The sequence below is a fragment of the Oryctolagus cuniculus genome, chromosome 16 (assembly GCF_051225735.1).
Source record: "Oryctolagus cuniculus isolate XC-2025 breed Fujian yellow rabbit chromosome 16, ASM5122573v1, whole genome shotgun sequence".
Lineage (NCBI taxonomy): Eukaryota > Metazoa > Chordata > Mammalia > Lagomorpha > Leporidae > Oryctolagus > Oryctolagus cuniculus.
Window position 1 is genome coordinate 5048422 of NC_142882.1, and position 102883 is coordinate 5151304.

At 40.1% G+C, this 102883-nt stretch overlaps 1 protein-coding gene and 2 pseudogenes across 1 annotated transcript; 2 read left to right on the plus strand and 1 right to left on the minus strand.

The window, feature by feature from the left end:
• The first annotated feature begins 7737 nt into the window (after positions 1-7737).
• Positions 7738-21076, plus strand: LOC149121416 (vomeronasal type-2 receptor 116-like; annotated as a pseudogene).
• Positions 21077-31010: 9934 nt separating this feature from the next.
• Positions 31011-40071, plus strand: LOC100343703 (vomeronasal type-2 receptor 116-like). Its single transcript, XM_089316314.1, has 5 exons — positions 31011-31289; positions 31655-32461; positions 33154-33381; positions 33731-33854; positions 39137-40071. Exons 1-5 carry the CDS (start codon positions 31089-31091, stop codon positions 40069-40071), a joined length of 2295 nt encoding a protein of 764 aa, XP_089172440.1. The 5' UTR covers positions 31011-31088.
• Positions 40072-73314: 33243 nt separating this feature from the next.
• LOC127486500 (mRNA export factor pseudogene) lies at positions 73315-92374 on the minus strand (annotated as a pseudogene).
• Between the last annotated feature and the right edge of the window lie 10509 nt (positions 92375-102883).

Genomic DNA, 102883 nt, shown 5'->3' on the forward strand with positions numbered 1-102883 from the left:
GAATTTCATTTTAATGGGAAACTTATTCATGTCATTTATAGATATAATTCATGAATCTTGCTCGTGGCTTCTGAGGAATCCTATGGATTATATTTTGAATTTGATTTCATGCATTTTTTCAGTCTCTTCATATTCCAGTTTCAATATTGTTTTTACTTTGGCTTGCACATGTTCTCTTCCTTATTGTTTACTGAATTTTTCATTTATTTTTAGGCATGTGTGGAAATACTAGTTGATATTTTTTCTCTGGTGGCTTTTAGCACAGAAGTGTGCTTCTTTGCTCCTGGAGCAGTTTGGACTAACAGGTACCTGCATGGGACACCAGCATCTTAGATGTTGCCTGTACCTGCTGTGCCATAATGCTCACCCAAAATCCAGTGTTTCTGTATGAATTAAAGAAAATCAGTTCACAGTTAAAAAGTTTACAATAGTTTTCATGGTGAATGTTAGCTCCTATGGATAATTCCAGCAAATACTAAAAGGGGTATCATGTTCATTAAAGTAAAATTCATAGGAAAAATAGTTATAATTAATTCCTTTGATGGGTGAGTGCTGTGGCATAGTGAGATAAGCCACTGTATGTGACATGAGAGTCCCATGTGGGTGCCACTCTAACTCTCAGTTGTTCCACTTTCAATCCAGCAGATGGAAGATCATTCCCTCACTCTCTATGTCTGCCTTTCAAATAAATAAATAAATCTTTTTTTAAGAAATACATCCCTTTCATGAAAATAGCTTAACTTTGGTATCCATATCTGACCACATGATTACAAGACAAAATTGACAGACTGTTTTCTGTCCTGAATGAAATTCATATATGCTATTCTATCTCCAGGTATGTTCTATAAAAAGTGTATTCCATGACCAAATTAGGTTCGTGTAGTCTAAATCAGTGAACTTACTTCCTAAATAAACAGAAACAACCATTTCAGTCATGGAAAAACAGGCATGTGTTTAGCAGATGCTTAAATCAAGTTAACATTATTATCTCCTTACACATGTTTTAGAAAGATTTTTTACATTTACTTATGTGAGAGGCAGAGTTACAGACAGAAAGAGGAAGAAACAGAGACAACAGTCTTCCATCCACAATTCCACCCCTAAATGGTTGCAGTAGCTGCAGCAAAGAGGATTTGAAGTCAGAAGCTGGAGCTTCCCTGGGTTTCCCACACAAGCTCAGGGGCACAAGCACTTGGGTCATCCTCCACTGCCTTCCCAGGCTGTAAGCAGCGATCTAGAATGGAAGAGGAGCAGCTGGAGCAAGAGTGGGTGCCCATATGGAAGCTGGTGCCACAGGAGAACTAGCCCACTATGCCACAGTGCCAACTCCTTTGAAACACATATATTAAGTTCTGATTAACACTCAGTAATTGTGCTGTGATATTTCAGTCAATGTGTAGAGTGTGTACAGAGGACATCAGAAACTATGGAAATGGATATTAATGATGAGTTATCTGAGCGCAAAATATTTTGAAATCTCTGCATAATTTTTCATAATACCTGTTTTCCATGAATTTTCTGAGGACTCCTTATGTGCATGCAGTTCATCCTCTCCCTTCCAAGCATTTGCTCAATGCATCATGTACATTCAGACTGACTCTAGAGTTTCTACGCATTAGCAAGAACAGGTGGTACTCACTCTCTGATTTAAAAGTACTTCTCTTTTTCAACTGAATAGATAATATTTTTCTTCATTGTATTAGTAATCTAAATCATGTTTTCATGACATTATCTTTTCATTTTCATGGAAGTTGTTGAATTCTGGTATGCATTTTGTGCCTATACTGCATCACTATTTGCACTAGACACTATTCAAATGCTCAGTAGTGGCATTGGCTAGGCAATGGAAAATGTGATTTGCTTAAAATTATTAGACATGTCATTTACAGCAGTTTGAGTTGAGAAAAATTGTGACTAGAATAGTAGAATTCTCATATTCCCTCCCATCTCCCTCTTTGTTAGATTGTTCTCCATTAGCAACATCTCATACCGGTATGCTAAGTAGCACAAATGATTAATCAATATTGATTATCATTGTTGCCTACAGAACATAGTATACATTGTGTTAACCATGGGTTTTGACAAGGTTTCACAGCATGTAGTTGCCATGATTATGTCCTACATAGTAGTCCTGAAAATCGCTTGCATTGAAGAATGCAGATATCCTCAGGCACCATTCTGCCCTTGGTATTTATGGTGGTGGGAATAAAGTCACTTCTAGCTGTCATTTTTTGATTTACAGTAAAAAGGGAGAGTTTCTCAAGTAGTCTATAGTTTTCATAAGAGCATAAATCAAGGTTTTAGGAGCAAGAACAAATGTTAGCATGGGTAACAGCAGTATGGGCACTTTTTGTGTTTTAGAACTGAAAGAGCAATGATTTGATATATTGATAGGGAACTTTGGAATTCAGGGTGATTACTGTTTCCACAGTGAGTAAAACCCACACATACTTTTTTAAAATTTTTTGACAGGCAGAGTGGACAGTGAGAGAGAGAGACAGAGAGAAAGGTCTTCCTTTTGCCATTGGTTCACCCTCCAATGGCTGCCGTGGCCAGCGCGCTGCAGCCGGCGCACCCCACTGATCCAATGGCAGGAGCCAGGTGCTTATCTTGGTCTCCCATGGGGTGCAGGGTTCAAGTACTTGGGCCATCCTCCACTGCACTCCCTGGCCACAGCAGAGAGCTGCCTGGAAGAGGGGCAACCGGGACAGAATCCGGCTCCCCGACCGGGACTAGAACCCGGTGTGCCAGCGCCGCAAGGTGGAAGATTAGCCTAGTGAGCCGTGGTGCCGCCCACTTTTTTAAATTTTTATTTAATGAATGCATTTTTATATATATACAACTTTAGGAATATGGTAGTTCTTTCCCCCATACTCCCCTTCCAGCTCCCATCCCATCTCCCTCTCCCTCTCCCATCTCCTTCTTTATTATGGTTCATTTTTAGTATGACTTTATATACAGAAGACTAACTCCATGCTAATAATAGACTTCAACAATTTGCACCTATGCAGACACACAACACATAGAGTACAGTTTGGGGAGAAAGTTTGCAGTTGGTTCTCATATTGCAATTCAATAGGAACAGGGGTCCTACATGGGGAGCAAGTTCACAGTGACTACTGTTGATCCTTAAACAATTAACACTCTTTTTTATGATGTCAGTGATCATGAGGCTCTTGTCTTGGGCTGCCAAGGCTATGGAAGCCTTTTGTGAACATAGACTCCACTGGTCTTTGGATATGGCCATAAGCACAGTGGATGTTCATTCCTCCCTTCAGAGAAGAATGTCTCCTTCTTTGATGACACTTTCTTTCCTCTGAGGTCTCACAGAGATCCTCCATGCAGGATATTTTTTGTCATAAAGTCTTGGCTTTTCATACCTCAAATGCTCTCGCAGGCCTTTCAGCCCAACCAGGAAGCCTTAAAGGTTAATTCTGATGTCAGAGTGTTATTCACTGTGAATGTCATCCTAGGACTCTGCTGACACACACGTACTCGTATCTCTGTAAACAGGATTGGTTTGGGGTCTGAGTACATTAAGGCTGTGTATGCTGCCATGAACCCTGGGTGTGGAGGATGCTGCCTTCCTCTTTGGGCCTTTGGAGTGTGTGATACTGGAGTTTTCTTGGTCTGAATCCTGACTGAGTTGGGCCATCACAGACCTTCACCTGATACCTCCCATAGTGCTTCTGTGGTACATAATTGGAAAAAGTTTTCATGGAGAGTGTATTGACAGTGCCTTTGGACCACGTGTAACTAGTAGGAGTTCCTCACTTGGGTCTTTGTATTCATGAACTTGTAGGTAATTATTCCCCTGAAGGTGAAGAGGATGATTTCCAAACATGTTTTCCTTATTTTTCACCTGGACAGCAGACCTCAGCTGCAGAGCCTCAGGGCAGAAAAGGTTCCAGAAACCCCACAGATGGATGGACAGCTGGTTGAAAGAAGTCAGATGGAGCAGTATTAAAGTAGCTTTGATTCAGTCACACATGCATGTGATGAGAGTATACACCACACAGGCATACACACCCAGATATATGCTTCATGTATACTCCTGCCTAGCACTGCATGTTCCACTGCCATTGTGTCCTAGGGCTTTTCACAAAGTTGAAAGATGTTTGCTTTGATTTTTCTGTTGCTCTTTCTGCAGGTATTTTTCCTTGAGACTTATCATGATGATCCCAACTGCTTTCTCAAAATGGAACACAGTTTTTACAAGGATGGGGATACTGTGATTGCTGCATTTTACCCCATTTACACATATCTCACTGATACAATCATGAATATTTTCAAAAAGAATCTCATATTAAAGGGTAAGTTCTCTTTGTTTTATTCGTTTTCCCTTGATTTACATATTAGCTTTTTATATGGTCTGCAGATGGTTGGAAAAGTGTGTTCTGTGTCCCTGCCTTGTCCACATTTTGTCCCTCCTAGAAACTGCTGATAATTAATTTGGGGAATGATGAAGACATTTTCTTCCTTTTCTGGCACCTGAATGGTTCCGGAAAAGGTTGTCTCATCAGATTTGGAGAGGAGAGTCTCGTTGTTGCTCTTCCTGTCCCCCCGTCCATGTTCATCAGCTCAGGGACCTATTGTGCTCATCAGAAGACTTTCATAACCAGTGCGCTGAAATGAATGAGAAACCTGGGTTACCATGAGCTCTTCCACATGTGCTCACAAACTTTTCTGCTATGTAATAGATTTGGGGCCATGAGAATGCTTTATTTCTCCTACAGTCCTGAAGAAGAAGGAACACTTAAGAAAGTAAATTTTTTACTAGCTAATAGTAATCATAGGGCAACACCTCTGCAAAAATATAATATTAAATATATTTTAATAGGGAATGTGACCTATGTGAATTCTAATGGTTCCAAAATACAAAATTCAGGTTGAGTCCCTGTATCTTTCTTTTTCTGGACAAAAACAGACATTTCAGAAGGGGGATTATTTTTTTTCTATCCCTCCTTAGTAGGTTTTTCTTTTTAGTTAAATATAAGTGTTACACACACACACATACACACATCTGAAAATTTCATGCCTACAGAATATTGTATCTGGTAGAATGGTGTAATTGTTTGAACATCTTTTTTGGAAGGTGCTAATTTTCTAATTGTTTTCTACTGTAATGTTACAGTAGGTAGGATGGAGTAAGCAGGTTGACCCTGTGTAGATCTTTGATAGAAGGTAGCTATTAGGACATAGATGGTGTGGTATCATTAAAGACAATGGATTTGAGTATAGTTGGTGCCACCAAGGTGATGCCACTGATTAAGTATCTTAGGCATGTGTCCAATGATCTCTCCAGAAATAATCTAATGGGTACTAGCTGAATATAACGATATTATTCTCTTCATATTGATTTTTTATAAATTCCCTAAATTGATATGTGCACATGGCATCCCATTTATGAAATACTTATTTGGTAGTAGTAGTAGCATTCCTCATAGTTATGCATGCACTACATCACTTAAGTGTACCCTGAAATGATGGAGACCAGGATATAGTGAGTTTCCAGTAGCAGGAAAGCTTCTATGAATAGAGCCCAGGTTCCTCCCACATGAATGGCATGCAAACTGGAGCTCATAGTCAAGTCAACAACTGTGTTGATGACATTTGAAAAAGCAATAAGATTGAACTAAAAATACATTTAGACACTATAACCACCACCGTTAGATTCACTAACTTGAGAATATTGCAATAAATACTGATAAACTGTTGTTAGATATAAGGAAGACATTCTAAAACAGCACAAAAAGGAACTCTCACAAGTACCCAGTGTGCCAAAAGGCTTATAGACCCTTTGTTTCCAGAGAGGAGCTGGAGGAAGAAATAAAGAGAATGAGGAATTGAGGGCAGAGTAGAAAAATGAGGGGAGGAACTGGGCAATATGAAGTACAAAACTGAATATTATTTGATCCTTTAGCAAGGATTTTCAATTTTTCTCATTCAACATAAAAACTATGCATCAGATATTTGGATAACAAATATTTATAGTAATAATATGTATATAACTATATATAGCAACTGTATATGGTTTTAGACAACTATTTATAAATAATATATATACATACATACATACTTATAAGGCAAAATGAATGAACTAAAAAATGAAAATCTGTCACTTCTCTAGTACACAGTGACCAATAACAAGCAGTCAACATGACCTAGTCTACTCTTCAATACTCAACACACAGGGCCTCTGAAAAACTGAAAGGGGATCTTCATCTTGGTTCTTGCTGAAATGTCACACCTCAGACATAGATGCATCGTGTTCTTTGCATGGGAGACTATGTTCAATTCTATAGGAAAAACTGAGTGAAAAAGGCTAGTTGGAAGTAAATACTGATACCAATGGTAATGATTTATTTTAACATATGCTTAGTGTTCTAAACAAATGGATGACTGTCTTAATTGTGAAGTGCTATGTCTCGGGGCCAGCACTGTGGTGTAGTGGGTTAATGGCTTGGCCTGAAACACTGGCATCCCATATGGGTGCCAGTTCTAGCCAGGGCTGCTCCTCTTCAGATCCAGCTCTCTGCTATGGCCTGGGAAAGCAGTAGAAGATGGCCCAAGTGCTTGGTCCCTTATACCAGTGTGGGAGACCCAGAAGAATCTCCCGACTCCTGGCTCCTGGCTTCAGATCAGCTCAGCTCCAGCCATTGTGGTCATCTGGGGAGTGAACCGGCTGATGGAAGACCTCACTGTCTGTCTCTACTTTTTTGTGGCTCTTTCAAATAAATAAAGAAATCTTTTTTCAAGAAAGTGTTACGGGTCTTGCCGTCTAGTGTTTCAAGTCCACTCAGTGAGTATTTCAGGCTTTTCTAAAGTGTTCTTCGCTTATCACTGTTCTTGCAAGCTCTGAATGTGATTTTATTTTTCTGGCTTGTGATGGTTGTTGATGGGTAAATTTGAAGGGGAAGAGACTTTTCTGGATAATTCCAGGCTTCCATCCACCATTCTAGTGCTCTGACATCATCCCCCTTTCTGATCACAGGTTACTCTCTTTTCTTATTACAGCCTGCAGCCTTCTGATCATATGGGTCCTATTTCAAGAAGCATTTGTTGATGTGATAAGATGAAGAATCATTGTAGATTGTGAATATAGGAAACATTTATAGAGACAGTGCTAAAGATGGTGTGCCTTTCCTTTGTTCATGCTTTCATTTACAAGTTGAATCTTCTTTCTAAGTGTGAAGATTTTAGAGAGGACATTCAGAGCCTGTTGTAATATTTACTTTAGAATCAAATCTAATAACTTAGAAGAGGTAGATTTTGCCATAGATGAATTGATGAGCTATACATCCAAAAATAAGATTATTTTCTTTGACAGCATGGACTCCCATGTGATCATATGTTCAAGACACTATGGTGTAAAAGCAGATTTTATTTTTCAGAATTGTTTAGACTGAAAGTCCAGGATCAAGGTAGTAATTTTTGTTTTGGTGAGGACATGTGTCCTGCTGCAAATATGACAGGCTTCACCAGAAGAGAGGGAACAAATTCTGTCTGCATTCCCATTTGGACACTAATCCCATTCACAGGAGGTGTATAATAAAGAACCTATGTAACTTAATTACCTCACAATGATATAATAGTCATAGTACAGAGAAGGATAAGAACATGAATTTTTGGCCTTGACAGCCTTAGTTTGTATCATTACGGTAGTAGAATTGATGATAATCTGGATTGGAGGATTTCCTTTAAAGATCCCTGTGCCTTTCATGTAGGTTTCAGTCCAACTACCAATACATTCTGGCCTTGGTTTTTACCATTGAGGAGATCAACAAGAATCCAAATTCTTTACCCAACATGACCTTGGGATTTGATCTCTACAATTTCATGCATAGTGAAGTCATGATGATGGAGAATCCCTTCTTCTGGCTTGTGGGCCTGGAAAAGGAGGTTCCTAATTACACATGTAGTAAACAGAGCAAGTCTGTAGCAGTAATATCTGGAACAAGCATTGCTGTCCAAATGGGGACACTGCTGGAACTCTACAAAATTCCAGAGGTGAGTGTGTAAGGGAAAGAGAGGGATAAAAGCACATCATATTAGTTGCCTGAGTTATATCACAAAAGGTGAAAAGACCAAGACATTATGCATTTACCAATGTGTGAAATGTTAAGAGGAGGTGTGCAGAAGTTTGTTGGAGTAGCCACATTTCTTCTGAAGTAGAGATGTGGGTGAGTTATTATGTGAAATGTTTTCTTTGACCTCTGAGTATAATGGCTCATGAACTAGGGAGTTCTGATGTAGTGGATATGAGTAAAATGAATATTCTAATATCTTCTGACACTTCCCACATTTGTATAATTTTTTCCAGGACTGAGATTGCACACTATAGCAATAAACTTACACAGATTTCCTGCCATTTCCCTTAGCTGACTCTTGGGTCTTTTGAACCGCTTCTGAGTGACAGTGGTCAGTTTCCTTCCCTCTATCAGATGGCACCCAAAGACACTTCTCTGGCCCTTGGCATGGTCTCCTTGATGCTTCATTACAGCTGGATATGGGTTGGTTTGGCCACCTCAGACCTCCCAGAAGGTATTCAGTTTATGTCCAATTTGAAAGTCGAGATGCAGAAGAATGGCATCTGTGTGGACTTTGTGTAATTGATCCCAGACACTGAGGAGTCACGTATTTCACTCCAGAAAAGGTTTCATATCCAGATCCTAAAATCATCAGCAAATGTGGTGATTCTTTTCTGTGACACTGATTCCCTCATAGGCATCAGCTTTCCAACATGGGAACGTGTAATGACATGGAAAGTCTGGGTCACCACCTCACAATGGGATTTTGCCAGTTCTGAGGGACATTTCTTGCTCCATTCATTCCATGGGACTCTGAACTTTTCTCACCACCATAGCAAGATCTCTGGTTTCAGAAACTTTCTTCGGACAGCTAATCCTTCCAAATATCCAGAAGACAATTATCTCTCTAGATTCTGGTCACTGGCTTTTGGTTGCTCAGTTTCAGGGGGCATCCTGCAACACCTTGAAGAAATGTCCACTGAATGCCTCCTTGGAATGGTTGCCTCCACATCATTTTGACATGACCATGAGTGATGGGAGTTACAACATATACAATGCTGTGTATGCTGTGGCCCACAGTGTACATGAGATGCTTCTACAAGATTTAGAAATGCAGCCAGGGAACAAGGGGGCAAAGGTGACATTTTCTCCCTGGCAGGTAATTTTGTTTGCATTGCATGACATGTACTCCTGATGTGATCTCCTTAAGACATTCTGCTGGTGTTCAAAACAAGTAGCTTAGCACCCTTTCTCCAACATAAAAATATAAATGAACCCCTGCATTTAATTTGTCATCAGATACCAGATTCCATTGACAAGTGGGAAAGTTACTTGGATGAGCATCAGTGTTGTGTGTTAGAAAGTACTCTCTCATCCTGTCCATTTAATTTTGACATTTGAAAACCTAAATTGTGTCATCCTGTTTTCCAACTCAGCAGTTCAGTAATCGCTTCTTTGTTTCAGATTATGCTGAGAATGCTTATCCACAGTGAACACAATATATGTCATACAATTTGCAAAAATTTTTATTAGGGTAGCTTCATATTACAGATGGTTGTCCTAGGTACACTGAAAAAATACTGAGTGTTGGTAGCTTTGCATTCACAGTTTAAAATTGTCTGAATCTCACAGCCAGATATTTTCATTGTCCTTGTTTTTGGATGAAAATGCCTGAAATCATGCTTACTTTGATGTAATTCTCTATCAGTTTGTTTGGTTTTAATTCATTGGTTGGCTATTATAAGCTTTCTTTGTTTATTTGTGATTTACACATGATGAGAACCTTTTTCTATAGGGGTTTTGTGTGTTATTGCTTAGGCAGTCTTCATGTGAATATCATGTATTTTTTCAGCTACACCCAATTCTCAAGAATCTCCAATTTACCAGTCCTGTGGGTGACCTAGTGAATTTGAATCAAAAGTGAAAATTGGAAGCTAAATATGACATCCTCAACTTTTGGGATTTTCCATATGGTGTTAGACGTAAGGTTAAAGTAGGACAGTTTTCCCCATATGTTCTACATGCCCAACAGTTGTCTCTGAGAATTTGATAGAGTGGGCCACAGGAATCACAGAGGTAAGTTGGACCTGATCATAAGATTCACAGTACACATTTTTACCCACAAGTGGTATGGGTATTTGTGCAATTTGGCTTATTAAAAAGACAGATATTAAACTACTCCCCTTCCAATCTAAATATTTTCTTCTGTGTTTTTTGTCTCAGCATGGACAGCACACACACTTCTTCCTCCACATGTTCTGAATCTTTTTCATGGTAAACAGTCAAATTGTATGCAATCAGTGTATTAGAATTTACAATTTAAGTGTGTAGGTTGTCGATGAATCGAAAACACTATTCTTAGAATTTAAGTAGTAGTCCCAACTATGACCAACACTCATCTGATTTTTCTCAGACTCCATGCTCGATATGCAGTGAGAGTTGCAGCCCTGGGTTCAGGAAAACCCCTCTGGAGGGAAAGCATACCTGTTGTTTCGATTGTACACCTTGTACAGAGAATGAGATTTCCAATCAGACAGGTAAGTCAGTGCCAGCCTCATGGAGAATTTAACAGCTGTTTCTTATAATTTGCAACTTCTCTATAGAGATAAAAGATGTGGCCTATGACTGCTGAGAAAATTCTTCCCACCTCCAGGTAGTAATTAATCCTTATAGTCAACAATAATTCTCACAAGGATGAGTTTTCACACTACCCTCTATTTCATGAATTATTTGAGAAAGTGTATAAAAGACTGATTGTCATTGGAAGGCTGACCATGTTAGAGTTCAGGATGATATATGTTGTAAAATATGAACAGAAACCAATATTTAAGAATATTTACCCCATAAAACAATGTGGGACTTCTCTGATTTATTCCACTTAGCAGTAATATGCCATCATCACATGTATCATGAAAATTTTCCAATTTCTGTTTATTTTGGATGATTAGTTATTTTCACCATATATTAGGTATCATTCCAATTTGAAACTTATTGATAATTGTGATAGATTCTGGCAACAGAGTACAATCCATGTAAGATGTCCTATGTGCAACTTCATTATAGGTAACTTTGTATCTGTGTTCCTTGTGCATGTATAAATAAAAGTGCTTTCACCTAATTCACATATAACATGCTTGAAGTGAGGAAGCACACCTCTAAACAAACTGTATTATATGGAAAACTATATTAGAAATTATATAGTATATCAACCTGAGGATAATACTCATCAGACATCATAAATGGGGCTAACCTTAGCCTTAGAGAAAAATCAGTGCTTCTCAAAATATAATTCTCTAGGAACACTCGTATGCATACAGGCACATACTCATGTATATAATTTATATTGAAAGAGCACAGGCTGACATCCTCATTGATAAGTATGCATAGCAAAGTAGGTCAATGCAAGCAAATTCAACACAAACCCTCAAAGATAGGATGTGGATATTATAAGAAAACAGAAGTAAATAAAAATTAGAATAATTTGAAGTTGATTGTCATCTAAAACAATGAAACTTCATGAACCTCAGCAAGATTAATCAATAAGAAAAACATGGTTACAGTGTGTGTGTACAAAGAAAGTTGAAGGGGTTCTGCACAGATGTAAGAAATACTAATAGCAGAATATAATCACTTATTGGTGCTACATTGAAGAACACAGAAGAAATTCAAAGATTGAGAGAGAAATATTATGAAGCATATTAAGAAATATATTAAAATCTAAATACACTCATGGTTATTAAAATAATTCCCAATACTTTTATTGTGGTAAACAGTTTTCGGCTTTGTATATTATCAAAAAATAAGGACATGGAACTTATTGGAAATGAAGATATAAAAGTGGCATTGTTTTAAAATGATAATGGGATTGTGTAATTAAATCAGTGTATCAGTAATTGATTAAGTAGTGCTTGAATACAAGATTAAACACACAGAAAAGTTGTTGTCACTTAGCAGTTCTGGGAAATGAAGCTTTGAAAGATGGCATGTATAATATCTTAAATGTATGAGATATCCAAAGGTGAAACTAACTAAATATTGGAAAACATCCGCAAGTGGAGACATGGGACATTATTGGAGCAATATATAGAAAAGAAGAGGATACTGACACAGTGGAGAGAAAATTCATTTTCAAGGAAAAAAAGACAGGAAAGTGGAAATATGCCAGTAGGGTTCAAGGTGATCTACAAACTGACTTCTATCACAGGCAGCATCCCAATGTGTTCATTGATGGGAAGTTGCTCAAGAGTGGCACCTAATCCAGCTGATATCATGTGTACAGCTCTTCATGTTTCTCTAGAATTTAACCCATAGCCTTGCTAATGGTAGTCCCTCAATCAAGCTTGCCTTTAGAATGACTTAATCCAGATTCTACCAGAGAGAGTTATGCTTCACAGAGATAGCTGGTTGCTTTCTGTGCACCTAAAATCCGCAATCTTCCAGTCCATGATATTAAGAGTAGCATAGCAGGTTAAGCCTCTGCCTGTGATGCACGCATCCCAAATGGCACCAGTTTCAGTCCCAGCTGCTTCACTTCAAGTCCTGTTCTCTGCTGATGCTTGGGAAAGCAGCAGAAGATGGCCCAAGTTTTTGGGCCCACACCCTCTTGGGAAATCCACAAGAAACTCCTGATTACTGGTTTCAGATCAGCCCAGCTCCAGCCATTGCAGTCTTTTGGGGTATGAACCACCAGGTGAAAGATTTTCTCTCCCTTACTCTTTCTGCCTCTCTCTCTTTTTCCTTTCCTCTCCTTTCCCCCTGTCACTCTCCCTCTTCTTTCCTCCTTCTACTTCTCCTATTTCTGTAACTCTGCCTTTCAAGTAATTAAAAATAAATAAAATAACTTTCATTAAAAACAAACACAAGGAACCTATTAATGTGAAATGAACGCTATGAGAAATGGTGACTTGATCAGCCATCACCCTGATTGTTGATGAGCAACTCAATATGTTATCCCTCTTAGTATTTTTTGTTTGTTCTACTTAATACTTTTGGTGGAATACTGTAATCAATACACAATTATTCTTAAGTGCTGAAACTTAACTGAAAATGATCTCCATGAGTGAGATCCCAGTGGAAAGAACGGGTCATCAAAGAAGGAGGTACCTTTCTCTGAAGGGAGGAGAGAACAATTTGTTAAGTCAACAACAGGAGTCACTGTGCACTTACTCCTCATGTAGGATCTTTGTCCTTAGTGTGCTGTACATTGAGATTTAATGCTATAACTAGTACTCAAACAGTATTTTTCACTTTATGTTTCTGTGTGGGAGCAAACTGTTGAAATCTTTACTTAATGTATGCTAAACTGATCTTCTGTATATAAAGAGAATCAAAAATAAAAAAAATTCACAAACTAAAGTACAAAATAATACAGTTAAATCTGTATTCAGGATAAATATGTACAATTTAGAGTCATATTAAAATACTATTTGTTGTTTATTTGAGAGACAGAGTAACAGACAGTAGAGGGAGAGGCAGACAGAAACGTCTTCCATCTGTTGGTTTACTTCCCAAATGGCTGCAATGGCCAGACCTGTACTGATGCGAAGCCAGGGGCTAGGCATTTCTTTCCATCTCAACAGGAGTTTAGGGGCTCAAGGACTGGGGCCATACTCTGCTGCTTTCCCAGGCCATAGCAAAAGCTGGATTGAAAGAGCAGCCAGGACTAGAACCAGCACCCATGAGAGATTAACCTACTGAGCCACTAGCCAGCCCCTGAAGAGCAAGACTAATTGCCAAAAATTTCCTACATGTCATTTTTATAAATTGTCTTCAGTAAGAAATAAGGAGTATTTGCCTAAACTAGCTCAGTCGGGTATTCTAGAAGGTCCTTGTGAATCAGAAATAACTGAACATGGGATGATGTAAATTAAATTTCTCACCAGATATGGACCAGTGTGTGAAGTGTCCGGATCATCAGTATGCCAGCACAGAGCAAGACCACTGCCAGCACAAAGCTGTGGCCTTCCTGGCTTATGAAGACCCCTAAGGAATAACCCTGGTCTGCACAACTCTGTGCTTCTCTGTCCTAACCGTTCTGTTTTTTTTTTTTTTATAGAGTCATTCTTTTATTTGAATGAATAAATGAAATATAAAAATTAAACAAATACAATTTCTGGTCCCCAATAACTACCTAGTTGAAGAGACAATGAAATATATATCTATTTGAAAACAGACACAATTAGATGAATATATAATTTGTTGTTCAGAGACAACTTTGATAATAAAAGAGACATATTAATAATGACACAGGGCTGAAATGTATAAACAGAAACCATCCAGGACCAAGCAGGTTAAATGTTCACCCTAGCTTTGTAAGGCATTCCATTCACTATTTTTTATTTTTTTTAATGGTGATCAATATATATATATATTTTCCTATATTTTTATTTTTTTTTAATTTTATGTAATGAATATAAATTTCCAAAGTACGGCTTATGGATTACAATGGCTTCCCCCCAATACAGTCCCTCCCACCCGCAACCCTCCCCTTTCCCACTCCCTCTCCCCTTCCATTCACATCAAGATTCATTTTTGATTCTCTTAATATACAGAAGATCAGTTTAGTATACATTAAGTAAAGATTTAAACAGTTTGCTCCCACACAGAAACATAAAGTGAAAAATAAGAGATGATTTTTTAAATGATGATGAAATCAGATCAGACCTATTGTCATGTTTAATCCCAGTGAGAGTCAAGTTGGGAATTGATAATTCCTTTTTTTTTAACAGAAGATCAGTTTAGTATACATTAAGTAAATATTTAAACAGTTTGTACCCCCATAGAAACACAAAGCAAAATATACTGTTTGAGTACTCATTATAGCATTAAGTCTCAATGTACAGCACATTAAGGACAGAGATCCTACATGAGGAGTAAGTGCACAGTGACTCCTGGTGTTGACTTAACAAATTGACACTCCTGTTTATGGCATCAGTAATCTCCCTATGCTCCAGTCATGAGTTTCCAAGGCTATGGAAGCCCCTTGAGTTCTCCGACTCTTATCTTGTTTAGACAAGGTCATAGTCAAACTGGAAGTTCTCTCCTCCCTTCAGAGAAAGGTACCTCCTTCTTTGAAGACCTGTTCTTTTCACTGGGATCTCACTCACAGAGATCTTTCATTTAGGTCTTTTTTTTTTCCCAGAGTGTCTTGGCTTTCCATGCCTGAAATACTCTCATGGGCTTTTCAGCCAGATCGGAATGCCTTTAGGGCTGAGGCCAGAGTGCTGTTTAGGACATCTGCCATTCTATGAGTCTGCTGAGTATCACGCTTCCCAGGTTGGGTCACTCTCCCCTTTATTTATTCTATCGGTTAGTATTAGCAGGTAGTAGACTTGTTTATGTGCTCCCTTTGACTCTTAGTCCTTTCATTATGATCAATTGTGAACTGAAATTGATCACTTGGAATAGTGAGATGGCATTGGTACATGCCACCTTGACGGGATTGAATTGGAATACCCTGGTATGTTTCTAACTCTACCATTTGGGGCAAGTCAGCTTGAGCATGTCCCAAATTGTACATCTCTTCCCTCTCTTATTACCACTCTTATGTTTAACAGGGATCACATTTCAGTTAAATTTCAACACTTAAGAATAACTGTGTATTAATTACAGAATTAAACCAGTTATATTAAGTAGAACAGACAAAAAAATACTAAGAGGGATAATGTATTAATTTGTTCATTAACAGTCAGGGCTATGCTGATCAAGTCACCGTTTCCCATAGTGTCCATTTCACTTCAACAGGTTTCCTTTTTGGTGTTCAGTTAGTTGTCACTGTTCAGGGAGAACATATGGTATTTGTCCCTTTGGGACTGGCTTATTTCACTCAGCATGATGTGTTCCAGATTCCTCCATTTTGTTGCAAATGACTGGATTTCGTTGTTTCTTACTGCGGTATAGTATTCTAAAGATTGCATATCCCATAATTTCTTTATCTAGTCTACCGTTGATGGGCATTTAGGTTGGTTCCAGGTCTTGGCTATTGTGAATTGTGCTGTGATAAACATTAGGGTGCAGACCGAATTTTTGTTTGCAAATTTAGATCTTTTGGGTAAATTCCAAGGAGTGGGATGGCTGGGTCGAACAGTAAGGTTATATTCAGGTGTCAGGAATCTCCAGACTGACTTCCATAGTGGCTTGACCAGTTTGCATTCCCACCAACAGTGGGTTAGTGTCCCTTTTTCCCCACATCCTCGCCAGCATCTGTTGTTGGTAGATTTCTGTATGTTAGCCATTCTAACCAGGGTGAGGTGAAACCTCATTTTGGTTTTGATTTGCATTTCCCGATTGCTAGTGATCTTGAACATTTTTTCATGTGCCTGTTGGCCATTTGGATTTCCTCTTTTGAAAAATATCTATTGAGGTCCTTGGCCCATCTCCTGAGTTGGTTGTTTGTTTTGTTTTTGTGGATTTTCTTGATCTCATTGTAGATTCTGGTTATTAACCCTTTATCTTTGCATAGTTTGCAAATATTTTTCCCATTCTGTCGGTTGTCTCTTCACTTTCCTGACTGTTTCTTTTGCAGTACAGAAATTTCTCAATTTGATGCAATCCCAATAGTTGATTTTGGTTTTGACTGCATGTGCCTGCTGGGTCTCTTCCAGAAACTCTGCCTGTTCCAATATCTTGAAGGGTTTCTCCAATGTTCTCTAATAATTTGAGGGTATCAGGTCATAGATTTAGGTCTTTAATCCATGTGGAGTGCATTTTTGTGTAAGGTGTAAGGTAGGGATCTTGCTTCATGCTTCTGCACATGGAAATCCAGTTTTTCCAGTAAAATTTATTGAATAGACTGTCCTTGCTCCAGGAATTCATTTTAGACCCTTGATCAAATATAAGTTGGCTGTAGATGTTTGGGTTGATTTCTGGTGTTTCAATTCTGTTCCATTGGTCTATCCATCTGTTTCTGTACCAGTACCATGCTGTTTTGATTACAACTGCCCTGTAGTATGTCCTGAAATCTGGTATTGAGATGCCTCCGGTTTTGTATTTGTTGTACAAGATTGCTTTAGCTATTTGAGGTCTCCTGTGTCTCCATATGAATTTCAGCATAATTTTTTCTAGATCTGAGAAGAATGTCTTTGGTATCTTGATTGGTATTGCATTGAATCTATAAATTGCTTTTGGGAGAATGGACATTTTGATGATGTTGATTCTTCCAATCCATGAGTTTGGAAGATTTTTCCATTTTTTGGTATCCTCTTCTATTTCTTTCTTTAAGATTTTGTAATTTTCATCGTAGAGATCTTTAACATCCTTGGTTAAGTTTATTCCAAGGTATTTGATTGTTTTTGTAGCTATTGTGAATGGGATTGATCTTAGCAGTTCTTTCTCAGCCGTGGCATTGCTTGTGTATACAAAGCCTATTGATTTTTGTGCATTGATTTTATATCCTGCCACTTTGCCAAACTCCTCTATGAGTTCCAATAATCTCTTAGTAGAGTTCTTTGGATCCTCTAATTAAAGAATCATATCGTCTGCAAAGAGGGATAGTTTGATTTCTTCCTTCTCAATTTGTATTCCTATAATTTCTTTTTCTTGTCTGAAGGCTCTGGCTAAAACTTCCAGAACTATGTTAAATAGCAGTGGTGAGAGTGGGCATCCCTGTCTGGTGCCAGATCTCAGTGTCTCTATGTCTCTCCTAAAAGTTTTTGTATTAAAGTTTATTTTGTCTGATATTAATATGGCTACACCTGCTTTTTTTTTGTTTCTGTTGGCATGGAATATCTTTTTCCAACCTTTCACTTTCAGTCTACATGCATCTCTGTTAGAGAGATGTGTTTCTTGTAGGCAATAAATAGTTGCGTTGTGTTCTTTGAGCCAATCAGCCAATCGGTGTCTTTTAACTGAAGAATTCAGACCATTAATGTTTAATGTGACTATTGATACATAGTGACTTTGCCCTGCCATTTTCCTGGAGATATTTTCTAGTATGTGCTTTGAGCTTCCTATGCTCTTCTACTGGTAAGTGTTCTTCCTTTCCCTTCTTTCATATTGATGGCCGTGTTTCTGTGTTTCTGAGTGTAGCAGATCTTTAAGTATCTTTTGCAGGGCTGGACGAGTGGCCACAAGTCTTTCAATTTCTGTTTGCTATGAAAGGTCTTTATTTCACCTTCATTCACAAATGAGAGCTTAGCAGGATATAATATTCTGGGCTGGCAATTTTTCTCTCTTAGCACCTGTGCTATGTCTCGCCATTCCCTCCTAGCCTGTAGTGTTTCTGATGAGAGGTATGCTGTGAGTCAAATTTGAGATCCTCTGAGAGTAATCTGATGTTTCTCTCTTGCACATTTTAGGATCTTTTCTTTATGTTTCACTGTGGTAAGCTTAATTACCACGTGTCGTGGTGAGGATCTCTTTTGGTCATGTTTATTGGGGGTTCTATGAGCTTCCTGTGCTAGGATGTCTCTGTCCTTCTCCAAACCTGGAAAGTTCTCTGCTAGTATCTCACTAAAAAGGCCTTCTAATCCTTTCTCTCTCTCCTTGCCTTCAGGAACTCCTAGAACTCGAATGTTGTTTTTTTTAATAGTATCCTGTAGATTCCCAACAATATTTTTTAGATTTCTAATTTCCTCTTCTTTTCTTTGTTTTGACTGTATGTTTTCCTCTGCTCTATCTTCTAAGTCCGATATTCTCTCTTCTGCTTCACCCATTCTGTTTTTAAGGCTTTCTAATGTGTTTGTCATTTGATTTATTGAGCTCTTCATTTCATTTTGATTTCTCTTCACTATCACACTTTCCTGTTCTACTAGTTTCTGCGTTTCATTTTGAATCTTCCTTAAAATTTCATTTTCACAATAGAGATTTTCAATCCTGTCCAATAAGGATTTCTGTAGTTCAAGGATTTGCTTTTGAAAACTTCTAAATGTTCTTATCATAATTTTTTTCAAATCTGTATCTTGCATTTCTTCTATCTCATCATCTTCATAATCTTGGCTTGGGGTGTTTTGTTTATTTGGAGGCATCATAGTGTCATCGTTGATCTTGTTCCCTCAATTTCTGTGTTTGTTGCTTGGCATCGTTAATTCTTCTTTCGTCACTGTGCGTTTTTTTTATTTTTTTTATTTTATACTATGTCTGTGTTAATTGGACTGCCTGCTGTTGGAGGAGCCTTGGAGGCTTCTGATGGGTGTGGCCTGAGAGCTCTGCTTGGTTCTTCCGGGTTACAGGTGTGCAAAGGTGACACCCTCCAGTTACACGTGGTAAATCTCTATTTATTTATTTATTTATTTATTCAGGGGGTAAGTAATACCACACAGCATGGCTGTGCATAATTGATGGTATTTAGCTTCCGATCTCTGGCTTATACCCAAAGAGTCTGTGCAGGCTCTGTTTCTCCTCTAGACTCCCACTGGGTTGCCTGAGCTACTGAACTGTAGTGACTCAATTCCTTAATTCTCGCCTGTTGTTATGTAAATCCAGAGAGGGGGCCTGCTCTTTGTCTTTTGCAAACTCTTGGAAACTCTTGCAAGCCTTGCAGCCTTGCAACCTTTGCAAGGTTGGTGGAGAGAGAAATCCCCCACCTTTTTTTCCTTCTCTCCGGTAGTGAGTCTGGTGAACTTTCCCGCTCCCCTCTAGATTCTGACCTCTGTTTCCCAGCCAATGTCTTGGGTTATTGAGTTCACTTCCCCTTCCAGCGCAGATGTGTGGACTCGGAGCCCTGGGCGTCCCATTTCTCCCCGCTCGTGTCTGTGTGACACAAACTCCCCTTCCTGCACTGGTGTGCAGACCCTGCGGCTCCTGTGGCTCGGCTTCAGCGCAGTGGGTGACCTTGTTCTCCCAGTAGGTCCTCTGATTCACAGCCACTTGTTAGAGCCTGGTTATTCCACCTGGTCCATCTTCCTGCTGATGTTCATTCTGAGAGATGATGATCCAAGTACTGACTCCCATGAATATCTGTGTAGATGCAAATATAGCTTTTGGGTGCTGGCTCTAGCCTTGCCTAGTCACAGCTGCTGCAGTCCCCTGGACAGTGAGCCAGCAGGTGGGAAAGTCTTTCTGTCTTTGCCTTGGCAGGGGGGTGCAGCAAGGATCCCTCCACTGGCAGTTTCTTGATAAGGAGCTCAACATCAGTTGGGAGGAGACTTTGTTTAGTTCGGTCAAAAGTCTGTCATTCCAAATCATCCCCTTTCAGTGGACTCCTGAAATTCCAGTCTCAGAGCTGTTGACTCCACACACAAATGGAAGCCATTATGCTAATAGGTAGCTAATGCTGCAGCAGGAGGAGAAAGGAAAGTCCCCAAGAGAAAGTGCTCTCAGCAGCTGCTGGATCCGTTGTGGTTCTTATGGTCTTTGTGAAGCACCAAGACACTCCCATAGTCAAGGCCAACAATCATTGTCTCAGCTACATTCTGCTCATCGGTTTCCTCTGCTCCTTACTGTTCATTGGTCATCCTAACACAACCACCTGTGTCCTCCAGCAGACCACGTTTGCAGGGGTGTTCACCATGGCTGTTTCCACTGTCCTGGCCAAAACTATCACTGTGGTTCTGGCCTTCAAGGTCACAGCCCCAGGGAAAAGGATGAGACAGTGGCTGATATCAGGAGCACCTAACTCCATTATTCCCATCTGCTCCCTGATCCAACTGGCTCTCTGTGGCTTCTGGCTTGGGACCTCTCCTCCCTTTGTTGACACAGACGCACACTCTGAGCATGGCCACATCATCCTGGTGTGCAACAAGGGCTCCGTCACTGCCTTCTACTGTGTCCTGGGCTACCTGGGCTCCTTGGCCCTGCTGAGCTTCACTGCGGCTTTCCTAGCCAGGAATCTGCCTGACACATTCAATGAAGCCAAGTTCCTGACATTCAGCATGCTGGTGTTCTGCAGTGTCTGGGTGACCTTCCTGCCTGTCTACCACAGCACCAAGGGGAAGGTCATGGTGGCTGTGGAGGTCTTCTCCATCTTGGCCTCCAGTGCAGGGCTCCTGTGCTGCACCTTTGTCCCCAAGTGCTACATTATTGTCCTAAGACCTGAGAAGAATGCTTTGAAAGGATTAAGGGATACAATAATTTCCAAGGAAACGGATGTTCTGAACAGTAGCTCTTAAGGCCCTCTCAATTTTCCATGGTTAGGAACTAGTATGTACAAAACTGATTTTGCATTCTGTGTTGAAAAGTAACTTGCAGAATGGAACTGCCTTATGAACAATTTATACTTCTCTTAAAATGTTTGTATTCTGAAGGAACAATTCACTGAAAATAAAGGGAGAGTGGGGGAAACCTTCCATCTGCTGATAAATACTGAAGATGTCTACAGTGGTCCAGCATTTGTTCTGAAGAGAAGCTCTTTAGGCTCTCTCAGTTTCAAGGATTTGAAACAGTATTTACAAAACTGATTTTGTATTCTGATGCTATAAAATAAATTGAACATTTTAATCACCTTAGGAACAACTTACATTTCTCTTAAAAATTTTTTAGTTCTCAAATCCCGATCAACAGAACAGAGAGCTAGACTGGGAAAAATCATCCATCTGGTGATATACTCTGAAGATATCCACAATGGTGCAGTGCTGGTTCAGGCCAAAGAAAGGAGCTCAGTTAGCTTTCCATGTGGGTGTCAGGGATGGCAAGAGTCCATCTTCCACTGCTTTTTCTGGATCATTAGCAGGGAGCTGGATTGCAAGTAGAGAGCTGGGACATGGCTTGGCACCCACATAGGATGTCAGGGTTACAGGTGTTGGTTATATCCACCACACCCCAACACTGGCCACAATCATCCTCTCTTCTTCAAAATAATACTGTGTACAAATTTCTTAGCCTGGGTTTTATGTTCACAAACACAAACCCATCTCAGATAATGGCTCTGCTTGAAACTTTTCATTTCTGCATTTTCATTGTCAACTCTTCAACATATTGTAATATTCATATTTTAATAAAATGAGTTACATGTTTGTTTGCTGTTTTCATTCATTCACTAGAGTCTATATTAATTTTGGCTTTGTGATATAGTTGCAATATTTTCATGCAATCATTGGACATGTTAAAATCATTTTAATATACACATGAATTATCTAGGAAATCCTTAATTATATATCATTTCATATAGATTTGAAATGATGTGATAATCACACACCAAGTTTTCATTATATGTAGAACTGATTCTGCAAACTTCTTTTCCATCTGCTCATTTCTGTTTATTATCAATTTGGCTTAGATTTACTTTTGCCAATACCAGACATAAGAAAGTGATTTTTATATCTTCTTCAGCAGAAAATAATTGAACAGAAAGTAACAATTCCGTTTGGCTGACTGGGTTAAGGAACAAAACCCATCTATTTGCTGCTTACAAGAAACACATCTTTCCAACAAAGATCCATACAGACTGAAAGTGAAAGGCTGGAAAAAGATATACCATGCCAACAGAAATGAAAAAAGAGCAGGCGTAGCCATCTTAATATCAGACACCATAAACTTTACTACAAAAACCGTTAAGAGAGACAAAGAGGGACACTACATAATGATTAAGGGATCAATTCAACAGGAAGATATAACAATTATCAATGTATATGCACCTAACTACAGGGCACCGGTTTATCTAAAAGATTTGTTAACGGACTTAAAGGGAGACTTAGACCCCAGTACAATAGTACTGGGGGACTTCAATACTCCACTCTCAGAAATAGACAGATCAATAGGACAGAAGATCAACAAGGATACAGTAGATTTAAAACTTTGAAATTTTTTGTAGCCGGTTAGTGTTTGTGAAGAAGAGGCTCCTTCTTGTGTGGAATGGTTTGTCCATACTTATTTCTGATTAGCATTGTTTGTAATGCCCTTTGGTCATATATTTATCTGTGCAGAAATATCCATCATATTATATTCCCATTGTTCATGATTATATTTTGTTGTTACTTCTGCTTTTCAAAAATATATTTTCTTCTTTGTAAGTTACCCAATGTGTTTATATTTCAAATTTTTGATGATGTATACAAGTTTCATGAATTTCATATATACAGTTTTAGGAACACAGAGATACTTCCCACCTAACCATTCATCCTGTCCACAATCTTAAGCTTCTTTTTTTTAAAGACTTATTTATTTTATTTGAAAGTCAGAGTTAAACAGAGAGAGGAGAGGCAGAGAGAGAGAGAGGTCTTCCGTCTGATGATTCACTCCCCAATTGGCCGCAATGGCCAGAGCTGTGCCCATCTGAATCTAAGAGCTCCTTCCAGGTCTCCCATGACTTGGGCCATTCTCCACTGCCTTTCCAGGCCACAGCAGAGAGCCAGACAGGAATTGGAACAGCTGGGTCTTGAATTGGCACCCATATGGGATGCCAGCACTTCAGACCAGCACGTTAACCCACTGCTCCACAGCGCCAGCTGCAATCTTATGCTTCTCCCTCCTCCCTCTCCTATTGCCACTCTTAATTTTTGCAAAGAACTGTTTTCTAGTTTACTGTATACTCAAGTGATTAACCTTACTGTATGTAATGTGTTCTACAAATGGTATGAAGAAACCAAACTATTCCTCAAAATAAAGACAAAGACTATAAAAAAATGGAATCTCAAATTGTCAATTTTACTCCAACATTACTTTCAGGCACTTGTTATGCTGGACAAGAGAATACATATGGTTTGTGTCTGTTTTTGATAATGGCTGATTTCTCCTATATATCATGGTTTCCAGCTCCATCAATTTTGTTGCAATAGACATGATTTATTTTCATTTCTTTTTTTTTTAACTGCTGATTACTATTCTTAGAATATATATACCATGGTTTCTTTATCCAGTCAGCTATTGATGGATATCTGCGTTGATTTGATTTCTTAGCTATTTTGAATTGAGCTGCAATGAACATGGGGGTATACATGACCCTTTTTCATGCTGATTTCATTTTGTTTGAGTAGATTCCTAGGAGTCTGTTGGATGGGTCATATGGCAGACCTATTTTCAGCTCTTGGAGATTTTCATACTGTCTTCCACAATGACTGTGTCAGTTTACATTCCCACAACCTGTGGATTAGGGTACATTCATTCAAATCCTCTCCAGCACAGGTTGTTTGTTGATTTCTGTAGTAGAGCCATTCTGACAGGTGAGGTGAAATGTACCTAAATGCCCATCAATGGAAGACTGGATGAAGAAACTATGGATATGAACTCTATAGAATACTACAAAGTGGTAAAAAAATGAAATCCAGTTATTTGTAACAAAATGCCGAGTGAAATAAGGCAGTCCCAAAGGGACAAATATCCTATGTTCTCCCTGATCTGTGACAACTAACTGAGCACCTAAAGGGAAACCTGAAGAAGTGAAACTGACACTACGAGAAGCAATGACTCGATCAGTATTTGTCTTGAACTTTGAGGAACACTTTACTATTTTATTTTATTTAGTATTTTCTTTTTCTATTTAATACCATTGGTTGAACTCTTGAATTAACATTGAATTATCCTTAGGTGTTTAAAGTTAACTGAAAATTGATCCATGTTAAAAATAAGAGTGCGAGCAGCCAGTTCTGTAGCGCAGCAGGTTAAAGCCATGACCTGAAGTGCTGGCATCCCATATGGGCACCGGTTTGAGTTCTAGCTGTTCCTCTTTGGATCCAGCTCTATGCTATGGCCTTGGATAGCAGTAGAAGATGGCCCAAGTTGTTGAGCCCCTAAACCCATATGGGAGACCTGGAAGAAGCTCCTGGCTCCTGGCTTCTGATTGGTGTAGCTCTGGCAATTGCAGCTATCTAGGGAGTGAACCGGTGGATGGAAAGCCTTTCTCTCTGTCTCTACCTCTCTCTGTAACTCTGTCTTTCAAATAAATAAAATAAGTCTTTCAAAAAATAAGAGTGAGATAAGAGAGGGAGGAGATGCACCATTCGGCACACGCTCTCTCAGACTTATCCCTATGGGTAAAGCTAAAAACATGCCATGGGACCCCAAATCCCATTAAGTTGGTAGGCACGTACACCATCTTACTAGTTAAAATGATCCGTTTAAGTTCATAATTCATCATAAATACAGCATTTAGTGTCAAGGGGATCACATAAAAAAGACCAGTGTCTGCTAATAATAATTATGGAATTAAAAAGGAGAGAACAATCCAACATAGGATGCTGGATACACAGCAGACTCATAGAACTACAAATGCCCTAAAAAAGCACTTTGGCCTCAGAATCAGCCCTTAAGGCATTTGGATTTAGCTGAAAAGCCCATGAGAGGAATGGAGGCATGGAAAGCCCAGACACCGTGGCAAAAAAAAAAAAAAAATGCCTGATAGCAAGATCTCTGTGAGTGAGATCCTGGGGGAAAGAATGGGCCATAAAAGAAGGAAGTACCTTTTTCTGAACTGAGGAGAGATCTTGCACTTTGATTATGGCCTTGTCTAAATAAGGTTGGAGTTTGTGAACTCAAGAGCCTTCCATAGCCTTGGCAGCTCATGACAAAAGACTCGGGTGATTACTGACATCATAAATAAGAGTGTCAATTGTTAAATCAACAACAGGGGTCACTGTGCACTTGCTCCCATATAGGACCTCTGTGCTTAATGTGTTGTACTATGAGAATTAATGGTAAAAAGAATCTTCAAACAGTACTTTTTACTTTGTGTGTCTGTGTGGGTGCCAACTGTTGAAATTTTACTTAGTATAAAGTTGATCTTCTGTATTTAAAGATAATAAAATGAATCTGAATGAAGAATGGGATGGGAAAGGGAGTAGTAAATGGGATGGTTTGGGGTGGGAAGTTTGTTATGGGAGGAAGAACTGCTGCAATCCAAAAGTTGTACTTTTGAAAGTTACTTTTAATAAATAAAAGTTTTCTATGAAAAAAAGAATGTAGAAGATAAGTGATAAATATGAAAGAAACATTTAAGCAAAAAATGACAAGTAGATCTGGGTGCCAAATTTTTTGAAATGTATGCATAATGTTTCATAACACACATTTCCAATACATTTTTGAAGCCTTCTCATTGCATGGAATTCATCCTCTCCATTCCCAACCTTTGTTCAGTGATTCTGGTGCATTCAGATTGACTCTACTTTTAGTTTCCAGACATTAGAGAGAACAGGAGATGTTTGCTCTCTGATTAGATTTAATTTTCTTGTTTAACTGAATAGACTACAAGTTTCATCATGGTACTGGTAATAAATCTAACTCATCAAGACATTATATTTCATTTTTATGCAAGTCAGTGAATTCTGTGTGTTTTGTGCCTATACTTCATCTCAATTTGCAGGAGCCACCATTCAAAATCTCACTAATGGCATCATACTAGGCAATGGAAAATGTGTTTTGCTTAAAATATTAGGCATCTCATTTATAGCAGTTTGAGTTTAGAAAACTTCTGAATGGAATACTAGAGTTCTCTTCCTTGCTCTCTTGTTTCCCTCCTCATTAGATTTACTTCATTACTGATACCTCACACTGATATGCAAGTACAAATGATTAGTCAGTGTTGATCATCATTATTGCTTACAAGACATACTATCCATTTTGTTCAGTCATGTTGTGCAGTTTGTTGGTTTTGCAAAGTGTTAAAGGTACATAGCTGCTCTGATGGTGTCCTACATGAGTCCTTAAAGTCACTTGTGTTCAAGAAGTACAAGTGTCTGCATGCGTCATTCTGCCCTTGGTGTTTGTCGTGGTGGGAATAAAGTGATGACTTCCAGCTGGTATTGTCTGCCTTAGAGTAAAAAGTGAGAAGTCCTCAAATAGTCCCTGGTTCTCATGAGAGCATTAACCAAGGTTGTCAGTGTGAAAACAGATTACCATGAGATTACTTTGGTTAACAGCAATGTGGAAGGGTTTCATATTTTACAACTGAAGATGTGATGATTTGACATACAGAATGAAACTCCTAAATTCAGGGTGATTACTGGTTCCACAGTGCTTGAGAATCAGAAGGCCTATTGGGTATCTCTGTAAACAGGATTTGCTTTGGGTCTGTGTGGCATCAAGGTGATGTGTGGCTCCACAGAACACGGGGACTGGAGACTGCCCCATTGTTCTTTGGATCTTTGAAGTGTGTTACACTGGATTTTTCTGGTCAGAAATCTTACTGAGAAACTCACCTGATGCCTTCTTCATGCCCTGTGATGCAATCCAGGTGCATATTTGCCAAAAGTTTATGGAGAAGTTTATTGACAAAGCCCATGGACCAAAAGTAACTAATAGGAGTTAAGCCCTTGTGTCTTTGTATCCATGGACTTGGAGGAAATACTGGCGCCTGGGGTGAAGAGGATGATTCACAAACATGTTTTCCTTCTTGTGTTTTTCATCAGGACAGAAGCCTTGAGCTGCAGAACCTCAGGGCAGAAAGGGCTCCAGATTCCCACATGGACAAATGGACAGCTAGTGGAAAGAAATCAGATCGAGCAGTATTAAAGTGGCTTAATTCAAAGACTCTCAGACACACACACACACACAAACACACACACATATACATGCAATTTGTATGCACCTACATGACCCTTCATGTTCCACTGCGGTGGTTTCTTAGTGTTTTTGCAGGCATTGAAGATGTTTCCTTTGATTTTTCTTTTGCTCTTTTTGCAGGTGTGTCTCCTTGTGACTTGTCATGATGATCAGAACTGCTTTTTCCAGATGGAACGGAGTTATTACAAGGATGGAGATATTGAGATCGCTGCCTTTTTCCCTATTTACATACACCTCGTTAATAGAATCATGAATATTATCAAAAAATATCTCACATTCAGACAGTAAGTTCTCTTTTCAATAATCATTTTTCCTTGATTTACATAATAGATGCTTATTATTGGGTCTACAGATGGATAAACATATGCATTGTGTGTCCCTGCCCTTTCCATTTCTGTCCCACCTAAAAAGTTCTGATAATTAACTTGGGGCATGTGGAAGACATTTCTTTCTGCCTGGCACATTGCATTGTTCAGAGAAATGTTATCTCATCATAGGAGGAAGCAGAGTCTGGTTGGTATCTTCCTGTCCTTCCCTGTCCACATTCATCAGCTCAGGGGCCTATTGTGCTTCAGCAGCATTTTCTTACAGAACACATGCCCTGTAATGAACAAATCTGAGTTACATGAGCTCTTCCACATATGCTCACAAACTTTTATGCTATGTATTAGAGTTGGGGCCATGAGCTCACTTCATTTTTTCTACAGTCAAAAAGGAGAAAAAGATATTCAAGAAAGTAAGATTTTGCTAAGTAAAAGTAATCTCAGACCACAAGTATAATAATAATTATTTTTTTTTGACAGACAGAGTGGACAGTGATAGAGAGAGACAGAGAGAAAGGTCCTCCTTTTGCCATTGGTTCACCCTCCAATGGCTGTCACGGCTGGCGCGCTGAGGCCAGCATACTGTGCTGATCCAAAGGCAGGAGCCAAGTGCTTATCCTGGTCTCCCATGGGGTGCAGGGCCCAAGCACCTGGGCCTTCCTCCACTGCACTCCCGGGCCATGGCAGAGAGCTGGCCTGGAAGAGGGGCAACTGGGACAGAATCCAGCACCCCAACCGGGACTAGAACCCGGTGTGCTGGTGCCGCTAGGTGGAGGATTAGCCTATTGAGCCACGACGCCGGCCAATATATTTTAATTTTGAATATACCCATAAGAATGTTAATGGTTTGAATCTACAACATTGAGGATGTGCCCCTGATTCTTTTTTCTGGGAAAACACATTTCAGAAGGGGGATTATTCTGCTTCTGCCCCTCTTTAAGATACTTTCTACCTGTAGCTAAGTATAAATGTTTAATATATATTTATATATGAAAAATTCAAGCCTATAGAATATAGTATCTTTTAGGACAGTGAAATTGTTTTCCTCACATCTGTTTATTTTGGTGGTGATTTCTAATTTGTTTCTACTGTAATGCTACAAGCTATAGGGTGATGATACATAGATCTTTGATAGAAGGTAGATATTAGAACATAGATCATTGCAGTATCATTAAAGCTAATGGATTTGAGAACTATAGTTGGTGCCACCAAGGTGAGGCAACTGATCAAGTATTTTAGGCATTTGTCCTAAGTTCTACCCAGAAAAAATCTAATGGATACTAGCTTGGTATAATGATATTATTCACATGATTTTTATAAATTTGCCTAATTTGATATGTGCACATGGCATCCCAATTAGGAAATATGTATTTATTAGTAGTAGTGGTATGCATGGTTATGCATGCAGTACATCTTTTAAGTGTACCCTAAATGATGGAGACCAGAAGAGTGTAAATTTCCAGTAGCAGGAATAGATTTTTATGAATAGAGCCCAGGTTCCTCCAAGATGTATACTATGCAAACCGGAGATCATAATCAAATCTTAGCAAACCAAGGAGAAAATGCCTGTGTTAATGATACTTGCGAATACAAGTAGTATTTAACTATCAATAGATTTAACACTATACCCTCCAATATAAGATTCACCAACTTTAGAAAATACAATACTTACTGATTAACTGTTCTTAAAGATAAGGAACACAACATAGAACAGATTGAAATGGCAACTCTCACAAATGTCCAGGGTGTCCAAAAACCTTTTAAACCTTTTGTTACCAATGGGAGCTGGAGAAAGAAATGAGAGGATGAGGAATTGATGGAAATGTAGAAGAATGAGGAGAGGAACAGAGAAATATGAAATACAAAACAGAATATTATTTGCTACTTTCAGCAAGAATTTTTAAATTTCTTCATTCTACATACAAAGTATGAATGACAAATTTGATAACAAATATTGTTAGAAATTAGATATATATAAAACAATAGATATCCAGCTACTCTTTACATGGTAATGGAACACCTATATATAAATATAAGGAGAGAATATGTATATAATATGCATGCATACATATATATTATGCTGCAACATGCACCGAGGAATGGAAAACTGTCACTTCCTCTGCAGCGCACAGTGACCCTTAACAAGCAGTGTCCATGACCTGGTCTATTCATGGAGACTCAACACACAGTAGATCTGAAATACATACAAGAGGCTCCTCATTTGCATTCTTTGTGAAATGCCAGATCCCAGAAAGTAGAAATGCATCATGTTCTTTGCATGGAAGGCTGTTTATGTTTGGTTCTGTAGGGAAAATTGGGTGAATAAGGCCAGTTTGGAGTATATACTTATACCACTGATAATGATTTACTTTCATATATACCTAGTGTTCTAAATAAATGCATGACTGTCTTAATTGTAAAGCCTTTCACATCTACCCAGGCAGTGTTTCAGTCTTCTCTAAAGTGTTCGCTGTTTTCCTTATTTCAAGCTTTGAATCTGATTTCATTTTCCTGGCTTGTGATGGTGATTGATGGGGAAGAGATTTGATGGGGAAGAGATTTTTCTGCATAAAATCCAGACTTCCACCTATCATTCTCAGTACTCTGATATTCTTCCTCTTTCTGATTACATAGCCTTCAGTTGAGTTACTCTCTTTTCCCATTACAACCTGCAGCCTTATGATCACAGGATTCCTATTTGAAGAATCATTTAATGATGTGATAAAATGAAGCAGCCTTGTAGTTTGTGAATGTAGGAAACATTTAGAGGCAGTGCTAAAGAGGATGTGTCTTTACTTGTCAAGCTTTCTTTGAGAACTTGAATGTTCTTTCTAGGTGTGCATGAACTTTGAAAAGGGCATTCCAGAGCCTATTATAGCATTTACTTTAGATATCAAATATCAAACTTAGAAGAGGTATGTGTTGCCAGGGATGATTTAAATTGATGAGGTTTGTATTAAAAATAAGATCATATTTTTGGCTGTATGGACAGCCATGTGATATCATGCCAAAGGCATTATACTATAAAACAAATCATATTTTTCAGAATAGTTTAGGCTGGGAGACAAGGATCAAGGGAGTAGTAGCTTTGTTTCTGGTGAGGACATGTGTTCTGCAAATATGACACTCTTAACACGCTGTCCTCAGCAAATGTATGAATAAGGATTAGAACATACGAATGTTTGGCCATGACCAATCCAACTGTCACAGTAAATGCAGTAGAATTGATGATAATCTGGATTTGAGGCTTCTCCCTTAAAGATCCTTGTGCCCTTCATGCAGGTTTCAGTCCAAAAACTACCAGTATGTTCTGGCCTTGGTTTTTGCCATTGAGGAAATCAACAAGAACCCACATATTTTACCCAACATGACCTTGGGATTTGATCTCTATAATGTCATGCACAGTGACATGAGGGTGATGGAGAATCCCTTCATCTGGCTTGCAGGACTGGAAGAGGATGTTCCTAATTACACGCATAGGAAACAGAGCAAGTCTGTAGCCATAATATCAGGAACAAGCATTGCTGTCCAAATAGGGACACTGCTAGAACTCTACAAAATTCCACAGGTGAGTGTATAAGGGAAAGAGAGGGAAAAAGAACATCTACTTAGGTGCCTTACTTGACCCAAACATTTAAGCGACAGTGACCTTATACATTTGCCATAGGGGATGATGTAAAGAGAAGGAATGCAGAGGATAAATGGATTAGCCACATTTATTCTGAAGCAGAGGTGTGTGTGAGTGAAAATGAGAAATGTTTCCCTCAAGCTGTGAATCTACTGTCTTAGGAACTAGGAAGTTATGCAGGAGGGATGAGAAAAATGAAATATTCTAAAATCTTCTGACACTTCCATCATCTGCTTAATTTCTTCAGGAATAAGATTGCACACTATGGCAATAACCTTACACAGATTTCTTGCATTTTCCTTTAGCTGACTCTTGGGTCTTTTGAACCGCTTCTGAGTGACAGTGGTCAGTTTCCTTCCCTCTATCAGATGGCACCCAAAGACACTTCTCTGGCCCATGGCATGGTCTCCTTGATGCTTCATTTCAGCTGGACCTGGGTTGGTTTGGCCATCTCAGACCTCCCAAAAGGTATTCAGTTTATGTCCAATTTGAAAGTCGAGATGCAGAAGAATGGCATCTGTGTGGACTTTGTGGAATTGATCCCAGCCACTGAGGAGTCATATAATTCATTCGGCAGGCTGTATCATATCCAGATCCTAAAATCATCAGCAAATGTGGTGATTCTTTTCTGTGTCACTGATTCACTCATAGGTGTCAGCTTTCAAACATGGGAACGTGTAATGACCTGGAAAGTTTGGGTCACAACCTCACAGTGGGATTTTGCCAGTTCTGAGGGACATTTCCTGCTCCACTCATTCCACGGGACTCTCATTTTTTCACACCACCATAGTGAGATCTCTGGTTTCAAAAACTTTCTTCAGACAGCTAACCCTTCCAAATACCCAGAAGACATTTACCTCTCTAGATTCTGGTCATTGGCTTTTGATTGCAAAGTTTCTAGGGCATCCTGCAAAACTTTACACAACTGTCCACTGAATGCCTCCTTGGAATCATTGCCTCCGCATCATTTTGATACGGCCATGAGTGATGGGAGTTACAACATATACAATGCTGTGTATGCTGTGGCCCACAGTATACATGAGATGCTTCTACAAGAGGTAGAAATGCAGCCAGGGAACAATGGGGCAAAGGTGGCATTTTCTCCCTGGCAGGTAATTTTTTTCCATTGCATGACATGTACTCCTGAAGTGATCCCCTTAAGAGCTCCTGCAGCTGTTCAATCCAAGTAGCTTAGGATCCTTTCTCCAGTCACAAGATATAAATGAGCCTGTGCCTATAATATGACATTAAAGACAGGGTTACATTGACAAGTGGGAAAGTAACTTGGCTCAGCATTAATGCTGTGTCTTAAAGAGTATTCATCCATCCTGTCAATTTAATATTGGATTTGCAATACCTAGACTGTGTCATTCTGTTTTCAATCTCAACAGTATAATAATTATATTTTAGTGTCAATTGTTGCTGAGGATGTTCATCTACAATGAATAGAAGAGATCTCATATAATTTGCACAATTTTTTATTCTGCTAACCTTATTACAGATTGTTGTCCTAGGTACACTGAGAAAATAAGTGAGTGTTGGTAGCTTGGATTCCACAGCTGGAAATGCTCTGAATATCACAGCTAGATACTTTTGATTTCCCTTGTTTTTGGATGAAAATGAGTGAAGTTGTACTTACTTTGATGTAGTTCTGATGAGTTTTCTTTTATTTTATTTGGTTTGGTGGCTCTAAAAAGGTTCCTTTTTTTATTTGCGATCACAGACAAACAGAGGCTTTCTCTAACCTGGGTTTGGTGTGTTATCATTTGGGCAGTCTTCATGAGAATATGATGCATCTTTTCAGTTGCACCCGTTTCTCAAGAACCTCCAATTTACCAATCCTGCTGGTGACCTAGTGAATTTGAATCACAAGAGAAATTTGGAAGCTGAATACGACATTCTAAACTTCTGGAATTTTCCGTATGGTGTTGGACATAAGGTTAAAGTAGGAAAGTCTTCCTCATATGTTCCACAGAGCCAGCAGTTGTCTCTCTCTGAGAATTTGATAGAGTGGGCCACAGGAATTACAGAGGTAAGTTGGACCTGATCATAAGGTTCACACGACACATTGTTACCCCCCCAACTGCTAAGGGAGTATGTGCAGAATGGCTTATTGATAAGACATTTAGAGACATTAACCACTCCTCTTCCAATCTAAATACTTTCTTATATTTTTAGTGTCTGAGGATGGACAGTACACACACTCATTCCTCCACATATTTTGATTCCATTTATTTAGAAAATCAAATTGCATGCTGTCATTGTGTCAGAAATAAATGTTTACAGTTTAAGTGAACAGGTTGTTCAGGACTTGGAAACCCTCTACTTGGAACTTAAGAAACAGTCCCAACTCTGACCAATGCTCATCTGATTTTGCTCAGACTCCACGCTCAGTATGCAGTGTGAGTTGCAGCTCTGGATTCAGGAAAGCCCCTCTGGAGGGAAAGCCTGCCTGTTGTTTTGATTGCACACCTTGTCCTGAGAATGAGATTTCCAATCAGACAGGTAAGTCAGTGCCAGCCTCATGGAGAAGTTAACACCTGTTTCTTAGAATTTCCAATTCTCCATGGAAAGATAAAATGTGGAATATGACTGCTGAGAAAATTCTTCCCTCCTTCAGTAGAAATTAATCCTTATAATCAGCAAGAATCCTCAAAAGAATAAAACTTTGCACACTACATTCTACTTCATGTAGTGTTTGTGAAATCATATGAAAGACTAAGTGTCACTGGAAGGCTGACCATGTTGGAGTTCAGGATGATATGTATAGTAAAACATGAATGAAACCAATATTGGAGAATATTCACCCCATAAAGCAGTGTGGGATTTCTCAGATTTGTTCCATGAAGCAGAAATAGGCTATCATCACATGTATCATGAAGATTTTCAATTTTTGCTTGTGTTGTATGTGTAGTTATATTCACCATATTTTTAGTATCACTCTAATCTTTTTAAACTTATTGGTGAAAGTGACAGATTCTGTCAACAGAGTACGATCCCTGGCACTAGTGTGGTGTAGGTGCTAATTCAGTATAGGTAAATTCATGTCTGTGTTCCTTGTTCATGTATAGTAAAACTACTTTCACCAAATTGAAGTGTAGCATGCTTGGAGTGAGAAAGCACAACTCTAATGCACTATGTGTTATATGCAAAATGATCTTAGAAATAAGACATTATTATAATCAGCAAGGGATAATACTCATAAAAGGGGCTAACCTTATTTTTGAGAAAAATCATTGTTGCTCAAAATATGAATCTTCAAGAACCTTCATATGTCTACAGACATATACACATGTATAAAATCTGTTTCAAAAAAACACAGGCTGACATCCATGGTAAAAAAAATGCATAGCAAGATTGGTCAGTGACAGCAAATTCAACACAAGTCCTTGAAGATAGAATGTGGACATTATAGGAAACTGAAGTAAGTAAAAAATTGGAAGAATTTAAAGTTGGTGATCAAAAAAAAGCAAATTATATGAACCTCAGCAAGAAGGAACAGTACAAAATCAGGATTACACTGTGTGTGTGTTGTGTGTATGAACAAAGAGAGCTGAGGAGGTCTCTGCAGATATAAAAAATACTAATATTAGAAAATATTAATTATTTAATGGTGATACATTGAAGAATATGGAACAAATTCAGGAATTTCCAGATAGAAATATTATGAAATATATTAAGAAATATTTGAAAAATCCAAATATCCTCACAGTTATTAAAATAATTCCCAATAATTTTATTGTGATAAAAAATTTCAGACGACTGTTACCAAACATTCACATATGAAAGGAAATCTTGTCTGAATTCCTGTAGGGAACAGGTGAGTGCAAAAATTCTGTTTCTTCTACAGCATCATCTTAACTTGTTTGATCAAATACTGCCAGATGGTTGAGCAAAATGAAATTGTAAGACACTGTTGTTGAAATAAATTCACACATTTGAAATCTAAAACAAGGTAAATTTAGCAGTATTTTATTTATTTATTTATTTATTTATTTATTTATTTTTTGACAGGCAGAGTGGACAGTGAGAGAGAGAGACAGAGAGAAAGGTCTTCCTTTTGCTGTTAGTTCACCCTCCAATGGCACCATGGCCAGTGCACTGCAGCCAGCGCACCTTGCAGATCCGAAGGCAGGGGCCAGGCGCCCATCCTGGTGTCCCATGAGGTGCAGGGCCCAAGTACTTGGGCCATCCTCCATTGCACTCCCTGGCCACAGCAGAGAGCTGGCCTGGAAGAGGGGAACCAGAACAGAATCCGGCGCCCCGACCAGGACCAGAACCGGGTGCACTGGCGCCGCTAGGCGGAGCATTAGCCTGTTGAGCCACGGTGCCGGCCAACAGTATTTTTTAAAATAGGTTACATCATGCCCCAAGCTTTGCATGCAATGTAATTCAGTTTATAGTCCCTGAAAAATGGTAATAAGAATTAGCATAACTGCAGAAAAACATTTAATAAAATATAAGTGATCTAAGAATTGTAAACAATGAACAAAACATCTCAAAAATGCTGAAAAGAAGGAACAGTTTTCAATCCTGAAGAGTATTTTTAGAATGCTAAAAAACATGGAACTTATGGCTGAAGATTAAATACAAAGTTGAAGAAAGAATGTAATTTCTGTAGGAAATTACCTAGGAGACTGCTCTGTGCATATTATCAAAAAAGAAAGACATGCAACTTACTAAATAGGAAGATATACAAGTGGCATCATTTTCAACTGATCCTGGGATGGTATAATGACATTAGTGAATCAATAATTGAGTTATGTAGAGCTGGAATACAAGATTAAACACACAGAACAGTTATTTTTATTACCAGTTATGGAAAATGAAGCAATGAAAGATGGCACATGTAATGTCTCAAAAGTATGAAATATCCAAAGGTAAGACTAACTAAATGTTGAAGACATCTACAAGTTGAGACATCAGACAGCAATGGAGTAATATATAGAAAAGAAGAGAATACGGACAGAACTGGAGAGAAAATTCATGTTCAAGGAAAAATGGCAAGAAAGTAGAAATATGCCAATAGGGTTCAAGTTGAGCTACAGACTGACTTTGATTACAGGCAGCATCCCAGTGTGTTCCTTGATGGAAACATGCTCAAGGGTGGCAATTAATCCAACTGGTATCAAGTGTACAGCTCTTCTGTGTTTCTCTGGAAATTGAAAACCTGCCTTTTTTTTTGACAGGCAGAGTGGACAGTGAGAGAGAGACACACAGAGAGATAGGTCTTCCTTTTGCCGTTGGTTCACCCTCCAATGGCAACCACGGCCAGTGCATGGCATCCAGCGCATTGCACTGATCTGAAGCCAGGAGCCTGGTGCTTTTCCTGGTCTCCCATGTGGGTGCAGGGTCCAAGGATATGGGCCATCCTCCACTGCACTCCCTGGCCACAGCAGAGAGCTGTCCTGGAAGAGGAGCAACCAGGACAAAATCTGGCACCCCAACCGGGACTAGAATCCGGTGTGCCAGTGCCGCAAGGCGGAGGATTAGCCTATTGAGCCATGGCACTGGCCTGAAAACCTGCCTTCTAATGGTGTTCTCTCAATCAGTGCTTGCACCTAGAATGACTTAATACAGATGCTATCTAAGAGAGATGTGCTTTAGTGAGATGGTTGTGTGCTTTCTGTGCACCCAAAATTCACAAAGTAAATCTCCCAGTCCATGTTACTAAGAGTGGGAACCTGGGGCTGGTACTGTGGCATAGTAGGTTAAGCCTCTGGCTGTGATGCCAGCATCCCAGCTGGGCACCACTTCCAGTCCCAACAGCTTCACTTCCAGTCCAGCTCTCTGCTGATGCTTGGGAAAGCAACATAAGATGGGTCAAGTTTTTCAGTGCACACCCATGTAGGAGACCCAGAAGAAGTTCCCAGTTTCTGGCTTCAGAGTGTCTCAGTTCCAGCTGTTGCAGCCATCTGGGGTGTGAATCATGAGGTATATCTCTCCCTTTCTCCTTTTCCATCTCATCCTTTCTCCCTCTCTCTTTTTCCCTGTCCTCTGTCCTTCTCCCTCTCCCTCCCTCCTACTTCTCCTCTTTTGGAACTCAGCCTTTCAAGTAAAGTATAAATAAAAAACATTTATTGAAAACTAAGACTGGAACCCTTGGGTGGTTGATGAGGCCATGAGAGTACAGAGTGAATAGTACCATTAACATAAGGACTCATTGCAGGGAAGGAAAGCCAAGACTCTGCAGAAAAAAAAAGCCCATGCCTAGGATCTCTGTGAGACCTCAATGGAAAGAAAGGGTCATCTAAGAAAGATATTCTCTTCTCTGAAGGGCAGAGAGAGCATCCACTTTGCTTATGGCCATGTCAAAATGTTGACTTACTCTATGTTCACAAAAGGCTTCCATAGCTTTTGCAATGCATGGCAAGATCCTCCAGTGATCAGTGATGTCATACATGAATGTTAATTGCTAAAGGAACAACAGAAGTCACTGTGCATTACTCCCCATGTAGGACCTCCATCCCTAATGAGTTGTACTATGAGAATTGACTGCAAATTTTTCCGTAAACTGTATTCTATATTTTCTGTGTTAATGTGGATACAAACTGTTGAAATCTTTGCTTAATATGCAGTTAGTCCTCTGTATATAAAATCAAACTAACAATGAACCATAATGAAAAAGGCGTTGGGAGAGGGAGAGGGAGATGGTATGGCACATGGGGTGCGAAGGTGCTTTAGGGGAAAGAATCAATATATTCCTAAATTTCTATCTATGAAAAAATGCATATGTTAAATAAAAATTTAAAAATAAAAAAACAAGGGCTGTGGCTTGCTCTTGTTCAATTAAGGATGCAGCAAGAATGCGCCATGTATAAGGGCAGAGTAGCCCTCACCACACAGGGAATCCTCTGGCATCTTGATCACTACTTCCCAATCTGAAGAAATAATGAAGAAGGAATTTTTTGGTGTTAATAGGACACGTGTTAAGGTATGTTTTTAAAGCACCATGAGTAGCCGGCGCCGCGGCTCACTAGGTTAATCCTCCACCTTGTGGTGCTGGCACACCGGGTTCTAGTCCCATTTGGGAAGCCAGATTCTGTCCCGGTTGCCCCTCTTCCAGGCCAGCTCTCTGCTGTGGCCCGGGAGTGCAGTGGAGGATGGCCCAAGTACTTGGATCCTGCACCCCATGGGAGACCAGGATAAGTACCTGGCTTCTGCCATCGGATCAGCGCAGTGCGCCGGCTGCAGCGTGTCAGCCGCGGCAGCCATTGGAGGGTGAACCATCGGCAAAAGGAAGACCTTTCTCTCTGTCTTTCTCTCTCACTGTCCACTCTGCCTGTCAAAAAAAAAAAACCAAAAACAAAAAACACCATGAGTAAGTTCAGGGAGTAGGCCTTAGGTCTTTGGGTCTTTGTTAGGACAAAAACAGCATGTACTCATCAGTATGGAAAGCACTTAGGGAGAGGAAGTAATAACTCTGGCTCACATGAGGAAGATGGGCATTAAAATGGTTGATAATGTCCTAGATGTCATTTATGTATGCTGTCTTAAACATCAAATAAGGACTATCTGCCTAAACTAAACTAAATTGATCTATATGTAAAGATAATGGAAAATGAATCTTAAAAAGAATATGATGGGAAAAGGAGTGGGAGATGCGATGGTTGTGGGTGGGAGTGAGGTTATTGGGGGAAAAGCCACTATAATCCAAAAGTTGTACTTTGGAAATTTATATTTATTAAAGTTGAAAAAAATAAAAGAGTTAGTTGGGAATTACAGAAGGACCATGTTAATCAGAAATAACTGAACTTGAGATGATATTATTATACATTTTTCACCAGATATGCACCAGTGTGTGAAGTGTCTGGATCATCAGTATGCCAACACAGAGTATGACCGCTGCCTGCACAAAGCTGTGGACTTCCTGGCTTACGATGATCCCTTAGGAATGACTCTGGTCTGCACAGCTCTGTGCTTTTCTGCCCTCACCGCTGTAGTTCTTGGGGTCTTTGTGAAGCACCAAGACACTCCCATAGTCAAGGCCAACAATCGTTGTCTCAGCTACATCCTGCTCATCAACCTCATCTTCTGCTTCCTCTGCTCCTTACTGTTCATTGGTCATCCCAACACAACAACCTGTGTCCTCCAGCAGAAAACATTTGGAGTGGTGTTCACCGTGGCTGTTTCCACTGTCTTGGCAAAAACCATCACTGTGGTGCTGGCCTTCAAGGTCACTGCCCCAGGGAGAAGGATGAGACACTGGCTGATATCAGGGGTACCTAACTCCATTATTCCCATCTGCTCCCTGATCCAACTGGCTCTCTGTGCCATCTGGCTTGGGACTTCTCCTCCCTTTATTGACACAGATGCACACTCTGAGCATGGCCACATCATCCTGGTGTGCAAGAAGGGCTCAGTCACTGCCTTCTACTGTGTCCTGGGCTACCTGGGCTCCTTGGCCCTGCTGAGCTTCACTGCGGCTTTCCTAGCCAGGAATCTGCCTGACACGTTCAATGAAGCCAAGTTCCTGACGTTCAGCATGCTGGTGTTCTGCAGTGTCTGGGTGACCTTCCTGCCTGTCTACCAGAGCACCAAGGGGAAGGTCATGGTGGCCGTGGAGGTCTTCTCCATCTTGGCCTCCAGTGCGGGGCTCCTGGGCTGCATCTTTGTCCCCAAGTGCTACATTATTCTCTTCAGACCTGAGAAGAATGCTTTGAAAGGATTAAGGGATAGAATAATTTCCAAGGAAACAGACATTCTGAAGAGTAGCTCTTAAGGTTCTTGCAATTTTCAATGGAGAGAAAGTAAGATTTATAAAACCGATTTTGCATTCTGAAGTTATAAAATAGCTTGCAGAATGTAACCTCCTTATGAACAATTTATACTTCTCTTAAAATATTTTTCTTCTGAAGGATAAATTCACCAAAAAGAGAGAGTGGAAAAAACCTTCCATCTGGTGATAGACCCTGAAGATATCTACAGCGGCCTAGTGATGGTTCATGCCAAAGCAAGGAGATTGATTCTGGTGTCCATGTGAGTGTCAGGGATGCAGGCCATCTTCCACTGCTTCCTCTTGATCTGTTAGGGTTGAAAGCTGTCCGCTGCCCAAGGAACGACTCCAACAGTCACTCTCATGCAATCAGCAGGGGGTTTATTGAACCAGCATGCTAGGGCTCCATGAACACGCAAGAACAGAGAAGCATCGAGGAGTTGAGGGTCAGGGTTTTTATACAGCAGGACAAATGAGTGTTTATAGGGAAGGGGGGTATGGGGTCAGGATATATCACAAGAAGCCAGGATGTCATGCAAGGGTAGGACAGGACTTTATCTCACACCTGCAGGCAAACACAGGAGGCCATAACACTTTGTCAGGACAGATAACTGGTACTGGGAGGGGGGAGGTATGGGACCACCAAAAGGTCATTATGAGAGGGTAGGATGTTGGGAGAAGGCAAGGGAGTTTGTCGTGCAGCTGTAATGCTTGAACAAGCAGCCTTGTAACTTCTCCAGGATCAAAGGGGCCTTAAGCAAGGGCCCTAAGCAAACTGTCCTTAAGCCAACGGTAAGGGTCATAAGGTCTCGGGAACATAGTACCTAGGAGGCAGCAATTATCTAGCTTCGGCCCCCATTTACACCATCATAGCCACAAAAGTAGGGATCTGAAACTATGTGACCTCTGTCATATTTTCACAGCTGCACCAGGAAGGTTTAAACCTTAAGCTTAACTTTTTACACCTGCACATATACAATTTTAACTCTTCAGATCATCAACAGGGAGCTGGATTGCAAGTGGAGCTGCCAGGACATGAAGTGGCACCCACATGGGATGGCAGGGTTACAGGTGATGGTTATATCCACTATACCTCCATGCTGGCCCCATTCCTCCTTTCTTCTTCAAAATAATACTGTGTAAAAATTTCTTAGCCTGGGTTTTATGTTCACAAACACAAACCCATCACAGATAAAGGCTCTCCTTGAAAATTTTATTTCTTTATTTGCATTGTCAGCTAGTCAACACTATAATATTCATATTTTAATAAAATGAATTATAAGTTTGTTTACTGTTTTCATTCATTAGTGTCTATATCAATGTGGCTTTACAATAGAGTTGGGATACTTTTAGTGCAACCACTAGACATGCTAAATCATTTTAATGTGTATAATGCATTGTCCAGAAATTCCTTAATTATATATCATTTCATATTGATTTGCAATGATGTGATAATCACACACCAAGTTTTAATTATATGTAGGTAGAAGAATTCTGCAAACTTCTTTTCCACCTGTTCATTTCTGTTCATTATTGATTTTGGCTTTAGATTTACTTTTGCCAATACCAAACATAAGAAAACAATTTTTAATTTTGAGCAGAAAATAATTCAACAAAGTAACAGTTTTAAACTGAGCTAATTTCATTTAGACATGTCACTCTTTTGTGTGACAATCATCTATGTCATATTTTAGAATATTTTTATCACTAAAAATCAAATTCCTTATCCATTTATGGTTACTCGCAGTTCCTTCTCCTGCCAGTCACACATCCACAAATCTATTTCTTTTTCCATAGATATTGTGGTCCTGTGGGTATTTTATAAATCAAGTATTGGATTCTGTGGTTTTAGGTGACCTTTCATTTTGCATGTCATTTTCAAGGGGAATCCACATTATTTCAGCTATCTACATTTTTCATGACAAACTGATAATTCCTTGTAGTAATTCATTGAATTTTGTCTCCAATTAACCATATACTCACTTGTGTGTTGTTTCCAACCTTGGCGATGTGGAGACAAGCACTGATGTACAAAGATTTTTATGTATTTTGTAATTTTTGAATGTACTATTAGGTATGAAATGTTTTGGTCATAAATGAACTTTATGTTGAATTTGCTAAGGAGGTGACAACTCTCTTCCATACCGTATGTGTTGTAACAATAACACTATCATGGTTTGAAGGTTCTAAATTCTCTATAGCTTCTCCATCACTTTGAAAATTTTGAAATTTATTTGAGCCATGGAGTGGATGTGAAGTGGTGGCTCCTTCTGGTGTGGAATAGTTTGTCCATGCTTATTGCTGATTAGCATTCTTTGTAATGCCCTCTGGTCATATATTTATCTGTACAGAAATGTCCCTCATATCCTATTTGCATTGTTCATGAATTACTTATATTTTGTTGGTACATCTGCATTTTAAATATATTTTATTTTTTGTAAGTTACTCAATATGTTTATATTTCAAATTTTAGTTGAGGTGTACAAGTCTCATGAATTACATATATACAGATGTAGGAACATAGCAATGCCTCCCACCTAACACTCCCTTGTATCCACAATCTCTCATTTCTTCCAACCCCCTCTCCTATTCCCACTCTTTTTTTTTTTGACAGGCAGAGTGGACAGTGAGAGAGAGAGACAGAGAGAAAGTTCTTCCTTTGTCGTTGGTTCACCCTCCAATGGCCGCCACATCCAGCGCACTGCGGCCAGTGCAAAGCGTTGATCCGAAGCCAGGAGCCAGGTGCTTATCCTGGTCTCCCATGGGGTGCAGGGCCCAAGTACTTGGGCCATCCTCCACTGCACTCCCTGGCCACAGCAGACAGCTGGCCTGGAAAAGGGTCAACCGGGACAGAATCCGTCGCCCCGACTGGGACTAGAACCCAGTGTGCCGGCATCGCAAGGTGGAGGATTAGCCTATTGAGCCGTGGCACTGGCCCCCCACTCTTAATTTTTGCAAGGAACTATTTTCTTTTTTTTTTTTTCTTATTTTACAGGTAGAGTTACAGACAGTGAGAGAGAGAGAGAGAGACAGAGAGAAATGTCTTCCTTCCAAATGACCACTACAGCTGATGCTACACAGATCTGGAGCCAGGAGCCAGGTGCTTCTTCCTGGAATCCCATGCAATTGCAGGTGCTCAAGCACTTGGGCCACCCTCCACTGCCCTCCCAGGCCACAGCAGAGAGCTAGACTGTAAGAGGAGCAACTGGGACTGGAACCCTACACCCATATGGGATTTGGGTGCTGCAGGTGAAAGATTAAGCAAGTGAGCCACGGTACTGGCCCCTCAAGGAACTATTTTCTAGTTTACTTTATACTCATGAGATTAACCCTACCGTATGTAACATGTTCTACAAATGGTATGAAGAAACCAACACTGTTCCACAAAAATGGATACAAAGGCTATAAGTAAACATGGACTTGCAAATTATCAATTTTACTCCAATATGTTACATTTCAGGCATGTATTAGGATAGATAAGAGAACACATATGGTATATGACTTTTATGATACTGGCTCTTTTCTCTAAGTATCATGGTTTTCAGTTTCACCAATGTTGTTGCAAAATACAGGATTTCTTTTTTTAATGCTGATTAATATTCCTAGAGTATATAAACCATGGTTTCTATTTCCAGTCATCACTTGATGGATATCTGGGTTGATTCCATATTTTAGCTGTGTTGAATTGAGCTGCAATGAACATGAGGATATGGATGACCCTTCTTAATGCTGATTTCCTTTTATTTGCGTAAATTCCTAGGAGTCAGTTGGCTGGCTCATATGGCAGATCTATTTTCAGCTCTCAGAGATTTCCATACTGTCTTCCACAGTGCTGCATCAGTTTACATTCTTACCACCTGTGGATTAGGGTGTCTTTTTCCCCAAATCCTCTCTAGCACAGGTTGTTAGTTGATTTCTGTATGAGAGCCATTCTGACTGGTAAAGTGAAACCTGACTGTGGTTTTGACTTCATTTCCCTGAAGGCTAGTGATCCTGAGAATTTTTCAAGTGTCTTTGGCCATTTCAGTTTCTTCTTTTTGAAAAATCATGTTGAAGTCATTTCCCATTTCTTAACTGGATGTTTAGTTTGTTGTTATTGAGTTCCTTTAGCTCTTATAGGGAACTGGATTTTATCAGAGCAGCCAGGACTCAAGCTATCGACATGTGGGATGCAAGTACTCAAGGTGGAAACTTAACATACCACACCACATCCCTGCTCCAGGTTCCATTATTCTTAAAGATAAGTGGAGAAGCACCAGATCATGCTGATTCCAACCACCTTTTGAGAGCCATGTCCCCAGTTGAGGCATCTTAAATTAAATGTCCCCATCCTCTTGAACTCAGTAGTAAGTTACTCATAAATTTACTTATTTCTCCCCAAAGCCTCCAAAAGTGTCTTCAGCTCCTATAGCCTGAGAAGCACTTGGTTGGGAGATGCAACTTTATGTGGTTGTCTCAGAACATAGAAACACTTCCTGAGTCATACTCAATTGTGTATGAATAGCCACTAGCATGTGTGTCTTCTTTTTTTATTTATTTGACAGCTAGAGTTATAGACAGTGAGAGAGACAGAGAGAAAGATCTTCATTCCATTTGTTCACTCCCCAGATGGCCACCACAGCCAGTGCTGTGCCGATCCGAAGCCAGGATCCAGGTGCTTCTCCTGGTCTCCCATGCGGGTGCAGGGCCTAAGCACTTGGGCCATCCTCTGCTGCCTTCCTGGGCCACAGCAGAGAGCTGGACTGGAAGAGGAGCAACCAGGACAGAATCTGGCACCCCAACTGGGAATCAAACCTGGGGTTCTGGTGCCACAGGTGGAGGATTAGCCAAATGAGCTGCGACAACAACTGACAGAGTTCTTAATTGGAGGAAGACACCATGAGAAGAACACAGGTACTTCACAGGTGAAAAATCACACAAGAAGGACCTTAAAAGGCAGTCTCATTAGACTCATGGAAAACAATAAACCATTGTTAATCACAGTAGAATAAAACAATATTAAATTTAAAATAACTGCTTTAGACACTAAACCCCCAGCTGTTGGATTTCACAGTGTCAGAATACCTTTTTACTACTGATTACCTGTTCGAAGAGATAAAGGATGGAATGATATATCATATCCACATGGAAACCGTCAGCAAAAGCCTGTTTGGTAGAGATCATATACAGCTTTCTAGAGAAGAGGAGGAGGAGGAGATGAAGAGGACAGAGCAAATAGAGGAAAACTGGACGAATGACAAAGAAGAGGAAGAAAATATACCACAAAACACATTTTTGTTTAGAAGGAGAATTTTCAACTTATTTCACCCAGAAAACAACATAAATAATTTAAAAGATACTTGAAAAGACAAGTTTACCATTTGATATCTTGGAAACATAAAATCCTGTGCCAACAATTGAAAGGTGCACCTTCCTGTCAGGCACAAAGTGATCATGAACAAGCCATCAACATGAAGTAAACTGTTGATCATGACTGAATACACAGGATACTTGAAATACAAGGGGCACCTGTGGTCTAACATTGAGGAACTTTTGTGTCAGTGCCTGTAGAAATGCCTGATGTTGGCCGGTGCCATGGCTCAATAGGCTAATCCTCTGCCTGCAGTGCCAGCACACCAGGTTCTATTCCCAGTCAGGGCACCGGATTCTGTCCTGGTCACTCCTCTACCTGTCCAGCTCTCTGCTGTGGCCTGGGAGTGCAGTGGAGGATGGCTGAAGTCCTTGGTCCCTGTGCCCACATGGGAGACCAGGAGAAACACCTGGCTCCTGGCTTTGGATCAGTGTGGTGTACCAGCCGCAGCACACCATCCCTATCGGCTGTTGGAGGGTGAACCAATGGAAAAGGAAGACCTTTCTCTCTGTCTGTCTCTCTCTCTCTCTCTCTCTCTCACTAACTCTGCCTGTCAAAAAAATGCATGATGTTTTTCCTTGGCCTGAAAGACTAGTTGCATGCAGGTCTGGAGGAAATATTCAAAGAATAAGACCTATTTGATTTTAAAACTACTACTAATAGTAATTATTTATTTGAACATACTTTTCAGATTTCCATTTAAAATAGATGGCAGCCATTCAACTTCACTAGATGCAGTGCCTTTTGATCTATAGTGCTTCCAGGCTCCCCAGTTTGTGATTCTGAAGTCTTCTAAATGTTTTGCACTTCCATGATTCTCCTACTTTCAGGCTCTGAATTTGAGTTAGTTTCCTGATTCAGGATGGGAACTGATGCCCAGGTTTGATAAGGGAGAGGCTTAACTGTTATAAATGCCAAGCCTTGTGTTCCATCATTCTCCACACTTGGATATCCTGCCTTTGCTGGTCAGATACCTCCAGATGAGTTATTATTCATTCTTGTGACCTTGTCCCGAGTCCTGTTCATGTTGATGCTGTTCAGAGTGTCATTTAATGTTTTCTAATACAAATAACCATTTTTGGCCCATAAATGGAACATTTGCAAAAACTCACCAAGAGTGATTCGTATTTAATTCATCATGCTTTCCTTTGAAAATCAGTTTATTTTCCTCATGGTGCATAAAATTTAGACAGAACATTCCAGAGCTTCTTCTGGCATTTGCTACTAACAAGAAATCCAAGAACTTTGGAGAACCAGCTGTTGACACAAATGAAATTAACTAGCATTTATCCCCATTTCATTGTTGTTAGTCACCTAAAGTTTCCATATAACAACATAACATGACTTTGTGACTTAGCAACAGGAATTTATTTTTCAGAATTGCTGAGGCTGGGGGACCAGGATCAAGATACGTGAGATTAGATTGGTATGGGCAAGATGGTGGAACAGGAAGTGAGCACACTGATAGTCCAGGAAGAGACAGTTTAATAAAAGTGGAGATACTGTAGGTTCAAGGAAGAGTTGGGGAAGAAACAGCAGAGGAAACTCTTCTGGAACTAGAGTTTCAAGGTGGACCTGCATGGAGGGCATGGGAGCCCATGGCTCAGGACACCAGCAGTGGAATCTATGCACCAGCACTAGAATGCGAGGTGAGCCGAACCTCAATAGCCTGAGACACCAATAGGAAAGCAGAAGGAGGAGCCTAGGGGGAATGAGGCTTGAAGCCCCGTGGGGGAATGTTCACCAGGCTAACTAGAAGAGAGAAGAAAAAAAGGGACCAGTATGAACACAAGTTTCTCTCTCTCTCTGCTCACTTCTCAAAGGTGAGCAAGACAAAGATCAGGGGCAATTTTGGTCATATGTAAAAGCTGCGCAACTTCAGGGCTGTGCCCACCCACAACCAGGCAGAAAAACCTGAGTCTGGGGGTGGAAATAACAGATTAGGACCTAGTGAATGAGTGGAGCTAATGAACTGAGACTGTGAAAAAAGAGACAGTGGGTGAGAGAACTCATGGAGTTCACGTGAGTACTCTGCAGAGACGCTACAGTTCAGTAATCTTGGCAACCCAGTGAGAGATTGCAGGGGAATTTGGGCCCACACTGAGGGCAGAACAGATTCCCTGTGTAGTCCTTAGAAAAGAACAGGCCAATGTTATACCCACAGGAGCCAGAGATCAGAAGCTGACTACCTTCAATTCCACTCAGTTGTGCAGAATTACTTCCCTTCTGAATCAAAAAAAGAGAGAGAGATTTACCACAACTAACCTGGGAGTGTCACCTTTGGCACACCCTTAACCCTGAGGAACCAAACAGAGCTCTCTGGCCACACCCATCTTAAGCCTCTAAGGCTCCATCAAAAGCAGACAGTCCACTTAATACAGTGATAGTATAACAAGAAAAAAAACACCACAGTGAGGGAAGAAGAATCCAAAGAATATCTCCACAATGCCAAGCAACAAATTCCAAAACAGCGAAAACAAGAACAAGGAAGACATTATGATGCCCCCGAATGAACAAGACAACCCAAGCCAAGATTATGAGGATGATGAGATGGAAGAAACGCAAGACACAGATTTCAAAAAATTTATGATAAGAACATTTAGAAATTTTCAAAAACAAATACTTGAGCTACATAAATCCTTACTGGACAGGATAGAAAATCTCTCTCATGAAAAATGAAATTTTAAGGAGGAATCAAAATGAAATGCAGAAACTAGTAGAACAGGAAAGTGTGATAGTGAAGAGAAAGGAAAATGAAATGAAGAACTCAATAGATCAAATGACAAACACATTAGAGAGCCTTAAAAACAGAATGGGTGAAGCAGTAGAGAGAATATCGGAAGACAGAGCACAGGAAAGTACACAGTCAAACCAAAGGATAGAAGAGGAAATTAGAAATATAAAAAATATTAGAAAGAATTTGGGAGGATTCCTTGTTCTTCGATTGTTCTGAATAGTTTGAGAAGAATTGGAGTTAGTTCTTCTTTAAATGTCTGGTAGAATTCAGCAGTGAATCCATCTGGTCCTGGGCTTTTCTTTGTTGGGAGGGCCTTTATTACTGTTTCAATTTCTGTCTCAGTTATCGGTCTGTTTAGGTTTTCTATGTCTTCCTGGTTCAATTTAGGTAGGTTGCATGTGTCCAGGAATCTATCCATTTCTGATAGGTTTCCCTGTTTGCTGGCATACAAGTCCTTGTAGTAATTTCTGATGATTCTTTTTATTTCTGTGGTGTCTGTTGTTACATTTCCTTTTTCATCTCTGATTTTATTGATTTGGGTCTTTTCTCCTCTTTTTTTAGTTAGTTGGGCCAATGGGGTGTCAATTTTGTTTATTTTTTCAAAAAACCAGCTCCTCGTTTTGCTTATCTTTTGTAATGTTTTTCTTGATTCAATCCTGTTGATGTCTTCTCTGATTTTAATGATTTCTCTTCTCCTACTAGATTTGGGTCTGGTTTGCTGTAGGTTTTCTAGATCCTTGAGGTGAATTGAAAGCTCATCTATTTGGTGCCTTTCCAATATCTTGATGTAGGCACCTATTGATATAAACTTTCCTCTTAACACGGCTTTTGCTGCGTCCCATAAGTTTTGGTATGTTGTGCTGTTATCCTCATTTACTTGCAGAAAATTTTTGATTTCACTTTTAATTTCTTCTATGACCCATTGTTCATTCAGGAGCATGTTGTTCAATCTCCATGTGTTTGCGTATGCTCTAGGGATTCCTGAGTTGCTAATTTCCAACTTCATTCCTTTATGGTCTGAGAAGCTGCATGGTATGATTCTAATTCTTTTGAATTTGCTGAGACTTGCTTTATGGCCTTGTATGTGGTCAGTGCTAGAGAAGGTTCCATGTACTGCTGAGAAGAATGTAAAATCTTTAGCTGTAGGATTGAAAGTTCTGTATATATCTGTTAGATTCATTTGGGCTATAGTGTCATTTAAATCTACTGTATCCTTATTGATCTTCTGTCCTATTGATCTGTCTATTTCTGAGAGTGGAGTATTGAAGTCCCCCAGTACTATTGTATTGGGGTCAAAGTCTCCCTTTAAGTCCGTTAACAAATTTTTTAGATAAACTGGTACCCTGTAGTTAGGTGCATATACATTGATGATTGTTATATCTTCTTGTTGTATTGATCCCTTAATCATTATATAGTGCCCCTCTTTGTCTCTCTTAACAGTTTTTGTGGTAAAGTTTAGGTTGTCCGATATTAAGATGGCTACACCTGCTCTTTTTTCATTTCTGTTGGCATGGTATATCTTTTTGCAGCCTTTCACTTTCAGTCTGTATGCATCTTTGTTGGAAAGATGTGTTTCTTGTAAACAGCAAATAGATGGGTTTTGTTCCATAACCCAATCAGCCAATCGGTGTCTTATAACAGGACAGTTCAGGCCATTAACGTTCAATGTGACTAATGAAAAGTGGTAACTTTGCCCTGCAATTTGCCAAAGATAAGTACTAATATATGTTTTGAATTCCTGTGATCTTTTGCTGTGAGGTTTCCTTTCTTTATCTTCTTTCATATTGTTGACCATGTTTCTGTGTTTCTGTGTGTAACACATCTTTAAGCATCTATTGCAGGGCTGGACGAGTGGCGACAAATTCTTTCAATTTCTGTTTGCTATGAAAAGTCTTTATTTCACCTTCATTCACAAATGAGAGCTTTGCAGGATATAATATTCTGGGCTGGCAGTTCTTCTCTCTTAGTACCTGGGCTATGTCTTGCCATTCACTCCTAGCCTGTAGTGTTTCTGATGAGAAGTCTGCTGTGAGTCTGATTGGAGTTCCTCTGAGAGTAATCTGACGTTTCTCTCTTGCACATTTTAGGATCTTTTCTTTATGTTTCACTGTGGTAAGTTTAATTACAACGTGTCGTGGTGAGGCATCACAATACCAGATTTCAGGACATACTACCGGGCAGTTGTAATCAAAACAGCATGGTACTGGTACAGAAACAGATGGATAGACCAATGGAACAGAATTGAAACACCAGAAATCAACCCAAACATCTACAGCCAACTTATATTTGAATCTAAAATCTAATTCCTGGAGCAAGGACAGTCTATTAAATAAATGGTGCTGGGAAAATTGGATTTCCATGTGCAGAATCATGAAGCAAGACCCCTACCTTACACCTTACACAAAAATCCACTCAACATGGATTAAAGACCTAAATCTACGACCTGACACCATCAAGTTACTAGAGAACATTGGAGAAACCCTTCAAGATATTGGCACAGGCAAAGAGTTTCTGGAAAAGACCCGGGAGGCACAGGCAGTCAAAGCCAAAATGAACTATTGGGATTGCATCAAACTGAGAAGTTTCTGTACTGCAAAAGAAACAGTCAGGAGAGTGAAGGGACAACCGACAGAATGGGAAAAAATATTTGAAAGCTATGCAACAGATAAAGGGTTAATAACCAGAATCTACAAAGAGATCAAGAAACTCCACAACAACAAAACCAACAACCCACTTAAGAGATGGGCCAAGGACCTCAATACACATTTTTCAAAAGAGGAAATCCAAATGGCCAGCAGACACATGAAAAAATGTTCAAGGTCATTAGCAATCAGGGAAATGCAAATCAAAACCAAAATGAGGTTTCACCTCACCCCGGTTAGAATGGCACACATGCAGAAATCTACCAACAACAGATGCTGGCGAGGATGTGGGGAAAAAGGGACACTAACCCACTGTTGGTGGGAATGCAAACTGGTCAAGCCACTATGGAAGTCAATCTGGAGATGTCTCAGAAACCTGAATATAACCCTACCGTTCGACCCAGCCATCCTACTCCTTGGAATTTACCCAAAGGAATTTAAATTGGCAAACAAACAAGCTGTCTGCACCGTAATGTTTATTGCAGCTCAATTCACAATAGCTAAGACCTGGAACCAACCTAACTGCCCATCAACGGTAGACTGGATAAAGAAATTATGGGATATGTACTCTTTAGAATACTATACTGCAGTAAGAAACAATGAAATCCAGTCATTTGCAACAAAATGGAGGAATCTGGAACACATCATGCTGAGTGAAATAAGGCAGTCCCAAAGGGACAAATACCATATGTTTCCCTGATCGGTGACAACTGACTGAACACCAAAAAGGAAACCTGTTGAAGTGAAATGGGCACTATGAGAAATGGTGACTTGATCAGCATAGCCCTGACTGTTAATGAACAACTTAATACATTATCCCTCTTAGTAGTTTTTTCATCTGTCTACTTAATATGACTGGTTTAATTCTGTAATTAATACACAGTTATTCTTAAGTGTTGAAATTTAACTGAAATGTGATCCCTGTTAAACATAAGAGTAGGAATAAGAGAGGGAAGAGATGTACAATTTGGGACATGCTCAAGCTGACTTGCCCCAAATGGTAGAGTTAGAAACATACCAGGGGATTCCAATTTAATCCCATCAAGGTGGCATGTACCAATGCCATCTCACCAGTCCAAGTGATCAATTTCAGCTCACAATTGATCATAATGAAAGGACTAAGAGTCAAAGGAAGCACATAAGCAAGTCTAGTACCTGCTAATACTAACTGATAGAATAAAGGGGAGAGTGATCCAACATGGGAAGCGAGATGCTCAGCAGACTCATAGAATGGTGGATGTCCTAAACAGCACTCTGGCCTCAGAATCAGCCCTAAAGGCATTCCGATCTGGCTGAAAAGCCCAAGAGAGTATTTCAGGCATGGAAAGCCAAGACACTCTGGAAAAAAAAAAAAAAACCTAAATGAAAGATCTCTGTGAGTGAGATCCCAGTGGAAAGAACAGGTCTTCAAAGAAGGAGGTACCTTTCTCTGAAGGGAGGAGAGAACCTCCAGTTTGACTATGACCTTGTCTAAACAAGAAAAGAGTCGGTGAACTCAAAAGGCTTCCATAGCCTTGGAAACTCATGACTGGAGCATAGGGAGATTACTGATGCCATAAACAGGAGTGTCAATTTGTAAAGTCAACACCAGGAGTCACTGTGCACTTACTCCTCATGTAGGATCTCTGTCCTTAATGTGCTGTACATTGAGACTTCATGCTTTAATGAGTACTGAAACAGTATATTTCACTTTGTGTTTCTATGGGGGTGCAAACTGTTGAAATCTTTACTTAATGTATACTAAACTGATTTTCTGTAAAAAAAAAAAAGAAGAAATTATTATTCCCAACTTGACTCTCACTGGGATTAAACATGACAATAGGTCTGATCTGATTTCATCATCAGTTAAAAAATCATCTATTATTTTTCACTTTATGTTTGTGTGGGAGCAAACTGTTTAAATCTTTACTTAATGTATGCTAAACTGATCTTCTGTATATAAAGAGAATAGAAAATGAATCCTCATGTGAATGGAAGGGGAGAGGGAGTGGGAAAGGTCAGGGATGCGGGTGGGAGAGACGATATGGTGGGGAAGCCATTGTAATCCATAAGCCATACTTTGGAAATTTATATTCATTAAATAAAAGTTAAAAAAAAAGAAGGATAGAAAAAAGAAATCTAAAAAAATATTTTTGGGAATCTACAGGATACTATTAAAAACCCCAACATTCAGATTCTAGGATTTCCTGAAGGCACGGAATGAGAGAAAGGATTAGAAGGCCTTTTAAGTGCGATACTTGCAGAGACTTCCTGGGTTTGGAGAAGGACAGAGACATCCTAGTACAGGGAGCTCATAGAACCCCTAGTAAACATGACCAAAAGAGATCCTCACAACACTTTGTAAACAAACTCACCACAGTGAAACACAAAGAAAAGATTCTTAAATGTATAAGAGAGAAATGTCAGATTACTCTCAGAGGATCTCCAATAGACGTACAGCAGACTTCGCATCAGAAACCCTACAGTGCAGAAGGGAATGGTGAGACATAGCCCAGGTATTAAGAGACAAAAACTGCCAGCCCAGAATATTATATCCTGCAAAACTCTCACTTGTGAATGAAGGTGAAATAGAGACCTTTCATAGCAAACAGAAATTGAAAGAATTTGTCGCCACTCATCCAGCCCTGTAAAAGATGCTTAAAGATGTGTTACACACAGAAACACAGAAACACGGTAGTCAATATGAAAGAAGGTAAAGGAAGAAAACCTCCCAGCAAAAGATCACAGGAAGTTCAAAGCATATATTAGAAAATATCTTGGGGAAAATGGCAGGGCAAAATTACTACTTATCAATAGTCACATTGAACGTTAATGGCCTGAACTGTCCAGTTAAAAGACACAAATTGGCTGATTGGGTTAAGGCGTAACACCCATCTATTTGCTGCTTGCAAAAAACACATTTTTCCAACAAAGATGCATACAGACTGAAAGTGAAATTCTGGAAAAAGACACACCATGCCAACAGAAATGAAAAAAAGAGAGGGTGTATCCATCTTAATATCAGACAACATAAACTTTAACACAAAAACTGTTAAGAGAGAAAGAGGGGCACTATATAATGACTAAGAGATCAATTCGACAGGAAGATATAACGATTGTCAATGTATATGCACCTACTTACAGGGCACTGGTTTATTTAAAGGATTTGTTAAGGGACTTAAAGGGAGACTTAGATCCCAATACAATAGTACTGGGGGACTTCAATACTCCACTCTCAGAAATAGACAGATCAATTGGACAGAAGATCAACAAGCAGACAGTAGATTTAAATGACACTATAGCCCAAATGGATCTAACAGGTATCTACAGAACTTTTCATCCTACACATAAAGCATTTACATTCTTCTCAGCAGTACATGGAACCTAGAACATCAAAGACCTCTATGATGGGAATTACAAAATCTTAAAAAAAGTAATAGAAGAGGATACCAAAAAATGGAAAAGTCTTCCATGCTCATGGATTGGAAGAATCGATATCATCAAAATCTCCATTCTTCCAAAAGCAATTTATAGATTCAATGCGATACCAATCAAAATACCAAAAGACATTCTTCTGAGATCTGGAAAAAATGATGCTGAAATTCATATGAAGGCACAGGAGACCTCAAATAGTAAAGCAATCTTGTACAACAACAACAACAAAAAAACAGAGGCATCAGAATACCAGATTTCAGGACATACTACCGGGCAGTGGGTCAATAGGCTAATCCTCCACCTTGCAGCGCCAGCATACCGGGTTCTAGTCTCAGTTGGGGCACTGGATTCTGTCCCCGTTGCCCCTCTTCCAGGCCAGCTGTCTGCTGTGGCCAGGGAGTGCAGTGGAGGATGGCCCAAGTCCTTGGACTCTGCACCCCACGGGAGACCAGGATAAGCACCTGGTTCCTGCCTGCGGATAAGTGTGATGCGCCTGCCGCAGTTTGCCAGCCACGGCAGCCATTGGAGGGTGAACTAATGGTAAAGGAAGAGCTTTCTCTCTGTCTCTCTCTCACTGTCTACTCTGCCTGTCAAAAAAAAAGAAAGAAAGTGAAGAGGCAAACAAAAGAATGGGAAAAAATATTTGCAAGCTATGCAACAGATAAAGGGTTAATAACCAGAATCTACAAAGAGATCAAGAAACTCCACAACATCAAAACAAACAACCCACTTAAGAGATGGGCCAAGGACCTCAATAGTCATATTTCAAAGGAGGAAATCCAAATGGCCAGCAGACACATGAAAAAATGTTCAAGATCACTAGCAATCAGGGAAATGCAAATCAAAACCACAATGATGTTTCACCTCATCCCGGTTAGAATGGCTCACATTCAGAAGTCTACCAACAACAGATGCTGGAGAGGATGTGGGGAAAAAGGGACACTAACCCACTGTTGGTGGGAATGCAAACTGGTCAAGCCACTATGGAAGTCAGTCTGGAAATTCTTCAGAAACCTGAATATAACCCTACCATTCAACCCAGCCATACCACTCCTTGGAATTAACCCAAAGGAAATGAAATTGGCAAACAAACAAGCTGTCTGCACATTAATGTTTATTGCAGCTCAATGCACAATAGCTAAGACCTAGAACCAACTCAAATGCCCATCAAGAGTGGAGTGGATAAAGAAATTATGGGACATGTACTCTACAGAATACTATACAGCAGTAAAAAAAAATGAAATCCGGTCATTTGCAACAAAATGGAGGAATCTGAAAAACATTAAGCTGATGAATGATGAATTAAGCCAGTCCCAAAGGGACAAATATCATATGCTCTCCCTGATCAGTGACAACTAACTGAGCACCAAAGGTGAAACCTGTTGACGTGAAATGGACACTATGAGAAACAGTGACTTGATCAGCTCTTGTCCTGACTGTTGATGTACAATATAATACTTTATCCCTTTTAGTATTTTTTGTTCTAATACTATAGGCTTAACTCTGTAATTAACATAAAATTATTCTTAGGTGTTTAAATTTAAATGAAAAGCGATCCCTGTTCAATATAAGAGTGGGAATAGGAGAGGGAGAAGATGTACAATTTGGGACATGCTCAATCAGACTTGCCCCAAGTGGTAGAGTTAGAAACGTGCCAGGGGATTCCAATACAATCCCATCAAGATTGCATGTACCAGTGCCATCTCACTAGTCCAAGTGATCAATTTCAGTTCACAGTTGATCACACTGATAGGTCTAAGAGTCAAAGGGATCATACAAACAAGACTAGTGTCTGCTAATACTAACTGATAGAATCAAAAAAGGAGAGAATGATCCAACATGGGAAGCGGGATACACAGCAGACTTATAGAATGGCAGATGTCCTAAATAGCACTCTGGCCTCAGAATCAGCCCTTAAGCCATTCGGATCTGGCTGAAGAGCCCATAAGAGTAATTTAGGCATGGAAAGCCAAGACACTCTGGGAAAAAAAGAAGATGACCTAAATGAAAGATCTCTGCGAGTGTGATCCCAGTGGAAAGAATGGGGCCATCGAAGGAGGAGGTACCTTTCTCTGATGGGAGGAGAGAACTTCCACTTTGCCTATGACCCTGTTAGAATAAGATCGAAGTCGGTGAATTCAAAAGGTTTCCATAGCCTTGGCAACTCATGACTAGAGCCTAGGGAAATTACTGATGCCATAAACAAGAGTGTTAAATTGTTAAGTCAACAACAGGAGTCGCTGTGTACTTACTTCTCATGTGGGATCTGCCCTTAATGTGTTGTCCAATGTGAAGTAATGTTATAACTGGTACTGAAACAGTATTTTACACTTTGTGTTTCTGTGTGGGTGAAAAGTGATGAAATCTTTACTTAATACATACTGAATCAATCTTCTGTATATAAAGATAATTGAAAATGAATCTTGATGTGAATGGAATAGGAGAGGGAGTGGGAGATGGGAGGGGTGCGAGTGGGAGGGAAATTATGGGGGGGAGCCATTGTAATCCATAAACTGCACTTTGGAAGTTTATATTTACTAAATAAAAGTTAAAAAAAAGAAGTGGACAGAGAAAACCCACATTCATTTGGATGACATTCTCAAGTGCACAAAGAGATGAAAAATGGAGATTTTCTTAGTCCAAACGTATAATCTAATGAGAAAGTACTCAGATATTTTAGTGGCCATATTTTCATTGTTCTAAGTAGAGAGGAGGAAATGGAAAAGGAGAAAGGGAGCTTCCTGGACATCTGTGTCAGAAGAATTATGATCTACAAGCTCTCAAACTGTGGGAGATTATTAGGAAAATAAATATTCTAGTCTTCCACCACTTTCAAGCCTGGTTGATAACTTTCAAGGTCGAGATTATACATTATGGCTGTTGTCTTATGTTGCATGCCATTTTCTCTCCCCTTGTAGCTGACCTTTGGGCATTTTGAGTCTGTCCTCTGTGACCATTCAGTTTTCATTCTCTCATTCAGATGACATTGAAGAACACACCTCTGACACTTGCATGGTCTCCTAGATGCTTCATTTCAGCCCAGCTGATCACCTGAGAGATACTAGATTTATTTCAGATTTCAAAGTTAGAGATATACAAGAATGACATCTGTGTAGCCTTTGTGGGATTGATCCAAGTGACCAAGAAGACAAATTATGCAACAGCCTGGCCATGTCATATACGGATCAGGACATCATCATCAAATGTGGTTAATATTTGCTTTGAAAGCAAATGTCTGATAGTCGTGAGCTTTCAAACATGAGAACATTTAATGGCATGGAAAATCTGGGTCCCCATCTCCCAGTGGGATTTTGACAACAGTGAAACACTTTTCCTGCTCCACTCATTCCATTTCCTGCCCATGCCATTCCATTTCCTGTTCCACTCATTTGCTTGTTTTGAAACTTTATAGAAAACTAACCCCTCCACATATCCAGAATACATTTACCTCACTAGATTCTGTTTGACGTTTCTCATTGCTCAGTTTCTGCGGGTATCCTGCAACACCTTAATTTTTTTTTTACTTTTTTTCACTTTCTGTTATTTATCATTTTGTTTAAGGCGTACAGACTTCATGTAAAAACTATTATTGGGCTGGTGTTGTGGCTTAACAGGTAAAGCCTCTGGCTCTAGTGCCAGCCTCCCATATGGACACTGGTTCCAGTTCTGGCTGTTCCATTTGCAATCCAGGTCTGCTATTGTCTTGGTAAGCAGAAGAAGATGGCCCAAAAACTTGGGATCCTGCACCTCATTGGAGACCTGGAAGAAGCTCCTGGCTCCTGCATTTGATTGGCTCAACTCTGGACATTGTGGCCATTTGCAGAGTGATCCAGGGGGTGGAAGACACACACTCTCTCTCTCTCTCTCTCTCTCTCTCTCTCTGTTACTGGCCCTATCAAGTGTAATCTTTAAAAACAAAAACTATTGTAGCCAATGAAGCAGATTGAGGTGCTATCTCTGTGTGGCTTTGAATACTATTCCAAGTTCATTGATGATTAGCACCCTTGGTAAGGCCTTTTCATCATCTATTTGTATAGGAATGTCTGTTTAATTCCTCAACCCATTCTTGATGATATTTTTATTGTTCCTTCTGCTTTTTAAAATGTAAGTTGTAAAATGTTTCTGGAAGGATATGTAGCCATATTTTCCCATTTTTATCAGGTGTTTGATTCTTGAGAGCTCTCCTACCAGTTATGCATGCAGTAGCTCAGGGCACTGTAGTCTAATCTCCACTTCCTTCCTAAGCTGATGCTTTCTCAGGCTCTTGGCTGCTGGGATTGTGTGTTGTGTCCTTGATCATAATGCACATCTGCACCTTCCACACTGATTCACAGCATTCTTCTTCCTTCCATAGAATTTCCACTGTAATTTTCACTCTAACTCTCCTCTGCGAATGTATTCCTTCCACTTTTACTTTTACTCTCTACACCTAGCCTAGAACTTTAAGCCCTTTCCTATTCAACCATCTTGGACTTTTCCCAGTAATCAGCAATATTAGTCCTAGGTTAGATGGATAATGGTAGAAACAGATTCTTGGTAGATTACCAGATGTAGCAAAACTAGCAAAGTTCATATTCTGTTATATTCAGACAAGCTACATAAGATTCTGTATGGCTGGAAGATGGATGATGTGGAGCTTCTTGTTTGGGACAAAATACAGAAAGGATAATAAAAATGCACTATTGTAGACTTTACATACCAGCGTATTTAATTTGGAGCTGCTGCAAATTGATATGGTCAGTGCTGACATGCTAGATCACCTCTGTGTTGTGGATTTCCTTAGCTTTTTTCTGCTTGCTATGACAATAATCCTACAACATGCTTATACTTATTTCTACATTTGATTTAAAGTGTGTTGAGCCTGAGAAGAAATCCAGGACAGAGTCCATTGGAGGCAATATTCTCGATGAAGACTGAGTGTAAGTTTCGTGTGTGTTCCCTGTACACACAGAGAACTTTGTACCTACCAACTCAAATATCCATGTTTTTATTTTTTAAAATTGCTTTACAGTAAGCCAGATGTTATTGAACTTTAATAGAAATTATAAAAAGTCTCAAATAGAAAAATATCTACTTCTAAGGGTGTGTTGGTAAAATTCAATTAAGACAGAAATGTATAATCTCAGATTCTATGTACTTTAATGCAAATATAAGATATATTTCCATATAATAAGATTGAAGTTCTATATTTGGGGAATTCACAACAATCTATAAAAAATCCATCAAATTCAGCGTTAAGAATGTAGAAGATAAAAGTGGTAAACATGAGAGAAACACTTAAGCAAAAAAAAAGTGATGAATCTGTGTGGGTGCTATTTTTTTAACTTTTAACAAATACAAATTTCCAAAATACAACTTTGGATTATGTTGGCTCCCCCCCCCATAACCAGCCTCCAACACACAACCATCCCATCTCCCACTCCCTCTCCCATCCCATTCACATCCAGATTCATTTTCAATTATCTTTATATACAGAAGATCAATTTAGTATATACTAAGTAAAGTTTTGAACACTTTGCACCCACCCAGAAACACAAAGTATAAAGTACTGTTTGAGTACCAGTTATACCGTGAATTCACATAGTACAACATATTTAGGACAGAGATCCTACTTGGGGAGTAAGCGCACAGTCACTCATTGTTGATTTCATAATTGACACTCTTAATTATGATGTCAGTAATCACCTGAGGCCCTTGTCATGAGCTGCCAAGGCTTTGGAAGCCTCACGATTTCACAAACTCCTATCTTATTTAGACAAGGCCATAGTCAAAGTAGAAGTTCTCTCCTCCCTTCAGAGATAGATACCTCCTTCTTTGATGGCCCATTCTTTCCACTGGGATCTCATTCACAGAGATCTTTCATTTAGGTCTTTTTTTTTTTTGCCAAAGTGTCTTGGCTTTCCATGCCTGAAATACTCTCATGGGATTTTTAGCCAGATCTGAATGCCTTAAGGCTGATTCTGAGGCTAGAGTGTTGTTTAGGAAACTGCCATTCTATGAGTCTGCTGTGTATCCCACTTCCCATGTTGGATCGTTCTCTCCTTTTTAATTCTATCAGTTAATAAATAGTCTTGTTTATGTGATCGCTTTGACTCTTAGTCCTATCATTATGATAAATTATAAAGTGAAACTGATCACTTGGATTAGTGAGATGGCATTGTTAAATGCCACCTTGATGGGATTGAATTGGAATCCACTGGCATGTTTTGAACACTACCATTAGGGGTGAGTCTGAGTGAGTATATGCAGAACTGTATATCTCTACCCTCTCATATTATCACTCTTATTTCCTCTTTTCAGTCAAATTTAAACACCTAAAAATAATTGTGTGTTAATTAAGGAGTTCATACAATGGTATTAAGTGGAACAAAAAAAAATACTACAAGGAATAAAGTAGTGAGTTGTTCCTCAACAATCAGGACAAGGGATGATAACGTCACTGTTTCTCATAGTGTCCATTTCACTTCAAAAGTTTTCCTTTCAGTTGCTCAGCTAGATGTCACCAATCAGGGAGAACATTTATTTGTCCCTTTGGGACTGGCTTAATTTACTCAGCATGATGTTTTCTGGATTCCTTTCCATTTTGTTGCAAATGACCAGATTTCATTATTTTTACTCCTGTATAATATTCTACAGAGTACATGTCCCATAATTTCTTTATCCAGTTTACTGTTGATGGGCAATTAGTTTGATTCCAGGTCTTCCTATTGTGAATTAAGCTGCAATAAACATTCAGGTGCAGACAGCTCTTTTATTTGCCAATTTAATTTCCTTTGGATAAATTCCAAGGAGTAGGATGGCTGGGTTGTATGGTAGGGTTATATTCAGGTTTTTGAGGAATCTCCAGACTGACTTCCATAGTAGCTTTCCCAGTTTGCATTTACACCAACAGTGGATTAATGTCCATTTTTCCCCACATCCTCTCCAGCATCTATTGTTGGTAGATTTCTGTATATGAGGCATTCTAACCGGGGTGAGGTGAAAGCTCATTGTGGTTTTGATTTGCATTTCCCTGATGGCTAATGATCCTGAACATTTTTCCATGTGTCTGTTGGCCATTTGGATTTCCTCTTTTGAAATATGTCTATTGAGGTCCTTGGCCCACCTCTTAAGTGGGTTGTTTGTTTTGTTTTTGTGGAGTTTCTTGATCTCTTTGTAGATTCTGGTTATCAACCCTTTATCAGTTGCATAGTTTGCAAATATTTGTCCCTTTCTTTCGGTTGCCTTTTCACTTTCCTGACTGTTTCTTTTACAGTACAGGAACTTCTCATTTGATGTAATCTCTATTGTTAATTTTGGCTTTGACTCCTGTGCCTCCAGGGTCTTTTCCAAGAAGTCTTTGCCTGTGCCTATATCTTGTAGGGTTTCCCCAATGTTCTCTAATAATTTCATAGTATCAGGTAATAGATTTAGATATTTAATCCATGTTGAGTGGATGTTTGTGTAAGGTGTAAGGTATGGCTCTCCCTTCATGCTTCTGCATGAGGAAATCCTGTTTTCCCATCAACATTTGTTGAATAGACTGTCCTTAGTGCAGGGATTGGTTTTGGATCCTTGATCAAATATAAGTTGGCTGTAGATGTTTGGATTGATTTCTTGTGTTTAATTCTGTTCCATTGGTCTATCCGTTTCTGTACCAGCACCATGCTCTTTTGATAACAACTGCCCTATAATATATCCTGAAATCTGGTATTGTGATGCCTCTAGCTTTGGTTTTGTTGTACAAGACTGCTTTAGCTATTCGAGTTCTCCTGTGCCTCCATATGAATTTCAGAATCATTTTTTCCAGATCTCAGAAGAATGTCTTTTGGTATTTGATTGGTATCACATTGAATCTATAAATTGCTTTTGGGGGAATGGACATATTTATGATATTGATTCTTAAAATCCATGAGAATGGAAAAAATTTCCATTTTTGGTATCCTCTTCTATTTCTTTCTTTAAGATTATGCAATTCTCATCACAGAGGTCTTTGATGTCCTTGGTTTACTTTATTTCAAGGTATTTGATTGTTTTTGTGGCTATTTTGAATGGGATTGATCCTAGAAGTTCCTTCTCATCTGTGGCATTGCCTGTGTATACAAAGGCTGTTGATTTTTGTGGATTGATTATATCCTGCTACTTTGCCAAACTCTTCTATGAGTTCCAATAGTCTCTTAGTAGAGTTCTTTGGATCCCCCAAATAAAGAATCATAGCATCTGCAAAGAGGGGTAGTTTGAGTTCTTCATTCCCAATTTGTATCCCTTTAATTTCTTTTTTCTTGCCTAGTGGCTCTGGCTAAACTTTCAGAACTATATTGAATAGCAGTGGTGAGAGTGGGCATCCCTGTCTGGTACCAGATCTCAGTGGAAATGCTTCCAACTTTTCCCCATTCGATAGGATGCTAGTAGTGGGTTTTTCATAAATCGCTTTGATTGTATTGAGGAATGTTCCTTCTATACCCAATTTGCTTAGCTTTCTTCATGAAAGGGTGTTGTATTTTATCAAATGCTTTCTCGGCATCTATTGAGATAATCATATGGTTTTTCTTCTGCAGTTTGTTAATGTGGTGTATCACTTGATTATTTTGCACACATTGAACCATCCCTGCACACCAGGGATAAATCCCAGTTGGTCTGGGTGGATGACCTTTCTGATCTGTTGTTGCATTCTATTGGCCAGAATTTTATGGTGGATTTTTGTGTCTATGTTCATCAAGGAAATCGGTCTGTAATTCTCTTTCTCTGCTGCATATTTTTTAGGTTTAAGAATTAATGTGATGCTGGATTCATAGAAATGATTAGGAGGATTCCTCCCTTTATTGTTTTGAATAGTTTGGGAAGATTTGAAATTAGTTCTTTAAATGTCTGCTAGAATTCAACAGTGAATCCATCTGGTCCTAGGTTTTCCTTTCTTGGGAGGGACTTTACTATTAATTCAACTTATGACTTGGTTATGGGTCTCTTTAGGTTTTCTGTGTCTTCATGGTTCAATTTAGGTAGGTTGTATGTGTCCAGGAATCTATCCATTTCTTATAGATTTCCCAGGTTGCTGGCATACAACTCTTTGTAGATTTTCTGATGACTTTTCTTATTTCTGTGGAGTCTGTTGTTATATTCCATTTTTCATCTCTGATTGTATTGATTTGGCTCTTCTCTCTCCTTTTTTTTGCTTAGTTGAGCCAATGGTGTGTCAATTTTTTTTTTCACAAAACCAGCTGTTCATTTAGCTGATCTTTTCTAATTATTTTATTCAATTCTATTGATTTCTCTCTACTTTAAATTATTTCTCTTTTCCTATTAGTTTTGGGTTTGGTTTGCTGTAGTTTTTCTAGTCCTTGCTTTGCATTGCTAGCTCTTTTATTTGGTGCCTTTCCAATTTCTTGATGTAGGTACCTATTGCTATAAACTTTCTTCTTAAAACTGCTTTAGCTGTATCCTATAAGTTTTGATATGTTGTGTTTGCTTCCAGAAAGTTTCTGATTTCTCTTTTGATTTCTTCTATGACCCATGTTCATTCATGAGCATTTTGTTTAGTCTCCATGTGTTTGCATATGCTCTAGTAATTCCTGAGTTGTGAATTTCCAGTTTAATTCCATTGTGCTCTGATAAGGTGATTGTTATGATTTTGATTCTTTTGAATTTGATGAGACTTGCTTTATGGCTTAGTATGTGGTCAATCCTAGAAAAAGTTCCATGCACTGCCAAAGAATGTGTATTCTTCAAGTGTAGGATGACAAGTTATGTACATATCTATTGGATCCATTTGGTGTAAAGTGTCGATTAAATCTGATGTTTTCTTGTTGATTTTCTGTCTGGTTGATCTGTCAATTGCTGAAAGTGGAGTATTGAAGTCTGCCAATACTATTGTATTGGAGTTTAAGTCTCCCTTTAAGTCCCTTAGTATATCTTTGAAATAGCCAGTGCCCTGTAATTAGGTGCACATACATTTATAATAGTTACATCTTCCTGTTGAATTGATCCCCTAATCATTATATAGTGCCCTTCTTTGTCTCTTTTAACAGTTTTTCTGTTAAGGTCTATATTGTCTGATATTCATATGGCTACACCAGCTATTTTTGGTTTCTGTTGGAATGGAATATCTTTTTCCTACCTTTCACTTTCAGTCTGCATGCTCCTTTGTTGGAAAGATGTGTTTCTTCTAAGCAGAAAATAGATAGGTTTTGTTTTTAAATTAATTCATCCAGTCTGTGTCTTTTAACTGGAGAGTTGAGGCCATTTTCATACAGTATGATTATTGTTAAATAGTGACTTTGCCTTGCCATTAGCTAAGATACTTCTAATATATACTTTGAACTTCCCGTGATATTTTATTAGAGTTTTTGTTCCTTTTTCTTCTTTCATACTGATGACCATGTTTCTGTGTGTAACATATTCTTAAGCATCTTTTGCAGGCTTGTTGAGTGGTGAGAAATTCTTTCAATTTCTGTTTGCTATGAAAGGTCTGTATTTCACCTTCAATCACAAATGAGAGCTTTGCAGGATATAATATTCTGGGATGGCAGTTTTTTTCACTTAGTACTTGGACTATATCTCACCATTGCCTCCTAGCCTGTAGGGTTTCTGATGAGAAGTCTGCTGTGAGTCTAATTGGAGATCCTCTAACAGTAATCTGGTGTTTCTCTCATGCTAATTTTAGAATCTTTTCTCTATGTTTTACTGTGGTGAGTTTTATTACAATGTGTCATGGTGAGTATCTCTTTTGGTCATGTTTATTGGGGATTTTATGAGCTTCCTGTGTTTGGATGTCTCTGTCCTTCTCCAAACCCAGGAAATTTTCTGCTAGTATATCACTAAAAAGGCCTTCTAATTCTTTCTATCCATGCCTTCAGGAACTCCAAGAACTCGAATGTTTGTTTTTTTTTAGTAGTATCCTGTATATTCCTAACAATTTTTTTTATATTTCTAATTTCTCTTCTTGTGTTTGGTTCGAATGTATACTTTCCTCTGCTCTGTCTTCTAAGTCCAATATTCCCTCTTCAACCTTACTTATTCTATTTTTAAGGCTCTCAACTGTGTTCTTTATTTGTCCTATTGAATTCGTCATTTAATTTTTATTTTTCTTCATTTTCTCAATTTCATGTTCTATTGAATTCTTCATTTCTTTTTATTTATTCCTTAACATTTTGTTTTCATGAGAGAGTTTTTCTTTCATGTACTACATGGATTTCAGTATATCGTGTGTTAGCATTTAATTACTTCTAAGTATTCTTATCTTAAATTTTTTGAAATCCATATCTTGTATTTCTTCTCTCTCATCATCTTCATAATCTTGTACTTAAGTGTCATGTTCTTTTGGAGAATCATGTTGTATTCTTTTTTCTTGTTTTTGGATCATGGATTTTGTTCAGCATTTGTGGAGACATTCATTGGCTTCTCCTTTTGTTATTTTCACTGTGGTGGCTTTTCTCATTGTACTATGACTCTGGAGAGAAGTGGATTGTATGTCTTCACTGAATCTCTAGAGGCTTGTGGTGAGTGTGGCCAGAGAGCTTTGTTCAGTTCTTCATGGTTATGGTGTGCCTAAGATGATACACTCAGATGTGGCATGGTTAATCTTTTTTTTATAATCAGAAGGGAAGTAATTCTCCTCAGCTGAGTTGTTATCCTTGATGGTGACCAGTGCCTGAGCACTATCCCCAGTTGGTATAATATTCTTCTGCTCTGTCCTAATGACCATATAAATGATCTGTTCAGTCCTCAGTGTAAGTTCAGATTCCTCTGCAATGTCTCTCACCAGGTAGCCAGGGCCACCCAAGCTTGTGGTGCCTCCCACAGAGACTGCTCCAAGTCTCAGCCACAGCATAAGTTCTCCCACGTAATCACAGGTTTTTTTTTTGTTTGTTTGTTTTTGCAGTCTTTGTTTAGAAGCTCCACACATTCAGTAGGCCTTAGTCTCCTGTTATTACTCCCCACTGGAGGCGTGTTTTTGCTCAGCTGATTTCCAGGCACAGACAAGAGCTGGTGCAGCCATTATGTATGTCCAAAATGGTTCCCATTCTATTGGCTCATATGCCTTTGTAATGTGATTGGAGAGAGATACATGTCTGTGCCCTTTTATTTTTTCTCTCCTCTAGTAAGGCTGGTGTTCTTTTTCTCACAGGGCTTCAGGCTTTGTTCCCTCTAGTCTCTTCCTACCACATTTCTGCCAGTGTCTCAGGCTATTGTGGACTCATCTCACCTCACTTTGCAGTGCTAGTGTGGAGGCTCTCGGCTGCTGGTGTCCTGAGCTGTGGACACACATGCCCTCCACATAGGTCTACCATGTCTCTCTAATTTCAGAAGAGCTTCCTCTGCTGTTTTCCCCCTAATTCTTCCCTGAGACTACATTATCTCCACTTTTATTAAACTATCTTCTCCTGGACTAGATAAGTAAGTTCCCTCCCTATTCTGCCAGCTTGGAACCGCCGATGGTCAAAATTACTCAGTTTTCACCTCTGATGGATTTTGTCTTTGAACTATGCATCTGTGTTTTAGTTGAGCGTCTGTTCCTTCAGTCAATACCTAGTGGCATATTTTGGGTGGTGTCACAGAGCTCTGTCAGTGCACAATGTGTGGCAAGAGCTCAGTGGAGTGCAGTAGATCTCCTCTTTTCAACAGGAAGGAGGGTTTGATCATGCTGCACCTTGGCACTTTGAGCCCTGAGCCTCTGGTAGGTAGAGAGTCTGGGAACACCTCACAGTCCCACCTGAGTACCCAACCCCTCTCAGTCCTCCCAGCTAGACTGAAAATCAATGGGAAATGTAGATTTTTCCCTCTACTAAAATCCCTGGATCACACGTATGCACAAGAGACAATACAGTCATTACTCATTTGAAAATGGCAACTTTCCCTGCGTGTTGCTTGGCACACACAAGAGTCACCACAGCTGCTACTGATTTCAGAATAGTGGCTTTTCCCCATCCATTGCCACATGAGTGTACCCAAGGTTATACAGCCACTACTTCTGTCAATATGGTGCCCTCTCCCAGCTGGTTGCCAGGTGCCATTGTTGGGGGATAGGGAGAGATAAATGTGCCCATTTTTGCTGTGTTAAGGGGGGGTACACTGTCCTTGTTTGAACTCCAAGCCACATTCACACCAAGATGTCACTCCAGCTGTATCACCTATGGCATGGATACCCACAGTCTGCTCTGCCTTGCTCTCTAAAGCTATTGCTTCCTCCAGCTCTTATCTGCAGGGGTCATATCCTTGATGCATCTGCACCTTCCATGTGGATCCATGGCATCCCTCTTCCTGCTGTAGAATTTTCCCTGCAGGTTTCTCTCCAACTCTTCTTGTGTGAATGCCCTTTCCTCCACTTTTTTGCTACTGTTTCTTCCTAGCACAAAGCGGTATGTCCTTTCTCTATTCCACCATCATAAGAATCTCAAATATTTAAATATTTTTTTAGAAAACCACAGTGGGAGATCATGCTGTTCCACTTGGAAAGATTATTATCAAAACATAATAAGAATGGGAATAGTAGAGGTCGGAGGAAGAAGGGTGGGAGTACAGGGGGGAAGAATCACTATGTTTCTAAATTTGTGTATATGAAATGCATGAAGTGTGTATACCTTTATCTTATTGGCCACCAGAGCTGCCTGGCACATCTTGGATAGAGGATGTCTCCTTGTTGGCACCTGACAGCTTGGCTTTGGTGGCCAGGACACAGGTGATCCAGCCCCTGAGGTGAGGTCCTCCTTCATGCCACAAACCTTGTCCCTGAGGAACTCCATCAGCAAGATCATGTTGGAAACAGGCAGCAAAATAGTGAGGGATGAGTGGAAGTGTGTCTCAGAGATCACCTCTACTTGCTGCTCCATTGTGGAGTCACTGTCTCTGGAGGGACAGTCCATCCCAGAGAGCAGAGACCTTGAGGGAACCCCAAAGCCCAGTGCTGAGCAAGAGCCTGGGAGGCTGTCAGAGAAGATGTTGCACCTAGAGACAATGCTCAGGAAGCTACAGGAGAACTCACAGAAGAAGGCTGGCAGGGCTGCCCTGGAGGAGGAGGTGCAGAGACAGAGGCACAACCATCAGAGGCTGCAGGCTTAATCAGAGAGTGCAGACATCCTCCTGCTCCTGGACAGCAAGCAGCCAGGTTTCCCCATGACCAACCTGGCCTGAGGCAGCCATGGACCTGCCTAGGCCCCACCAGCCCTGGGCCTTCCCCAGGAACCCCTCCCTGTGTTGACCTGCATCTAAGCAGTGTTCCCACTCCCTGGCCTCATGTTTAGTGGCAAAGTTGCTACACCCATCCTAGTTTGTAAATATTCTGTGTGGAAAAGGGGACTTCAGGGAGTCAAGAAGCCACTGACAAAAAAAAAAAAAAACACCAAAGGTCAACCAACATGGGGTTACCCATCTCAGGTAGTGGACTCAATAGTACACACACTCAGATGTGCGTGCCTAGTATGCGTAGTAAGTAATGTATGCCTTCCTACCAGTTATGGCCCTAGGTTTCTGGGCCCCAGGAAGAGGAAATGCAGAGTGGCAAGGGCTGAAAACTACACTGCAGAAAAGTTGTGCTCTGAGCATTTCAGGCATGGAAAGCAAAGACACTGTGACAAAAAATGAGCTACATGAAAGATCTCTGTGAAGGAGAACCCAATGGAAAGAAGGGGCCATCAAAGAAGGAGGTACCTTTCCCTGAAGGGATGAGAGAACTTCCACTTTGATTATGTCCTGGTCTAAATGATGTCTGCGTTTGTGGACTCAAGAGGCTTCCATAGCCTTGGCAGTTCATACCAAGAGCCTCAGGTGATCACTGACCTCATAAACAAGAGTGTCAATTGTTAAATCAGCAACAGGATTCACTGTGCACTTGCTCCCCATGAAGGACCTCTGTCCTTAATGAGTTGTACTATGAGAATTAACTGTAGAACTAGTCTTCAAATGATACTTTATACTTTGTGTGTCTGTGTGGGTGCAAACTGTTAAAATCTTTACTTAGTATGTACTAAGCTGATCTTCTGTATATAACGATAATTGAAAATGAATCTAGCATGTGATGGGAGAGGGAGTGGAGGTGCAATGGTTTTGGAGGTGGGAGTGTGGGTATGTGGGGAAGAACCATTTGCTACAATCCAAAGTTGTACTTATGAAATTTATATTTATTAAGTTGTGCTCTGAAGCAGAATGTGTTAGATGCTAGTCCTTCTGCCCACATTGAGCGAGATGGAAGTGTAAGGGACCCCCCCACATTTTGCTATCATCCCCATCTTTCTCTTATTTCCTAACCTTGTCCTCCTGATTTTGATAAGGAGTTAAGGATTGGATTGGATTTTTGGGAGCAATGATAAGGATTGGATTTTTGGGAGCACTCCTATACATCTCCTTTTTTGGCCCAAGTCCTCATCCCACTGCTTATAACCAATAATCAGCCCAGGAGAATTCCCTCTCTGGCATCTCCCTCTCTCCACACTAATGAAAGGGGCAGAGCAACTTTGCTTCCCTCATATTTATGCAGAGATATAAGTGACGCCAAGGGCTTTAGAAAATGAGTTAGCTTGGAGCCAGCACCATGGTGCAGTAGGTTAATCATCTGCCTGAGCTGACGGCATCCCATATGGGTGCCAGTTATAGTCCTGGCTGCTCCTCTTCCAATCAAGCTCTCTGCTATGGCCTGGGAAATCATTGGAAGATGGCCCAAGTCCTTGGGCCCCTGTACCCAGTGGGAGACCTGGAAGAAGGTCCTGGCTCCTTGCTCCTGGCTTCAGATTGGCATAGCTCTGGCCATTGCAGCAATTTGGGGAGTGAACCAATGGAAGGAAGACCTTTCTCTCTGTCTCTCCCTCTCATTGTCTATAATTCTACCTCTCAAATAAATAAAGAAAATCTTTTAAAAAAATAAAAGAGAATGAGTTAGCTGAACTGGGGAACTGGTGTATTCTCACATCTCCTGATTTCTACATCACACCTCAGTTCTAGGTGCCAACATTCTAATGGTATCCATGGCCTTTCATCACTCTGCCTATGATAGGCCAAGGTACATGTTACCCCAAGAAAAAGGACTATATCATATAGAGCCATTTCTTCTCTGTCCTATTTCCCCTGATTACTCTTGAACCTACACCATGGAACCATTTCCCTGATGGGTGGGGCTACTCACTGCCCAGGTGGGTGGGGCATGTTTATGTCATAAGGGACACTGTGACACAGGCTGGCCTGTAAAAGCAGCTGTAGTCCTGGACCCTTACCAGTCACTGGTTCTAATTGCTAGGAGCCTCTCCTAAAAACATGACAGGTAAGCCTCAATAATTCTTGCCTCCCAATGCCATCTTCCCCTTTATTCCTTATCTTCCCTCCAGCCTGACCCTCCTGATCCTGTAGCCCGGCCCATGTGTCTGGTCCTCCACCCCAGCCTGACCCTACTAGCTCTGTGTTTGAGCCTTACCATCCTGCTTTTCCATACTGGCCTCATCCTCCTCCGGGCCCTCCACTCCAGCCCAACTATCCAAGTCAGCCATACCATTGTTACTTTCCTTCTGTCCCTTCACACCAGGCAAAAAACCCAGATCCTGCATCTTGGACTCACCCTCCTCCTAGAGCCCTCCCCATATCCAACTTTCTTTTTCTCCCCCTGGACCCTCCTCTGGGTTCAGTATTTGAGCCTTTTCCTCCTCCTGCTCCTCCATACTGGCCCTACTCTCCCTCTGATCATCCTGCACCCCAGCCAGGTCCTGCTCCTGCTCCTGCACTTCCTGCTCATACTCCTGGGCTTCCACATAAGGCTCATCCTACTATGAATTCCTCACTCAAACCTCATCCCCCTTCTCATCCTAAACACCAACCTTGCCCTTCTTCTGTCTCTGAACAGAAGCCCCACCCACCCCCTGCTCCCAAGCACAAGCCTCACCCTCTTGCATCTAAACACAAGTCCCAGCCTCCTCCAGATGTTCCTCTCAGCCTTCCTTTTCCTTGTGGCCATGATCTCCAGAAATGCTTTCTAACACTTCTTGCACAAAAGCCTCACCCGTCTCCTAGCCTTTTATGAAGACACCACCTTCCTGTCACTGCTCTCCACAAAGCTGGCCTTTCCTCCAGTCTTTCTCCACAATGCAACCATCCTTCTGTCCAGTCAACATGGTGCCAGCTGTTCATTGCACCTGTACACCAACCTTGCCCTCCTCCTGGTCTCCCACCCCACTCTCAGTGTCCTGCTGCTTCTCTGTGCCACCCTCGCCTGTCTTCTCATCCTGCCCCCAAGGCTCACCCTCCTCCTGATCCTCTCTCCCAGACTCAACACCACCCTCCTTCTGACCCTCCTCTTCACCCTCCTTTTCCTTCTCTCTGCCATCCTGTCCACTGTCCTTTTCCTCTACACCAGCTTCACCCTTATTCTGGTCTTCCCTCTCCACTGCAGCCTCTTTCTGATCCTCTGCTCCAGCCTCACCCTCCTCCTGGCCCTCCTTCCAAGCATCACCCTCCTTTTCTTTCTCTTTATCAGCCATCTCCTCTTTCTGTTCAACTCCAGCCTCAAGTTCCTTCTGTCCCTGCACCCTAGCCTGTCCTTCCTTCTGGTATGTCATTCCAGCCTCACCCTCCTCCTTATCCTCCATCTCAGCCTCATGCTGCTCCTGCTTCTCACCCTCCTCGCCATCCTCGCCTTTGCTCTGTACCTCAATGCTTGCCTCACCTGTCTTCTGCTTGCCCATCCCAGCCTGACCTTGCTTCTAGTCCTTCCTTCCCTCCTCACTGTTCTTCTCGCCCTTCTCCCTAGCCTCACCGTCCTCTTCCTCTACCTCCCTCTTCCCCCACCTCCTTCCTCTCATTTCTACATAGCAACTTCAACCTTCTGTGACTACATCCTGTCTGCCCACTTGCTTCCCACACCAGCCTGATCTTCCACACTGTCCTTAGCTTCATATGATCTCTCACCTCAGTCTTGCCATGCCTCAGGCCCATCAAATTATAATCCTCTAATCTACCCTCCTCCCAGTTCTCCTTCCCTGACAAATGAAACTCCTTCCCAGTACCTGACCTCAATTACTCCATGCCCAGCTCTTCAAGACTCTGTTCCTATAATACCTAACCTGCTAATTGCCCTGTGTTATCCTACCTGTTACGCCTCTATGTTATCCCCAACTCCTCCTAACAAATCTACTTACTAGTCTTCTCTACCCCAACAGACCCCCACCCACTTGTGATCCAGTCACCCTATCCATACCTACTGGTTCACAAATATAATCCTGGAAGGAAGTTTGCTTCCCACTGCGATGGTTTTGGTGAAGCTCACAGTTGTGAAGACTGGACTCCCAGAAACTGGAAGGTGGGTATATGGTGTGGCACAATGGCATATCACCCCTCAGCCTGAAATACTATTTGGTTCATTACAGGCCCCTTTCCCATGATCAAATCCTGGTTATGTGACTAAAGTACTTTGCCTTCACCCCACTTGGTTCCTCTTAATATACTAGAGTACCTTTAACTATTTCCTATTCCCTGAACAGGCAGTTAGATCCTCTACCACCTGATCAATGTGCTTCCATTAGCCTTTACCTTACAACATGGCTAGAGCAGATCAAATTGCAGGACCACAATGGAGAGAAGAATTAGGGAGATTCATCCCCTCTGTTCCCCAGGAGGGTAAGTTTTGTTGAGTTGCCCTGAGTTAAAGTCAGTGAAAGAAATGGGGACCCTGAGAACTCACCTACAGGGCATGAAGATTCCACTGTAGGTAGATGGGGACCAGTGTGGTTTTTGTTTGTTGTTGGTTTGGTGAGGGTGTTGGAGTTGGAAGGTGGTAGTAGTTGTAGTTGACTTGATCTGGTTGTGCTCAAACTTTGTTGTTTCTTTTAATTCCCAAATGTTTTATAACAAAGTACAGGGTCCATAGACGGTTTTCCAATAATCTTGAATATACATGTTGTTGAATAAGCATGACACAGTCTCTGGCATTGCCCATAGAAATATAACTTTTATAGTAATTTCTATCTCCTTGGAACTTCAGAAAATCCCTGTAGCGGGTGTGCAATGGAGAGAAGGAGTCACTGTTTGGCTGGTGAACAATGACATCGTTATCTCCCAGGATAAACTCCATTTCCATCCATTAAGCTGTCCAATCATGGTACTCAAATGTGTGCAGAGAGGTGTGAAAAATTCTGGACAATTCTGATGCCTCTGACCTATAAGCTATACTCTTCTGCTCCCTTATTCAGGAAAATGCAGTCTTTCTTTGAGGGATTAAAAACCGCATGTCCCTTGGACAAGTCATAGCTGCAAGGATAGGCAATCTGTTTCTATTGTTATTGAGTCAGCAAGTTGTCCTGTGATTGAGCTGTCCTGAAGCTTTTAGTTTTCTTCTGGCATCTTTGTCCCAGATCTGACAAAACAGGCCCCACAGTTGCAAGGGTGCCAAAACTCAGGTGGATTGAAATTCCATTTACTCCACAGAGAACCTGAGGCACTGAAGTGCTGATTCCATTGGATAGATGACATTTAGATATGCAGTTATCTTTGGCTGGATTTACAATATTGATATAATGATTAGCAACTCTCCTTGCAATAGTTCCCAGGGCAAAACCAGTTGGCTTGTTCTGTTTGTTTATAAAAGTAGCCACATGTCAAGGCTGATGTTTCAGTGGAGTTTTCAAGTCCCCTGAATTCAGAAGGTTGATTCTCTTATTGATAGTCAGCCTGTCTCCACAGTTGCTACCATGGTCATACTGTATCAAATCTGTATAGGAAATCTCTTCTGAGTGTTGCAACATCATCATAGGATTTGATAAACAGGCATCCCAAAACTTGAGTCTCATCCAAGCAATTGGTCATCACACATCACACAACTGTAGACTGGGGCTTTGATGAAATGTTTGCTTCCAACAGGAGTATCATGCTATGCAATCTGTAGCACTTGGTTGCTATTGAGGTCCTAAATTTTGACACTGCTATATCAAAATGCAACACACTGATGTGTGTGTGTGTGTGTGCGTGTGTGTGTATATACCTCCAAAATCTTTTTCAGCAGATTGGCTTACATGAGGTCTTGTCAGCAGGTAACTACTTCCTGCTTCTGCCACACAACCCAAGCCCAGTTCTCATGGTATCCAGAAGTGGCCCAGTGGCAGAGTCAAATCTGAGGTGCTGGGTCAGGTGAGTTCAGAGCTGTAATGGGACAGAGAATGGAATGGGACCCTCAGTCACAAAGTAAGGTCATGACAGGAGGTATTTTCAGTAAAACAGTGCACAAAATATATGCCACTAGGGATACAGAAGACAGAATGTTTTTTTTAATGCCTATTTGTTTACATTTCCTTGAAACACCAACCAACAATGAGGTAGAGAAAGAGACAGAGAGAGTTCCAGCTGCCAGTTTTCTCCCCCAAAGTACAACAACTAGGGCCAAGCCTGGCTGAAGCCAGTAGCCTGGAACAATGTAGAGTATGCAGGTGGCCCATTTGCTCTATTCTTTCTAGCTGAGTATACTAATATTATTATAATAAATGCTCTCTCAGAGACATCCTATTTTTAGGCTCATTTCATAGCCACACTAATCCAGAAATGTTTACAATTAATTTTGCTGTAAAAATCCTCCTACTAACAATGTCATTCCTATGAATTTGAGCATCCTACCCTCAATTTCATTATGAGCAACTCATACAACTCCTATGAAAAAGTTTCCTACCTCTTACAATAGCTCTATGCGTATGACACATCTCCATACCCATTATACTTTCAAGCATTCCCCCTCACATATAGAAATATGTCTGACAAAAGAGTTACTTTAATAGAGTAAATAATAGAGGTTTAAGCCCTCTTATTTCTAGAACTATAGGCCTTGAACCAACACCTAAGAACTCAAAATTCTTCATGCTACCTGATACACCAAATTCTATAGTAAGGTCAGCTAAATAAGCTATCAGGCCCACACACTGAAAATGTTGGTTTATATCCTTCCCATACTAATTAACCCCCTAGTCCTAACTATTATTCTAGTCACCCTGTTCCTAGGCACAATAATTACAGTATTTAGCACCCCCTGATTAACCATATGAATTGGCCTAGAAATAAATATATTAGCCATTATTCCAATTTTAATTAACAAAGCCCCACCATGATCAACAGAAGCTGCAACTAAGTATTTCTTAACACAAGCCACAGCATCAATAATCTTAATAATAGTAATTACACTTAACATTTTTGACTCTGGCCAATGAACAATAATCCACAAAATCACTTTACCCCAATCTTAATTATATTAGCATTAATCATTAAATTAGGAATAGCTCCCTTTCACTTCTGAGTCCCAGAAGTAACCCAAGGGGTCCCCCTAAGCACTTGGGCCATCTTCTGCTGATCTTCCCAGGCCATTAGTGGGGAGTTAGATTGGATGTTGAGTAAGCTGGTTCAAGAACTAGTGCCCATATGGAATGCTGGCATCTCAGGCAGCAGCCTTCCCCATGACACCATAATGCCAGCCCTTCATTTCACCACTTTGTATTTTAAATAAATGTAAATCTAATAAATCGATCTTCTGTATATAAAGATAATTGAAAATGAATCTTGATGTGAATGGAATGAGAGAGGGAGCAGGAGATGGGGGGGTTGCAGGTGGGAGGGAAGTTTTGGGGGTAAAAGCCATTGTAATCCATAAGCTGTACTTTGGAAATTTATATTTACTAAATAAAAGTTAAAAATATATATATATGAAATCTAAAAAAAAAAACAAAAAAAAAACCAAAAAAAAATCAGGACTCATTCTTCTTACATGACAAAAACTAGCACCCCTATCTGTCCTTTACCAAATCTCACCATCAATCGACTCAACCATAACAATGTTAGTAGCCATCCTATAAATTATAGTCGGTGGCTGAGGAGGGCTTAACCAAACCCAGCTCCACAAAATCTTAGCCTACTCCTCAATTGCCCACATGGGATGAATGGTAGCCATTATTACATTTAATCCAAATACTATAATTCTCAAGCTAATTATTTATATTCTATTAAAAATTCGCATGTTCATAATATTTATACATCACACAAGCACAACTACCCTTTCACTATCACAAATATGAAATAAAACCCCACTAATAGTTTCAGCCATCCTAATTACCTTAATATCACTAGGAGGCCTACCCCCACTAACAGGCTTTATCCCTAAGTGAATAGAGCTAACAAAAAATGGCAATATCATCATACCCACCACAATGGCTATATTAGCACTTCTAAATTTATACTTCTATTTACGACTCATCTACTCTTCCTCACTGACAATATTCCCAACAACCAACAACTTAAAAACAAATTGGCAATTCAAATCAATGAAACACATACTATTTATAGCCCCACTAATCATTTTATCAACAATATTTCCTCCGCTCACACCAATATTTTCAGTACTAAGCTAAACTTAGAAGGGTTTTATGTTACACAGACCCAGAGCCTTCAAAGCTCTAAGCAAGTAAATTATATTTAACTCCTGCTTAAAGACTGCAAATTAACTTCACATCTTCTAAATGCAAATCAGGTGCTTTAATTAAGCTAAGTCCCCCTAGATTGGTGGGATCCAACCCCATGAAATTTTAGTTAACAGCTAAAACCCTAGTCAACTGGCTTCAATCTCCTTCTCCTGCCATAAGGAAAAAAAAAAAAAAAAGGCGGGAGAAGCCCCGGCAGAATAGAAGCTGCTTCTTTGAATTTGCAATTCAACATGAAAATTTCACCTCAGTGCTTGGTAAAGAGGGCTCAACCTCTGTCTTTAGATTTACAGTCTAATGCTTACTCAGCCATTTTACCAATGCTTCTGTTTATTTTTTTTTAGATATAATTTTTTTTATCTTTTATTTAATGAATATAAATTTCCAAAGTACGACTCATGTGTTACAATGGCTTCCCCCCCCATACCGTCCCTCCCACCCACAACCCCCCCCTTCCCACTCCCTCTCCCCCTCCATTCACGTCAAGATTCATTTTCAATTATCTTAATATACAGAAGATCAGCCTAGCATACCTTAAGTAAGTATTTCAACAGTTTGCTCCCACACAGAAACATAAAGTGAAAAATAATAGATGATTTTTTTTAAATGATGATGAAATCAGATCAGACCTATTGTCATGTTTAATCCCAGTGAGAGTCAAGTTGGGAATTGATAATTTTTTTTTTTTTTTACAGAAGATCAGTTTAGTGTACATTAAGTAAAGATTTCAATCGTTTGCACCCCCATAGAAACACAAAGTGAAATATACTGTTTGAGTACTCGTTATAGCATTAAGCCTCAGTGTACAGCACGTTAAGGACAGAGATCCTACATGAGGAGTAAGTGCGCAGTGACTCCTGCCGTTGACTTCACAAATTGACACTCCTGTTTATGGCATCAGTAATCTCCCTATGCACCAGTTATGAGTTTCCAAGGCTATGGAAGCCCCCTGAGTTCTCCGACTCTTATCTTGTTTAGACACGGTCATAGTCAAAGTGGAGGTTCTCTCCTCCCTTCAGAGAAAGGCACCTCCCTCTTTGAAGACCTGTTCTTTCCACTGGGATCTCACTCACAGAGATCTTTTTGCCAGAGTGTCTTGGCTTTCCATGCCTGAAATACTCTCATGGGCTTTTCAGCCAGATCCGAGTGCCTTTAGGGCTGATTCTGAGGCCAGAGTGCTATTTAGGACATCCGCCATTCTATGAGTCTGCTGAGCATCTCACTTCCCATGCTGGACCACTCTCCCCTTTATCCATTCTATCGGTTGGTGTCAGCAGATACTAGACTTGCCCATGTGCTCCCCTTGACTCTCAGTCCTTTCATTATGATCAATTGTGAACTGAAATTGATCACCTGGAATAGCGAGATGGCATTGGCACATGCCACCTTGATGGGATTGAATTGGAATCCCCTGCTCAGCGGTTCCTTCGACGCAGAAGCTACTTGAAGCTTCTGTTTATTAACCGATGATTATTCTCTACCAACCATAAAGACATCGGAACTCTCTATCTCCTATTTGGAGCCTGAGCTGGAATGGTAAGAACAGCCTTTAGTCTGTTAATTTGAGCAGAATTAGGCCAACCAGGAACTTTACTTAGAGACGACCAAATTTATCATGTAATCATCACTGCACATGCCTTTGTAATAATTTTCTTCATAGTGATACCTATTTCAGAAACGGGTTAGTCCCACTAATAACTCGATATAGCTTTCCCCCTTATAAACAATATAAGCTTTTGATTCCTCCCACCATCCTTTCTTCTTCTGTTAGCTTCATCAATAGTAGAAGCCGGTGCAGGTACTGACTGAACTGTTTACCCACCACTAGCGGGTAACAGCCCATGCAGGAGCCTCGGATGATCTAACTATGTTCTCTCTTCACTTGGCTGGGGTGTCCTCTACTCTAGGGGCCATTAATTTTATTGCAACTATCATCAATCTAAAACCCCCTGCTATATGTCAGCATCAAACCCCCTTATTCGTATGATCTGTTGTCATAACAGCCATTCTTCTTCTTTCCCTGCCAGTTCTAGCCACTGGCATTACAATACTCTTAATGGACCAAAATCTACACACAACGTTTTTTGACCCTGTAGGAGGAGGAGACCCTATCCTCTAGCAACACTTATTTTGATTCTTCAGACACCCTGAAGTATATATTCTTATCCTTCCAGGATTTGGAATAATTTCTCATATTGTAACATATTTTTCTGGCAAAAAAGAACCATTTGGCTACATGGGAATAGTGTGGGCTATGATATCAATTGGTTTCCTTGGGTTTATCGTTTGAGCTCACCACATATTCACAGTAGGAATGGATGTGGATACACAAGCCTATTTCACATCAGCTACTATAATTATTGCCATTCCTATGGGAGTAAAGGTATTTATTTGATTAGCAACCCTACATGGTGGAAATATTAAGTGATCCCCAGCCATATTTTGAGCTCTGGGGTTTATTTTCTTATTTACAGTAGGTGGCCTTACAGGAATTGTACTAGCCAACTCTTCCCTAGATATTGTTCTCCAAAGTGGTAGCCCACTTCCACCATGTCTTATCCACAGGAGCTGTATTTCCCATTTTGGGGGGGGGGGGTGATTCACTCATTGATTCCCTCTGTTCTCAGGCTACACTCTGGACCCTACTTGGGCCAAAATCCACTTCACTATAATATTTGTAGGAGTGAACTTAACTTTCTTCCCTCAACACTTCCTTGGACTCTCTGGCATGCCCCGATGATATTCATATTACCCAGATGCCTATAGAATGTGAAACACTGTTTCATCAATGGGCTCCTTCATCTCCCTCACTGCTGTAATTGTAATAATTTTCATAATCTGGGATGCCTTTGCCTCAAAGCGAGAGGTAGAAACTATTGAGTTAACCACTACAAATCTAGAGTGACTTCACGGATGTCCACCCCCATATCATACATTCGAAGAGCCTGCTTACATAAAAGCCTAGGCTAAGAAAGGAAGGTTTCAAGCCAGCTGCATAACCATTCTGACTTTCTCAGTAAGATATTAGTAAAACTAATAATAATGAGAATATGAACAAGAAAAGATCATGCTCTCTATATTGTTGCATAATAAGATCATTATAAAATGGATATCAATGTTTTGACAGAAGGGAAACAGTCTAGATTTGCGTGTGTTTGTGTATGTGTGTGTGTGTGTGCACATGCGTGTGTGCATGCATGTATGTGTGCTCATGTTGACAGTAGGCAGAGGGGTTTTGGGATATGGGTACCTAACTTGAAGATAAGGTAACTTCTGCAAATCATTTATAGCCCATTATTGATGCATGTGAGTATCAGCAATAAAGCAGGTCCCACCTGTGTGGTATGAGGGAAAGGTATTCTGTGGTGGGACCCAAGGTGGGCAGCTCTACAACATAGAGGCTAACATGACACCAGGCTTATGTCACACAGAAGGCTACATTATAGTCCCCAAAGACAAGACTTATGGGTGAGATATCAGGGTAGAAGGTTAATAAAGAGAAGTATGTGGGTGCAGCAGAGTGTAGAATATGTTTTGAAAGATTTCATGTGAGCTCATGTAAGCAAATATTGGGAAGCTGTCCTCAAATCAGGTTTAAAGGAGGCATCCCGTGGAGCTGTACTCAATGCATAGAATCAGAGTTGTTCCATACAATGCATGTTTCAAGTGCATTCCTCCCTGATATAAGTATGTCCTGAACTATACTTGTTCTTCACAATTGTGTGAGGAAAGAAACAAGTGGAGTATATAGTGAGAAAGGACACACATGAGTTGATGTTTAGGGGTTTATTAAACCAGAGCTGGCCCACCCCTTCATAGAAGTTGTACTGGTACTAGCATTAAAATAACCTCTTTTTAAACATATTTATTTCAGAAAGAGAACAGATTTCACGTAGTTCATATATACAATTTTAAACCTGCAATGATTCTTCCCACTTTCACTGACTCCTGCTTTCCCTCCCTCCTTCCTCCTGCCTTTTTCCTTTCAATATTATTTATTTTTTTAAAGCAAGAGTTAGGAAGAGAGAGAGAAAGAGAGATCTGCCATTTAATGGGTCATTTCCCCGATGGCCACGATGGCCAGGCTAGGCCATGCCAAATGCAGGAGCCAGGAGTTTCATCCAGGTCCCCCACATGGGCTATCACAGTCCAAACACTTGAGCTAATCTCTGCTGGTTTTCCCAGGCCTTTAGCAGTTGTTGCGCACAGGACATAAACCAGAACCCATATGTGATGCTGGTGGCCACACAACACTGAACCCCATACATTCAATTCACTTCATGCTCATCAGTTTAATTCTGTACTAATTAACAATTCAACAAGAAAAATACAAAGACCACTGTTGCACAAAAGTAGATAAGGATTATTAAAAAATTATCAAATGTGAAGCTTTCAATTTCACTCATATACATTAAAATAGGGGGTACAGATGACCCTTTCATATGCTGATTTAATTTCCTTTGGATAAATTTCCAAGGGTGCAATGACTGGGTCAAATGGTAGATCTATTTTCAGATTTTTGAGGAATCCCCATACTGTCTTCCACAATGGCTGTACTAGTATACATTCCCACCAACAGTGGACTAGGTACCTTTTCTCCCACATATTCACAAGCACTTTTTCTTTTTCCTTTTAAGTTTTGGTTGATAGCCATTCTAACTTAGGTGATAAAAAATTGCTTGTTTCATTGAGTACAGCTCCATGGGATGCCTCCTTTAAACCTGATTTGAGGACAGCTTCACAATATTTGCTTCCATGAGCTCACATGAAATTTTATCTGCATTTCCATGATGGTCATTTGTCCATGTGTCTGTTGTATTTCATCATTTGAAAAATGCCTTTTCATTTCCTTTGCCCATTTATTCACTGGGTTATTTGTTTTGTTGTGGTTCAGTTTCTTTTTTTTTTCTTTCTTTCATTTTTTTTTTTTGACAGGCAGAGTGGATAGTGAGAGAGACAGAGAGAAAGGTCTTCCTTTTGCCGTTGGTTCACCCTCCAACGGCCAGCACGGCTGGCGTGCCGTGGCCGGCACACCACGCTAATCTGAAGGCAGGAGCCAGGTGCTTCTCCTGGTCTCCCATGCGGGTGCAGGGCCTTAGCACTTGGGTCATCCTCCACTGCCTTCCTGGGCCACAGCAGAGAGCTGGCCTGGAAGAGGGGCAACTGCAAAAGAATCTGGCACCCCAACCTGGACTAGAACCCTGTGGTCCGGTGCTGCTAGGTGGAGGATTAGCCTATTGAGCCGCGGTGCCGGCCTGGTTCAGTTTCTTGAGCTCCTTATATGTTTTATGTCTTAATTGGTTATCAGGAGGATAGTTTTTAAATATTTTCTACCATTCAGCCTGATTCCTTTTCTCTTTGTCGAGTGTTTCCTTTGCTGTTCATAAACTTCCTAGCTCAAGCTAAGAAGTTTAGAGCTTCTTCTGGGTCTCACACGTGGGTGCAGGGGACCAAGGACTTGGGTGATCTTCTATTGCTTTCCCAGGTACATTAGCAGAGAGCTGGTTCAGAAGTGAAGCAGCTCAGTCTCCAACCTGTGTGCATATGGGATGCTAGCATCACAGGCAGAGGTTTAACCTGCTACACTACAATGTTGATGTCATCTATTTGCCTTTTGTAATTCATCCTTTGAAAAATGCCTGTTTAGGTCCTTTACCCATTTCTTCACTGGATTGATTGTTTTGTGTATACTGAGTTTCATGGGGTCCTTATTACTCCTATATACTAATCCTTTATTAGCTGACTAGTTTGCAGATATTTTCTCCCCTTCTATCAGTTGTTTCTTCATGTTGCTGTTTCCTTTGCTGTTCAAAAGCTCCTTAGTTTGATGTAACCCCATTAGCTTATTTTCCTTTTATTACCTGTGTGTCTGGCTTCATGATGACATAGAACATGGCTTTTAATGTGACAGATTGAAAACAAATCTACATTGTGTGTGTGTGCTTCATGCATGCATGTTGACAATAGGCAAATAGGTTTTGGAAGGTTTTCAACATGGAGAAATTTCTGACTCTTTCTCACATCTTTTATAGGAAATGAATGATGAAGGTGAATGCTACCAACGAAGCACTTATCAACCTGTATGGTATGAAGGAAATGCATTCTGAGGTGATAAAAAGGTGTCCCATTGTGCAACACAGAGATTGGAAAGCTGCAGTACATACATAAGATGAAGCATTCAAACAGAACTGAGAAGTAAGATATTGGTGGTCAAGATTGTATAAAGGTACGAGTGGCAACAAATTCTTTCAATTTCTGTTTGTTATGAAAAGTCTTTATTTCACCTTCATTCACAAATGATAGCTTTGCAGGATATAATATTCTGGGCTGGCAGTTGTTCTCTCTTAGTACCTGAGCTATGTCTCGCCATTCCCTCCTAGCTTGTAGAGTTTCTGATGAGAAGTCAGCTGTGAGTCTGATTGGAGATCCTCTGAGAGTAATCTGACGTTTCTCTCTTGCACATTTTAGGATCTTTTCTTTATGTTTCACTGTGGTGAGTTTAATTACAACGTGTCGTGGTGAGGATCTCTTTTGGTCGTGTTTATTAGGGGTTCTGTGAGCTTCCTGTACTAGGATTTCTCTGTCCTTCTCCAAACCTGGGAAATTTTCTGCTAATATCTCACTAAAAAGGCCTTCTAATCCTTTCTGCCTCTCCACGCCTTCAGGAACTTCTAGAACCCGAATGTTGGGTTTTTTAATAGTATCCTGAAGATTCCCGACAATATGTTTTAGATTTCTAATTTCCTCGTCTTTTCTTTGGTCTGACTGTATCCTTTCCTGTTCTCTGTCTTCTAAGTCCGATATTCTCTCTTCTGCTTCTCCCATTCTGTTTGTAAGGCTCTCTATTGTGTTTTTCATTTGATCTATTGAATTCTTCACTTCAGTCACTATCCCAGTTTCCTGTTGTACTAGTTGTTCCGTTTCATTTTGATTCCTCCTTAATATTTCATTTTCACGAGAGAGATTTTCTATCTTGTCCATTAAGGATTTCTGTAGTTCAAGAATTTGTTTTTGAGAACTTCTTAATGTTCTTATCAATTTTTTGAGATCTGCTTCTTGCATTTCTTCTATGTCATCATCCTCATAATCTTGAATGGAGGCACAAGAGACCTCGAATAGCTAAAGCAATCTTGTACAAGAAAAACAAAGCCGGAGGCATCACAATACCAGATTTCAGGACATACTACAGGGCAGTTGTAATCAAAACAGCATGGTACTGGTACAGAAACAGATGGATAGACCAATGGAACAGAATTGAAACACCAGAAATCAACCCAAACATCTACAGCCAACTTATATTTGATCAAGGATCTAAAACTAATTCCTGGAGCAAGGACAGTCTATTCAATAAATGGTGCTGGGAAAATTGGATTTCCATGTGCAGAATCATGAAGCAAGACCCCTACCTTACACCTTACACAAAAATCCACTCAACATGGATTAAAGACCTAAATCTACGACCTGACACCATCAAGTTACTAGAGAACATTGGAGAAACCCTTCAAGATATTGGCACAGGCAAAGAGTTTCTGGAAAAGACCCGGGAGGCACAGGCAGTCAAAGCCAAAATTAACTATTGGGATTGCATCAAATTGAGAAGTTTCTGTACTGCAAAAGAAACAGTCAGGAGAGTGAAGAGACAACCAACAGAATGGGAAAAATATTTGCAAACTATGCAACAGATAAAGGGTTAATAACCAGAATCTACAAGGAGATCAAGAAACTCCACAAAATCAAAACCAACAACCCAATTAGGAGATGGGCCAAGGACCTCAATAGACATTTTTCAAAAGAGGAAATCCAAATGGCCAACAGGCACATGAAAAAATGTTCAAGGTCATTAGCAATCAGGGAAATGCAAATCAAAACCACAATGAGGTTTCACCTCACCCCGGTTAGAATGGCTCACATTCAGAAATCTAACAACAACAGATGCTGGCGAGGATGTGGGGAAAAAGGGACACTAACCCACTGTTGGTGGGAATGCAAACTGGTCAAGCCAATATGGAAGTCAGTCTGGATATCCCTCAGAAACCTGAAGATAACCCTACCGTTTGACCCAGCCATCCCACTCCTTGGAATTTACCCAAAGGAATTTAAATTGGCAAACAAAAAAGCGGTCTGCACCCTAATGTTTATTGCAGCTCAATTCACAATAGCTAAGACCTGGAACCAACCTAAATGCCCATCAATGGTAGACTGGATAAAGAAATTATGGGATATGTACTCTTTAGAATACTATACCGCAGTAAGAAACAACGAATTCCAGTCATTTGCAACAAAATGGAGGAATCTGGAACACATCATGCTGAGTGAAATAAGCCAGTCCCAAAGGGACAAATACCATATGTTTCCCTGATCGGTGACAACTGACTGAACACCAAAAAGGAAACCTGTTGAAGTGAAATGGGCACTATGAGAAATGGTGACTTGATCAGCATAGCCCTGACTGTTAATGAACAACTTAATACATTATCCCTCTTAGTAGTTTTTTTGTCTGTTCTACTTAATATGACTGGTTTAATTCTGTAATTAATACACAGTTATTCTTAAGTGTTGAAATTTAACTGAAATGTGATCCCTGTTAAACATAAGAGTAGGAATAAGAGAGGGAAGAGATGTATAATTTGGGACATGCTCAAGCTGACTTGCCCCAAATGGTAGAGTTAGAAACATACCAGGGGACTCCAATTTAATCCCATCAAGATGGCATGTACCAATGCCATCTCACTAGTCCAAGTGATGAATTTCAGTTCACAATTGATCATAATGAAAGGACTAAGAGTCAAAGGGAGCACATAAGCAAGTCTAGTACCTGCTAACACTAACCGATAGAATAAATAAAGGGGAGAGTGATCCAACATGGGAAGTGAGATACTCAGCAGACTCATAGAATGGCAGATGTCCTAAATAGCACTCTGGCTTCAGAATCAGCCCTAAAGGCATTCGGATCTGGCTGAAAAGCCCATGAGAGTATTTCAGGCATGGAAAGCCAAGACACTCTGGCAAAAGATCTCTGTGAGTGAGATCTCAGTGGAAAGAACAGGTCTTCAAAGAAGGAGGTACCTTTCTCTGAAGGGAGGAGAGAACCTCCACTTTGACTATGACCTTGTCTAAACAAGATAAGAATCGGAGAACTCAGAGGGCTTCCATAGCCTTGGAAACTCATGACTGGAGCATAGGGAGATTACTGATGCCATAGACAGGAGTGTCAATTGGTAAAGTCAACAACAGGAGTCACTGTGCACTTACTCCTCATGTAGGATTAATGTGCTGTACATTGTGATTTAATGCTATAACAAGTACTCAAACAGTATATTTCACTTTGTGTTTCTATGGGGGTGCAAACTGTTGAAATCTTTACTTAATGCATACTAAACTGATCCTCTGTAAAAAAAAAAGAAAAGAAAAGAAAAGAAACTATCAACTCCCAACTTGACTCTCACTGGGATTAAACATAACAATAGGTCTGATCTGATTTCATCATCATTAAAAAAAAATCATCTATTATTTTTCACTTTATGTTTCTGTGTGGGAGCAAACTGTTGAAATCCTTACTTAATGTATACTAAGCTGATCTTCTGTATATTAAGATAATCGAAAATGAATCTTGATGTGAATGGAAGGGGAGAGGGAGTGGGAAAGGGGAGGGATGTGGGAGGGACGGTATGGGGGGGAAGCCATTGTAATCCATTATTCGTACTTTGGAAACTTATATTCATTAAATAAATTAAAAAAATAAAAAAAAGAATATTGTATAAAGGAAAGTGTGAGTGGTGGCGTAGGGTTCCAGTGAATTTTGGAAATTTCATGTGAGCTCATGTAAGCAGACACTGGGAAGACATTCCCTGAAACAGGTAAGATCCGGGCCATGGCTCCAGGACACAAAGAATTAGGAGGTTGTTAAATACAGTGAATGTGTTCAACAGTATTCCTCCTGATGTAAGGGAATCCTGAAATATGCTTGTACTGTACAGGTGAGTGAGTGAGAGGATGAAACATTTTAAAGCTGGGGCCAGTTGCTTCCTTTGAGGCAGATGTACAAGTGCTTGTGTTAAAATGAGAGGATATGTGACTGAATTAAGTTCACAAATAGATAAACAGGAAAATGGAGAGTTTTATCTACTTATGTATTGATAGGCTTGTTTATTTGATTAGCTAGAAACATATTGGCATTGAATTTTATTTCTGCAGGGCCACCTTGTGCTCCCATGGAGATCCCTTCCATTATTCTTCAATGTTTCAGTTCACCCACTCTTGACTTGGAGCTGTCTACTGCTCTTAAGCCCAGGTCTTTCTTCCTTTCAGTCATGGTCAATACTGCCCTCAGGCATTAGAGGGTGCCTGAGGCAAAGGGTGGATTTCCACATGCCTGCAAGACTGCAGTGAATGCACCTAAGGGGGTTGAGGATGGGTCCAAGGGCTCCTTATTGTGGAACCTCTCAGGTCAGCTCCTCCATAATGACTTCTGAGGTTCACAGAGACCTACACATCAGCCATAATGAGTGCCCCCACATTGATCTTCACACAAAGTCAGGAGCCTCATCACCGTGAGCACAGGTTTCCCATGAGAGGACAGAGGCAGGAACCATGTCCTGTACAGGAATATGGGTCATGTGCATGAAAAGTGAGAAGACACAACCTGCCTTGCTTCTTTGGTGCAGAATATGAGGCTATGGGGCTTTATGTGTGCTGCTCCCAAGGGCTGAGCTGCAGAGGAGCAAAGTGTGTTTGTGCCACTGCCCCATGTCAACTCCTCACTGCTCTGCAGCTCAACAGGCCCTACCAGGTTCTATCCCAAGTTGTGAGACCTGGAGAGGAGTGGGGATGGGTGAGTGGAATGTTCCCTGGGGAATCGTGAGTAGGGAGAATCCTTCTAGCTTCTTCCCCACCATTTTGGTGAAACCTAGTAATCCTGCAGTGTAAAATAAATCTAATGTACCTTGTCTCCCTTGGGCTGGAAATTTACATCTTAACTTGCACAGTATATTGTGGAATATTTTTATTCTGGAATAGGAAGTCTTACCTCACTGAGACTCCAGCATTTGAAGAAGGAGTTAATTTGTTTGTTTTCCTTGTTCTTCAACCCTCAGAATCACATTGATATCTTACAGATACAGGAAGACTGTTGGGATGCACTCTGGAATGTCTTACCTAGTAGACCTGGGGGTGGCCATTGCATTCAGCTCCACATGTATTGAGTAGGAGCCTCTGCCCAATTCTGCTTCCTTGTGCTTTTGGATTTCCATTCTTAATTTACTAAAAATTCAAGTTCTTTGATTTGAAATACCTTTTTCAGTCTTCAAAAAAAAAAAAAACACATAAGAGTTTCTACCACAAAACATCAATGTCTTTTTAAAAAGTATCATTTGGATTACTTTGCAAAATGTGTTTGAGCAGAAAACCCTAGAATTTTTGCCTGAAGCAACAACAGTCATAGCCCAAGAGCCATTGTAATAGGAGAGATTTGTGTGTAGGTCACCATCAAACTAGGGCAATTTAAGGTTGGAATCCCAGATAAATGCTGAGTCATGGAGAAGAAAATGAAAACCTCAAATGAGATCATCCCATGACCATGAGAAACCAACACGGTTCTTAAATGGAGGAAAAGACTGTGATAAAAACACAGGTACTTCACAAGTGAAAAAATCATGCATGGAGAATTTTCAACTTATCTCACACAGAAAGCAACATAGATAATAAAAAGATACTTGAAAAGCCAGTTTATAATTTGATATGTTGGAAACATAAAATCCTGTGCCCCAGAATTCAAAGATGCCTCTTCCTGTCAGGCACAAATCGCGTGTGAACAAGCCATCAACATGTAATAGACAGTTCATCATGACCAAATATGCAGGACACTTGAAATACAAGGGGTAGCTGTAGTCTAACCTTGAGGAAGTTCTGTGTCAGTGCCTGTAGAAATGCATGATATTTTTCCTTGGCCTGCAAGACTAGTTGCATGCAGGTCTGGAGAAAATATTCAGAGAATATGACCTATTTGGAGTTAGAACTGCTACCAATAGTAATTATTTATTTGAAAATACTTTTCAGATTTCCATATAAAATAGATTACAGCCATTCAGCTTCACCAGGTACAGTGCCTTTTGATCTACAGTGCTTTGAGGCTCCCCAGTGAGTGATTATGACATCCAAATGTTCTGCATTTTCATGATTCTTCTTTCAGACTCTGAATTTGAGGACATCAGCTGGAGCCCCTCTCTTTTGCCCAGTGTGGCTCTGGGATTTTGCCTCTGTAGTGTCATGCACAGTGAGATAAGGACAGGAAGAGTCCCCTCATCTGGCTTTCAGGACTGGACAAAGACATCCCACATTACAGCTGAAGGAGAGTGATACCTCTACTGTAGGAGTACTCTCAAGAGCAAGAATTTCTGCACATATTGGGACACCCCTGTATTCTAAAAATTACCACAGATGAAATTAGGTAAGAAGGGGAGAGAGAAAACTCACATTCATTCAGGTGATCTTCTCAGGTACACAAGAAGATGGTACACAAAGTGTCAGTTTTGTCCCTATAGATTACATTTTAGGTATTCAACTAATTACCACAACTCAGAAACCATATGATATTTATATTTTTCTGACTGGATAATTTCACTAAACATAATGATTTCCAGTTGCATGCTATTTTGATTGGTTTGCACGGAATCTATAAATTGCGTTCAGTAGTATGGATATATTGATGACATTGATTCTTCCAATCCATTAACATGAAATATGTTTCCATTTTTATGCATTCTTCTATTTCTTTCTTTAATGTTTTGTAATTTTCATCATAGACATCTTTAATGTCCTTTTTTATTCCAAGGTATTTAAATTTTTGTAGTTACTGTAAATGGAATTGATCTTAGAAGTTCTTTCTCAGCCGTGGGGCTGTTTGTGTATACAAAGGCTACTGATTTTGTGTGTTGATTGTATATTCTGCAATTTTACCAAACTCTTTTGTGAACTCCAGTCATCTCATTGTGGAGTATTTTGGGTTCCTTATAGGGATAGTTTGGATTCTTCCTTCCCTATTTCTATCCATTTGATTTCTTTTTCTTGCCTGATGGCTCTGGCTAAAACTTTTAGGACTATATTAAATAGCAAGGGTGAGAGTGGGCATCCTTGTCTGGTTACAGTTCTTAATAGGTATGCATGCAATTTTTCCCCATTCAGTAGGTTATTGGAAGTGGGTTTGTTATAAATTGCTTTGATTATGTTGAGTGTTCCTTCTATATCCAGTTGCTTAAGGTTTTCATCATAAAGGGGTGCTGAGTTTTGTCAAAGGCTTTCTCTGCATCTATGGAGATAATGATGTGGTTTTGGATTTCAGTTTGTTAATGTGGCATATCACATTTGTTGATGTTTGGATGTGGAACCATCCCTGCATACGAGAAATAAATCCCCTTTGGTCTAGGAGAATAATCTTTCTGATGTGTTGTTGGATTCGAGTGGCTAGTATTTTGCCTACATTTATTGTGTCTATGTACATCAGGGATATTGATCTACAGTTATTTTTCAAATTGGTGCACAAAATCTAATTCAGTTTATTAGCCCATGAATTACTAGTGATAGAAATTAGCATAACTGCAGAAAAATATTTAATAAAATAAACAGAGATCTGTGATTTATAAACAAAGAAATAAAACAACCCATTAAATGCAAAAAAGAATGCTTTTGTGTCCTAAAGGGTATATTAAGATTGCTTAAGAAATGTGGAAATTGTGAGAAGGTTGGAAACAAAGTTGAAGCAAGAATGCTGTACACTACAACTTGTACTAGAGGCCCTCAGGGGGCTCTGCTCTGTGCATATTATTTTTTTAAAATTATTCTTTAATTCATTTGAAAAACAGAGTTACAGGGAGGCAGAGAAACAGAGAGAGGAGTCTCCATATACTGGTTTATTCCGAAGATGGCCGCAATGTCTGGAGCTCTGCAAATCTGAAGCCAGGAGCATCTTCTGGGTCTCTCAGGCAGATGCAAGGACCCAAGTGCTTGGGCCATCTTTCACTGCTTCCCAGACCATAGCAGAGAGCTGGAATGGAGGCAGAACAGCTAATACTGGAACCAGCACCTATATTTGATACCGATGCAATAGAGAGTGGGTTAATCTACCATGCCACTGCTCTGGCCCTTGATCCTCTTCTGTTCCACCTCTCTGCTGATGGCCTGGAAAACCAGTGGAGGACAGGCCAAGAGCTTGAGCCCCTTTACCCACTTGGGAGATTGGGAAGGAACCCCTGACTCCTGGCTATAGATTGGCTCATCTCTGGCTGTTGTGGCCATTTTTGGTGTGAACCAGCAGATGGAAGAGTTCCCACTGTCTCCATGTCATTCTTCCTCTATCTGTAACATGGTGATTCAAATGAATTAAATCAATATCTCAATCAATCAATAATCTTTCATTACAAATAGTGTGAGCCTTGGGCAGCTTTTAGGCCATGAGAGTAGGGAGCGAATCGCACCATTAAAGTAACGGTTGAGGGACGCTGCTATCTAGTGTTGAAAGAGAAGTGTGGGGAGCAACTGGGAGCAACTCGGACTAGACTAAGTTACTAGAATTAGGACTTATTCTATGCATCTGCTCTCCCACAATATGGCGCTGAGAAGGGAGAAACAGCTTCTACACAGCTGCCTCCAGTTCAACCAATAAACTGTAGGACTTACTCCTGATTGGAGGAGAGCAGCGTACTCGGCGTGTGGGTAGCAGAGTTGGGATTGGCGGAAGAGGACTATAAAGGAGGAGAGAGACAACATGCACCAGGAACATCTAAGGGGAACATCTATCTGAGGGAACACCTGTGCAGCCCCCGAGAGAGCCGGCCGGCGGTGTGCCACTCCCCCGCGGAAGTGGGGAAAGTGGCTAGGGGGAACCGCCCTTCCATGGAGGTGAAAGGGATGGTAGCCAACCCAGGAAGAACCAGCAGCAAAACCGGGGAGGGCCGAGCAGACAAAAGAACAGCGCAGGGTCCTGTGTCATTCCTCCACGAAGACGGGGAACGACAGAGAAGATGCAGCGAAAATCGGCCATGTACAAAGGCAGAGTAGCCCTCACCATGCATGGAATCCTCTAGATCATCACTTCCTGAACTCAAGAAACCATGGACAGTGAAGTTATGGTGTTACAAATGACACAGACTAATGTATTGTTTGAAGCATCATGAATAGGTTCAAAGAATTGGTCTTAGGGCTTTGTTAGGAGAAAAAGACAATATACACAACAGTATGTAATATAAAATAGGGGGATGAAGTAATAGCAGCCTGTCTCACATGAGGAAGATGGGCATAATTAATTGCAAGTAATTTCTGTATCATCTCTTCAAAAAGAGAAAAGGATAAGTTGCCTAATCAACTCTGTCAGTTATTCTAGAAGGTCCTTGTGAATCAGAAATAACTGAACATGGGATGATGTTACTGTATGTCTTTCACCTGATATGGACAAGTTAGTGAAGTGTCCAAATCACCAGTATGCCAACAAAGAGTGAGAACAGTGCTTCCACAAAAAAGTGACCTTTCTATCTTTTGAAGATCCCCTGGGGATGACCCTGGTCTGCACAGCTCTGTGCTTCTCTGTCCTCACCGCTGTTGTTCTTGGGGTCTTTGTGAAGCACCGAGACACTCCCATAGTCATGGCCAACAATCGTTGTCTCACCTACATCCTGCTCATTGCTCTCATCTTCTGCTTACTCTGTTTGCTGTTCACTGGTTGTCCCAACACAACCACCAGTGTCCTCCAGCAGACCACGTTAGGATTGGTGTTCACCATGGCTGTTTCCACTGTCCTGGCCAAAATTATCACTGTGCTTCTGGCCTTCAAGGTCACTGCCCCAGGGAGAAGGATGAAACACTGGCTGCTATCAGGGGTACCTAACTCCATTATTCCCATCTGCTTCCTGATCCAACTGTCTCTCTGTGCCATCTGGCTTGGGACTTCTCCTTCCTTTATCAACACAGATGCACACTCTGAGCATGGCCACATCATCCTGGTGTGCAAGAAGGGCTCAGTCACTGCCTTCTACTGTGTCCTGGGTTTCCTGTTCTCCTTAGCCCTGGCCAGCATCACTGTGGCTTTCCTAGCCAGGAATCTGCCTGACAAGTTCAATGAAGCCAAATTACTGACATTCAGCATGCTGGTGTTCTGCAGTGTGTGGGTGACCTTCCTGCCTGTCTACCACAGCACCAAGGGAAGGTCATGGTGGCTGTGGAGGTCTTCTCCATCTTGGCCTCCAGTGCGGGGCTCCTTGGCTGCATCTTTGTCCCCAAGTGCTACATTATTCTCTTCAGACCTGAGAAGAATGCTTTGAAAGTATTAAGAGATAGAATAGTGTCCAAGGAAACATGTTTTCTCAGGAGTAGCTCTTAAGACTCTCTCAGTTTTCAATGGTTAGAAACTAAAATTTATAAAAACGATTTTGCATTCTGATGTTATAACTTGCAGAATGTAGCCTCCTTATGAACAATTTATACTTCACTTAATGCATTTTTGTTCTGAAGCACTGATTCACAGAATCAGTGTTAGAGTGGGGGAAGCTTTCTATCTGGTGATAGACTCTGAAGATATCTGCAGTGGCCCAGTGCTGGTTCATACCAAACCTAAGAGATTAATTCAGCTGTCCATGTGAGAATCAGGGACTTAGGCCATCTTCCACTGCATTTTCTGGATCATTAACCATGAACTGGATTTTAAGTGGAAGGGCCAGGATATGAACTGGCACCCACATGGGATGGTAGGGTTACAGGTGGTGATTATATCCACTACACCCCCACACTGGCCCCAATCCTCCTCTCTTCTTAAAAATAATACTGTGTAAAAATCTTACTCTGGGTTTTATGTTCACACACAAAAACCCATCTCAGATAGAGGCCCTCTTTTAAAGTTTCATTTATGTATTTTCATTTTTAACTGGTCAACATTGTAATATTCATATTTGAATAAAATAAGTTTATTCCAAGGTATTTGATTATTTTTGTGGCTATTGTGAATGGGATTGATCTTAGCAGTTCTTTCTCAGCTGTGGCATTGCCTCTGTATACAAAGGCTGTTGGTTTTTGTGCACTGATTTTATATCCTGCTACTTTGCCAAACTCTTCAATGAGTTCCAATTCTCTTAGTAGAGTTCTTCCAAAGTTTTTTCCCTTTAATTTCTTTGTCTTGCCTAATGGCTCTGGCTAAAACTTCCAGTACTATGTTGAATAGCATTGGTGAGAGTGGATATCTCTGGTACCAGATCTCAGTGGAAATGCTTCTAACATTTCCCTATTCAATAGGATGCTGGCCGTGGGTTTTTCATAAATCGCTTTGATTATATTGAGGAATGTTCCTTCTATACCCAGTTTACTTAGATTCTCATCATGAAAGGGTATTGTATTTTATTGAATGATTTCTCTGCATCTATTGAGAAAATCATATGGGTTTTCTTCTGCAGTCTGTTAATGTGGTGAATCACATTCATTGATTTGCGAATGTTGAACCATCCCTGCAGACCAGGAATAAATCCCACTTGGTCTGGGTGGATGATTTTTCTGATGTGTTGTTGCATTCTATTGGCCAGAATTTTATTGAGGATTTTTGCATCTATGTTCATCAGAGATATTGGTCTCTAATTTTCTTTCAATGCTGCATCTTTTTCTGAGTTAGGGATTAAGGTGATGCTAGTTTCATAGAAAGAATTTGGGAGGATTCCCTCTTTTTAGATTGTTCTGAATAGTTTGAGAAGAATTGGAGTTAGTTCTTCTTTAAATGTCTGGTAAAAAAATAAGTTATACATTCATTTGCTGTTTTTATTCATTCATTAGAGTCTAAATTCAGCTTTATAACATCGAGTATTTTCAGTGCAACCATTAGACATGTTAAATCATTTTAGTGTGTATAATGCATTGTCCAGAAACTGATTAACTGTGTATCATGTCACATAGTTTTGAATTGATGTAATAATTACACACCAAGTTTTCACTATATGTAGGTAGAAGGATTCTGCAAACTTATTTTCCATCTTTTCATTTCCGTTTTTTATTGACTTTGGCTTTAGATTTGCTTTCGCCAATATCAGGTAAAAAAAAGTAATTTTTACATCTTGACCTGAAAATAATTCAGCAGAAAGTGACAATTTTAAAGTGAACTAATGACATTTAGACCTTTCACACTCCTTTGCAACCATCATCTATGTCATATTTTAAAGTATTTTCATCACTACAAATCAAGTTCCTTATCCATTAATGGTCACTCTCCATTCCTTCTCTTGCCAGTCTCACAACCACCAATCTGTTTCTGTTTGCATGCATTAAATGGTCCTAAGTGTTTTGTATAATTTAAATATTGGACTCTGTGGATTTAGATGACCTTTACTTTTACATGCTGTTTTCAAGGAGCATCCACATTATGCAGGAATCTACATTTTTCATGACAAACTGATAATTCATTGTATTAATCCCATTAGTTTTGTGTCTCTAGTTAACCATTTACTGACTTGTGCGTTGTTTTCAACTTTGGTTATTTGCAGAAAAACACTGATGTACAAGAGATGTTTGCATATTTTCTAATTTTTAGTGTACCCTAGATGTGGAATGTTTTGTTCCTAGAGGAATTTTATGTTCAATTTGCTAAGGAGGTGACATACCATTGGTGTTGTAACTTTCTCACTATCATGATTTTGAAGGTTCCAAATTCCCCATGGCATCTCCATCACATGAACAATTTTGAAATTTATTGTAGCCCTGGAGTGGATGTGATGTGGAGTCTCCTTCTGGTGTGGAATGGTTTCTCCATATTTATTGCTGGTTAGTATCCTTTGTAATGCCCTCTGGTCATATGTTTAACTGTTCAGAAATGTCCATCATATCCTATTCCCATTGTTCATGGATTACTTATATTTTGTTGTTACTTCTGCTTTTTTAAAAATATATTTTGTTGTGTGTAAGTTACTCAATGTGTTTATATTTCAAATTTTAGTTGAGGTATACAAGTCTCTTGAACTTCATATATATATGAACTTCATATATATCTCTGTGAGGAACACAGAGATACTTCTCACCTAACCCTTCCTCCTGTCCAGAATCTCATGGTTTTCTTTTTCTCTCTCATATTCCTACTCTGATTTTTGCAAAGAACTATTTTCTAGTTTACTTTATTCTCATGAGATTTACCCTACTGTGTGTGGAGTGTTCTACAAATGGTATGAAGAAAACAAAACTATTTCTCCGAGAAATAGACAAAGGCTATAAACAAACATGGAATCTCAAATTGTCAATTTCACTCAAATACATTACATTTTAAGTACTTGTTATAACAGAGAAGAGAACACATATAGTACATATCTTTTTTGATACCAGCTTATTTCTCTTAGTATCATGATTTCCAGTTGCATCAATGTTGCAAAATCAAGATTTGTTTGCTGCTGATTAATATTCCTGGAGTATATATATATATATATATATATATATATCATAGTTTATTTATCCAGTCATCAGTTGATGGATATCTGGGTTGATTCTATATCTTAGCTATTTTAAATCAAGTTGCAATGAACATGGGAGTACAGATGACCATTTTGCATGATGATTGCATTATATTTGGGTAAATTCCTAGGAGTCAGTTGGCTGGGTCATGTATCAGATCTATTTTCAGTCTTGGAGATTTCCTTTCTGTCTTCCACAAAGACTGCGACAGTTCATATTCCCACCAACTGTGGATTAGTGTAGTTTTTCCCCAAAATCCTCTCCCACATAGGTTGGTTGTTGATTTTTCTATGAGAGCCATTCTGATGGGAGAGGTGAAACATGACTGTGGTTTTGATTTCATTTCCCTGATGGCTAGTGGTCCTGAGCATGTTTTCAAGTACCTTTCGCCATTTCAGTTTCTTTCTTTTTTTTTTAAATACGCATAGAAGCCATTTCCAATTACTTACTATATGTTTAGTTTGTTGTTTTTGAGTTCCTTTGAGTCTTACAGGGAACTGGATCAGATGTGGAGCAACCAGGACTCGAGGTGTTAATATAAGGGATGCCAGTACTGCAGGTGGAAACTTAACATACTACACCACAGCTCAGCTCCAGTTTTCATTATTCTTAAAGAGAAATGAAGAAGCACCAGATTCTCCACTGATTTGTATCACATTTTGAAAGCCTTTTCCCCAATTGAGGCATTGTAAATTGCAAATGTTCCCTGCTTGAGTCTAGCTCCAGCAAGTCCAAGGGTTCCTGAAGGGGTGAGAGGTGTCAGTGTAGGAATAAATGAGAGACACACTCACAGCAAGGCTGATGGCATGGCCCTGGCTCTCGAGCACTAGACTGTATTTTTATATCATAAGTCACATAGTGATTCTTTCTTATTACAATAACAAGTCTGTTTTCCACTTTCTTAGAACCATTGACCTTGTATTTTATGTTGCCTCTAGATTGTTTGTCTACTTCTAGTTACAATTTTTAAATATATACCCTCTTTTGCAGTTCTTACTGTAGCTATTCAATTTCTTTATTGTACCTATCTAAAGTTTCACTTAGGTCTATTCCACAGTTTTGGCATCCTAACCATTATTGTATTTGTAGCACATATTGAATTAAAACTTTAATAACATTTATCTTTATTCAGAGGGATATATATACCTGGGAGCCTGTAGCATTTTAATTCTTTTCCACAAACAGCTCAACTTTGCGTAAAGCAATAACCCCTTCTCCTACACTAACATTCTGCTTGATGAAAATTCTGCAAAGTAAAGTCATTTTGGGGATTATGAGGCTAAGCATTCTTCTCTAAAAATAGGAATATAGCAATGATTAGTGGTACCACTAGGAAGCTCCAGCTCTCTTATGCAGAGTGTAGTTCTCAACAAACCTAAAACCACCAAGAGGACCACAGCTGTCATTCCCAGCCTTGCTGACATAGTACTTCTGCTGTGACCTTGTCAGCCAGCTGAAATTGCTGTGGCTTCACCAGTCCCTATCGATTCCAACACAGTAGTCAGTTCCTCATAGAATTACTTCTTTCTCCCCAAAACCTCCAACAGTGTCTTCAGCTCCTATAGCCTGAGAAACACTTGGGTGGGAAATGTCATAACTTTATGGGGTTGTCTCTGAACATAGGAACACTTGCTGAGTCACACTCATTTGTGTATGAGTAGCCATTAGCAGGTGCATCTTCTAATATCAGATAGGTTGATATCTAAAAGTGCTTGCATTTTAAAACTGTGTGCATATGTGTGTGTATGTTTATATTGTTATTTTGATTATGTTTAGGAAATACAGAAGATCATTTCCTCCATGTGTTCAGTAGATGATGATCAAATCACATGTGTCTATGTTCTTAAGTTATTTTACAGTTTTGATTAACACTTAATAGTATTGTGATATTTTAGTCTATGTATGTAACATGTTAGAGTACCTCAAAAAATTTCACAGAAAATGGAAGGATCTTACACAATTGAACTGTATTAATTCAGGTGCTTAATAAAGGTAAGGCACTGGGGGTGCCTGGATGAAAAATCTGTTTATCATAACACTATTAGGCTTTCTGTTTTACCACAGTTGGAATTTATAAAATATCTGAGCAGAACACTAGAATTGGCTTATATGTTTCCAACCCCTTTAGCGGCTATCCTCCATGTACAACATCTTTTGAGTCGATAGTAGTGTATATATGACAATTGCTGAGCCACTGTTGATGCATCCCTTTGCCTAAAGTTTGCAATTTACCTTGGGTTTGCTTTTTTGCTGCACAATGCACAGGTTTTGAAGTGGAATAATGATATGTATTCTCCATGACTGTATCCTACAGAGTATTGCTGGAACCACTTGCAATTCAGAGATGTAGATATTTGTATGGTGTGAACCTGCCCTTAGTGATTGTAGGTGTGGGAATAGAGATAATTTCCAGCTGATTTCTCTGCTTTAGGGTGAAAAAAAGAGACTTTCTCACTTAAGTCCCATGTTCTCATAAGGACATAAATGAGAAGTACCTATGGCTGTATGTGTAAATCTTTGTGGAATTAGTGTGGATGTTAGACCATTGGGGAAAGGTGTCACACATGGATATATGGCCACCAAGATACATTGAAGTTGATGTACTGTTTAGGAGTGTCTGAATTATGAGTGATGAGTGGTGCCACAGTACTTGGGCAAACCTGTACTTGTGGGTGTCTGTGTGCACAGGATTACTATGAAATCTGTGCAAAACAAGGAGATGTTCTGTGGCTGCCCTGTATGCAAGATGTCTGTCTGACACTACCCCTTCTTCTTTTGTCTTTTGGGGAGTCTGATGCTGGAATGCTCCTGGCTACCTCCTGACTGAGACTGGCCCTTCTAGATTCTCACCTGACAAGTCCCATTGCACCCTGTGATGCTGTCTATTTCCATTATCCAAAGGGGCAAGATCTGTGTATCAAATCTAACAGCAGTTCCTCTCTGAGAGCTTGCTAACCATAGAATTTTATGACATCAAAGCACCTGGGGGTGTAAAGGATCAGCCAAAAATATGTTTTCCATTTTGTATTTTTCACGTGTATATGAGGCGTCAGCTGCTGAGCCCCATGGAATAAAGGGTTCCCGACTATAGGGAAGGGGAGGAGGCTTGGCAGAGAGGTGTCAGATGGAAGAGCATGAGAATGGTTTTTCCATTCTAGTAGAAACACACACAGATGTGCACACACACAGAAACTCAATATGTGTGTGGACTGTTGAGGAGCACACAGACAAAAAAGACAGAGAGACTTTTGAGGTCAAATTAGGAGTCTTTATTAGCCAGCTAGTGACTGCCCTTTCACAGAGTAAGTCTGGAGAAGAATGCCCCGAGTTGCAGTAGTTGGGGGGGAGTATAAGACAGAAACTACATTTCTTGGCCTTGACCACTATCAAGCAGGCAAGCAAGCAGAAATGCAGAAGCAAGAAATGTGCTAGTTACAGCCAGGAACAGACTGATATCTATAACTTGTTTCTCACAAAGGAATAGTCCCTGCTCTGAAGCAACCAAGGAAGATAACCTAGAACACCTCAGGCAGGCTATATCCTGTGGGAAAACCTTAAACTTAAAACCAGCCTGTCACAAGGACCTGCCTGACTCTGAATGTTCCACCACAATTGAGTTCTAGGGTTTTGCACAGATTTCTAGAATGCTCCCTTTGCTTTTTCACATTCCCCTGCTGTAGGTTCCCTTCCTTGTGTGTTGGCTGGACAATAGTTTGTGCTTTTTTGACATGCAAAACAGTCTTCATAAGGATGGAGAAATGGTGGTTGCTGCTTCCCCCCCCATTTATAGATACATCACTACAGAAGTGTCCATAATCCAATATTCATATACCAAGGGTAATGGCCTTTGCTTTATTCATATTTCCTTAGTTGTCCTGTTAGGTACTTCCTGATGATTCTGCAAATGTTTAGATAAATGACGCCTGTGTCCCTGGACTGCCCATGACTTACCCCTCATAGTAATTGATGATAAATTATTTGAGGCTCATGATGACATTTGTTTTTGGCCTATCTCTGAATTGTGGGATGAGAGACTGTGTCTCCTCGTAGAAGAAAATAGAAGGTATTTGCTCCTCTTCTTGTCCTCCATTCTCCAGTTTATCAGGTCAAAAATCCATCATGGCTCAGCAAAGCTGTGTTTCCCAACCCATGCCCTGAAATACACATCCTTATGATTACTTGAGCTCTTCTACATGTGCTGATCAACTTTTCTGCTAGGCACTATATTTGGGGGTCTATAAGAATGCATTTTTTCAAAAAATCCCTATGGAAATTAAAATATAGGCCATGAAAGAAAATGTTTCACTCCATAAGATTAACATTTTTGGGTTTAGACAGCTAACTAAATATGAAGGTATTTCAAAAGTAAGGCTATTCTGCCTCTTCATCTCTTGTATTTTCCTTCCATAGTAAAATATGATAAATATCTTTCTTCCATGTAACTACCTTTATGATTAGTTCAGGTCTAAAGATCTCTTTTTGGTCTAGCATAATTTTATTCTCAAACCAATTTTTGAAAGTCCCTGACTTTCTAACTGGATTCTCTTTAATAATCCAGTTAGTAGGAATACAGTACATAGATCTTTGATAGAAGATAGATATTAGGGCATCAATCTTCCCATTATGATTAAAGCCAATGGATTCTGAGAATCCATTATCATGGACCATATAATTGGTGCAATCAAGCAATACATGTGATACAGTATTTTAGGAATATGTCCACAGAACCCTCCAGAACTATGATGATGGATACCAGCCAGTTATAACAATATTATTCCCTTCACATTGATGATCTGAACAGGTGGCCTGAGTTGGTATCTGCAAATAATGTCTCATTGATATTTTGATTTATTAGTAATTATTGAGTAGCACACATCTGTATTCATTGTGTGAAGATCTATTCTATTCTGACTTGCCATGTTTCCTTTTTCTGTTTTAAATTAGGACTGTTTATATTTTAAGTAGATACATATAGGCATTTATTTTCCATGTGGAAGCATCATTTACACCTTTATTATACAAGATTTAGACATGGGAAATTAAATCCAAAATTTATAGATACATAGAAATAGATATATATATATACATATAGAAATAGATATAAAGAAAAATAGATATAAAGAAAAATAGATAAACCCTTCACAATCATATTCCTCAGAGGCAATAATTATAAAATGTGATTTCAGAGTATGCTGTACACAAATATGCTTTTCTTGGGTCTTCTGGGGTCCGATGGAATCCCTTACATTTAAACCAGAAAAATATTGGTGCTGCAGAACCACATTCACATTGTCTTTGCAGTGTAACAATGGTGGGTGTTAGGGAGTCTTTTTTTGCTCTTCTGCACAGGTCTTGGTTCATTCAATGGATCAGGGCTACCCTACAACACTAAGAGTGCATCCAAGGATGATGATGGCTTGAAATTTTTTGTAAATATTTATTTATTTATTTGAAAATCAGAGTTATGCAGAGAGAGGAGTAACAGAGACAGAGAGAGAGGTCTTCCATCCATTGGTTCACTCACAAATTTGCTGCAATGGCTGGAGCTGCACCGATCCAAAACCAGGAACTTCTTCTGGGTATCCCAAATGGGTGTGAGGGTTAAAGTACTTGGGCCATCTTTCGCTGCTTCACAGGCCATAGCAGAGAGCTGGATAGGAAGTGGAGCAGACAGGCCTTGAACAGGTGCCCTTATGTAATGCAGCGCTTCAGACCAGGGTGTTAACCTGCTGTGCCACAGTGCTGGCCCCAATGCATTTGAATTTTTCCACAGAACTTTGCTAAATACCACTTAGGGAGAACCTTGGGGCTCTTCATTAATGTTTTATTAGATATTTATTTATATATTTGAGAGGCAAAGAGAGAGACACACAGAGAAACAGAGAGAGAGAGAATTTTGCATCCACTGATTCACTTCATAAATGGCCAATAAGACTAGAGCTGGGCTGATCCAAAGCCAGGAGCCAGGAGCTTCTTTTATGTCTCCCACTTGAGTATAGGGACCCAAGCACTTGGCCACCTGCACTGCTTTCCCTGGTTATATAGCAGGGAGCTATATAAGAAGAGGAGCAGCTGCACATGAATCAGTGCTCACGTAGGATGCTGGCACCTCAGGTACAGGCTTACACTAGTGCAGCACAGTGCAGCCTCCAGGGATCTTTATGGTACAGCTCTGGGATTGCTACCTTCTCAGCATCTCTGGGTGTTTGCAGAGGCCTTCATGTGTACAGCAACTAGCCCCTAGATTGAGGCTTCAGCCAAGTCAAGAGCTGGTGCGCCACAGTCTCAAGTGAGGATTCTCAGGCAACAGCAGAGGCAGGAGCTTCATGCTGCACAGGAGCCCTCAGTGGTTTCAAGTGCCCTTGACCTTGCCTCTTGCAGTCCAGAGTGAGGGATCCTTGTTACATGGGGCTTTCTGATGTAGCAGCATAGCCCCTGACCCATGGGAGAGAGCTGCTTTCTTCTCACCACCTCCTCTCATCTCCTCACAGCTCTGCCGCCCAGGGACAGCCCCAGAGAGAACCCCTAGGCCTATGGAAAGCTGTGGAAACATCCCTGATGAATCCTCATGGGAATTCTATGGGCCAGTGATAGTGTGGCTTCATGGTTTGGTCAGATCCAATTTCCTTATGAAGTAAACTCATTTTTCTTAACTTTTCACCACTAAGTTGAGAAAGTTCCACTTATGTGTACTTGATGTTAGAGAATTTGTAATTGTACAAATATCCTAAATTCAGAATAGCAAGTCCTGTTCATTCACTCCCCAATGTTAGATGAGAAGCTTAACTCACTTTTCCCTCTGTCTTTATTCTGCCTGTCC

Bases quoted from the DNA above. Each gene is read 5' to 3' on its own strand.
- LOC100343703 (XM_089316314.1), top strand. From the start codon at position 31,089: ATGACCTTGGGATTTGATCTCTATAATGTCATGCACAGTGACATGAGG. The intron at 31,290-31,654 runs GTGAGTGTATAA...ATTTTCCTTTAG, and splicing joins AACTCTACAAAATTCCACAG to CTGACTCTTGGGTCTTTTGA. The intron at 33,855-39,136 runs GTAAGTCAGTGC...ATTTTTCACCAG, and splicing joins TGAGATTTCCAATCAGACAG to ATATGCACCAGTGTGTGAAG.